The following is a 125,627-nucleotide window of genomic DNA, read 5'->3' as shown; positions in this document are numbered from 1 at the left end:
TTACACTTTTAAATGTATAGTATTTTTCTTTGAAATTTTAAAATCGATTTTCTCAAAAAGTATAAGGTCTTTTTGAAAAAAATGTTTTCCTCTTGTAGACACTGTCCCTATTTACATACCCTGCAAATTTGGTGTTTATAGCATGTAATGGGGCATAGCTATTAACTGTTAAAGTCGGCGCCAATAAAGTATATGGGAGAATGCAAACACAAACTTTTTCTGAAAAAAAAAACGCATTTTGCGGTGAACACGAACCACTGAGATTCGCACGAACAAGTTCGTTGGCGAACCGTTCAGGCTATCTCTAGCCCTGATTGCTGCTCCTGTAAATGTCAGTGAAGTAGATGTGGAAGGCAGTCATACAAGCCAGGAGATTGTGAGGAACAGAGGGGATTGCCAGTTTCTATACAGTGCTACATTATTAGTTGTTGTTATGGTATAGGAACTGTTGACTGCCCCTCTGCGATTTGGACCACCTGAGCGCAGAGTCTAAGTGACCACGGGTCTTCACCCACAACCCTTTGAGGGGGAAGCAGGACCACAACCCCTTGAGGGGCATGTGGAAACTTCGCTGCCTAGTGCCCACCAGGTTGCGCTTAGAATAATCCCACAGTGGGTTGGAGAACAGGGGACACTGCTTAGTGGAGTAGGTAGTCAAACGTATTCCAGTAACAGGCCAAAGGTCGAGGCAGGCGGCAATCAGCGTAGGTTAGGGGTCACAAGCCAGAGGTCGGGGCAGGCGGAGATCAGAGGATAATCAGGTTCACAAGCCGAGGTCAGGACAGGCGGAGATCAAAGCGTTAGTCGAGGTCACAAGCCGGGGTCACAACAGGAATCAAGACAGGATCAATAAAACAGGAGCGCTGGCACAATCGCCAAAACTGTCAGAACGAACAGCACTGCCATAGAGGGCAGTGCTGTTTATATACTGTAGCAAATTGAGCTTGGCGCCAAAATTAACGCCTGCACATGCGCAGTGCACAACGTGCTATGCGTGTAACTGTTTGCGCATGCGCACGCAACAACTAGCACGCGTGCGCGTACAGCGGGACGCCGTACGCCGTGAGTGAGCAGAGTGGACTACAAAGCCCAGCGCACACGCACGCGTAAAGACATGCACACGGGAATGCCGGAGAAGACAACTGCGGTGAGTATAACAGTTGTACTGCACTCAATTACTTAGAAGAACAAAAAAGGGAAAACCGAGAGCCAAATATGGTGTAGTATTTTTGAAAAAGTTGGGAATATATTGAAATAAAAGTTATACTCACAAGTCAGGGTTACCATACAGGCAACCACTGATACAGCAGGTGGGGAGAATTGTAACCTGACCCCACTCAGGTCTAAAAAGTCGCTCTCTATAGATCAGAAAGACGGGGATACACCCCTCCACCAAGCGTGGACTGAGATATTGAGTGAAAGGAGTAATAGAGGCGCCAAACAAGTATAAAATCAATTAAAAACCGTCTAAAAGGAGGGAAATGGGTGGATTCACCTCCCCCAGATGCAAATGACCAGGCAAGTATAGCCGTAGGATTTATAATTCTAATTATTAAAACAATTCTCCAAAAATGATGCAACGCGTTTCACGGGCAAACATCCCGCTTCATCAGGCAATATAACAAGGAGAACACATATGCGGGTCAATCGTCCTTTTAGACGGTTTTTAATTGATTTTATACTTGTTTGGCGCCTCTATTACTCCTTTCACTCAATGCACTCCATTACTATTCATCTCACCATAAATTATTCTCTATCACGCTTTTACTTCTCTATCTTAATATAACACTACACTCAGAATTACCAGTATCCTAGAAATTCAAACCAACTTCTTCTTTCAGGAGCTCCGCTGAGAAGAATCAATGACAGGCTTAGGTAGTCAATAACACTACTGAATAGTCCGGTGCTGTAGAAGTACAGAATACAGTAGTATAAACCCACTGTCTGCAGCCCCGTGAGGGAGAGAACTCAGCCAATGGTTGTGACCACTGTGAGACTAGTCATAAATCACTTTTGGCTCCTCAGGAGCTGCTCTGGTATTTTAAGATCTTCTCAGCCATTATGTAAGAAGAAGTGCAGTTATGCTCTTTGGTTTGTGTACCTTAAAGAATGCTCACGTAGCATAATTCCGTAAAAACATCACTTGTTATATTTATAAGATACACTCACATGTAGGTGACAGTATCACAGGCTCAGATTTTACGGGCTCTCCCACGTTGCCTTCCGGGTAGGCCTATCAGGATGGCCGCTCTCTCACCATGCTTTCCTGCTATGCGCTTGCCATTTCCTGGATCGCCTGCCAGGCTCCGCCCAACATGTTTCATCACAGAGCAAGACTCATTAGAGGTGTGGAGTCCCAGCTAGCGTCCAGGTTATATCTCCACCTGCTATGTACACCCTCTCCTCTACACACGGCGGAAGAAACAGAGCTGTATAGAGTAGAGGGGTGGAAGTACATAGCCGGTGGAGATATAACCTGGATGCCAGCTGGGACTCCACACCCCTGATGAGTCATGCGCTGTGATGAAACATGTCGGATGGAGCCTAGCAGGTGATCCAAAAAACGAGAAGCACAGAGCAGGACAGCGTGGTGAGAGTGCGGCCATCCTTATACCTACCCGGGAGGCAATGAGGGAGAGCCCGGAAACTCTGGGCCTTTGATACTGTCTGCTACATGTGAATGAGTGTATTTTATAAACAGAAAATTTGATGTCCTTACGGAATTACGCTATGCAAGCATTCTTTTTATGAGGTCCACAAACCGAGATGTATAACTGAACTTCTCACATAACTTCTCACATAATGGCTGAGAAGATCTTAAAATGCCAGAGCAGCTCCTGAAGAGCCAAGTGATTCATGACCAGTCTCACAGTGGTCACAACCATTGGGTGAGTTCTCTCCCCATGGGGTGCCTGGTGGTGGAATAGCCAGATGATGCTGGGTGCTATCTAAACATATATAACACATTTTATTTACCGTATTTTTCGGAATATAAGACACACCTAGTTTTAGAGGAGGGAAAGAAAGAAAAAAAAGATTCTAAACCAAAAGGACTCCTAAAATATTTCATCAGGTGCTGTCATCCCTCATCTTAGTGTATTCAATCTAGATACCAGTGTAGTGATCTGCTGTGGGGTTACATGAAAGCACTAAATAGCAGCATATTGTATATTCTCACCTCTCACTCACTAGATGCTGCTGCTGCTGCTGCTAGTCTTATCACAGTGTGACATGGGGGTAGGGAGTATCTTCTCCCTGGGGAGCCTTCTCAGCCTATAGGAGGATTAGGGGTGGCATTTCAAAAGAGATCCCTGCATGTAGACTCTACTACATGCTATATAAAAACATTGGGCCTGATTCACAAAGCGGTGCTAACAGTTAGCACGCTGGTGAAAAGCCCTTTTTGGGCGTGATAAGTTTAGGCGTGATAAGTTTAAGCACCAACTGGGTTAGCACTGCAGTGCACAGCTGATCAAAAGTTTGGTGCACTTCGCATAGAGTTTAATGGCGCTGCTTTGCGTGCGGGACTTTGCGCGCGATCTAAACTTATCTAAACTTATCATGCCTAAACTTATCATGCCTAAACTTATCACGCCTAAACTTATGCCTAAACTGGCTTTTCACCAGCGTGGTGCAATGGTTATCACGCCTAAAGTATTTTACCTGGGTTAGCACCGCTTTGTGAATCAGGCCCATTGTGTAGCGCTGCTTCAATAGGTTGCCATGGTGACCTCCAGCTCTGCTATGTAAAAACCTTACCCCACCACATAAGAAACATTTACTGTCAAACAGATATCAGATGAAAATCGCAGCCTTACTGTGAATTGACGCGGCATTGCATATCATCCACCACGTGCTCTGCCGCTAATGGTGTCTGCCACGTGTTCTGGCCGGCTTCAGCCGGCTTTGCTGTATGTTCCCCCATGCTTCAGTCGGCTGCGGCAGGCTTTGCTGGGCGCAGTGTCCCCCACATGTTGCTGGCTATGCTGGGCCCCTTGTCTGGCTCTGCGATAGGAAAACATTGCCCCCGCTACATTGGAACGGCCCGCCGTGCTGATTTATGGCATTTCCTGTCCTCCTTTGCCTGACTGTAGTCACGGGTTGCCATGGTGATGCAAAGCGCCGGTGACGCGATGTGATGAGCAGAGCTGGCGCCTCCTCCCCTCTTGAATGATAGCAGCGAGGGGAGGAGGCGCCACCTCTGCATCGCGTCACCGGCGCTTTGCATCACCATGGCAACCTGTGACTACAGTCAGGCAAAGGAGGACGGGAAATGCCATAAATCAGCGCGGCGGGCCGTTCTAATGAAGTGTGGGCAATGTTTTCCTATTGCAGAGCCAGGCAAGGAGCCCAGCAAAGCCGGCAACATGTGGGGGACACTGCGCCCAGCAAAGCCTGCCGCAGCCGACTGAAGCATGGGGGAACATACAGCAAAGGTGGCCGAAGCCGGCCAGAACACGTGGCGGACACCAGTAGCGGCAGAGCACGTGGTGAATGATATGCAATGCCGCGTCAATTCACAGTGAGGCTGCGATTTTCATCTTATATTTGTATATTCGGTTTTGGGGGAGAAAAAGTGTGTCTTATATTCCAAAAAATACGGTAGTTAGAAAACATTTAAGACATTTCATCATAGTCTGTGATATATTTGCCATTTAGATATATTAATTATTAAGTGGGACAGTCACTTGTGCTGAATTAAGATTTCATTTTTGTTTGAATTATTTTGAAGGTAATCCGGCATATCACATAGTCAGAGATAAATGTGGGGAGGTAGGATAGAGGAATGTAGTAGAGTTTGCAATCCCAGCCAGGTGAGTATCTAGTCCAGGGCTGAACAGCCGTCAGAGCGTGCTCCATACAGTCTATGACTTTGTGAATCTTTGGACTGGTTCCATATAATGTACCTTCCAGGGCTTTGATATCTGGAAATGTGAAAGAAACAGTGTTAGCCTCTTGTAAGTAGGGCTGATCGGAACAGCTGAATTCCGATTTCGTCGAAATTTCGTGTACCGCATGCGAAAACCGAGTTTCGTGTTCCGAATTTTCGTGTTCCGAGTGCATTTCTATTGAATTAAATAGTGTTAACTTCTGCGGTTAATTGTAAAGCCCCCTTACATGCTATCATCACCAAATTTGGCATGTATGTTAAGCAGATGAGTGGGAACATGGTAAAACATTTTTTTTTGTGAAAAGAGCTTATAGTTTTTGAGCAAATCGATTTCAAAGTTTCATAAGAAAAATGTTTTTTAAACTGTGTAAAATGACACTGCTGCAGAGCAGGTTACTGCATTCCGAGTTCTGTATACATATTGTATACATTTCATGAAAACAGACAGCGTGGGGTCCCCCCTCCCAAGCCTCCTTAACCCCTTGTCCCCCATGCAGGCTGGGATAGCCAGAATGCAGAGTCCCGGCCACGTGGGGCTTCGCACCCTGAGCTATACCAGCCCGCATGGTCCATGGTATGGGGGGACTCGGGAGGAGAGGGGCGGCAAACCTCCCCCTCTCCCCCAGAGCCCTTGTCCAATCCATGGACAAGGGGCTCTTCCCCACCTCCGGTGCCCCAGGAGGAGGTGGGGATTACCGACGTCCTGGGGGGTTCATGGTGCCATCCGGGGTTCCCCTTTAACAAGCGGACCCCGGAAGCTGCCCCCTCCCCAGGAGAAATGAGTATAGGGGTACACGGTACCCCTTACCCATTTCAGCAGAGTTAAAAAAAGAAATAAAAACACGACAACGAAAAAAGTCCTTTATTGTTCTAAATTAACCAGGGATACTTACCTTGCAATAATCTCACGCCAGTAACCTCAGGAGTGGTCCCACGCCAGTATCCTCTTATGACATCCCACCTCCCTCCCACACTGATGAACTCCCACCACTGAATGGTCACAGTCAGCCTCTGCATCTGTTTAGCAGAGGCTGGGAACACGAAAATGTTGTCTTTAAAACAAGAAATTTCGGCAAACAGTGATGCAATCAAAATGGCCACTGGGAAATCCCCGATCGCTGGAGGCCACACTAGAGTGGCGAAACCAGTGATTTTTCACATAGATGGTGGGTCCAGGTGACCAGAGCAGGAGGTGCCCTAATCCCCTGGAACCACCCATTCATGTGAAATAACGCGTATTCTGACACTCTGAGGTGGCCTCCGGGGATTCCCCAGCAGCCATTTTGTTTATGACACTGTTTGCCGAAAATTCTTGTTTTAGCAAACAATTTTCATGTTTCTAGCTTATGCAATACAGATTGCAGAGGCTGTCTAAAGCCATTCATCCCCAGGAGTTCTGCAGGATCGGCAGGTGCGCGGGACCTCCTAAGAGCATAGACAGAGAGCCTTTCACCAGTAAATGCACATAAGAGTCAGCTTTTCACCAGTAAATGCACATAATGACAGACAGCGTTTCCCCAGTAAATGCACATAAGAGACAACTTTTCACCAGTTAATGCACGTAATGACAGGACTGCATTTCCCCAGTAAATGCACATAAGAGACAGACAGCATTTCCCCAGTAAATGCACATAAAAGACAACTTTTCACCAGTTCATGCACATAATGACAGACAGCATTTCCCCAGTAAATGCACATAAGATTTCCCCAGTAAATGCACATAAAAGACAACTTTTCGCCAGTTCATGCACATAATGACAGACAGCATTTCCCCAGTAAATGCACATAAGAGACAACTTTTCACCAGTAAATGCACATAATGACAGACAGCCAGTGTCCCCAGCATAGGTAACCAGGTGTATAGCTGTCCCCAGTATATGTAGCCAGGCGTATAGCTTTCCCCAGTTTATGTAGTCAGGCTGGTGGTGGTGGGCTGGGGGCCCCAGGACACCTCAATCCTGACCGGTGGTGGGCTGGAGGCCTAAGGCCTGCATGGCTGGTGCTGGTGGTCTAGGGGCCCCAGGGCAGCTCAGGCCTGGCTGGTGGTGGTGGGCTGGGGGCCCCAGGGCAGCTCAGGCCTGGCTGGTGGTGGTGGGCTGGGGGCCCCAGGGCAGCTCAGGCCTGGCTGGTGGTGGTGGGCTGGGGCCCCAGGGCAGCTCAGGCCTAGCTGGTGGTGGTGGGCTGGGTGGAAGGGCTCAGGCCTGGCTGGTGGTGGTAGGCTGGGGGCCCCCCAGGGCATCTAAGGCCTGGCTGGTGGTGGTGGGCTGGGGGCCGCAGCACAGCTCAGGCCTTGCCGGTGGTGGGGAGGCCTCAGGGCTGGTGGTGGGCGGGGTGGGTGGGTAGGCTGTACCCCCCTCTCAGAGTCAGGCCTAATTAGTAGTAGTGCCGTGCTGGCCTGGTAATTGGGCTGGCTGAAGTGGACAGGAGGACGATGACAGCCGGAACAGGACACCCACGACCACCCACCTTGAGCTGCCGTGCCGTCGGAGTTCCGAGTCCGGCTGTTGTGCGCTGCTGAGCTCTGGCTGGCTGACTCGGCTCCAGCCTTCAGTCCTGTGCGGTGTGCGCTGTCCGTGTCACTCCTGTCGGCGGCAACTAGCTGCTGCGCGGGCGGGCGAGGAGACGTGACGCCAGACGTTGTCACGTGTTGACACGCCCGCCAGTCGCCAGCACACAACGTAGTACCCTGGTGGGTGGTGACTGTCTAGTCAGCGCCAGCCCAAGCCCTCCTCCCACTCAGGCTCCGCTCATTTTGTGTAGGTCGGGTCAGAAGTTCTCTCGGCTGCGGCGGGGGGGGCTTTAATAGGGGCTAATGAGTTGCCAGCTGGGGCTGAAGCCTGGGTAAGCCCCAGTGTGGCGCCGCCACTGCGTATAAGACGACCGCCCAACTTTTCCAGTTGAAATATAGAGTTTGGGATATACTCGCCGTATAAGACTACCCCTCTTTAAAACATGCCTCCTCCATCCTCCTGGCCCACCCCTGTATACATCCTCTGCACCTCACATCAAAATTATAGTATTATAAAACATAGAACTGGCATTAATGGGTGCTGCAGTCATCTGGGGGAGGGAAAAGAGATAGGGCTGTGCTTTTTAAGAACTGGCAAAGCTTGCTATAATGCCTATAGTACATGCCTATAGTACATTGTGCCAGGCAGAGCTTTAAATTACATACCGGGTGCTGCAGCCAGGGGAAAGATCCATTTGAAAAATCTGTGTCAATTCAAACTTTCTGCAATCTCTGTAGCTTTTTGCGAGCAGTTGCTCGCATGAGTAGCAGAGCAGCTTCCTAGTTCTGGGTCACACTGGGTGTCAGGTGCTGGGTGTAAGTTCTTTTGCCAGGCAGAGCTTTAAATGAGGTACCGGGTATGCAGCCATGGCGGAAAGGTCCGTTTGCAAAATCTGTTTCAATTCAAAGTTTCCTGCAATCCCGGATAACATCTTGCGAGCAGCAGCTCGTGCGGGTAGCAGGGCAGCTTCCTGGTTCGGAGGTCACCTGATTGTGACGAATGCGCTCCACTACTCAGTGTGTTCCACCTCCGGCAATCTCTTCCAGCGTGAGCGCACACACTTTAAAGCTTTGCCTGGCACAAGAACTTACACTCGGCGCTTGACACCCGGCGTATAAGACGACACCCAACTTTCAGAAGACTTTCAGGGGTTAAAAAATCGTCTTATACGCCGGAATATACGGTAATGTAGCCATAAACATAGGTCTAACTCAGACTACAACTACCTAACTACATTCCTCTCTTTCTCTAGAATGTGTCAACTGTTTTGTTTGTTAGTATATTGGTCACATGTCCTATCATATCATAAGGGTGGGGGAATCAGTCAGGGGCTACATTTCCTATCTGAGGGTGTCATTTACGGCTGGGGATTCTTACGTATGTTACCATGGTGCAGGGATAGAGTAGTTCTCTCTAGTGATACCAAGCCTGTCTCTGATCTTATATTCCATATGGAGATTAAGTTTAGTGTTGTTTAAGAGATGGGTTAGGGAAAGGTCATTGATTGATTTCCAATTTGAGAGAATCAGATGTTTGGCACTAAAAATTAGATGACAGATGAGGTTTCTATGTTTATCAGGCAATTCACCCACGCCCACAAAGAATGAGGCCAATTTAGGAGTAAGCTTAAAACTGGGCCACATGGTGCGTCTTAGTGCCACTGAAAATATGTAGAACATTAACCACTTATGAAATTTGAGACGGATTATCTACGTCCTGCAGTACATCAGTTTCTGCCCAAGGATGTAGATAATCATCTATTGTGGCCGATGGCCGCTGCTCACTGCCGCACTCGTTACCGCGCGAATTCTCGATGCCACCTGTTGGTGGGGGATAAGTACATGGTAACACAGTCCCCATTCATTGATTAAAGTCCCCGTGTCAATGATCGCCAGCATCAATGAGATGCCTGTGATCATTGTAACTAAGGAAGTAACATTACTTCCTGTTTGCATACTAATAGTACTCTTGTAGCCAAATAGTAAAATTACATCTACATACATTTTTTTTTTAATAAAAGACTTACACATCATTTAAAATTAACCCCTTACCTCCCTCACTCTCCCATAATTACTCAAATGAAACTTTTGCATGAAAAAAAAAACCATAAATAGTTACCTTGGGGACTGAACTTTTTTTAATATATATGTCAAGAGGGTATATTACTGTTAATTTTGAAACTACAGGCTTGTAGTTAGTGATGGATGCAAAACTGAAAAAATGCACCTTTATTTCCAAATAAAATATTGGCGCCATACATTGTACTAGGGGAATATTTTAAATATTGCAATAACCGGGACAAATGGGCAAATGAAAAGTGTGTCTTTTTTATCATAGTAGCATGTATTTTAAAACTATAATGGTTAAAACCTTAGAAATCGTTTTTTTTTCCACTTTTTACCTTTAAAATGCATTTAGAGTAAAATGATTATTAGCAAAACGTACCACCCAAACAAAGCCTAATTGGTGGCAAAAAAACAAGATCTAGATCGTTTTGTTGTGATAAGTAGTAATAAAGTTATAGGCAAATAAATGGAAGGAGCACTGAAAGGTGAAAATTGCTCTGGTACAGAAGGGGAAAACCTCCCCAGTAGTGAAGTGGCTAACAGATGCCAGACTACATTTTGCAGCAGTAGTTTGAGGAGGCAAACTTGCAATTCAGAGAAAGAAGGTGCTGAGTAACTGTACAACTTCAGTTTGCTAAGCATAGTCTACCAGGACACTAGGGAATTACGCAATATTAAACAGTTATGTGTGCAGACAGCATACATAAACATATTATCAGGAGTTATGTAAACTATTTAACGTGTGTTCTGTAAATAGGGTAACTGCACCTGTACATTGCTTTTATAATGTGTTGCTGGCCAAGTCAATCATTAACCAGTTGCGAATCTAATTGGTACGTATATATACACCCCTGTGTTTACCACTAACAGATCAGGGGCGTATATATATGCACTGTTTACTTACCACTGCCAATCGCGATTCCCGCGCCGTTTCCATTGGCCATCGCCACATCCCTGTTATTCTGTGATTAGAGCATGAGAACCGTCCATTCTCAGCCCCAATAACTGTGCCGTTATGGGAGAAAGTTGCATCTCTCATTCATGTAAACAGCAGCCGGTGACCTAAGTGTAGTGCCATCTTGTGGCTAAAAAGTAAAATACACACAAGTACACACAAATATACCATAAGACACTTTTTACATTCGAACATTTATTAAATATTTATTATTTTTAACCCCTTCCACCCCTACCCCATAGTTACCAAAATAAAACTTGTAAAAAAAAAAAACAACATTAAAAAAAAAAACCTACCGTACATAAATAGTTCCCTTAGGGACTTTTTAAATACACTGTATGTATATTATGAGGATATATTATTGTTGCTTTTGTAAATAAAAGTTTATGATTATTTTTATAGTATAAATAAAACACTAATCTGAAAAAAATACACCTTTATTTCCAAATAAAATATTATCGCCATACATTACCAGGACGCAATTTTAAACGTTGTAATAACCGGGACCAATGGGCAAATAAAATGTGTCCGTTTTATCTACAATAGCACATTTTATTTTTAAACAGCAATGGCTGAAAGCTGAGACATGGTGAATTTTTGATTTTTTTTCTTCTTCTTCCCTGTTAAATGCATATATAATGAAATAATTCTTAGCAAAAAGTACTGCCCAAAGAAAGCCTAGTTTGTCCCGCAAAAATAATATATACGGTAGATCGTTTCAGTGTGATAAGTACGGTAGTCATAAAGTTATTGGCGAATGAATGGGAGGAGCGTTATGTGAAAATTGCTCTTGTCTTGAATGGGAAATAACCTGTGGTAGGGAAGTGGTTCACATGTACATTATAAAAGCAATGTATGTATTACTGTTGATTTCTGTTAGTATGCCAGTCCATGGCATTTGTGTGCTATTTAAAAAAAAATAAAAATCCTGCTGTGCCCCACTGGTTTCACTGGTGTAGGGATTACCCCTTTCTATGGATCACTCAATTGTCAATCTGCATTGATAAAGAGCAGTGTTGCTTGCAAATTTTCGCCAGTCATTTTCACATTGAAAATGATATTTTTGATTTTAAGAAATTAGCTTGTATTTTCACTTTTTTTGCTGGAAAAAAATAAATCTATATTTTACTATGATTATTCACGCAAAGCGCAAAAATGATTTTGAGCAATATGAATAGATTGTGCAGGTAAGCTTTCATACTACAGTATATGGAAGTGCTAAAAATTGGACAATCAAAATTGGATGAGTGTATGAGGCTTCAGAAATGATGGACTCTGTATAGTATATTAAGCTTAACGGGTTAAGGACGAAGTTAGTTGAAATCTGCTCCCTGTTTTGATGCTGATGTGGCTGCCAGGACCTAGATTTCAGCTCACCAAAGCCACACATTCTGGGCGCTTCCGTCGATCACTTTGCTCTCTGCCCACCGCAGCTCACTTGCTTTGCCGTCTCTATAATGGCAGAGCCCTGTGAGCAGGTCAGGAGCTGATTTCATTGGCTCCTGACCCTGTCTATAAATGTAAGCAGCTTCCGTTGGCTTACATTGATAGACACGGTCAGGTAGCAAATGAAAGCGGCTCCTGACCGGCTTACAGAGCTCTGCCATCATAGAGACTGCAGAGTGGGTGGATGAGGTTCCCGGCATGCGGCGTGGATGGCGGTTGTGGTGGATATGTTCAGTGATTCGTTGGTATTCCGCCATTTTTTGTACCAACGGTCTATGGTCCTTAAGGGGGCAGAGACCGCTGGTACTTAGGTGGTTAAACAAGAGTGCTAAGCAAAGGGGTTTTCTTTGAATTTTTAGTGTTTTAGGCTGTGTTTACGGATGGTTTTAACCCCCTGGAATACCCGAGCTGAGAGCGGTAAGTCCGAGCTCAGCTCAGACTGGCTAAACTACTGCTCCTATTGGTTGCCTAGGTCCCGCGTGCAATCAGCACTGGTCAGCGGGACTCCTGGCTTCTCTCACCGCCCGCCGGGATCTCATATACCTCCATTCTTGTTCCGGCGGACAATCTGGACCAAAAAGCAGCGGGCATTACAAAATTTTAAAGTGGACCTCATGGGCGTCCGCAGAAAGGAGGGGGGGGGAAGCGGTGCGGCGTGCGTAGCGCTCCGCGCAAAAAATTTGGGGGTATGCTGTGCGGCCGAAAAATGGGTGTGGTCATGGACCAGAATGTGGGTGTGGTCACGGGTGGAGCCAAATTTACATGAACTTAGCAGTGGTGGGACATTAGACTAGGACAGTGGTGGCGAACCTTTTGGAGGCCGAGTGCCCAAACTGCAAAAGTCACTTATCTATCACAAAGTGCCAACACGGCAATTTAAACTAAATACAAACATTTTAACTCCTACATGAACATTATGGTAAATCCAAGTTGAAAATAAACTGTAAAGATAAACAATTTCATCCATCCTACTACTGAAAAATGTATTCATCTTTTTAGAACCTCCCAGTTTTAATAAGCTAAAAAAAGTAGGTTTAATGCTATTGTCTCATATGATGATGATTCAGCTTTTCCCATAGTCTCACAGTTAGCAATCATGTGACCCCCAACAAGACAAATTCAGCAATCATGAGGCCCCCAACAAGACAAATTCAACAATCATGATCAATCAATCATGAGCAGGGATGCTCGGATAGTACTTTTTAAAATCCGAATTGATCCGAATCCGTAGCATCATGTTTTTTTTAAAGGGAAACACTATTTTATTATTTGGTGGACATAAAATTAAAGAAATTAAAGAAAAAACAAACAACAAAAAAGAAGGCTGTAAATGAACATCAGGATAGGTTCCAGACAGTGGTTGACGGTCGTGCAGCCCACATTGGGCTTGATTCACAAAGCGGTGCTAACCCAGTTAGAGACTTTAGGCGTGATAACCATTGCACCACGCTGGTGAAAAGCCAGTTTAGGCGTGATACGTTTAGGCGTGATAAGTTTAGATAAGTTTAGATTGCGCGCAAAGTTCCGCACGCAAAGCAGCGCCATTAAACTCTATGCGAAGTGCACCAGACTTTGCTAGCGCAAAACTTTTTATCAGCTGTGCACTGCGGTGCTAACCCAGTTGGTGCTATAGTTTATCACACCTAAACGTATCACACCTAAACTTTTCACGCCTAAACTTTTCACACCTAAACTTATCACACCTAAACTGAGTTTAGGGGTGATAATGGGCTTTTCACCAGCGTGCTAATAGTTTGCACCGCTTTGTGAATCAAGCCCATTGTGTCCAAAGTCCAGCCGCACAAGTGGGACATCAAAGTTTTCAGCTCAGACATCTCCAGCTCAGACATCTCCAGCTCAGACATCTCCAAAAATGTAAAACTATTGTAGTGGCGTGATAGCTCGTGGCAGCAGAAGAAATCGTTTTGTGTGGACCCTGGTGTTGATGGGTGGGTACCACAGACAGGAGCAGCAGCAGGAGGAGTAGGTTGATGCAGCTATTGTAGTGGCGTAATAGCATAGCCCCCAACCGTCCCATTTTCGTTGGGATTCTCCCGATTTTGGGGGGCTCTCCCGCTATCCCGGTATGAGCCCCCCCAAGTCCCGGGCGGCAGTCAGTGTTGACAGCCGCCCGTAACAGTAGGGGAGCAGCGCAGTGGAGAGAGAGCTGTGGGCAGCGGCGGAGAAGGGGGGCCATCTCCCCCCCTTCCCTCACCTTAGGGGGCTCTCCCTCCCTCGCTCTCTCCTCAGGAACTTAGTGCTGTGGCGTTTGGCAGCGGGCGGAACTTACCTCTGTTTCGCTCCAAGCGCCGGAAGTTCTGGTGCCGCAGCCGCTGCTCTGGTCTGGACCAGACCAGACTAGTGGCAAATCATCCCGCGCCTGCGACGAGACCAGAGGGAGTCACTCAGATAAGTTCCGCCCGCTGCCAAACGCCACAGCACTTAGTTCCGGAATCCGGAGGAGAGAGCGAGGGAGGGAGAGCACCCTAAGGTGAGGGAAGGGGGGGGGGGGGGGGGAGGAGATGGCCCCCCTTCTCCGCCGCTGCCCACAGCTCTCCCTCCACTGCGCTGCTCTTCTCCTGCTGGGAGGGACACCTGGCTACCTATTCTGGGGACATATACCTGTGGCTACATATACTGGGGACATATACCTGTGGCTACATATACTGGGCACATATACACTTGCCTACATATACAGGGCACATATACACCTGGCTACATATACTGGGGACATATACCCCTGGCTACATATACTGGGGACATATACCCCTGGCTACATATACTGGGACATATACCCCCTGACTAAATATACTGGGACATATACCCCCTGAATACATATACTGGGAACATATACCACCTGGCTACATATACTGGGAACATATACCCCCTGACTACATATACTGGGCACATATACCCCTGGCTACATATACTGGGACATATACCCCCTGACTACATCCAAGGTTTCGCAGGGGGGCCTGGTGATGTCTAGTTACGCCCCTGGTGGGTACCACAGGAACAGCAGCAGGATGAGTAGGTTGATGCACCCTGGCGGTGGGAGCAGCACAGGCAGCAGGAGACAGGTGGAGGAGAAGAAGTGTAACGTCTGGCAGGCAGCATAGATAGTTCACCATGGCACCTAGTTTGTTGGTACCACGGCACAGTTAAAAAATTAGGAGAGGTTCCAGGAAGCGGTCGTGCTGCCGCAGTTGGGGCCTCCTCACAACTCGGACAGCACAGAAACCTCCAAAAAAATTACACAGCAATTGTGTTTAGATAGTTCACCATGGCACTTGGAGGTACCACGACACAGTTAAAAAATTAGAAGAGGTTCCAGGAAGCGGTCGTACTGCCGCAGTTGGGGCCTCCCCACAACTCGGACAGCACAGACACCTCTAAAAAAATTACACAGCAATTGTGTTTACCATGGCACCTAGTGTGTTGGTACCACGGCTGTCAAAATTTTTTGAACCAGGCTTATGCGGAGCCTGGAGTTTGTGGTGGTAAACGGTGGTAAGGCAGGCATAGTGTGATTTCCAGCCGCCTCATTTTCCCCTCTTACCAACAACAGGGGCCAGGAATTCACCAACCACCCAAGCCTGGTTTATTTTCAGAAACGTCAGTCTGTCCACGGACTGGGCGGACAGACTAGAGCGCTTCTCGGTTACCACGCCACCGGCCGCACTGAAGCACCTTTCAGACAGCACGCTGGAAGGGGGGCAAGCAAGGACGTCCAGGGCGTACTGCGCCAGCTCGCTCCAAATATCAAGGTGCTTGACCCAGTAATCCAAGGGGTCCCCAGTGGGGTCGCTCTCAAGGCCGCTGTAGGACCCCATATAGTCTGCCACCATCTGGGTCAGGCGCTGGTTCTGGCTTTGAGAGCCAAATGCTGCTGCAGGCACCTCCTCAGTCGGCAGCTGTACCAGCGTGGCGTACAGCGCCTTTGTGAAAGACAGCAGGTTTGATGGGCACCTGCTGCTGATGGACGCAGGCACCTGCTGCTGTGCTGGCTGAACTGTGACAGTAGGGCGGGGGAGTCTGGGGCAAGGCTTCCTCCAAGTGCCAAACCAGGGACCGCTGCAACTCCCTCATTTGGTGCACAGGGTCTCCTCCTGCTGCAGGAAGGAACTAATGCAGCTTCCCCTTCGGCCGTGGGTCCAGCATCAGGGTGATCCACATGTCCTCCCGACCACGCATCTGTTTGACCCTTGGGTCCCTGCGCAGGCACTGCAACATGTGCGCTGCCAAGGGGAAGAGGGCTGCCATATCTGCTGGCACATGATCTTCATAAGTGCTGTCCTCCTCCTCTGATTCCTCAGCCTCCCCCTGCTCTCTCCACCCCCGCACCACTGCAGCTGCACTCGGCTGTGCGTCCTCATCCTCAAGGTCAGGGACCTCCAACTCCAAGTCCTCAACCTCATCCTCCTCCTCCTCCCCCTGCCGCACAGAGGTGTACTGTGCAGGTGGCTGCTGCTCCTGCTGGATAAAGTCTTTCTCTCCCACTTCCATCAGACCATCCAGGGCCTTGTGCAGCATGCACTCCATGGTCACCCACTCACAAACTGACGCACGGTCCCGGCTGACCATGTTGGTGGCCTCTAGGAAGGGTGCCAGGACCAAGCACACCAGCTGCATTTTTCTCCAATCAGCACTGCGTATGATCTCCAGGAGGTGGCTGGTGCTGGTCCCGAACACGGTGGCATCGGCAGTGGCTTTGGTCAAGTAATGGTTGACAGCCTGCCTCTGCTCAACCAGACGCTCCAACATGGCCAGGGTGGAATTCCACCTTGTTGGAACGTCTATGATCAGACGGTGTCATGGCATGTTCAGCTCTTTCTGTACGGCTTCCATGGCCGCTGAGGCACCGCCCGAGCGGCGGAAATAACCCACCGTTTTCCTCTCCCCTTTCCGACCCTTCTGGCTGTCACCCGCCTCCTGGGTGTTCAGTCCATCTGCAGGGACCCCCTGTCTCTCAGAGGGACCTCTCTGCAAACCAGTCAGTGACTCATCCTCTAGGAGTCCTTTGACTGCAGTAGAGTCTGACTCTCCTGGGTTAGAGTCACCTGCTCCTCAGGTGATTCTACTCATTACTGTTGCACCAAACACTTACACGTTTTCAGGTGTCCAGAGGTTAGCTATACTTGTATTATCGGTGATTCTGCAGATCATCAATAATCAGGTATATATCTGTATTGTTGTTGATACTGCAGATCACCAATAATCAGATTCTCTCTGTGTGCTGACACCGATCGTTACACCTGGGCACTTTGACACAAATCTTTGCACAACCAGATTCAGTACATGTGCCATGCAGGGTACATGTGTCAGCTTTCCCAAATTCAACGCGGAAATGAGATTGCTGCCGTTGTCACACACCACGTTTCCGATCTCCAGCTGGTGCGGGGTCAGCCATTGCTCCACCTCTTTGTTAAGAGCAGCCTGGAGAGCTGGTCCCATGTCTAAAATGTAGGAAGTAGAGGAAGTGTGCCGCTGCCGCCCGGTCCGCCGCTCATTTATGGAGCCAGAGCGAGTAAGGGGGAGCCCGAAGGTGAGGGAAGGGGGGGAGATGTCCCCCCTTCTCCGCCGCTGTGCAGAAATGCTCCCCCTTCACTGCGCTGAGTCGGGTGGGTGGGGGTAGGGATTACCGAGGGGCGCCGGTGCCACCACTGATTCGGCCGAGGGGCAGTGGGCTACCAGGGGGAGGCAGCTGCCCCATTTTGCCATACATGCGGATGCCCATGGTGGACCTGAACTTTTGCCCAGGGCTGAAGGAAACCAGAGTGATACACCATGTATATATGTAGAGAGCAGGGATGGTCGTAGGCAGCCAACTTCGCTACGCTGGAACTACGCGTATTTTTACGCAAATACGCTTCGCAATCTACGGCTCCGAAATCAGCCACTTCGCTACGTTAGCATACCGTAGACTACGCATTAAAATCCGCAAGCTTCACGTATTGCGTAGCGTAGTTGATGCGACCGCTTATGCCCTTATGCGGAAAAATTTCCGCAATAATCTGCTAACCATGCGCATACACAAACTAATTTAAGCATACATTCCAACATCCAATGCGGAATTGTATGCGTATAAAGAGCAATAAAATTTCTGCGCATGCGCAATGACCCATATAAATGCAGTTACCGCACGCGTAGTTGACTTCGCAATACATACGTCAACTACGCGTAGCGGGTGAAGCTACGCATAGCGGGACTACGACTACGCGGAAATGCGTAAGTGTAGTTCTTAAACTTCGCCTACGACCTACGATGCGTAGTTGCGTACTACGATGCGTAGATTCGTGCTGGCGTAGTTTACGAGCAACCCTGGTAGAGAGTTTAGCCTGTCTAATTCCCCATCTGGACCTCGATCTGCACAGGACAGAAGGAAACATAGAGAAATGCAGCCTGTATTATGTCAAGAGTTTAGCCTGTCTGATCCCCCCCCCCCCATCTGGACCTAATCTGCTGCAACGGACAGAAGATAAATAGAGAGAAATGCCGCTGCCTGCATGTATATAGATAGTTTAGCCTGTCTGTTCCCCCCTATCTGGACCCCGATCTGCTGCGCAGGACAGAAGGTAAACACAGAGAAATGCTGTCTGCATGTATATAGAGAGTTTAGCCTATCTAATGCCTCCTTATGTGTCACCTGACTGCCAAGGCAGAGATGATAGATAAGCTCCTTTGAAAGCACAGGATGTTAACAATATAGCCATTTGGTTCCCAACTGCTTCTGAGCTAAGTGCTTCTGCCTTACTGTTACCAATTTTTGCCTGGATTTTGACTACTCCAGTCTCTGCCTGCCTTCTGCACCGCCCTCTGTCTGGGTTTTGTCTACTCTCTGCTGGCCGCCTGTACCGACCTCTACCTTGATTTTGTCTACTCTCTGTCTGCCGCCTGTACCGACCTCTACCTGGATTTTGACTACTCACTGTCTGCCGCCTAAGACTGATAGCAAAGGGAATGAAGTCTGAATGGAATCATGCTTCTACTTCCTTGATTGTGATGTCGCTCTCTGTGCCATTCCCTGTTTCAAAATATACCACACATGGAAGGTGTATTACAGTATTAGGTATATATGTACATACTGTATAATAATCTGCTGCCTTATTTGTACAGTTTCACTATTTCTTAAGTTTGTTTATACATTTAATTATTTCAACTATTTTATGTTGCAGTCTTTTATTTATACACAGGATGTCTACCAGGCCTTTATTCTGATATATTTTGGTGATTTAAGACTTAGGGCTCGTTTCCACTATCGCGAATCTGCATGCGTCCAACGCATGCAGATTCGCACATGTAATGCAAGTGGATGGGCCTGTTTCCACTGTAGCGTTGTTGAGGTGCGTTTTTTTCAGCGGTAAAAAAACGCACAAAAGAGCCAACAAATTCGCCTGCGAGTGGAATGCATGCGAATCGCCGCTAATGTATTTAATAGTAAAAACGCATGCGTTTGTTACATGCGTTTTTACCCGCGATTTCGCGTGCGATTTCGCACCTTTTTCAATTTTATTTTGCCCTGGCAGTGTCATGGTTAATTTCGCATGGCACCCTGCCATGCGAAATCGCACGCGAAATCGCGGGTAAAAACGCATGCGGAAACGCATCCGCATGCGTTTTTACAAGCGTCGGAATGCCGGCGAAATCGCGTCGCAACAGTGGAAACAAGCCCTTAAGAATTGGAGGCCTGAAATTCTTGAAACTGCTTTTTAGACCCATAAATCCAGGCAGAATTGCACTGCCAGGGAGGAGAAAGCCCAACTTGAGACAAATGTTATCCTAGTAATCCTGAGTAGGCACCCAGTGGCACAGCATACTTTAACCTCCTTGCCGGTTATCCCGAGCTCAGCTCGGGGTAACCTGCGCAGGAGGATATCTCAGGCCCCGCTGGGCCGATTTGCATAATTTTTTTTTCCCTACACGCAGCTAGCACTTTGCTAGCTGCGTGTAGGTCGCGATCGCCGCCACTCGCCGCCGATTCGCCGCTACCCGCCGCGCCGAGCCGCCCCCCCCGCCCCAGACCCCTGCGCAGCCTGGCCAATCAGTGCCAGGCAGTGCTAAGGGGCGGATCGGAGTTCCCTCTGACGTCACGACGTCTATGACGTCGGTGACGTCATCCCGCCCGGTCGCCATGGCGACCGGGGAAGCCCTGCAGGAAATCCCGTTCTCAACGGGATTCCCTGCATACTCTGATCGCCGAAGGCGATCGGAGTGGGTGGGGGGATGCCGCCGCTTAGCGGCTATCATGTAGCGAGCCCTGGGCTCGCTACATGATTTAAAAAAAAAAATTTTAAAAAAGTGCGGCGCTGCCTCCTTGCCGGATTTTTTAGACCGGCAAGGAGGTTAAAGGACAACTGAAGTGAGAGGGGTATTTATTTCCTTTTAAACAATACCAGTTGCCTGGCAATCCTGCTGATATTTTTGGCTGCACTAGTGGCGGAATCACACCAGAAACAAGCATGCAGCTAATCTTGTCAGGTATGACAATAATGTCAGAAACACCTGATCTGTGTATGCTTGTTCAGGGTCTGTGGCTAAACGTATTAGAGGCAGAGAGAGGATCAGCAGGATAGCCAGGCAACTGGTATTGCTTAAAATGACATAAATATGACAGCCTCCATATCACTCTTGTTACAGTTGTCCTTTAATTTGTGCATAAAAAGCGCAAAGCGCTATCGCAATCGCCAGCGATTTGTGATAGTGCTTTGCAAACGATTTTGGGAGTGATTTCCCTGCTCCTATACAACTTATTGGAATGGAAACGCTCCCAAAATGCCGCATGTCCTCCAATTGCGATTTCCCTAATCATCGCTAGCAATTTAAAGCGCCCCCTAAACACTCAAAGAAACCTCTAGTGGGTTCCAGCCAGAGCCTGGACAAGGTCCTCCAGTGCGTACGAGAGATAACGGCGCTGGAGACTTGGGCACAGGACACAGCCGGTATATGGCTGATCCTGCTACAGCACAAGTCCAGGCCGTGTTAATTACTATTCCCCCTCCAGGCCGACATGGATAGTGGGGGAATGAAATAATTCAGCTTCCAGCAATTGCTGGAAGCCGAATTATTGTTTTAAAAGCAACTTCAGCTCCGTCTTCTGACAGCGCTGAAGTTACTCCCTGTGCCTGCTATAGCAGTAGTTCCTATTACGGCCTGTGATGGCGCCGGCTGCGCCCAAGTCTCCTGCGCTGCTGCGCCCAAGTCTTCAGCGCTGGATTTAGCGTGTTCGCCTCCAGCACCCAAGACTGAGACACCAAAGTGTACCCCTCCATCCATCCCACCACAGCTGTCACACACTGATTGTATTAGACTCATGCTTCATACACACTTGAGATAAAAGTCTTTGGAAAATGAAAGATCACAGACCAATTTTACCCCCTTCCATGTAGTATGAGAGCCATACTCTACACAGTCTATTCTATGGAGCTGAACTCCCCATCAGATAAAATCTTTGCAAGATGCTGCACACAAAGATGCCCGTACACACTTAAAAGATCATTATCTGCAAAAGATCTGTTCCTGCAAAAGATCCATTCCTGCAAAATGCATTCATAGTCTATGAGATCTGCAGATCCTCATACACACTTGGTTTAACAGACAATTATCTGCAGATCATCTGCAGATCAGATCCACCAGGATGGATCTTCAGATCTGCAGATTATTGCCAGATATGCAGATGAAGTCTGTTAAACGAAGTGTGTATGAGGATCTGCAGATCTCATAGACTATGAATGCATTTTGCAGGAATGGATTTTTTGCAGGAACAGATCTTTTGCAGATAATGATCTTTTGAATGTCTACAGCATCTGTGTGTGCAGCATCTTGCAAAGATTTTATCTGATGGGGAGTGCAGCTCCACAGAATAGACTGTGTAGAGTATGGCTCTCATACTACATGGAAGGGGGTAAAATTGGTCTGTGATCTTTCATTTTCCAAAGACTTTTATCTCAAGTGTGTATGAAGCATAAGTGTTGCCCCATGGCCTCCAACACCTTAATCTCTAGTTATCTGGCTTGCAGTCACTGCCATGTATCCCCATTTCTTATTTCTCTCTGCTTCAAACACAATAGAGGAATGATAGCTGGGTGAGTTATGCGCCCCCTCCTACACTGCGCCCTGAGGCTGGAGCCTCTCCTGCCTCTGCCTCGGCCTGGCCCTAGTTCCAGCCGTTAAATAGGTTGAAAATAAATTGCTTATAATGTGCTGGGTCAGGAGCACCTTACCAGACATATCCTAAAACAGAGGCTTCCACCCCTGTAGGTTGCAGTTTTCTCAATGTTCAGTCTGTGCACCACCCACTTCCAGACTGATGACACTGAGCCAACAAGTATAGTTCCTCACACAAATCTTGATCTTACCCTTCTACTCTGTTTCAGGTCATATGACCAAATGGACAGTTTGGGCATTCATCATACTAAAACAAAAATATATGAAATACATGTAATTGTTTCAGCTTACATTGCTTGCAGAAGTCTTTTCCATAGCCCGCTTTAGTCTTTTCAGGTAATTTTTCCCACCGTAGCGTTGTTTTTTTCATAAAAGCATCCAGATGATGTCTGGGGTGTGTTCTGAAACCCCCTGGTTCTATGATTGAAATCTTTACACCAAATTCATGCATGTCCCTTCTGCAGAAAAGCAACAAGATGAGTGTTAAAATGTTTATTAGGCCCCATTCACACTAGAATGTTTAAAAGCGCTAGCGTAATGAAACCCTATGGGCCCGTTCTTACTTGGCCGATTTGCGCTAATCCCAGCAAATCGTCCCAAAACGGGCAAAAACGCGAAACGCAAACACGTCGCCTGCACCATTTTCAGGTGATTTCCCGGCGATCGCGTTTCAGTGCTATAGAAGCACTAAACGCGATCGCGGCAAAATCGCTACTGTGTTCAGTGATTTGTTTGCGTGAAATCACAGAAAAAATCACTTCTGCAAAACGCTGGCAAAAACCGCTGGCGTTTTGCATTTTGTAAGTGTGAATGGGGCCTCAGAAAGTATAACCATGTGGGCCCATTTCCACTAGAGCGAATCTACATTCGTTTACTGCATGCAGATTCGCATAACTAAAATAAATCAATGGGTCTGTTTCCACTTGTCAGAAATTCTGTGCAGTGACCTGTGCAGAAAAAATATGCACAGCAGAGCCATCAGAATTCACACACCGCAAGGCTAGTGTGCGATTCACCTGTAATGTATTTAATAGGAAATTCACCTGCGTTTTCGCTATGCGAATTCTCCATGCGAATTTTCTCATGTTTTTGCTTAAAATCAATGTAAAAGCACACAGGCACTGACACGGCTGAATACCCATACTTACAAACATATGCAAATTTTAACGCATTTTCACGTAAAAATTTGGAAACAAACGTGTACGAATTTGCATTTACATTCATTTTTGCGTTATCCGCAACGTAATCGCACCGCACTAGTAGAAACGCAGCCCTTATTTCTTAAAACTTCAACTTGCAAATCAAAAATAAGTAAACATGATGGAAAATGTAACCACTGTTTTTCTTAATTCTAAAATGCTGAAGAAAATTTAGCTTATTTTGCGATTTAGCGTAAAAAGAAAAACATGACCTTAAAAATGGCAATATTCTTTTTGCATTAATTTTTGCCATAATAATGTTAAATTTGATTTTCAAGCAAAAATTCGTTTTTGTCATTTTTGCGCTTTTTGCAAATTTTCGTGGTAAAAATATACATTTTTTTGCAGAACAAATTGTCACGGTAAAAATATTGTTTTTCTGCTTTTCATGGTAAAAATATAGATTTTTTTTGGTAAAAATATTGATTTTTGTGCATTTTCACAAAACCGCGAAAATACAAGCCTATTTTTAATGAAAATTTCTTAAAATTGAAAATAGCATTTTTGAAGTGAAAATTACTGTGGCAAAAATTTGCAAGTAAATTAAAATCCTCTGCCCATGATGTATCGAAATGTAATGTTTAATTTGTGGTCCTGTAACTATGAATCAGTAACCTAGGCCCTACTTGAGGCCTGATTCAACTGCAGAGTGCAGATGTTAAATAACTCTCTGCAAGGAAGTTTCCCATAAGCCCTGCATTGCACATGCCAGTTTAGTTCATGCTATTAAAGTGAACCTCCGGACTAAAAATCTACTTTGTTTTTCTTACCAAAGCATCATTTTTAGCTGCATTTTTATCTAACCTCCACCCATCAAATAAAAAAAGCCTGGTCTTTTTTCCCCTGATGCTGTGCAGAGGTTATTTCCTATGTTGTTATTCACATTGCCTAGCAACTGGGAGAGGTGCTCAGGACACAGGACAGTTGGAACTGTGTCTCATGCTCCCTGTCACCTCCTTTCAACCAAAAATATGGCTGCCATCATGAAATCAAACATTTGCCTGTTCTTTTAAAACAGTGTGGGTAAGAGATTATATTACCTATCCATTTCAATTAACATAACTAGTATGTTTGTTTAGGCTGGAGTTCCTCTTTAATGTGAGATTTCCAAATGAACTGGTACTCTGGTACTCTACATTAAATTATTGAACTAAAGCACTGGTGTAGAACTGCCATTGTTTTTCTTCAGCTTCACATATAGCCTCGCAACTTCTGTATTAGTTTGTTTATAGTTAAAAAAAATAAAATAAAATAAAAAATTGTATGTATTATTGTTACTCCTCTCAGTGTCCTTTAATCCCTTCACCCCAATGCATGCTGGTATGGCTTAAATGGTTGGTGTTCAATTCCAGTTCATTTGAAGTGGAAGGAGAAAGGAACACTTTGCAAGAGGGGAGCAGATATTTTTCACCCCACTTGCAAGACCCAATTGTCTATGTCAAGGAGAAGGGGGTTCATCTCCACCTCAGGGCTAGTGTTGGGCGAACAGTGTTCGCCACTGTTCGGGTTCTGCAGAACATCACCCTGTTCGGGTGATGTTCGAGTTCGGCCGAACACCTGACGGTGCTCGGCCAAACCGTTCGGCCACATGGCCGAACTAAGAGCGCATGGCCGAACGTTCCCCGAACGTTCGGCTAGCGCTGTGATTGGCCGAACGGGTCACGTGGTTCGGGCCCGAACGCGCTCTGATTGGCCGAACGGTCACATGGTTCGGGTAAATAAATACCCGAACCACGTCATATCTCCGCCATTTGTCTGTGGGTTTAGCTTTGGGTAGGCAGGCAGGGTAGTTCGCTCTCCAGCCACGCTAGCCAGGGTCCCCCCCAGTCATTGTGTGTCGCTGCTGGGAACAGTAGTACACCGCTCGCTCAGCCACACTATATATAGCATTGTTTACTGCCACTGTGTACCTCGCTCAGCCACGCTATATATATAGCATTGTGTTTTCTGACACTCTGTGTACACAGCTTAGCCTGACTAATATAGCATTGTGTGTACTGCCACTGTGCACCTCGCTCAGCCACGCTATATATAGCATTGTGTGTACTGCCACTGTGCACCTCGCTCAGCCACGCTATATATAGCATTGTGTGTACTGCCACTGTGCACCTCGCTCAGCCACGCTATATATATAGCATTGTGTTTTCTGACACTCTGTGTACACGGCTTAGCCTGACTAATATAGCATTGTGTGTACTGCCACTGTGCACCTCGCTCAGCCACGCTATATATAGCATTGTGTGTACTGCCACTGTGCACCTCGCTCAGCCACGCTATATATAGCATTGTGTGTACTGCCACTGTGCACCTCGCTCAGCCACGCTATATATAGCATTGTGTGTACTGCCACTGTGCACCTCGCTCAGCCACGCTATATATATAGCATTGTGTTTTCTGACACTCTGTGTACACGGCTTAGCCTGACTAATATAGCATTGTGTGTACTGCCACTGTGCACCTCGCTCAGCCACGCTATATATAGCATTGTGTGTACTGCCACTGTGCACCTCGCTCAGCCACGCTATATATATAGCATTGTGTTTTCTGACACTCTGTGTACACGGCTTAGCCTGACTAATATAGCATTGTGTGTACTGCCACTGTGCACCTCGCTCAGCCACGCTATATATAGCATTGTGTGTACTGCCACTGTGCACCTCGCTCAGCCACGCTATATATAGCATTGTGTGTACTGCCACTGTGCACCTCGCTCAGCCACGCTATATATAGCATTGTGTGTACTGCCACTGTGCACCTCGCTCAGCCACGCTATATATAGCATTGTGTTTTCTGACACTCTGTGTACACGGCTTAGCCTGACTAATATAGCATTGTGTGTACTGCCACTGTGCACCTCACTCAGCCACGCTATATAAAGCATTGTGTTTTCTGACACTCTGTGTACACGGCTTAGCCTGGCTCTATAGCATTGTATGTACTGCCACTGTGCACCTCGCTCAGCCACGCTATATATAGCATTGTGTTTACTGCCACTCTGTGTACACCGCTCAGCCAGACTATATACCGTTGTTTACTGACACTCTGTGTACACCGCTCAGCCAGACTATATACCATTGTTTACTGACACTCTGTGTACACGGCTCAGCCTGACTATAAAGCATTGTGTGTACTGCCACTGTGCACCTCGCTCAGCCACGCTATATATAGCATTGTGTTTTCTGACACTCTATGTACACGGCTTAGCCTGACTATATAGCATTGTGTGTACTGCCACTGTGCACCTCGCTCAGCCACGCTATATATAGCATTGTGTTTACTGCCACTCTGTGTACACCGCTCAGCCAGACTATATACCGTTGTTTACTGACACTCTGTGTACACCGCTCAGCCAGACTATATACCATTGTTTACTGACACTCTGTGTACACGGCTTAGCCTGACTAATATAGCATTGTGTGTACTGCCACTGTGCACCTCGCTCAGCCACGCTATATATAGCATTGTGTTTTCTGACATTCTGTGTACACGGCTTAGCCAGACTATATAGCATTGTGTGTACTGCCACTCTGTGTACACCGCTCAGCCAGACTATATAGCATTGTGTTTACTTCCACTCTGTGTCTGCTGGGCCTGGGAACAGTAGTACACCGCTCACCCGCCACTGTATAGCATTGTGCTCTGTGTCGCTGCTGGGAATAGTGGTACTGTATAGCATTTCTGTACTGCCACTGTACTGCTGCCAGTCAGCGTGTACTGTAAGGATAAGTGAAATGAGGAAGAAATCCGGTGAAAGAGGAAGGGGCAAGGGAAGAGGTGTTTCCCCTGACGGTTCACGTACAGGCCACAGGGGAGCACCCAAGAAAACCCACTCAATACCGCCCATGTTGTCCAGGACAACAACCCTCACAAATCCAAAAGAACAGGACCAGATAATTACTTGGATGACCTCTCAAGCGTCCAGCAGTGGGTTAAGCAGCACCAGCACATCACGCACGAGGTCCGAGTCCTCAGCCAGTTACAAGGAGCCAGTGGGCACAAAGCTGACACAACCGGCAGCGACACCACGCACACAACTGCCAGATAACCAGTCCTATGAATTACCTCAGGACACAATGGGGTATTCGCAGGAGCTATTCCCAGCCCAACAAACTTCCACCTATGAAAGGTCAATGGAGGAACAGCCAGAAATGTTGTGCCCGGATTCACAACCATTAACTGTGGGAAATGCACCGCGCACTGAAATACAAGGCGAGTCCGAGGAGGACTCGGAAACCCAAATCCCAGAGCAAGTTGGGCAGGAGGGGTTGCAATTGCAGGAGGTCGGCCGACAAGATCTGGAAGACGACGTTGGAGTGAGCTGCGCAGAGGTTGTTCTGGGGAGCTCTACTCCACGGCGGCGGCCCCCCACAATGACATATGACGAGTTTGAGGAGATGGAAGAGGAGGGTATGGACAATGTGGACAGAGACCCAGATTTTATTTGTGAACGAGAACATCGCCGTCGTAGCAGCAGCACAGATGAGTCTGTTGAAGAACCCACTGCTGCACGAGTTCGCCTTGTGCCACAAGGTAGGCGGCGCGCAATTTCAGGCACCACAAGCGTGGAAGTTAGAGTGAGAGGCAAAAGAGGAGGAAACAGAAATCGCCAGCAAGGAGGCAGGTGCTCCAAAGTCTGGGCTTTCTTTGAAGACTGCACTGAGGATGTTACCATGGCGATTTGCAAGGTGTGCAAGACTCGCCTGAGCAGGGGGAAAAGTATTAACAACCTCTCCACCACCAGCATGAGCCGCCACATGCTATCCAAACATCCCACTCTGTGGGCAAACGCGGCAGGACAGGGTACCAGCAACACTGCCTCCCTTGGGTTCACCAGACTCACCACCAGACCCGCCTCAGCAGCAGCAGTAGCCCAGCCATTGCGTGGTTCACAACATTCACAAACATCAGACGACTCTGACACTGTCACTTTCCGGAGTAGTGCTCTTGAGGTCTCCCAGTGTTCATCAAACACAACAACCAACAGCCCTTCCGTGTGCAGCGCTACGGTTCAGTTGTCTGTGTCGGAGATGTTTGAGCGCAAGAGGAAATTGCCAGCAAATGACCCCCGGGCCGTGGCAGTAACAGCCAGCATAGCCAAGCTTCTGGCCTGCGAAATGCTGCCATATCGAGTGGTGGAGACAAACAGCTTCAAGGGCATGATGTCAGTGGCCATCCCACGTTACGTGGTTCCCAGCCGCTACCACTTTGCGCGCTCTGCAGTGCCTGAGTTGCATGAGCACGTGGTCAGCAAAATAACCCGAAGCTTGAAGAATGCCGTTGCCTGCAAGGTTCACCTCACCACTGACACTTGGACGAGTGCGTTCGGCCAGGGTCGATACATCTCCCTTACCGCGCACTGGGTGAACCTTGTGGAGCCTGGCAGCGATTCCTCACCTGCTACGGCGCGGGTGTTGCCCACGCCGCAAACAGCTGCACCGCCGTCCCTCCCACTGGATAACAACAGCAGCACCTACCTCTCTGACTCCTTCTCCTCCAACGCATCTCAAAGCTGTACCTCATCCGGAAACGCTAACCCAGCAGCAGTAGGATCGTGGAAGCAGTGCAGCACAGCTGTTGGCATGCGTCAGCAAGCGTTGCTGAAGCTGATCTGCCTTGGGGATAAGCAGCACACAGGGGAGGAAATTTGGAAGGGAATAAAGGAACAGACGGATTTGTGGCTGGCACCGCTGGACTTGAAACCGGGCATGGTTGTGTGTGATAATGGGAGTAATCTCATTCGCGCTTTAAGGTTGGCTAAGCTGACACACATCCCTTGCCTGGCGCACGTGATGAACCTAGTAGTTCAGCGGTTCCTGAGGACATACCCAGGCGTGGCCGATCTTCTGTTGAAGGTGCGTCGAGTGGCCAAACATTGTAGAAATTCCAGTACTGCTTCGGGGGCACTCGCCAAGATGCAGGAGCGCTTCAATCTCCCCCACCATCGCTTGCTGTGTGATGTCCCTACGCGCTGGAATTCTACGCTGCACATGCTAGCACGCTTTTGTGAGCAGAAGAGTGCAGTGGTCCAGTACATGACGGCGCAGTACCGAGGCGCATCCGGACAGCTGCCAAGCTTCTGTGGATCCGATTGGGCCAACATGTTGGACCTCTGCCAAGTCCTCCAAAATTTTGAGCAATCCACGTTGCTTGTGAGCAGTGACAACTCTTCAGTCAGCATTACCATACCACTGCTGTGTTTACTGAAGAGGTCAATGTTGAAAATCAAGGAAACAGCTGTCATGATTCAACTGGGGGAATCTGAAGGAGAAAACGATCAGCGTGATGGTACCAACATCAGGCCATCCGCCTCAGGGAACGCTGGCCCCAGCAGCTATGACGAAGAAGAGGAGGAGGAACAGCTGGAGTTGGAGCAGGAATTTCATGCCACCACTGACGAGGGCCAGAGCGGTGCACGTTGGACTTCCACAATTCAACGCGAATGGTCAGCAGAAGCAGACCAGGAGGAAGGTGACGACTATGATGCATCACAACAACTATCACAACGCTCACAAGAGGATGATGAGGATTCTGGTAGGACTCTGGCACACATGGCTCAATTCATGCTAGACTGCATTGAACGTGACCCACGCATTGTGCGCATTCTGGACAACACCAATTACTGGGTTTATACCCTTCTGGATCCACGGTACAAACACAATGTTCCAAAACTGCTTGAAGAAAGAGTCAGACAGGTCAAAATGGAAGAATACCAGCAGGCCCTTGTGGAGACTTTAGAGAGGAGATTGACATCCTCCCCCTCCTCTAGCCAGTTGTACGCAGACAGACTGACTTCCGCAAACCCAGGACGACCAGGAGGGCAGCAAACAACGCAAGCCGCAGCTAGTGCCCAAAAGGGAACGGTATCGGCAGTGTCCTTGGAGTGGGAAAATTTTCTGACACCCATGCAGCAGCAGCCCACTGAACAGCAAGCGTGCAGATCCACCTCCAACACTGATCGCCTGGAGAAGATGGTCAAGGACTACATGTCAGATGACGTAGCTGTGTCGAACAATCCATCTGCACCCTTCAACTATTGGGTATCGAAGCTAGACACCTGGCACGAACTGGCAATGTACGCAATAGAGGTGCTGGCTTGCCCGGCAGCCAGCGTTATGTCGGAACGTTGTTTCAGTGCTGCCGGAGGCATCATCACAGATCGGCGTATCCGCCTCTCCACAGAAAATGCAGACCGTCTGACTCAAATTAAAATGAATCAATCCTGGATTGGAAATGACTACGCAACACTCCAGGACCCCAACCAAGTAACATGACCAATGAACATCTGGGATGGTGTAGCATTTCCGGTCCCTGTTTATTGAACCTCTCATCTGTATTACATTTATGACTGCATGGCGGCAAAAAGCATTGCTGCTATATCCGCACGCTTTTTGTCCTCATGCAAGGCCTAGGTTGTTGTGTCTCAAAAACCGTGGCCTTCTCCTCCTGCGCCTGCTCCTGTTCCATCACGTCTGCTGCTGCTGGGTTAGCGTTGCCGCGTGGTCCCTGTTTATTGAACCACTTATCTTTATTACATTTATGACTGCATGGCGGTACAAAGCATGCTATCCGCACGCTTCTTGCCCTCATGCAAGGCCTGGGTTGTTGTGTCTCACAAAGCGTGGCCTTCTCCTCGTGCGCCTGCTCCTGTTCCATCACGTCTGCTGCTGCTGGGTTAGCGTTGCCGCGTGGTCCCTGTTTATTGAACCACTTATCTTTATTACATTTATGACTGCATGGCGGTACAAAGCATGCTATCCGCACGCTTCTTGCCCTCATGCAAGGCCTGGGTTGTTGTGTCTCACAAAGCGTGGCCTTCTCCTCCTGCGCCTCCTCCTGTTCCATCACGTGTGCTGCTGCTGGGTTAGCGTTACCGGTCCCTTTTCCTGGAACCTCTTATATGTATTACATTTATGACTGCATGCCGACAAAAAACATGTTACCTGTGCAAAGAAAACAGACATTTCCCGCATTTAAAAGACAGTTTTCCCTTTGAAACTTTAAAATCGATTTTCTCAAAAACTATAAGCTCTTTTTGCTAATTTTTTTTCCTCTTGTACCCACTCCCAAGGTGCACATACCCTGTAAATTTGGGGTATGTAGCATGTAAGGAGGCTTTATAAACCACAAAAGTTCGGGTCCCCATTGACTTCCATTATGCTCGGAGTTCGGGTCGAACACCCGAACATCGCGGCCATGTTCGGCCTGTTCGGCCCGAACCCGAACATCTAGATGTTCGCCCAACACTACTCAGGGCCTTAGAGGAGGAGAAGTTAACTACCCCATGCAAGCGGTGATAGCCTCTGGGGTTGAGAGGTGACTTATGCTATAATATAGATGCCTGCTCCTCCCTATTGCTCCTAGTTTTGGAAGTGTATAGGGGCCTTATCAATTCCAACAAAGTTGAAAAAGTGAGTTGAAAGTGAAGAAAAAAAAAAAAAAACCAACAAAAACAACAACTTATCAACACTGAAAAAAAAGCCTCCTTAAAGCAGTAGGATCAGCCCTACTATGCCAGGGAAAAAAACACATATATAAGTAGATAAATACTTGATCTACTTACATAACAAATGTATTATACTGTCCAGGTTTTGATTTCAGTGAATGTTATATAGAAAATGACGAGAATTCTGTTAGTGGTGGGGGCCATGTCTTTTGCCCACAGTTAAGGCTAACTTGTGATGTCATTTCTGCCCTTTACTTTTTTTCTTGTCTCCTCCAATTGCTGAGTCGCCTCAGCCTTGCTTGTAAACACAAGTGAGTAGGGGTCCTAATGAGCCTTCCCTCTCCTCTCCCGGTGCCCGGTCCAGCGCAGGATCCCCCGTGGCAGTATTCGACCAGTTCGGTCAAATACTGCCACTTCCGCATGCCGAAGGGAGCTTTCAGAAGCCTTCGGGAGCACTCGGGCTCCCGATGACGCGGCCGCTCCATACTACGCATGCGCGAGCGCCCTCTATGACGCGCTCGCGCATACGTAGTATGGAGCGGCCCGTCTTCGGAAGCCCGAGTGCTTCCGAAGACCTCCGAAGTCCCTGCGGTGGCGGACGCGAACGGGGGAGCCAGCGCAGCACCGAGGGCACCGGGAGAGGAGAGGGAAGGCTCATTAGGACCGAGCCTTCCCTCTCCTTAGGTGAGTATCTGACTTTTTCTTTTTTTAAATGGTACCCATTGGCTTTAAACAGTGCCTTTGCATTTGCATCTTTAAAGTAACACAGAACCATGATTAATTAGGCCCATGGTGGTCTAGATTAGAGTTCCCCAACCCTGTCCTCAAGGCCAACAAACAGTACATGTTTTGCAGAAAACCACAAACATGCACGGGTGAGGTAATTAGTGTCTCAGCAGAGCTGATTAACTACCTCTGTGGCTTTCCACAAAACATGCAGTGTTGGTGGACCTTGAGGACACGGTTAGAGAACATTGTTCTAGATGACCTTTCCTTGAGTGTCCTGATGCTGCTTGTTGTCCTCTGAGTCCCCCTCCCCCCCTCCATTCCCCGTGCCCATTTCTCTGTATTCAATGGGATCCTCCAGTTGAATACTTTCCAAAGTTCATCTAGGTGCTGCACAGTTCAAAGCTACGCTGGCATAGTTCCGAACCATGCATGCACAGTGGAAGATCTGTACATGTGCAGATCAAAAATCCCACCCATTCAGAATCTCTCTGCACTACTCTGTGGTACTTACGTAAGGCTCGGGATGAAAGCAAACGGGACGGGAAACAGAAATGACCCCAACTACAATGAGCAGCATCAGGACACTCAGGAAGAGGTAATCTAGCCCACCATGGGCTTCATTCAATAATTTGTTCCCCGATTCAGAGGTACTTTAAAGAGGAGGATTCTCATTTGTTAGTCAACCAATGACAAGATTAAGTGAAATATTCAAATATCCTTTATGTTAGAGCTCTATTTTATCTGCAATACAGTGGGGCTTTTTAGATTGGTCAGGCAGACAAGTTATGTGATGTGTTGTTTGAAGGAAAAACAACAAACCTACCTTAAGCTGTCGGAGAAAGCTTCCACAGCAAACTTTGATGGAGCGTATCCCCCACCAATAATAACCAGTCTTCCCGCAGCACTAGATACATTAACAACACGTCCCTGGGCTTTTCTGACAAGATGCAGCAGCTGCAGTGTAACATCCACTGTACCAAGAAAATTCACATTCAAGACCTTGAAGAAGTCCTCTCTTGTTTGCCACTCATTTGGACTAAATGTATGGCCAATGCCAGCATTATTCACCAATCCCCAAAGCCCTGTAAGAAATAAAGCAAAGAATAATATTTTTGAAAGCTGCATCATTTTTTTTACTTATTTAAGTATATATATTACGCAGCGCTGCACATTGTATATTGTCTTGTCACTAAATGTCCCTCAGAGGGCTCACAATCTAACCCCTATCATAGTCATATGTCTGGTATGTATCATGTGTAGTGCATGTATCATAGTCTAGAGCCAATTTAGGGGAAGCCAATTAACTTCTCTGTATGTTTTTGGGATGTAGGAGGAAACCAGAGTGTCCGGAGGAAACCCACACAGGGAGAACATACAAATTCCTTGCAGATGTTGACCTGCCTGGGACTCGAACTGAGAACCCAGCGCTGCAAGGCGAGAACGCTAACCACTACGCCACCATGCATAAGTAATTTCTCAGCGGGTTTACAGATTTACTGTATTACAGAGGAACAGTGGTCAAAATAACAATGAATAACATTGCTAATTCTTTTACAGTATTCATTTATAAATTATTTAGTCACTGTTTGCCCATGGTAAAGTCTCTCTTCACCTGAATTTACGGTACTCTCTGAAACTTAGTACTGATGGCAACATCTTCAATACCGGCTAGTGGTCTCTGCCGAATATTTGTTTACTGAGAGGTTGGGATGGTGCTCACAACTAAAGTCTTATAGTCCAAGATTTCATGAATGGTGCTCATGTTTGTACAAAAAAGCCATATCACTAACAACTATCCTTTGCTTAGGAGAAGCATCAGACAGGTCACATGAATCAAACAGTCAATTTCTTTCAATGATGCACTTGTGGTCATCACACTGAGATAGCCTGCGGTGGGTGCAAAGTGATCATGGGTTTGAACTTGTTGCCCAGTGTTAAAGAACTTAACCCTATGCTTTGACCTTGTTGAGCCTCCCCCTCACCACGTGTTTATTGTTTCTGTATCTGCAGAAGTACTGTTGTGTCCCGCATTGCAAATCCACACTTGGACTACAACTAGGTCTGCACTGCAGCTGTTGAGTGAAGGAAGAACGTCATACAAGCAGGGAAGTCGTGAGTAACCTGCGTGAAGTCCAGTTACTGCAATGCTCTGCTTGGCCGACCTTCTGCCACATGCCTATGTGCCGGGTCATTGCATTTGGCTTGTATGCACCTTACCAGTTTCTGCCTTCACTCATTGTGCCTGTTCACAGAGAACTAGTTGACAGTTCAAAGAACTGTGCTTGTGCATGTTAGCGTTTGCCAATAAATGCTGCATAACACATGTAGCTCCCAGGTATACTATGCAGTACTGATAGATTAGTGTGAAACTGCCTCATTAACCCATTCAGGTTCCGTGGTTTTCACGTGAGAAATGTTCACCTCCCATTCATTAGCCTAGAACTTTATCACTACTTATCACAATGAACTGATCTATATCTTGTTTTTTCCCCCACCAATTTCTTTGGGGGGTACATTTTGCTAAGAGCCACTTTACTGTAAACGCATTTTAACAGGAAGAATAAGAAAAAAATGGAAAAATTCATTATTTCTCAGTTTTCAGCCATTATAGTTTTAAAATAATACATGTCTCCATAATTAAAACTCACGTATTGTATTTGCCCATATGTCCCGGTTATTACACCGTTAAAATTATGTCCCTATCACAATGTATGGCGACAATATTTCATTTGGAAATAAAGGTGCATTTTTTCCATTTTGCATCTATCACTATTAACAAGTTTAAAATAAAAAAAATATAGCAATATTTCATCTTTACATTGATATTTAAAAAGTTTAGACCCTTAGGTAAATATTTACATGTTTTTTTTTTATTTATTGTAATGTTTTTTTTTTTTTCATAGTAAACATTTTATTTGGGTAGTTTTGGGAGGGTGGGGGGTAAACAATAGATTTATCATGTAAATGTGTGTTCATTTTAATTTATTTTTATTTTCAGTTGTAGTATTACTTTTTGGCCACAAGATGGCGGCCGGTTGTTTGTTGACATGACGTCACTCTAAGCGTAACACACGCTTAGAGTGGCGCATCGGGGAGGGAACGGCCAGAAAAGGCGCAGCTTCCGAGAGAAGCTGTCGCTTTTTCAGCGGGGGAGAGGAATCAGTGATCGGGCACCATAGCCCGATACATTGATTCCCTGGCTACCGAATCCGCGGCCGGGAGTGCGCGTGCACGCGCGCGATCGGCCGCGGGAGCGCGCGGTAGCGTGCATGGTTCCTGGACGTAGTTTCTACGTACAGGAAACAAAATAGGTTAATGTCAGAGCCGGATTAAGGCCAAACAGGGCCATATGCTGGGTATCCAATTTGGGCCCCAACCATACATATATATTTTTTTCCCTCAGTTAACATAAGCATTGTAATTAAAGTTCTGTCTATTAATGGACCAAATTGTTCACTAAACAGATCCCAGCGAACATCAGCCTTTTCCCGGCCAGTGAACAGATCGTGCAGCTTGATCCGTATCCATTTGTTTACATGGAGCCAAAATTAACCCCTCAACCCAGAGTCAGAAGACGCATGTCAGCCAATGAGGTAGTTCACCAGCACAGTGCAGTACAGCAAAGCAACTATATATTTTGATCTGTGGTCTTTGCATAAACCTGTCACCTGAGTTAAAGAGAATCTGTACTCTAATATTCTTACACTAAAAAGCATACCATTCTATTCCTTATTGTCTCCTGGGCCCCTCTGTGCTGTTTCTGCCACTCTCTGCTGCAATCCTGGCTTGTAATTAACAGTTTTAGGCAGTGTTTACAAACAAACTAACCAGCTTGTGATAGGCTCACACAAACAGAGTGTGTGAGTCATACAGAGTGTGCAGGGGGCCTGCAGAGGGTGTGTATCGCTTCTATCCAATCACAAGCAGCCCTGCACATTCCACACATTTAAGCCTTAGCCCGACAGACACGACAGAGGAAAGGAGATAAGATTTATTACAGAGACAGTGCAATTAGGAAAGGCTGCAGTAAGCCAGATCACATTAGAACAGCCATAGGAACTTATAGGATAGAACAAAAAATTGTTACAGAGTCTCTTTAACCCTCCTGGCAGTCTAATGATTTCCGCCAGGAGGCAGCGCAGCAGTTTTTTTTTTTTTTAAAATCATGTAGCGAGCCCAAGGCTCCCCCCGCCCGCTTCGATCGCCTTCGGCGATCTCCGATCAGGAAATCCCATTCAAAGAACGGGATTTCCTGAAAGGGCTTCTCCCATCGCCATGGCGACGGGGCGGGATGACGTCAGTGACGTCAGCGACATCGTGACGTCATTGGGAGTCCCGATCCACCCCTCAGCGCTGCCTGGCACTGATTGGCCAGGCAGCGCACGGGGTCTGGGGGGGGGTCGCGCGGCGCGACGGATAGCCGCGATCGAGCGCGGGGCAGCGGCGATCGGTGTGCTGATGCAGCTAGCAAAGTGCTAGCTGCGTGCAGCAAAAAAATATTAAGCAAATCGGCCCAGCAGGGCCTGAGAAAACCTCCTGCGCGGCTTACCCCGAACTACGTTCGGGGTTACCGCCAGGAAGGTTAAGTGACATTCAGTTCACCAAAGCACCTGAGTGTCCACCACTCCTGTTACATTTACAGTATTGTCCTGTAAAAGACCTCACTGGCACTGCAGTTCAGTTCATCATACTGGCAAGGCCTTTTTGTTGCTGATTGTTGAAAATGACATAAACCTAACTGTCACCTGAGTTGAGTGACATTCAGTTCAATAATTTTCAAGGCTTTTGCTGCAGCGGCTACTTTAAAACATAATTTTTCAAACATTTATATTCCAAGGGCTGGAAACTGTGATCGTGTTCACTCTCGCACACGCACACGACCGTCACCACTACACAAATATTGCTGCCAAGAGGACTAACATTTAAGTCCTGGAAGGTGTCAACTAGTAAAAACAATTATTTGCTCACCTGACATTATCACTAAAGTTCTTTGCGGTTGTTTGCGGTGCGGTAAACGCTGCCAGTGTGAACTGGGCCTAACCCTCACATTACCTGATTTACGTGTACACGCTGGATGTTTTAAAGCACTTAATGACACAAATTTAGAACGGTAATGTGGTTTTAGGACTGGTGTTAGGACCCATTAAGGAGCTTTTAACCTCCCTGGCGGTCAGTTAAATCCGTCAGCGAGGCAGCGTAGCACTATTTTTAAAATGTTTTTTTTTTAAATCATGTAGCTAGCCTAGCGCTAGCTACATGATAGCCGCAGAGTAGCGGCATCCCCCCACCCCCTCCGATTGCCTCTGGCAATCAGGCGCATCAGAAAATCCCGTTCTAAACGGGATTTCCATGAGGGCTTTCCCCGTCGCCATGGTGACGGGCGCGATGACATCACCGACGTCATCGGCGTCGTGACGTCAGAGAGAGTCCCGATCCACCTCTCAGCGCTGCCTGGCACTGATTAGCCAGGCAGCGCACAGGGTCTTGGGGGGGGGCACACTCTAACGCGGGGGGGGTAGCGGCGAATCAGCGTAGAGCGGCGGCGATCGTAAGTAACATGCAGCTAGCAAAGTGCTAGCTGCGTGTATAAAAATAATTTATGCAAATCGGCCCAGCGGGGCCTGAGAAACCTAAGGAGGTTAAATAGGTTTTGTGGCCAGAAATAGTCACTACAGGTGTGAGCTTTTGCCTGCCTATTGAAGTCTATGGCGGTTTGAGAACGGACGCGGAATTGTTCAGGACCGCTTGTGAACTGATTTTTGGAAAGTTCGTCCATCACTAATTCTGTCACCCAAAACTGTTTCATGCCTATGAGATAGATGAACATCCGGCACTTCTGCTCTACTAAAATCAGCTTTATTGTATCAGGCTTGACATCATAACCCTCATTATGCGTATCACGTTCACCAGGTCGCACCTCCTCCAGTGGGAATCATGCGGTTCCTCTACCCCCAGGACAGGCTAGTGTTCAGTTCTGTCTGGAGCCATGCCCAGGGAATTTCGGCATCTGTTCCAGGGTCCTATGGTGGCCATCGGTGAAGGGGTTGCCATTTAGGTACCCTTGCGAGGCTAAAGAAAAAAGGTCTGAGGTCAGTCCTGCTTACAAATATACACTCCCTCCATAACAAGCTGGACGATCTGCTTCTCTTTAGTGACCGGAGGGAGCTAGTTAAAAACACTGCAGTCCACTGCTTCACAGAGAGGTAGCTACACAAGGATATCCAAGATGATACCCTACCACACCCAGGGTTCAGCCTCATGCAAACTGACCGAGACTCTAACCTCTCTGGAAAAAAGAGAGGCGGCAGTGTCTGCTTCTACATCAGCTCTGCCTGGTGCCCCAATACATTAGTTCTACCCTCGAAGTGCTTCCTACTTGTAAACTGCAGGCCAATCTACTTGCCAAGGGAGTTCTCCTCCTATGTCCTTGCTGGAGTGTACATCCCTTCGGACTCTGATGTAAAATCTGCCCTGCTTGACCTGAGCAACTCCATCTCCCAGTGGGAGACAGCCCTACCGGAATCGTTCATAATGATGGAAGACTTCAACAGAACCAACCTCCACCATGAGCTGCCATGCTACCAGCATCATGTTGCCTGCCCCACCAGGGACTTTAACGTACTCGACCACTGCTACACGGCCCTGAAAGATGCATACAAAGCTGTCCCATGGGCAGCACTTGGCTCCTCTGATCACTGCCTCATCCACCCTATCGCCACCTACAGGAGGCACCTATAGACATCAAAACCAGCCATTAAGTCCTCTAAAGTATGGTCAAGTTAGGCCAAGCTCCAACTTCAAGCCTGCTTTCACTGTACTGATTGGAAGGCCCTGGAAGCACCGAACCTGGACAAGTGGGTGGATAATGTCACATCGTACAACTAATCATTTCATTGGTTAAGGTTCACTGGGATCCTGAGCAGTAGTAAAAAAAGGAAATTGGTACTTACCCAGAGCTTCCTCCAGCCCATCATAGTCCTCCTGGCATCCTCCTGGCTCCTCTCCCAGTCCCGCTGAGGGCTCCGTTATGGGTGAGCTTCGGGCTGAAAGTCGTCCGTATTCTTCCTGGATGGCCACGCTCCGCATCATCATGCTGGCCACTACGTGTCATCACGACATCCAGGAAGTATACGGAACGACTTTCAGCCCAAAGTAACGGCACCGAGAGAGTAGCCAGGAGGATGCTTGGGGGACCTCGGGGCCTACGGTGGGCTGGAGGAAGCCCCAGGTAAGTACCAATTTCATTTTTAATGACTAATCAGGGTCCATTTATACAGGGATGCTCATCCGTATTCCGGATATCCGGGTAACACGGATATCAGAACTTTTTTACGCTATCCGATTCGGATTCGGATTCTGGATTTTATTTTAAATCTGGCTAGCTATCTGCGGATATTTGGCCGCATAACATAGATATCCACGGATTTTGCGGATATCCGAAATACTGTGACTAAAGAGATGACGTCCTGGAGCCAATCAGAGAAAGGAACACTGGCCAGCCCCCTGTATAATAAGGAGGGCTGCCACGATGAGACATATCGTCTTAGCTTGCTGAATGCTCACTGGGAGACATGCTCCAGTGCTGGTGGCCTAGCAACTAAGTGCTGTACACAGTTATAAACCTAAAGCTGTTCAGTGATTAACCCCTTCACTACTATCACTACTTTATTGTTAAATCGTTAATTAGCTTGATGATGTCATTGTATGACAGTCAGAGTGTGTGCACCAGTGCTGCTGGCCTAGCAGTGATAAACCAAAAGCTGTTCAGTGATTAACCCCTTCACTATCACTACACTATTTTTAAATCATTAATTAGCTTGATGCCATTTGTGTGACAGTCATAGTGTGTGCTGCAGGCAGCTGCTATGAGTCTGTGTGTGTGCTGTGCACAGACCAGGCCAGTTGCTGCCTGCTGGCCAGCTATTAGTCTTAGGTATAGGTTAGGTTAGGGATTAGGGGATAGGATTACTATGTTATTGTGTAGTTAGTACTGTAGTACTGCAGTCAGTGCTAGTAGTTGTTAGAGTAGTAGTATTGCTGTGTTAGCTTTCTACAGAACTTTGAACTGTGAGCAGTGCCAGTGTGACAGTTAGTGTGCACTAGTGTCTTCTCCTCTGCTGTCTGACTGTCACTCGGCACTTGACATGTGACACTTGGTATGTGTCACGTGGCACTTGCCACGTGTCACATGGCACTTGCCACGTGTCACTTTCCAAGTGTCACGTGGCACTTACCTCGTGTCACGTGGCATTTGGCACGTGTCACTTGGCACTTGCCACGTGTCACTTGCCACGTGTCACTTGCCACGTGTCATGTGGCACTTGCCATGTGTCACGTGGCACTTGCCAAATGTCACCTGGCACTTGCCAAGTGTCCCGTGGCACTTGCCACGTGTCCCATGGCACAAGTGCCAGTGCCACGTGACACATGGCAAGTGACACGTGGCAAGTGCCAAGTGACATGTGCCACATGACACATGCCAAGTGCCACATGACACGTACTAAGTGCCAATTACCACGTCCGGCATGCTACTGGCACACGTTACACCTGCTGCTGCTGCATTGCCCTGCTCCTGCTGCCTGTGCAGCTCCCACCGTCAGACCAGGGTGCCACAGGCCACTGATACCACCTATGTTTAACCCAAAACACGATTGCTGCGTAATTTTTTGGAGGTGTCTTGGCTGAAAACTGTCATGTCCCAGTTGTGCGGTTGGACTTTGGACACAATGTGGGCTACACGACCGCCGTCTGGAACCTAGGCCTAATGTCAATTGACAGCATTTTTTTTGGGGGGGGGGGGGATTTTAAGTCCTCACATCATTAATTAGTGTTTCCCTTTAAAAAATAATGATGCTACATGCCTCATTTACCCTAAAAAACGTTTTAAAGCAATTTAGAGGGCACTCATCTGGATTCCGGATATCCGGGTATCCCGGATATCATAACTTTTTTACGCTATCCGATTCGGATTTGGATTCTGGATTTAAAAAAAAATCCGGCTTGCTATCTGTGGATATTTGGCCGCATAATGTGGATATCCATGGATATTGCTGATATACGCATCTGAAATACTATAACTAAGAAGATGACATCCTGGAGCCAATCAGAGGGCTCCCAGCAGAAACCCTAGCAACCAATCACAGAGGGGAACCCTGGCCAGCCCTACCTGACCTCATTGAGCCAACCAGAGGGCTCCCAGCCTAAACCCTGGCACCCAATCACAGAAAGGAACACTGGCCAGTCGCCCTGTATAATAAGGAGGGCTGCCATGATGAGACATATCGTCTTAGCTTGCTGAATGCTCACTGAGAGACATGCTCCAGTGCTGGTGGCCTAACAACTAAGGGCTGTACACAGTTATAAACCTAAAGCTGTTCAGTGATTAACCCCTTCACTACTATCACCACACTATTGTTAAATCGTTAATTAGCTTGATTGATGTCATAGTGTGACAGTCAGAGTGTGTGCTCCAGTGCTGCTGGGCCTAGTAGCAAGGGCTGTACACAGTGATAAGCTGTTCAGTGATTAACCCCTTCACTACTATCACTACACTATTGTTAAATCGTTAATTAGCTTGATTGATGTCATTGTATGACAGTCAGAGTGTGTGAGCCACTGCTGCTGGCCTAGTAGTGATAAACCGAAAGCAGTTCAGTGACTAACCCCTTCACTATCACTACACTATTGTTAAATCATTAATTAGCTTGATGTCATTTGTGTGACAGTCAGAGGCCTGGTGCACACCAAAAACCGCTAGCAGATCCGCAAAATGCTAGCAGATTTTGAAACGCTTTTTCTTCTTTTTCTGCAGCGTTTCAGCTAGCGTTTTGCGGTTTTGTGTAGCGGTTTTGGTATAGTAGATTTCATGTATTGTTACAGTAAAGCTGTTACTGAACAGCTACTGTAACAAAAACCGCCTGGCAAACCGCTCTGAAGTGCCGTTTTTCAGAGCGGTTTGTGGTTTTCCTATACTTAACATTGAGGCAGAAACGCATCCGCAATCCAAAATCTGCAGCAGCCCGGGAGTATGCGTTTCTGCAAAACGCCTCCCGCTCTGGTGTGCACCAGCCCATTGAAATACATTACCCTAGCGGATCCGCACCCGCAAGCAGATCGCAAACCGCAGCGGAAACGCTCCGGTGTGCACTAGGCCAGAGTGTGTGCTGCAGGCAGCTGCTATGTGTCTGCATGTGTGCTGTGCACAGACCAGGCCAGCTGCTGCCTGCTGGCCAGCTATTAGCCTTAGGTATAGGTTAGGTTAGGGATTAGGGGATAGGATTACTATGTTATTGTGTAGTTAGTACTACTGTGGTACTGCAGCCAGTGCTAGTAGTTGTTAGAGTAGTAGTACTATTGTGTTAGCTTTCTACAGAACTGCTGTGCTGTAAGCAGTGCCAGTGTGACAGTTAGTGTCTTTTCCTCTGCTGATTGTCACTTAGCACTTGGTACGTGTCACGTGTCACTTGCCATGTGTCACGTGGTACGTGGCACTTGGCACGTGTCATGTGGCACTTGCCAAGTGTCACGTGTCACGTGTCACTTGGCACTTGCCAAGTTTTACATGGCACTTTCCAAGTGTCACATGCCACGTGTCATGTGGCACGTGTCACGTGGCACTTGGCAAGTTCCACGTGACACGTGGCAAGTGACACGTGGCACTTGTCACGTGACACTTGGCAAGTGCCACGTGACACGTGGCAAGTGCCGCGTGACACATGGCAAGTGCCGCGTGACAGGTGTCAAGTGTCAAGTGACACGTACCAAGTGCCACGTGACACGTGCTAAGTGCCAATTGCCACGTGCCACGTCTGGCATGCTCCTGGCACACGTTACACCTGCTGCTGCTGCATTGCCCTGCTCCTGCTGCCTGTGCAGCTTCCACCGCCAGACCAGGGTGCCACAGGCCACTGATACCACCTATATTTAACCGAAAACACAATTGCTGTGTATTTTTTTGGAGGTATCTTGGCTGAAAACTGTCATGTCCCAGTTGGAATGGACGGTGGACACAATGTGGGCTGCATGACCGCTGTCTGGAACCTAGGCCTAATATTAATTGACAGCCAATTTTTTTTTTGGGTGGGGGGGGGATTTTAAGTCCTCACATCATCAATTAGTGTTTCCCTTTAAAAAATAATGATGCTACATGCCTCATTAACCCTAAAAAACGTTTTTAAAGCAATTTAAAGGGCACTTCCGTTTTTTCTATCCGGGTATCCGAATCCACTCGGATAGCCCGGATAATGCGTTCGGATATCCGCATGAATGCAGATATCTCAAAGTTCGGATTTGGATATCCAATCCAGATCCGGATATCAGGGTATCCTGATCCGGATCAATTCTGATTTTGAAAAGAGGTACCCGAGCACCCCTGCATTTAAGTATCTCCAAAACAGTTACACTGTATTCTAACAGCAGCCAGTGTGCGAATAAAGAGATAGACTCTATTTCCAATGGAATCAGGGAAAAGCAAACTGCCCTAAAAGTACATCTGACCCACTATACTTAGAGTTTGGTGGATATTCTTCTATCCAGTCTACTTGAGCACAGGTATCCCAGTTGCTAATCGATACAGAGCTCTTCTCTTGAGTAGTACACTGGCTGCCAATAGAATATGGTGTAACTATTTTGGAGAGGCTTAAAAAGCACTACCTGTCTGATCTTATAAAGTACCAACTTAAAGTGAACCTGAACCGACTAAAATTATTTAAAATAAACACATGATGTACCTGCAAATGTATATGACATACTGACTACTCTCAGGATTTCTTCTATCAATGATTCCTTCCAGTTCTGACTTGATCTAGACAGTCTTGTCTTTCCGGAAGCGGAGGGCCCTCTCTCACTATATCAGTTGCTATCAGTTATAACTTAAACAACAACTGATGTGCAAGGTAATGTCCATGTTTCCCTATGGCTCATGCGATATTACTGTTTAACGAAGTGCTGACCCTGGAAGCTGTCATTGGCATTTTTAAAATGGAGGACAGATAACGCCATCGATCACAGTGGACAAACAGGACACAAGATAGAAGAAGATTGGTGAGCAGAATACATGCGAAATAAGTATGACGTGTGTATGTTTATTTTGGTTTTTATTTTACAGTTCAGATTTGCTTTAAGCCTATTCGACGTGCAATCCCTTTTTTTGGGTAAGGAGAGGGATAAGTGGATCAAAGTAAGTGGAAACCAGGCCCATTGTCACTAGCCAATCTCTAGGCTTTCACCAAGGCTTTTGCCTTGTTAATGAGCCAGCCTTGCCAGTTTTGATGAGGTAGTCATGAACTGTTCCAGAACCTTCTGACATATGGAAGCAGACACCGGAACATAACTACCAGAGAACTTGTGTAACAAGTTGGCTTCTGCTTTTGGAAAGCTTATTAACCTCCTGAGCGTTACGCTGCTCAGGTTTTGCCAGTTTGTGTCCCCAAAGTTAATTAATGCGATCGAATGGCTGTAAAATGTTTAGCTAGCACTAGGCTAACTGATACAAGTGTCCGGCACCCCCAATCCTCTCCAATCCCCCGTTTATACATTACCCAGCCTGGATCTAGAGATTGACGCAGCCTCCCCGCACAGCTCCGATCTTCACTATGGCTGCGTGATCGCTGGATCCAGGCTGCGTACTGTATTAACCATTTCAGCCGCCCGGACGTGATCCTCACGTCCAGGCGGCTGCTGCATTGCCAATGCGCGCATCGGCGCACTCCCACGTGCAATCGCGGGAGCGCTTGCACACCCCCGTGCTTCCCCCGGTAGCCCAGGGATCAGTCAATGGGAACACAGTTCCCGTTAATTGATCCAAATCGTCCGCAGCAGAGAAACCGATGGCCTCTTATCAGAGGCCGCGGTGTTTCTGAGAAAAAAAAAAGTTTCCGTCCTCTATCTGCTTCCGGGAAGCTAGGAGGACTGGAAAAAAATACCAAACTCACTGTGGCCATCTTGTGGTTAAATAGTAAACTACATCTACATACATTTTTTAGAACAAGAAACACACATTTTTACATTTAAAATTAACTGTTTATTTCCCACACCAAAAATTATCCAAATTTAATTTTTAATGAAAAACAAACAAACAAAAAAAAACATAAATAGTTACCTAAGGGTCTGATTTTTTAAAATATGCATGTGAAGAGTGTATATTACAACCATTTTTTAAATTATAAGCTTGTAAATAGTGATGGATGCAAAACTGAAAAAATGCACCTTTATTTCTAAATAAAATATTGGCGCCATACATTGTGATAGGGACAACATTTAAATGATGTAATAAACAAGAAAAATGAGCAAATAAAATACATAGGTTTTAATTATGGTAGCACGTATTATTTTAAAGCTATAATGGCCAAAAACTGAGAAATAATGATTTTTTCCCATTTTTTTCTTATTTTTCCTGTTAAAATGCATTTAGAAAAAAATAATTCTTAGCAAATTGTACCAACTAATTAGTGGCAGAAAAAGCAAGATATACAGTAGATCAATTCATTGTGATAAATAGTGATAAAGTTATTAGGGAATAAATGGGAGGTGAAAATTGCTCTGCTGCAGAAGGTGAAAAATCCCCGCGGGCTGAAATGGTTAACGGGGGGATCGGGGGAAGGGGGGAGGTTGCAGGCAATCGGGGGGAGCTGGACACTTGCACTAGCTAGCCTGGTGCTAGCTAAATCTTTTACAGCCATTTAATCGCATTAATTATGCATGGGGACATCGGCATACCGCTAAGGAGGTTAAGCAGGCAGATTTTATTGGCTGCATGTTGTACAATAATATAAGTAAGTTAAATATGTGTAATTGTCACAGCAGTTAATCTTTAATTTGCTACAATAGGATCCCATGAAAAGTATACAAGATTGAGAATCTGTGCTTCTGTACAAATCATGCATATGAAAATGACATCACCTGCATTTCCAACAGTGGCCGACACCCACTCAGCTGCAGAGCTCACACTTGTGGTATCAGTGACATCCAGGATTCTTGTCTGCAGTCTACTTGATGTCTCCTTTTTCAGGTTCTCAGCCCCGATCTGTGTCAGACAAGCCGCCAGAACCTTCATGCCACGTCTGTCCAGCTGCTTGGCCAGCAGATTCCCAAGCCCTGTGTCACATCCAGTGATGAAGACATATTTATCTGTCAGATTCTCCAGTATCTGGCACTGTCTGTGCCATCTGTACAAAAGAATTATACCCAACACAGCTAGCAGAAGAAGGAACATATTTAAGTCTGTTCTGAAAAACAAAAACAAAAAAAAAAAAAAAAAAACATATTTATCATTATTTGGTCCTGTATGATCTAAATTTGGTTCTATTCCAAGATGCTCATCATACATACTACTACTGCTGCTGCCCAGTGTAACCAAGCTAAGTGGTTAGTACTCAGTTTAAGGTTTTTGAAAGAGCTGAAATGGTTTGTTTGAAATGTGAACATGAAAAACTTTTTTAATAGAGCAAACTATGTCTCCTGTTTAATAACTGTAATCAATGAGGTATGTTGTCTATAACAACTGTATAGGAAGTTCAAGCAAACATACAGGAAATAAATAGGCGTTTATCAAACCATCCAAACATTAAATCTTAAATACATTCGTCCACCTGGATTGACTTGTACTGTGGAGAGAAAGGTTAGTTCAGAAATTAGTGTAACGTTAAGCACTACAATAAGACAATTTTTCGAGTGCAGGAAAGTTTTCTCCAACTGACTTTTAGGTACTATTTACTTATGATATCTTTAACCTGTGACTTTGAAGCTAGGGAGGAAAGGTTAGTGCAGGGCCGGGCAGAGGCATAGGCTGGAGAGGCTCCAGCCTCAGGGCGCAGTGTAGGAGGGGGTGCACAATTCATTCAGCTGTCATTCCTAATTGTGTTTGAAGCAGAATGAAATAAGAAAAGGAGATACATGGAAGTGACTACAAGCCAGATAACTAGAGATTAAGGTGTTGGGGGTCCTGAGGTGCCTCTTAGTCTAAGAGCAATCAGTGTGTGACGGCTGGGGTGGGAGAGATGGAGGGGCGCACTTTGGTGTCTCAGCCTTGGGTGCTGGAGCCTGGAGGACCTTGTCCCGGCTCTGGGTTAGTGTAACTTCCTAAATTTCTATTATAGAACTCTAATTTTCAATGTCTCAGTTCCATTTGGCACGGAACATTTTTAAATAAGGAGTCCTCATTGAATGTCTACAGAGACTAACAGTTCTCTTTCTCTTGCTAGAGTCCAATATAAACATTCAGCGGGCTTGACTAGTTCCTGGACAACAATTAGTGATGATTGTAAATCAGCTAATTACGATTACGTGAAACTTCACATACATTTACGCCTATATTTGCGATCCGTAAATTCAATTGATTTAGTATAGCTATTTGTAATTTTGCCTAAAATTTCCCTTAATTTTCTGTCAACTTTAGCAGTAAATAGCAAAGCCTCCTTACATGATATTGGCACTTGCTACATACAGTATGTTAACCACTTGCCGACCGCACACTCATACCGTGCGGCTGCAAAGTGGTAGCTGGAGGACCAGCGACGCAACTGTGCGTCGCCAGGTGCCTCCCTAATTAATCAGGAAAGGCCGCTCGTGCGAGCGGCCGTTTCCTGTTAGATCACGGAGCGGGTCTCTGTGAATAGCCTGCGAGCCGCTGATTGCGGCTCGCAGACTAAATGTAAATGTAGGAGACATTTGTCTCCTTTGTTTACATTGTACGGCGCTGCTGCGCAGCAGCGCCGTAAGGCAGATCGGCGATCCCCGGCCAATCAACGGCCGGGGATCGCCGCCATGTGACAGGGGACAGCCTTTCACTGGCTGCACAGGACGGATAGCGTCCTGTGCAGCCCTGATCACCGGGGATGAGGAGGTAGGAGAGGGAGGGGGGAATTTCGCCGCGGAGGGGGGCTTTGAGGTGCCCCCCCCCCCGCAACATGCCTGCCCACCGGAGCGATCAGACCCCCCCTGCACATCATCCCCATAGGGGGGAAAAAGGGGGGCGATCTGATCGCTCTGCATGAAACATGATCTGTGCTGGGGGCTGCAGAGCCCACCCAGCACAGATCACAAAAAATAACGTTGGTCCTTAAGGGAGTGGGTAAAGGGTGGGTCCTCAAGTGGTTAAGGAGAACAGTGATTACATGTCAAAAAATATTTTCCAAAAAGACCTTGTAGTTCTTGAGAAAATCGATTATGCAAAAAAAAAAATGTTTTTTAAACTCAGAAAAATGACAGTGTGAGAAAACATTTTTCTTTGCATTTTTAAAATCTATTTTCTCAAAGACTACAAGGCCTTTTTGAAAAAAAAAATTTTTGACTGGTACCCACTATTCTCCTTAAAGGGAAGGTTCAGGGACTATGAAAAAAAAAATAAAAATCCTTATACACTTACCTGGGGCTTCTTCCAGCCCGTGGCAGGCAGGAGGTGCCCTCGGCGCCGCTCCGCAGGCTCCCGGTGGTCTCCAGTGGCAGGCCGACCCGACCTGGCCAGGCCGGCGGCCAGGTCGGGTCTCTTCTGCGCTCCATTGTGCGTTCCACGCCGGTGCGCTGGCGTCATCGGACGTCCTCCGGGCTGTACTGCGCAGGCTCAGAACTAAGGCCATGACTGACACGACTGAGCCTGTTCCCTTGGCTGATCGTGGCTGAACAGGGGGCCCACAGGAGGACGGGAGGGACTCAGAAAAGCTTAAGGAGCTGGAGGAAGCCCAGAGTAAGTATCAAATCTTTAGCCTTTCAGATGTCTAGTACACTTTAATTCAGCAGCTTAAAGGATTTACTTCACTGTTGGACAGTCGGAGGAATTCCTTAACTTTCTGAGCTCGCTAATTAACTAATAGATCTAGATGATCAGTGACCATGGACATTACAGTCTTTGGTTCCAGCAAACTGAGTATTGGTAAGCATTAGTAGTATCTTAACCACTTGAGGACCACAGTCTTTCTACCCCTTAAGGACCAGAGCCTTTTTTTCCATTCAGACCACTGCAGATTTAACGGTTTATTGCTCGGTCATACAACCTACTATCTAAATGAATTTTCCCTCCTTTTCCTGTCACTGATACAGCTTTCTTTTGGTGCTATTTAATTGCTGCTGCGAGTTTTAGTTTTTATTATATTCATCAAAAAAGACATGCATTTTGTAAAAAAAAAATTTTTTTACTTCTGTGCTGACATTTTTCAAATAAAGTAAAATTTCTGTATACATTTTTGTCCAAATTTATTGTGCTACATGTCTTTGATAGAAAAAAAAACCATTCAGTGTATATTTATTGGTTTGGGTAAAAGTTATAGTGTTTACAAACTATGGTGCGAAAAGTGAATTTTCCCATTTTGAAGCATCTTCTGAGCACCTGTCATGTTTCATGAGGTGCTAAAATTCCAGGATAGTATAAATACCCCCCAAATGACCCCATTAGACATCCCAAAGTATTCACTGAGAGGCATGGTGAGTTCATAGAAGATTTTTTTTTTTTCACAAGTTAGCAGAAAATTACGCTTTGAGACAAAAAAAAAGTTTCCATTTCTGCTAACTTGTGACAAAGAAAAAAATGAAATCTGCCACGGACTCACCATGCCCCTCTCTGAATACCTTGAAGTGTCTACTTTCCAAAATGGGGTCATTTGTGGGGGGTGTTTACTGTCCTGGCATTTTGGGGGTGGTAAATTGTAAGCACCCCTGTAAAGCCTAAAGGTCCTCATTGGACTTTGGGCCCCTTAGCGCAGTTAGTCTGCAAAAAAGTGCCACACATGTGGTATTGCCATACTCAGAAGAAGTAGTATAATGTGTTTTGGGGGTTTATTTTTACACATACCCATGCTGGGTGGGAGAAATATCTCTGTAAATGACAATGTTTTTGATTTTTTTACACACAATTGTTCATTTACAGAGAGATTTCTCCCACCCAGCATGGGTATGTGTAAAAATACACCCCAAAACACATTATACTACTTCTCCTGAGTACAGCGATACCACATGTGTGGCACTTTTTTGCACCCTAACTGCGCTAAGGGGCCCAAAGTCCAATGAGTACCTTTAGGACTTCAGAGGTCATTTTGAGACATTTGGTTTCAAGACTACGCCTCACGGTTTAGGGCCCCTAAAATGCCAGGGCAGTTTAGGAACCCCACAAATGACCCCATTTTAGAAAGACAACACCACAAGGTATTCTGTTAGGAGTATGATGAGTTCATAGAAGATTTTTTTTTGTCACAAGTTAGCGGAAATTGACACTTTGTGAAAAAAAAACATAAAAATCAATTTCGGCTAACTTGTGACAAAAAATAAAATCTTCTATGAACTCACCATACCCCTAACGGAATACCTTGGGGTGTCTTCTTTCTAAAATGGGGTCACTTGTGGGGTTCCTATACTTCCCTGGCATTTTAGGGGCCCTAAACCGTGAGGAGTAGTCTTGAAACCAAATTTCTCAAAATGACCTGTGAAATCCTAAAGGTACTCATTGGACTTTGGGCCCCTTAGCGCAGTTAGGGTGCAAAAAAATGCCACACATGGTACCGCCGTACTCAGGAGAAGTAGTATAATGTATTTTGTGGTGTATTTTTACATATACCCATGCTGGGTGGGAGAAATATCTCTGTAAATGACAATGTTTTTGATTTTTTTACACACAATTGTCTATTTACAGAGATATTTCTCCCACCCAGCATGGGTATGTGTAAAAATACACCACAAAACACATTATACTACTTCTCCTGAGTACCGCTATACCACATGTGTGGCACTTTTTTGCACCCTAACTGCGCTAAGGGGCCCAACGTCCAATGAGTACCTTTAGGATTTCACAGGTAATTTTGAGGCATTTGGTTTCCAGACTACTCCTCACGGTTTTGGGCCCCTAAAATGCCATGGCAGTCAGGGATGGTCGTAGTCAGCCAACTTTGCTACGCTGGAAATACGCGTATTATGCTTCGCCAAACTACGGCTTTGAAAACAAATATTCGCTTTGTATGCATTTCGTAGAATACGCGTTAAAATACGCAATTACGCGTAGTGCGAAGCGTAGTGTATGCGGATACTTATGCCCGTATGCAGAAAATTGTACGCATTAACTTCTTTATAAATGCATATACTCGGAACCCTTCTATGGGCACATTCCCCTTTTCAATGCGTAAATTTGTATGCATACAATCGCATGCGGAAAATTAGACGCGAGTAACGCATTCGTAGTTCACTACGCAATACACATGTTAACATAGTGGGCGTAAGCTACGCATAGCGGTACTTTGCTACGCGTAAATTCGTAAGCATAGTTTTGAAACTTCGCCTATGAACTACGATGCGTAGATGCGAACTACGATGTGTAAATTCGCACTGGCGTAGTTTCTGCTCATCCCTGATGGCAGTATAGGAACCCCACAAGTGACCCCATTTTAGAAAGAAGACACCCCAAGGTATTCCGTTAGTAGTATGGTGAGTTCATAGAAGATTTTATTTTTTGTCACAAGTCAGCGGAAATTGATTTTTTTTTTTTTCACAAAGTGTCATTTTCCACTAACTTGTGACAAAAAAATAAAAACTTCTATGAACTCACCATACTACTAACGGAATACCTTGGGGTGTCTTCTTTCTAAATAGGGGTCACTTGTGGGGTTCCTACACTGCCCTGGCATTTTAGGGGCCCTAAATCGTGAGGAGTAGTCTAGAAAGCAAATGCCTCAAAATGACCTGTGAATAGGACGTTGGGCCCCTTAGCGCACCTAGGCTGCAAAAAAGTGTCACACATGTGGTATCGCCATACTCAAGAGAAGTAGTATAATGTGTTTTGGGGTGTATTTTTACACATACCCATGCTTTTCCTGAGTACGGCAATACCACATGTGTGACACTTTTTTGCAGCCTAGGTGCGCTAAGGGGCCCAACGTCCTATTCACGGCCGGGTCATTTTGAGGCATTTGGTTTGGACTACTCACGGTTTAGGGCCCCTAAAATGCCAGGGCAGTATAGAAACTGCCTCAAGATACCTGCAGGCTGCATATGCCAGTATACCTATCTCAAGGCCCCAGAAGAAGCATCTCAGGCTCCCATTGGTTGCAATAGACCAGTGGAAAACATCCCTCCCCAGGGAGGATTCCCATTGGTTCACTAGTAGTAGTTGTGGACCAATGAAAACCCTCCCTTGGGATTAGTATTCCAGCATTTCCATCTTTCAGGGACCCAAATTGATGGCGGCAGTGGCAGCAGAGGATGCGAATGGATAGTAGGAGGGAAGGGGGGAGGGACACAGTGAGCAAGTAGTAAACAGATCGGATTGGAAGACCAGATAAGAAAGTAATGCACATCATAAGACACTGATCCATCTAAACAGAAAGCGGAACAGTTTTTCATCTGGTATAGTCTTAAGCTGGCCACTAATGGTCCAATTTCTAGCGAAAAATCGTTCGAGCGATCAGAAATTCTGACCGGATTGGTTGTAAATAATCTCCATTGGTGGACACAATCGATTATGAACGAGTGAAAAAAATGTCGCCCGAATGAATTTTCGTCGAACGAAAATTTGGATTTTCTTGGTGGTCGTGATAGATAGGAAGAAATGATTGGTTAGTTGATGGTGTAGTGAACGATTTTTCGTCCGATCAGAATTTCTGATCGCTCGAACGATTTTTCACTAGAAATTGGACCGTTAGTGGCCAGCTTAACACAGCAGGGTGGGCCTGCAGCAGGGCCGTTTCTACCCCCGTGCGGGGCGTGCCGCCGCCCGGGGTGCTGTTAGGAGGGGGGCGCTATAATGGAGGGGGGAGCCGGAGCCGCGGGGAGGGCAGCCCGACCTCTCCCTCCCTCTCCCGGGCGCCCTCCGTGCTCCCCCCTCAGATGCAGAGCGAGCAGCCGGGAAGCGCTGTTTGCAACTCACCTACCTGGCTCCAAGCGCTGCTCTCTCGCCGCTGGTCTGTCTCCTCTCTCTGCATACTGCGGATACACGCGGCTTCCTGTTTAGCCGGAAGCCGCGTGTATCAGCATGTATGCAGAGAGAAGAGACAGACCAGCGGCGAGAGAGCAGCGCTTGGAGCCAGGCAGGTGAGTTGCAAACAGCGCTTCCCGGCTGCTCGCTCTGCATCTGAGGGGGGAGCACGGAGGGCGCCCGGGAGAGGGAGGGAGAGGTCGGGCTGCCCTCCCCGCGGCTCCGGCTCCCCCCTCCACTATAGGGGACAGCTAGCTATCTAACCTATCCAGGGGGCACCTACCTAATCTAACCTATGCTGGGGGCAGCTACCTAATCTAACCTACGCTGGGGGGCACCTACCTAATCTAACCTATACTGGGGGGCAGCTACCTATCTAACCTATACTGGGGGGCACCTACCTAATCTAACCTACGCTGGGGGGCACCTACCTAATCTAACATACACTGGGGGGCACCTACCTAATCTAACATACACTGGGGGGCACCTACCTAATCTAACCTATACTGGGGGGCACCTACCTAATCTAACCTACACTGGTGGCAGCTACCTATCTAACCTTCACTGGGGGACAGCTACCTATCTAACCTTCACTGGGGGGCAGCTACCTATCTAACCTACACTGGGGGGCAGCTACCTATCTAACCTACACTGGGGGGCAACTACCTATCTAATCTATACTGGGGGGGCACCTACCTAATCTAACCTACGCTGGGGGGGCACCTACCTAATCTAACCTACGCTGGGGGGCAGCTACCTATCTAACCTACACTGGGAGGCAGCTACCTAATCTAACCTACACTGGGGGGCAGCTACCTATCTAACCTATACTGGGGGCACTTATTTAACCTGTATTGGGGGCACCTACCTAGCTAGCCTATACAGGTGGCCACTATACTGGCTACCTATATTGCAGGCACCTACCTAAATAACCTGTACTGGGGCACCTACCTATCTAACTTATACCGGGGGCGCCTGCCTATCTAACCTATACTGGGGGCAACTATACTGGCTACCTATACTGGAGGCAACTACCTGGCTAACCTATAGCGGGGGCAACTATACTGGCTCACCTATGCCTGGCTACCTATACTGGGGTACCTATTCTTGGCTACCTATACTGGGGGGACCTATACTAAGTGCAACTAGACCTGGCTAACCTATACTGCGGGCACCCATACCTTGCTCGCGGGGGGGGGGGGGGGGGGCGCAATTTTTACACCCTCGCCCTGGGTGCATTTTAGCCTAGAAACTGCACTGGCCTGCAGCTAGCATGCAAATCAATCAAGATGCCATGACATACAGTGGGATGTGAAAGTAGGCAACCTTGTTAATCGTCATGATTTTCCTGCATAAATTGTTAGTTGTTATGATAAAAAAATGTCAGTTAAATATATCATATAGAAGAAACACATATATTATATGATATTTGAGAAGTGAATTAAGTTTATTGGATTTACAGAAAGTGTGCAATAATTGTTTAAACAAAATTAGGCAGGTGCATAGATTTGGGCACCACAAAAAAAGAAATGAAATCAATATTTAGTAGATCCTCCTTTTGCAGAAATTACAGCCTCTAAACACTTCCTGTAGGTTCCAATGAGAGTCTGGATTCTGGTTGAAGGTATTTTGGACCATTCCTCTTTACAAAACATCTAGTTCATTCAGGTTTGATGGCTAGTTCTGAGCATGGACAGCTCTCTTTAACTCACACCACAGATTTTCAATTATATTCAGGTCTGGGGACTGAGAAGGTAATTCCAGAGTGTTGTACTTGTTCCTCTGCATGAATGCCTTAGTGGATTTTGAGCAGTGTTTAGGGCGGTTGTCTTGTTGAAAGTTCCAGGTTCAGCTTTATTACTGATTCCTGGACATTGGTCTCCAGAATTTGCTGATACTAAGTGGAATCCATGCGTCCTTCAACTTTGACAAGATTCCCAGTCACTGCACTGGCCCCACAGCTCCACAGCCCCACAGCATGATGGAACCACCACCAAATTTTACTGTAGGCAGCAGGTGTTTTTCTTGGAATGCTATGTTCTTTTTTCTCCATGCACCCCCTAGTTATGCCCAAATAACTAAATTTTAGTTTCATCAGTTCACAGCACCTTATTCCAAAATGAAGCTGGCTTGTCAAAACGTGCTTTAGCATACCTCAAACAGCTCTGTTTGTGCTGTGGGTGAAGAAAAGGTTTCCTCTGCATCACTCTCGCATACACCATGTCCTTGTATAAAGTGCGCCCGAATGGTTGAACGATGCACAGTGACTCCATCTGCAGCAAGATGATGTCATAGGTCTTTTGTGCTGGTCTGTGGGTTGACTCTGACTGTTCTCACCATTCGTCACTTCTGTCTATCCGAGATTGTTCTTGGTCTGCCACTTCGAGCCTTAACTTGAACTGAGCCTGTGGTCTTCCATTTCCTCAATATGTTCCTAACTGTGGAAACAGACACCTGAAATCTTTGAGACAGCTTTCTGTATCCTTCCCCTAAACCATGATGGTGAAAAATCTTTGTCTTCAGGTTATTTGAGAGTTGTTTTAAAACACCCATGTTGCTACTCTTCAGAGAAAATTAAAAGAGGAGGGAAACTTGCAATTGACCCCCTTAAATGCGCTTTCTCATAATTGGATTCACCTGTATATGTAGGTAGAGATGGCTCAAACCTCTGATTTTAGGTTCGCGAACCTCGAACTTGAACTTCCGCAAAAGATCGCGAACATGCAAACTTTGCGAACAGCAATAGACTTCAATGGGCAGGCGAACTTTCAAAACTACAAACACTAATTCTGGCCACAAAAGGGATGGAAAATATGTTTCAAGAGGTCTAACACCTGGAGGGAGGCATGGCATAAATTCAACAGCAACTGCATGCACAGTCTCTGTGGCACAATCGGTTAGCGCATTCAGCTGTTTACTGAAAGGTTGGTGGTTCAAGCCCACCCAGGGACAGCCTTGCCTTTTGCATTCAACAGTTGTCCAAAGAGAACCCCAGATAGCCATATAGAATCATTTCTTTCTCTCTCCGGGCTTGAACCACCAACCTTTCGGTTAACAGCCGAACACGCTAACTGATTGCACCACAGAGACAGTGCACACAGTTGTTGCTAAACGATTTTATGTGGATGCATGTGTGTCTTGTGGATGGAGGAAAAAAGTCTGCTCCAAGAAGTTTAACGCTACTTTAAACAAAACCTGTATATATCAAATTTCTACATATATTTCTATGATCGTTTCATGATGACAAAGGCCGGAAAGAAGTGGGCAAAGGAGTGCCCATTTTTCCATACGGCTAAGCGGTCTCGCTCACTTTGTCCTACAACGAAGCATCTGCTTTACAGCATCAGAGTGGTGCAGTGGAAGCGTGCTGAGCCCATAACCCAGGGGTCGATCTATCGATCGAAACCATTCTCTGCTAGGTGTACTTTGGTTTTTACACCTTGCTTTACCACATGGGCCAATCGGTGGCCATAGCCCCGTAAGAGAAAGTGTCATTAGGGCCTTGCTGTAACATAGATAGTAGTGTAACTATTTCAACTAATGTACCCTTCTTAAACTTGAAGGTTACATACAAACGTAAGCAGAGTGGTGCAGCGGAAGCATGCTGGTCCCATAACCCAGAGGTTGATGGATCGAAACCATCCCCTGCTAGGCTTGATTTCATTTTTGCACCTCGCTTTATTGCATGGGCAAAACGGTTTTCATAGCCCTGTAAGAGAAAGTGTAATAAGGGCCCTGCCGTATGTAATGATCCGCTCAGCTGTCTGTACAGACAGACAGCTGTTTGACCATTCCTTAGGTCTGAGGACTGCAGGTCTCTGGAAAAGAGACCTGTCTTTGCTTTGCAAGTTTCAGACCTGCTCTGCTGCTGACGAATTTGAATATATTCGTTATGCAAATTGCCTACCTGCCTCCTTTGAAGGCTGACAGTATAAATACCATGTTCTCCCAGAATCCTTTGCTGGTCATCCTTCATGGTTTGTTTCTGATTAACTCTCCTAGAGTATCAATCCTGTTTTTTTTCTAAAGTTTATCTTAGAGTAATTCTAGGGACTGCACTAGGCAGCTCCTGTAGTGCAGTCAGGTTGCATTATCTGTTTTACCTGTGTTGTTTCTCTGCTGCGATTGTCCTGCCGCCAGCGGCGGTCGACAGGAAATCGTTCGGTCTGTCTGGGGGTGCTAACCAGAGCAGCGGTTGCTACTGGTAGCCCCTTCTGTTCATCTGTCTGGATTGCATTAGCCCTAATGGTAGTGGCAGTGCCTCCTTCTGTATCTCAGCCTTTGGGGTTTTAACCAGAGCAGCGGTTGCTACTGGTAGCCCCTTCTGTTTATCTGTCTGGATCGCACTTGTCCTAGTGGTAGTGGCAGTGCCTTCTTCTGTATCTCTGCCTTAGGGGTGCTAGCCAGAGCAGCGGTTGCTACTGGCAGCCCCACCTGTCTGTCTGTCTGCCTTGTCTGATACGAACGCTTGCTGTAGGCTCGGTGAGGTAACTGTTTAGCAAGCGTTCGCGTTCTCTATTTCGGGGTTGTGTGTCATTGGTTAGTTAGGGTGGCTTTGTTTCTGCGAATGTGTGTTCACCGTCGCTGGGTGGCGACTAGTTTGGGGAACATACATTTAGTCTGTCTCTGTGCTCTCTTTCTTGGAGGGCTAGTGTGCCCTACTTTGCATTATCCGTACAATTCCCATCTGGCATCTGTGGCCATGCAGAGGCTGTGCTCGTCTGCACTCCACAGCTCCATCTGCTGGTGGGAATTGCCCTCTGCTGGTGCGTTGCACCTAACCTGGGTTCTCCCAATTACATGCTTGGGCAGGATTTCCGCCACGTCAGCGCACGTCTGGCGCGCTGACCATGGAAACGACTCCGCAAACGTTACACCGTAACATAGATATTAGGATAGCTAAGACTACTCCTGGGCCTTTCTTGTAGTTGAAGAGATGAGTGAACTGTGACACCACTCTTAAAAAAAAAAAATGAGAAGCTTCCCCATATTGGAAAATTGGATTTGGTAAAGTCTTAAGCCAATGTGTTGTAAAAAGACACAAGTAAGCTTTAGGTTAGCAGGAATTGTTGCATGTCTACCTAGCTTTTCATCCTTCCCTCCATTGCCCTTGAATCTACCAGACTTCAAATTGCTGTCCTTTGCTGTGTGTGTTACACCAGCATCATCCAGGGGGGCACATGATCTTTCTGAAGTCTTGAATTGAAGCCTGTACGCAGTATCACCATATGTCCCACTGCTTTCATCTAGCAAATTAGGCAAATAAGCAAGCTCATTTTTCTCTTGGGTATATCACAATGGTACATGCTAGGCTGGCTTCAGCATGTAGCGTTGGTTGTACAGTGGTGAGCATAGCTGCCTTCCAAGCAGTTGACCTGGGTTCGATTCCTGGCCAATGTATGTGAAGTTGCTTTTGACATCCTACAAATCCCTAGGCAAGCTCAGTTTAACTTGGGTATATCACAATGGTACATGCTAGGCTGGCTTCAGCATGTAGCGTTGGTGGTATAGTGGTGAGCATAGCTGCCTTCAAAGCAGTTGACCTGGGTTTGATTCCTGGTCAATGTATGTAAGCTGGCTTTTGACATCCTACAAATCCCTGGAAGACAAGACAAGAGGGGGAGGGTACAAAAATAAAGAACAAAATTATCTCTCAAAAGAGGTGTTGTGGGGTGCTATTTTAGGAATAATAATCAGCCAGGAACAAGCAGGGCGGTTCAAGTAACAATTGGGCCCTAGGGCAAAATTAGCCTTGGGGACCTTCAACAGACACCCCCCCGACCAAAAAGCGTCATTAGAGGCCCTTTGTTGCAGCCAAATTTCCCTCCTGGGCCCCTGAGCTGGCTACTGACCCTCCCCAAATCAACTCCCAACTTAACAGACTCTGCAGAGTCCCTGGGGAGCAACAGTTAAAGAGGATCTGTAACCTCAAAAAATCCCCTGGGGGGTACTCACCTCGGGTGGGGGAAGCCTCCGGATCCTAATGAGGCTTCCCACGCCGTCCTCTGTCCCACGGGGGTCTCGCTGCAGCCCTACGTGCAGCCGTGACATAATATTTACCTTCCTGGCTCCTGCGCAGGCGCTCTGACGGCTGTCGGCTCCGAACTACACGGAAATACCCGATCGCCGTCGGGTCTGCTCTACTGCGCAGGCACAAGTTTCCGGCGCCTGCGCAGTAGAGCGGACCCGACTGAGATCGGGTATTTCCGTGTAGTTCGGAGAGGAAAGCAGCCACAGCGCCCCCGCTGGAGCCAGCAAAGGTAAATATTGAAATTACAGTCGGGCCTGTCGCCGGCTGTTCAGAGGGCTGCAGCGAGACCCCCGTGGGACAGAGGACAGCGTGGGAAGCCTCATTAGGATCCGGAGGCTTCCCCCACCCGAGGTGAGTACCCCCCAGGGGATCTTTTTCATGTTACAGAGTCTCTTTAAGATGGGGGAGGGACACCTTGGGGGTCCCTACAGGCTCTGGGGCCCTGGGGCAATTGCCCATTTTTTCCTATGGTAGCTCCGGTCTCCGGCCCTGGGAACAAGCTTACAAGAGCCTAACTAATCTTTCCCTATGAGAGTCTGCCAGCAGCTTTCCCTTCACTAATTACTACACGGACACGAACGACTATAATGGCCAGCGCTGCCTACCTTATATAAAGGGTTGGGGTGGCTCCAGGAGATAGTGTAGCCTGATTGGCTACAACGGGCCTGCTGACTGTGATGTAGAGGGTCAAAGTTGACCCTAATGGTGCACTATGGGGGCGAACCGGACTTCCGGGAAAGTTTGCGGTCGCATGCCATTGCGAACCATCCAAAGTTCGCCTGGAACTGTTCGCCGGCGAACCGTTCGGGCCATCTCTAATGTACACGCACCAGAACAATTATTATTCTTTTTTTCAGGAATCCACCTGGAGTCCTGGACCCTGTTGGTGGTGGCGGAGAAGGCAGTCAAGCGGCCTGCAGGCAGAGATGGTGTGTGGGGACTGATTTAGTCTTGGGGCAGGCAGCAGCGGCCGGCAGGCAGGCAGGCAGGCAGAGAGATGCTGTGTGGGGACTGACTGATTCCCCGGGTACAGCCGGGGAATCAGGGTTCGATTCCAGTTCAGAGTGGGAGCCTGAGAAACGGCTACCACTACACATCCAAGGAAGGCAGCAGTACCGACTCGGGGAGGTAGTGACGAAAAATAACAATACAGGACTCTTTCGAGACTCTTTCATCAGTATAATGATGAGTACACTTGAAATCTTTTAACAAGAATCTTTTAGGCCCCGTTCACATTGCACGCGTTCCCATCCGCGTTTCGGGAACGCGTGCGGGAGGCCGACACGCACGACATCAGACAGTGCATAGAGTGCACTGTCTGATGTTCACACTGCATGCGTTCCGGACCTGTGCGGTCCGGGAACGCATGCTGCACGTGTTTCCTAGCAAAACGTGCGGCTGTCCCATTCACTTTCAGTGAATGGGATCAGCCACGCAATGCACAGAGACGCACATGACGTGCGTTCCTGTGCGTTGTGTTCTGAACGGAACACGCCTGCGTTCCGTGATATGAATGGGGCCTTATGGAGGGCAAGTCTGCTATTCATTCAACTGTGTGATCAACTCTCTTTGGTACTTTCTGCAACATGCTGACTGCGGGTAATGGTCGGGGAATCAGGGTTCGATTCCGGTCCGGAGTGGGAGCCTGAGAAACGGCTACCACCAAACTTACAAGGAAGGACCCAATGTGCTGTATAAGTAATGTACCTGCCCTGACTGTGCTTTGCAGACCAGGCATCTGTGGTCAGTTGAAACCTTGACCCAACGCTGTGTGCCAGAGATGACACCACTTGCCTTTCAACATCACGGTACAGTTTGGGTATCGCCTTTTTAGAAAAATAATTGCGACCTGGCTGACTGCTGGTATAATACAATGTGCAGTCACACAGGTGCAGTGAAAGGTTTGCACTGACTGCTGGTATAGTACAATGTGCAGTCACAGATGCAGTGAAAGGTATGCACTGACTGGTATATAAAACAGTTTGCAGTCACACAGATGCAGTGAAAGGTAAGCAGTGACTGGTATTATAATACAATGTGCAGCAGTCACACAGTGAAAATGGATGCAATGACTGCTGGTATAACAATGTACAGTCACACAGGTGCAGTGAAAAGGTTGCAGTGACTGCTGGTATAACAATGTGCAGTCACGCAGGTGCAGTGAAAGGTATGCAGTGAAAGGTATGCAGTGACTGCTGGTATAACAATGTGCAGTCACACAGGTGCAGTGAAAATGGATGCACTGACTGCTGGTACATACAACAGCATGCGGTCACACAGATGCAGTGAAAGGTATGCAGTGACTGGTATATAAAACAGTGTGCGGTCACACAGATGCAGTGAATGGTATACAGTGACTGGTATAGAAAACAGTGTGCAGTCACACTGGTGCAGTGAAACGGTATGCACGGACTGGTGTATAAAACAGCGTGCTGTCACACAGATGCAGTGAAAGGTATGCCGTGGCTGGTAATATAAAACAATGTGCAGCAGTCACACTAGGCACTGAATGTGCTGGCCCTGGCACAGTATAGCAATTAGCAAGGGCCAGCTGCGACAGACAGGGCTGTATATGCAATGTCAGTGGGCCACAAAAAAAAAAACACATCACAAGAACACAAAGAGCTGTTTTGGGGTGCTTTCCATCAACAAATATCAGCAAGGCGCAAGCTAACAGACCTTCTAACTATCGCTTTCCCTATCTCTTCAATGTCTCTCCCTTTTCTCACTAATACAGCAGCACACAGAGTGAGAAAATGGCTGACTCTGCTGCCTTATATAAGGAGGGGGGGGGGGGGACTCCAGGAGGGGGTGCAGCCTGATTGGCTGCCATGTGTCTGCTGACTGTGATGTAGAGGGCCAAAGTTTAGCCCAAAGATGTAGTATAGGGGGCGGGTCGAACTCGCATAAAGTTTCTGATTTGACGCGGCCACGAACCCGCGTTGTTCGTGCGAACAAGTTCTCGTGCAAACCGTTCGGCCATCTCTATATATAGGCCAGGGGTCACTGAGCTTACCGAGCCAATTTGAGTTCCAATAATTAGTTCTTAAGGTTTTGGAATCAATAAAATGACACCTGCCTAATTTTATTTAAACTGTTATTGCACACTTTCTGTAAATCCAATAAACTTCATTTCACTTCACAAATATCACCTGTGTCTCCTATATCATGGGTCCCCAACCTGGGGGCCGTGGCCCCCTGGGGGTCCTTGGGCAGATTTCTCCCTCTACCCCCGCGGCCGCCGCTCTTGTTACCTTATGAGCGGGCGGCCGCTTTGTTCCTTATATTCCTCCAGCCGCGGCTCTCCTCTTCGCAGCATGTCGTATTACAGCAGCGCTTCCTGCACGGCTGCTGTAAGGAGCCAAGGGAGCCGGGACAGCGATTCCCATAGTAACGGTGATGCGTATCGCTGCTACAGAAAGCCGCTACCCCACCTCCTTCCCTCCTTACAGCAGCCGCGCAGGAAGCGCTGCTGTAATACGACATGCTGCGAAGAGGAGGGCCGCGGCTGGAGGAATATAAGGAAGGAAGCGGACGCCCGCTCATAAGGTAACAGGAGTGGCGGCCTTGGGGGGGGGGGGGGGGGAGAGGGCACCTCTGCTAGCTACACTGGGGCAGCTATACTGGGGTAATTACTGGCTACACTGGGCTAACTGTACTGGGCTAACTGTACTAGGTATACTGGGCTAACTGTACTTGCTATACTGAGCTAACTATACTTGCTATACTGTGGTAACTGTACTTGCTATACTGGGCTAACTGTACTTGCTATACTGTGGTAACTGTACTTGCTATACTGGGCTAACTGTACTTGCTATACTGGGCTAACTGTACTTGCTATACTGGGCTAACTGTACTAACCATACTGGGGTAACTATACTAACTATATTGGGGTAACTATACTACCTAACTAACTATACTGAGGCATAATAGTCCTTATACAGGGGCAACTGTGTTAGCTATCTATACTGGGGGCAACTATACCTAGATACCTACTTACCTATATACTACAGTTAAAATCAGGGAAAAGAGGGGGGGCTGCTGCCGCCACTAACCACGCCCCCCCCTACCCCCGGGGGGCCCCATAGAAAAGTTTGGTCGGGATAGTGGGCCCCGGGCTTAAAAAGGTTGGGGACCCCTGTCCTATATGACATACTGGGCCATATGCAATTCACTTTTTCACCTGAGTTTTCTCCTAGGTGATAATTTTAAACTTGTCAATAAAATGCCTTTTAAACCACCAGCAACCAAGAAAATGTTCAAAATAATATTGGTAGCACTTTTTCACTTACTTTTTAATACTTTTTTAGTTGAAAAGTGCTGGAAAGCTATTTTAAAACGAAGATGAAAAATTATCAAATGAAAAGAGACAGGCACAGGCTGGGGAGTGAAGAAAACAGAGAGAGAGACCAAAGCAGAGGAGGAGAAGTTACTGAGCCATTTTTTTTTAGAGACGAGGAGCTGCTAATCAGTGCAGGGTAAAGGGGATGCATGTCAGCTGAGACACCAGATGCCAGGAGCACAGTCTGCCTGCGGCTGCCTGCAGCAATAGCACACTACACACAGTCAGCAGGTATTCAGTCTTCTACTCCTCCTGGTTTGCCAAAACCCATAATTCTGCCAGTGGGGATTGGGATTCAGGACAGAATGGCCAAAAACGGGAGAGTCCCACAAAAAACAGGACTGTTGTAGCCTATGTGCTATCGCCTCTGAATCTTGTCTGCCAGCAGTGGTGGGCTGAAACTTTGCATATGAAAAATTTTGCATCGAAATTTGCAATTACGCATCATAATGTGAAATTTCTCCGAAAATCATAATTCATTATGTATGTAATAGTAATATTTCATAATTTCGTGTAATTTCCCACTTAATTTCCGTGCAATTTCGCAAAAATGTTGTGCCCAATTTAACGGTTAATTGCAAAGCCCCCATACATGCTATTGCTACCACGATTACTACATATGTTAAGGAGAATATTGGGCACAAGTCTAACAAATAATTTTCCACATAGACCTTCTAGTTTTTGAGAAAATCTATTTCAAATATGCAAGGAAAAATGTTTTTAAATGTCATTTTTTTGTTTAAAAACCATTTTATCTTTGCATTTTTACAATCTATTTTCTTAAAAACTGCAAGGTCTTTTTGTAAAATGTTTTGGATTGTACCACTATTCTCCTCAACATATGTAGCAATTTTAGTGTCACTACCATGTATGGGCGCTTTGCTATTCACTGCCAAAATCGGCACGAAATTACACGAAAATTACACTAAATTTTAGGTGAAGTTACGAATTACTATACAAAATCAATTGAATTTACAAATTGCTATAACGTATAAGTGTAAATGCAAAAATTTACATGAAATGTACACGTAATTGTAATTATCTGATTACGATTATCACTGTCTCGTATTGTCACAATCTTTCCAGATATTAAACTGAGTCTTCAATCTCTTATACTTTGCTGTCTTGCTGTCTCTGCGCTTAGTCTGTTGTCTTTACTCTTATATTGTACTGTACTCTGCCTGTGGTAAATACTCTCTTATTGTTTATTTTGCTCTGTACACTTGCTTTCTACTTTTCATCCGATCTGCCTCTCTCTTCTTTTGCATAACTTACATTCCTGTGTTTCCGTCACGTCTCTGCTGTACTTCAGTATTTCTCTCTTTCTTTCTCTTCTCTGTGTCTTTCGTTTCCTCTTAGTCCTGCTGCTCTGTCGGCCTCATAAGTCACTGCTGCCGCAAGCTCAGTCCTCTACTCAATCACCTCAGGAACAAGTGCACCACACACCTATCCGCTCAGCTACCGCCGGGGCTCTGAGTCTCTGACAGGAAAAACTAGTTCTGACTGTTTGTTCTAATGGCTCCCCCACAAACAGGCAAGATTTCTAGAAGAGCCCCGCGGCTCTCTGACAGCTGAGGGGGCGTGCACATCTTGCACACGCAGCGCCGCCCTCTCTTGAGAGCAGAGCAGCCATCTCAGCTATTGGCCGCTCATTCTGTTTTGTCAGTAGTCCGGCGCCAGCACTGTCCACAATAGGAGCTGCTGGCCCAGCTAATGTACCGTATTTTTCAGACTATAAGACGCACTTTTTCTCTCCCAAAGCCGCTTGTATCACTTCTGTCTGCCTACATTGTGTCCACCCACCTTTTGTCACAGTCCCATAGCTGAGTGTGCTGTAAATAGCTGCAGTAGCCGTTTGTATCACTCACCAGCCTCTGTATCCAGCTGCCTTGTGTTGGGGCCCTGTTGGTGTCACTCACTAGACCAATCGTGCCTGCGACGAACATCGGCTCCTCCCTTACTCACGTGCGTGGTTTCGTCATTACGCATGCGACTGGTTCTAGTGGGAAGGAGTGAGAGAGGAGCCGCTGTTCATCTCAGGCACCTGAGATTTTGGGTCCGCAGATGTGAACTTCCGTAAAAATCTGAGTTCATGCGAATCGGGCAGACCGCCATTGACTTCAATGGGCAGACAAACTTTAAAACCTGCAAAGACTTTTTCTGGCCACAAAAGTGATGGGAAGTTGTTGCAAGGGGTCTAACACCTGGACTGTGACATGCCAGAGTACTGTTAGGAATGGTGAAATTACCTCAGCGGCGGAAAGCAACGCGACCGCTGCTTCCGCGTCTGACGTCATCGCGGCTGTCGCCGCATCGTCGCAGGCACTTCTCACGGCCTCCGGCAGAACAGGTCTCTCTGCTGCACATCAGGTCAGGTCGGCACGCTCGCGCACGGAGCGGCAGGACCTTTATGGGCTTAGGAGACGAGTCAGCTGACCGACCGGTCAGCTGACATCGGGCTGCTGTTTCTCTTTGCTGATTGGTGGAAGTGTTCTGGGTGGGACGCTTGGAATTGCCTGTCTGCATTTAAGCTTGGAGATGTCAGTAGCTCATTGTCTGTTGTTGTGAATACTTCACGGTGAAAGCGCTCAGACCTTAGTCAGATCCTTGTGTGCTTTGATCCGGCAGGACCCCGGGGATTTCACACTAGATTAGGAAATACATATATTTACTGTATTGATTACTTGTTGTTGACTCCTTGCCTGTTATTGACTCTGTTCCTGCCTTACGATTCTGTACCTCTCCCAATCTGATCTGTTGCAGACTTCTGCCTGAATACTTACTCTGATTCTGCCTCACGATTCTGTAACTTTACCAATCTGATCTGTTGCCAACTTTTGCCTGTCTGACCTCGCTCCCACCGGTGGGCCCTCGCCACTGGGGGTTACTCCTTATCCCCATCAGAGGGCCCACGCCACTGGGGTTTACTACCTCAGTATTGCTATTTTATGTTTATGTATTAATGTGCGCACCAATCACTCGCATATACATCTATTAAAGTATACTGACGTCAGTAGCGCACTGAGCTCTTCACTGCTGATCATTACAGGTACATGCTGAAAGTCCCTGGGAAAATTACGTATTTGACACAGAGCAGGGTTATAATCCCTAGAGGGCAGAAAGCACATTGCATTCCTAAATTGGAGGCATAAAGCCATCTTTTGTGTGTATACATGGATCAGCAGGTAGTGTAAGTAGTGTACTGCTTCACACTGACAGACCAAACTCACGGTTTAACGCACTGCCGCAAACAGCCGCAAAGGGTTGTCATTAGTTGACACTCCCAGGACATAAAATGTCAGTCCTCTGGGCGGCAATGTTTATGCACGTTGGTTAAAGTGCAGGCCATGAAGATAAAAATTGAAAAATACGTTTTTGTTATTTTTGATTGACTGAAAATTGAAGAGTTATTTATCGAATTCTACACGGTTTTATTTTCCTGATATGTTACTTAACTGTGGTAATTCCAGAGCTAATACCTGCTGACGAGAGGTGACCTGTACAGTGCCATAAAGAACTTGTGCTGTGTACAAACACCTTGTAACGGTCGGGTGACCGAGCTGTCACCAACTGAATGGGGTCCTGCCCCAGGCGGATTTGCGTGAACGGATAGTCTATGTCGAGCCGGGTCATGCACAGGTAAGCAGATATGGGTTTAGGGGATCAGACAGGAGAGTGGTCGATTTCAAGCCAGGTCATACACATGTAATCATGTACAGGTTTAGGGGATCAGACAGGAGAGTGGTCGATTTCAAGCCAGGTCATACACATGTAATCAGGTACAGGTTTAGGGGATCAGACAGGAGAGTGGTCTATTTCAAACCAGGTCATACACAGGTAAACAGATACAGGACTTGATTCAGCACTCAGAGGTTAGCTAGCACCCACGGGGTTGCTGGTGATTGATACAGCACTGTGCACAGCTAACTGCTATCAGAACGCTTCAAAGTCCAGCTACTCAATACAGAACTTGCCAGAGACTCAGCCTACTTCCAGCAGGCAAACGCTATAACCGACGTGCGACCGCGGACCGGAAGTGCTTATATACCCTCCGGCCGCGTCACTTCCGGGTCGCCTGCCGCCTGGGCGCATAGTTAGTACGCGTGTCCGTACGCGCCTGACGCATGGACGTACGCGTCTGACGCATGGACGTACGCGTGCGACCCATGCGTCCTCTGGAACGCATGCGTACACCCACCGCCGCTGGAGAAGGCGATGTGGAACGCAATCCGAAAGTGCCCGGACCATCGCGGGCACGCGGAATCATCACATTACCCCCCCTGAGGAGTGACCTCCGGGCACTCTAACCTCGGTTTATTGGGAAATTTGGTATGAAATTCCTGGACCCATTCCCGGGCATGCACCTGCCGTGCCGGGACCCACCGCCGTTCTTCAGGCCCGTATCCCTTCCACTCGATCAAATACTGCAACGAGTTTCTAACCCACCTTGAGTCCAAAATTTTTTCCACCTCAAACTCGGTCTCTCCTTGTACTACCACCGGAGGCGGGGGGGGGGGGGGGGGTGGCGGAGGCTCGAAAATCCTTTGCTGACTTAAGCAAGGAGACATGAAAGGAATTTCCCACCTTCAAGGACCCCGGTAGCTTGACCCTGTAGGCCACTTTGTTAATTTGTTTTGCTATAGGGAATGGTCCAATGAACCGCGGACGTAACTTCGGTGTTGGCTGCTTCAGTGGGATGTTTTTGGTTGATACCCAAACCAGATCCCCTGGACGGAATTCCGGTTCCGGGGACCTAAACTTGTCGGAAAAGTACTTCTGTTTCCCGGTGGCCTTTTCCAGGTTTCCCCGGACCTTGTTCCACACCTCCGCCATCCGTTTCACCCAGTCCTCCACCATAGGAGAATTAGAAGGTGGGCCCGACAGGGGAGAAAATTTTGGATTCGAGCCTGTAACCACCTGAAACGGTGACAAGCCCGTAGAGGAGCTCACTGAGTTGATAACAGCGAATTCTGCGAAGGGCAAGTAAGACGCCCATTCCTCCTGATTCCCTGCCACATAGCACCGCAGGTACTGTTCCAAGATTTGGTTTACCCTCTCAGTCTGGCCATTCGTCTCGGGGTGGAACCCCGAGGAGAATGATAGCGTGATGCCTAGGCGAGAACAAAACGAACGCCAGAACTGAGAGACAAACTGGACACCACGATCTGACACGATTCTCTCGGGAGCCCCATGGAGGCGAAAGATGTTAATAATGAACAGATCAGCCAATTCTTTTGCAGAGGGTAGTTTATTCAACGGAATGAAGTGGGACATCTTACTGAAGCGGTCAACCACTACCCAGATGACCGTATATCCGTTTGAGGCAGGTAACTCCACCACAAAGTCCATGGATATGTCTGTCCAAGGCTTGAAAGGGATCGGTAGCGATTGAAGATGACCGCTAGGTGCAGTGCGGGACACTTTGCTACGGGCACAAATAGGGCAGGAGCTGACGAATGCTTTCGCATCTCGAGACAGGGACGGCCACCACACCCAACGGGATAGAAGTTCCTGGGTCTTTGCCTGTCCAGGATGACCAGCGGCCTTGTCGTCATGGAACTGTTGCAGTACCTTGTACCTCCACTGCGGCGGCACATAGATGCGGTCGACCGGCTTCCCAGGAGGAGCATTACCTTGAAAAGAAGAGAGAAGGCACGTGAAATCTTCCTCTAGGAGGGGAACAGTCGCAGCAGCTGAAATGCAGTTAGCAGGTATTATAGGCTCGAGGACCTGGCCCTCAGAATTCTCTGGACTAAAGTAACGTGACAAGGCATCTGCCTTCACGTTTTTCGAACCTGGTTTGTACGTGATGGTGAATTTAAATCTGGAAAAGAATAACGCCCACCGGGCCTGTCTTGGGCTCAATCTCTTCGCTGACTCGATGTACTCCAGATTCTTGTGATCTGTGTACACCGTGACCGGATACGCTGCCCCCTCTAGCCACTGCCTCCACTCCTCGAGTGCCCACTTAACCCCCAACAACTCCCTGTTCCCGATGTCGTAGTTCCGCTCAGCGGAAGAGAACTTCCTTGAGAAGAAAGCACAGGGCTGCAATTTCTCGGGAGTGCCAGCATATTGAGAGAGCACCGCACCAACACCCAGCTCGGATGCATCTACCTCCACTATGAAGGCCCGTGTAACGTCTGGGTGCACTAGGACAGGTGCAGCGCAGAAAGCCTCTTTCAATGCCTGAAAGGCAAGTTGGGCCTGTGGGGACCACCGAGTGGGGTCGGCCCCTTTCTTGGTGAAGTCTGTTAGAGGAGCCACTTTGAGAGAATATCCTTGGATAAATCTCCTGTAAAAGTTGGCGAACCCCAGGAATCTTTGTAGGGCCCTCAGGTTGGTCGGTTGTGGCCAGTTGAGGACTGCCGAGACCTTAGCTGGGTCCATGGTTAGACCCGAACTGGAGATGATATACCCCAGGAAGGGTACCTGGGATACCTCAAAGGCACATTTCTCGAGCTTGGCGTACAGTTGGTGCTCTCTTAATTTCTGCAGCACGGCTCGGACGTGGGTTCGATGCTCAGAGAGGGATGGGGAGTAAATTAGAATGTCATCCAGATAGACTATGACAAATCTCCCCAGAAAATCCCTGAAGACGTCATTTACGAACTCCTGGAAGACTGCAGGGGCATTACAAAGCCCGAAGGGCATCACCAGGTACTCATAATGCCCCTCATGGGTGGTAAATGCAGTCTTCCATTCGTCTCCCTGGCGAATTCTGATGAGATTATAGGCCCCCCGCAAGTCTAATTTAGTAAACACCTGAGCCCCCGAGATCTGTCCAAAAAGGTCCTCAATCAGGGGTAAGGGATAGCGTTTTTTTACAGTGATTCTGTTCAGGCCCCTGTAATCTATACAGGGTCGGAGACCCCCGTCCTTCTTCTCTACAAAGAAGAACCCCGCCCCCGCAGGAGAGGTGGAGGATCGAATAAACCCTTTTCCTAAGTTCTCCTGTATGTATTCCCGCATTGCCACCCTCTCAGGTCCCGTCAGGCTGTACAGATGGCCCCGTGGGGGCATTGCTCCTGGCAAAAGATCGATCGGACAGTCATACGGCCGATGTGGGGGCAGTTCATCTGCAGCCCGCGGGGAGAATACATCTGCAAACTGTCCATAGGCTTCAGGTACCTGCGGTGCCTCTAGCTGGGTGCTGAGGACGGGCAGAACCGCTAGACAGTTTTTGTGACATGAGTCAGACCAACTCACTAATTGCCCTGACTGCCAATCCAGAATGGGATAGTGCTGCCTTAGCCAGGGCAACCCCAATACCAGTGGGGTAGAAGGCATACTCAACAGGAAGAAGGTGATCTTCTCTGAATGCAGGACCCCTATTTTAAGATGTAGCTCAGGAGTTACCGCTACCGGGGTCAGTAATTGCAAAGGGGAGTCGTCAATGGCGGTGACTTGCATGGGCTTACTCAAGGGCAACGAGGGAATGTTTAACCTCCTGGCCAATTCCACATCTAAGAAATTCCCTGCAGCCCCACTATCCACAAAGGCGTGCCCCGTCATCCCCTTATCCTGCCAGTCTAGGCAGAAAGGTAGTAAGAATCGTGGCCCTTTAGGAGGAATTACCTGCCCGCCTAGATGAACTTCCTCAGATCCACCTAGGCATTGGAGTTTCCCGACTTCTTCTCTGGGCAGGTTCGGACCACATGTCCCGTTCCTCCACAGTAGAGGCAGAGGCCCTGGGCACATCTCCGTGATTTCTCCGCAGGAGAGAGCTTGGACGAGCCAATCTGCATAGGTTCCTCTGAACAGCCAGGAGGAGTCCCTGTCTCCACCATCAGGGGAGTCACACTGGTAGCCCCACTCCGTTCTAGCCGCCTTTGACGTAGCCGCCGGTCAACCCTAATGGCTAGGGTGATGACCTAAGGCCTCGGAGTTTATGGGAGGCTGTAGTAGTAACGTCTGGGTCAGAGTAGAGAACACTCATGGCCTGAAAAAATTCCTCTACCGAGGACAGGGCAGGGTGTCCCTGAGGAAGACTAAATGCCCAGGCCTGCGGGTCTCCCTGTAATAGGGAGATCACCAGGGCCACCCTCTGCGTCTCAGACCCCGAGGCTCTAGGCCTCACAAAGAAATACATGCGGCAGGAGTTCATAAAATTACTGAAGGAACCCCGATCTCCAGAGAACTTTTCTGGGAGGGGCAGCTTAGGCTCCAGGGGGTGCTCTACAGGCACAGGGACTACAGGCTCGCCTGGAGGCGGAAGAACTGGAGCAGGAGCAGGAGCAGGAGGTGCATTGCCCTCCATATCTATGGTCATATCAGAGGGGCGGCAGCAGCTTGTGCTTGCACTGCGGCCATGGCTGCCGCTTGGGCTTGCGCCTGAGCTTGGGCGGCAACCTGCGCTTGTGCCAAGGGTGTGACCATCTCGACTAGCCCCTTGACCGCTTCGGCCAATTGATCAATCTGCCGCTGCAAATCCTCCATGCCAAGTATATATGTGATTTTGGGCCGGTTATAATATAACGGTCGGGTGACCGAGCCGTCACCAACTGAATGGGGTCCTGCCCCGGGCGGATTTGCGTGAACGGATAGTCTATGTCGAGCCGGGTCATGCACAGGTAAGCAGATATGGGTTTAGGGGATCAGACAGGAGAGTGGTCGATTTCAAGCCAGGTCATACACATGTAATCAGGTACAGGTTTAGGGGATCAGACAGGAGAGTGGTCTATTTCAAGCCAGGTCATACACAGGTAAACAGATACAGGACTTGATTTAGCACTCAGAGGTTAGCTAGCACCCACGGGGTTGCTGGTGATTGATACAGCACTGTGCACAGCTAACTGCTATCAGAACGCTACAAAGTCCAGCTACTCAATACAGAACTTGCCAGAGACTCAGCCTACTTCCAGCAGGCAAACGCTATAACCGGCGTGCGACCGCGGACCGGAAGTGCTTATATACCCTCCGGCCGCGTCACTTCCGGGTCGCCTGCCGCCTGGGCGCATAGTTAGTACGCGTGTCCGTACGCGCCTGACGCATGGACGTACGCGTCTGACGCATGGACGTACGCGTGCGACCCATGCGTCCTCTGGAACGCATGCGTACACCCACCGCCGCTGGAGAAGGCGATGTGGAACGCAATCCGGAAGTGCCCGGACCATCGCGGGCACGCGGAATCATCACACACCTATGCCTTCTCAAGTTGAAGTATCTGTTTTGTTCAGTCTCAGGGAAAGGTAGGTTATTGAAAAAAAAATATTTTGAAAGTTATATGGATAGATTTGTTATTTATAACAAAGTAAGAAATACAAATGTATTTATAAACAATAACAAAAATTCAAGGAAATAAAATAATTCTAATTGACAATTAAAAAAAAAAAGTAATCAAAGTCAGCAGGTGTCAGGCTGGCAGCAGCAGGCCTGCTTGCCATTCGTGGTGGGGGTGGTGTCACCCAACTCCAATGCAGTGCCACGCAGTGGAGACTTGCAAGCAATGGAACGCTTCTCGGCTTTTTTGGCTGAGCTCAAGTGTAGTATCGCTTGTGATAAGTTTCAGGGAAAGGTAGGTTATTGAAAAAAATATTTTGAAAGTTAATTATGGTTATGGATAGATTTGTTATTTATAACAAAGTAAGAAATAAAAATGTATTTATAAAAAATAAAAGTTAAAGAATAATTCTATTCTCGTTTTGTCAGCCTGGACCGCATCCATTGGACGATCCGGGGTGGCAATAGTGATCGTCTGCTGCTTCAGAGAGAATCCAGGTGGATCTTTGACCTATGGGCCACGGATCCACCTGGGTTGAATGAGAACAATAGCTATTCTTCCTTTTTGCCCATTTAGTGGTTATTTTGATCGGGCAGTATGTCTCTTGTATGGGCTTGCGCCTTCTGCGCCTCTCTCTTCCTCTGCAAATTGCTAGTGTGTGCTAGTGCAGCATCCCTATATAATTTCCCAGTGCTCCACATTCTAAGGTGGTGACGTGTTACATAACATTAAAGAAATATTGATTTTTCTTTTCCAAATTTGGATTAGACTGTTATGTTTATAGTCCTCTGTAAGTAATTAACTGTGGTTTTATATTTTACCACCGTATTTACATATTTCTTTATTGTATGGTCCTTTGATGGACTCTATGACATTTATTTCTTTTTATTTCTCTTATCTAATAGGGGCTGGAGTCCGTTTTTCCGCTCCCCGCATTAGGCTCTCTAATTCCATGCCTCCCTCCTGACATCTTGTCCCCTCCTTTGTGTAGGTGTGGTTTGTGGAAATGTACATGCGGCTCTATGCTCCACTGAGTGTGATTGTGACTGTGTGGCCGCGCCTGTCGGCGTCTGCTGCGCCCGCCCCCCGGCTCTTAAGTGGATGATGCCTTGTGTCTCCCTCCCTCCCCTGGACGGGGGGGTGGGCTGTGGTGGGCGGGCACTGCGTGCGCCGATTGGCGGGCACTCATATTTAGGTTTGAGCATCATCAAGTGAGGTCAATCTGCCACGCCCCCTTCGAAAAACCCGGAAGTACGGCAAAACATGTCAGGACAGTGTGGTCTGGTGTCCTGAGGCTGTTTACACTCGCCGATCACCGCAGTTGCACACTGCCTGGCCGCAACACCTTTTCCTGGCTGGACATCTCTTACATCCATGTCCCTGTAGCCAAGACCTCGGTTCCTTCAGGGTATTCCAGCATTCACCCTATTACTAGGGTGCACAGACTCTGTTGGAGATCATGGAGGCAAGTCACATGGAGCAACGGACATGCTGACTGGAGCTGATGGGACACCATAAACCTGGTACTGTATGCACTGCTTCACTGCCAATCTGGAATTTGCTTTATGCTCATCCACTACATCATTATATACTCTGCTGCATACAGTGTCTGTCGCTCCTGCTTATCCACTCATAAACTCTGCTTTGTGCCTTGCTGTTGCTACTCTTCATGAAGAGACCTGCAAGACTTATCAAATTCCTTGCCCTAGACTTGCTGCTTATGATTGTAAGTTACTGTTGGACATTGTGTTGCACTTGAAGGAGAACCAAAGTACTTGCCTAGCTTGCTTTTCCATCCTATGCTTGCTCTTTATGGCCGCTGTGCTTTGCTGGACATTGCCCTGTACTTATTGACTGTTTCTTGCTGGGATTGGATTAATCGACTTTACAGTTAAACAAAACTGACTTTTTAGACAATCTCAGGAACTGCTCATGCATTGTTTGTTTGTACATTATTCAAACAGAATCAGGAATTGGCTTTTGTAGGGGAATTATATCTCTAAGCAATCATATGAGATGCATCTCTTCAGTAGAACCAGGTGTCCAGGCGTGAGTGTTGATGTGCATATGTGGTATGAATTGGTGATATGTTGACGGTCATTGTGTTTTTTTTATGCAATATGTGTGTATGTGGTTTTTTTATATTGATATTTAATTTTAAAAAAGTTGATATTTTAGTAATTACCCTTGTTTTGTGTTGTTTGGAGTATATGTCCTGCTTCAATACCTCCTATTTTGTTTTTGTCTAAAGAATAATTCTAGTTTCAATGATAATTTTTCTGCTCTCCCACCATCTCAGGCAAGGACGTGGCGTTCCCACTCACTACATATGTGTAATGAACACTGCAAACCTCAGCCCTGACCATCTACAAAGATTGGCTGTTAAATTGTTCCACATGTTTGTGTTATTTATAATAAAGTAAGAAATACAAATTTATTTATAAAAAAAAAATTAAAGGTAATAATTCCTGGGACCATCCAAGTGCCAGCACCCTGCAAATATGCCCACCACAAGCTGGCTTTCCTTACCGGGCAGTTCCTTCACCATAATGAGCCTTCCATTCAGCTGTGTGATAAGCTCATCTTTCTTTAAGTGTTGGCAACAATGGGCATCGTTTTGTGCCCATCGCCCTCAAAATAACCTTGCTACGAATAGTAATTTATATTTGCGTGCTGCTTTTATTAATGTATGCATACCATTGGTGTTTGTATTTTGCATTCAGGTGTCTTCTTGCTTACGATGAGCTGAGTATTTACTTGGTAAGTGGTGAAACATTTTCAAGGACACAATTGGATATACCACCACATGAACAGTGGAGACACATTGTTAGCTGTTTTATAATCTGGACAGCATAGCAGTGGCTGAGAGGCCATCGTTATATGTGGAGGAGTCTGTGTGGGCTGTGTATGATTTGAGCTATATTACCAAAGGGTGAGAGGCTGGGTGCCTGCTGAGGATAGTGTTTTGTCAATGGACTCTATTGGTTAACCTTCCTGGCGGTAAGCCCGAGCTGAGCTCGGGCTATGCCACCGGGAGGCACCGCTCAGGCCCCGCTGGGCCGATTTGCATATTTTTTTTTTGCTAGCTGCGTGTGCAATCCGCTGATTGTTTATATATATATATATATATATATATATATATATATATATATATATATATATATATATATATATACAATATACAGTATATACAAACATCACTTCCTGGTTATATATATATACACATACACATTTTAGTGTATGTGTATGTGTATATGTATATATATATATGTATATATATATATATATATATATATATATATATACATACACTAAACTGTGTATATATGTATGTATATATATATATATATATATATATATATATATATATATATATATATATATATATATATACAGTGGGTTGCAAAAGTATTCAGCCTCCTTGAAGTTTTCCACATTTTGTCACATTACTGCCACAAACATGCATAAATTTTATTGGAAGTCCACGTGAAAGACCAATACAAAGTGGTGTACATGTGAGAAGTGGATCAAAAATCATACATCATTCCAAACATTTTTTTACAAATAAATAACTGCAAAGTGGGGTGTGCATAATTATTCGGCCCCCTGAGTCAATACTTTGTAGAACCACCTTTTGCTGCAATTACAGCTGCCAGTCTTTTAGGGTATGTCTCTACCAGCTTTGCACATCTAGAGACTGAAATCTTTGCCCATTCTTCTTTGCAAAACAGCTCCAGCTCAGTCAGATTAGATGGACAGCGTTTGTGAATAGCAGTTTTCAGATCTTGCCACAGATTCTCGATTGGCTTTAAATCTGGACTTTGACTGGTCCATTCTAACACATAGATATGTTTTGTTTTAAACCATTCCATTGTTGCCCTGGCTTTATGTTTAGGGTCATTGTCCTGCTGGAAGGTGAACCTCCGCCCCAGTCTCAAGTCTTTTGCAGTCTCCAAGAGGTTTTCTTCCAAGTTTGCCCTGTATTTGGCTCCATTCATCTTCCCATTAACTTTGACCAGCTTCCGTGTCCCTGCTGAAGAGATGCACCCCCCGAGCATGATGCTGCCACCACCATATTTGACAGTGGGGATGGTGCATTTAGTTTTCTGCCAGGGACGGATCTAGGGGGGGCAGACGAGTCTCTTGCCCCAGGCGCAGTTTGTTGAATTGTTAAAAAGGCGTCAAAATTTGGATGGGGAATGGCAGTTTAGGCGCCAAAACCTGACCTTTAGGCGACAAAACTGGATGGGGAATGGCAGTTTAGGCGCCAAAACCTGACCTTTAGGCGACAAAACTGGATGGGGAATGGCAGTTTAGGTGCCAAAACCTGACCTTTAGGCGCCAAAACTGGATGGGGAATGGCAATTTAGGCGCCAAAACCTGACCTTTAGGCGCCAAAACCTGACCTTGCCCCAGGCGCAACTTGGTCTAGATCCGTCCCTGTTTTCTGCCACACATAGCATTTTGCATTTTGGCCAAAAAGTTCCATTTTGGTCTTATCTGACCAGAGCACCTTCTTCCACATGGTTGCTGTGTCCCCCACATGGCTTGTGGCAAACTGCAAACTGCTTTCTGTTAACAGTGCCTTTCTTCTTTCCACTCTTCCATAAAGGCCAACTTTGTACAGTGCATGACTAATAGTTGTCCTATGGACAGAGTCTCCCACCTGAGCTGTAGATCTCTGCAGCTCGTCCAGAGTCACCATGGGCCTCTTGACTGCATTTCTGATCAGCGCTCTCCTTGTTCGGCCTGTGAGTTTAGGTGGATGGCCTTGTCTTGGTAGGTATACAGTGGTGCCATACTCCTTCCATTTCTGAATGATCGCTTGAACAGTGCTCCGTGGGATGTTCAAGGCTTTGGAAATCTTTTTGTAGCCTAAGCCTGCTTTAAATTTCTCAATAACTTGATCCCTGACCTGTCTTGTGTGTTCTTTGGACTTCACGGTGTTGTTGCTCCCAATATTCTCTTAGACAACCTCTGAGGCCCTCACAGAGCAGCTGTATTTGTACTGACATTAGATTACACACAGGTGCACTCTATTTAGTCATTAGCACTCATCAGGCAACGTCTATAGGCAACTGACTGCACTCAGATCAAAGGGGGCCGAATAATTATGCACACACCACTTTGCAGTTATTTATTTGTAAAAAATGTTTGGAATCATGTATGATTTTCATTCCACTTTTCATGTGTACACCACTTTGTGTTGGTTTTTTATGTATTTATTTATTTATTTCATGTGGAATTCCAATAAAATTGATTGATGTTTGTAGCAGTAATATGACAAAATGTGGAAAACTTCAAGGGAGCCGAATACTTTTGCGACCCACTGTATGTATGTATATATATATATATATATATATATATATATATATATATATATATATATATATATTCAAGTTACAGTATACTACAAGTTTTTATTACATACTGCATTATCTACACTCCAGTCTGGGATTCTCACAGTTTCGCAGCATGTGACAGGCAGCTCCCCCCTCAGCCTCGCAAAGGGGAGGAAACTTAACCACTTCACCCCAAAGGCGTTTTTATGGACTAGATCGATTTTCACATTTCAGTGATCATCTCTTTCATTTGCCAATAGCTTAATCACTACTAATCACAATAAAATGATCTATATCTTGTTTTTTTCACCACCAATTGGGCTTTTTGGGGTTGCTATTTGTTTTCAGTAATTACTTTATTTTCTATGCATTTTAAAGGGAAAAACAAGGAAATAATGAAAAAAATACACTATTTCTCCAATTTCATCCCCTATAGGTTTAATATAAACACTTCTACTGTGCATAAAACCCACACATTTTATCTGCCTATTTGTTCTGGTTATCACAACATTTTAATTATGTCCCTAGTACAAAGTATGGTGACAATATAGTATTTGGAAATAAAGGTGTATTTTTTCTTTGGTGTTTTTTTCCCCCCACTATTTTCACACGCACGCGCACAGTGGCAGCAGCACTGTCTGACTTATAAAAACGTCCCGGAGCCATTAAGATGCTCTAGCAGGACGTTTTTATAAGTCAGCTTGTCATTTAGGCTTTATTCACATTGGAGCCTAAATAGCTTACGTTCCGCACTGAAGAGCGGAACGCAGCAGTCGAAGCAATGCTTTCCCGATGGGAAAGTTCAGATTGCTGCTTTGCGCTCCCTTCCGCTCCCTGCATTTCGCTTACTGTAGCGGACGTTCCCGACATGCACGATCCTTCGGCTTGCTCCACTTTCACGGAGCGTAACGTAGCGCAGGAGCGGATGTGCTCCAATGTGAACCCAGCCTAAGTGGTTAAAGACGGAAGAGATAATATAACGCTCTCACTGTAAAAACGTATCTTTACACCTTAGTAAGGAAAGACTGATGAGTGGTGGTAAGTTTTCTCTTGCCTTATTATCTCCAGCAGGATCTTAGTGAATTGAGGCCAGTAGGTACAAGGGGGACATAGTAATTGTGGGGGGGGGGGGGGGGAGAGAAATCCATAAGATGCCCCTGTCCCATGGACACACCAGGTATTAGTTAATTTTTTTCCCTTGGGTTCTGTCCTCTAAATCTAGGAGTGTCTTATGGCCCGAAAAATACGGTAAATATATATATATTTTAACAATTTAACAAAGTGTGTATTATTGTAAAGACAATAATGGGTAAGCTAGGTAAAAGGTATTGAGGCCATGGAAGACACTGTAATTCAGGCAGAGAAAGTGATGCACTTAAAGAGACTCCGTAACAAAAATTACATCCTGTTTTTTATCATCCTACAAGTTCCAAAAGCTATTCTAATGTGTTCTAGCTTACTGCAGTATGTTCTACTATCACCATCTCTGTAATAAATCAACTTATCTCTCTCTTGTCAGACTTGTCAGCCTGTGTCTGGAAGGCTGCCAAGTTCTTCAGTGTTGTGGTTCTGTGATGCATCTCCCCCCTCCTGGCCCCTCTATGCACACTGCCTGTGTATAATGATCTCTTGAGATACAAAAGGAAGGCTGTATACAGCCTGCTTGTGTATAGATGTATTTTCTATGTGTGGACATACTGTACATCAACCTACTTCCTGTTTTGGTGGCCATTTTGTTTGTTTATAAACAAACTTTTTAAAACTGTTTTTAACCACTTTTAATGCGGCGAGGAGCGGCGAAATTGTGACAGAGGGGAATAGGAGATGTCCCCTAACGCACTGGTATGTTTACTTTTGTGCGATTTTTAACAATACAGATTCTCTTTAAGCTGATTAGGACAGCCAAAATTTTGTGTATAATATGCACTTTATTGTTGAACAGAATTGGTATTGTGCAATAAGTAAAGACTAATTTTATATAAATTGGCAAACATATTCAATGAGTTCTATTGGTGCTACTGCAAACCCCTGCCCCAATAGTTCCACCAGCAACAATGTTTTTGTAGGAAGTTTAAAATATATATTTCTACATTACAGTACAATATGTCCCCTTTTTTTTCTCTGTCTCCCCGTTGGAGTCCTGTAAGAAATGTATTTGTGTTGATCTAAGCTGGAGTTTGAACTCTTTTGGGAGCAAACAAATAGTGTATATAGTCAGAGAAATAGTCAGAGATGAATGTAGGGAGGTAGGACAGAGGAATGAAGAATAACTTGCTGTCCCAGCCAGGTGAGTATCTTGTCCAGGGATGAACAGCGGTCAGAGCGTGCTCCATGCAGTCTGGCACTTTATTAATCTTTGGACTGGCCATACCCATTATAAGTCTCAGGACTTTGATATCTATGAAAATGACAGAAACATCAACTTGTGAGATATTGTATGCAGAATAACTTAAAGCGGTATAAAACCATGACGTACAGTAATATTCAATAAGAACATATTTTCCTACATTTTATATGCTATATGGTTATCATATTTGCATTTGTGCATAAGTATTATTATTCATTTAGAAATTATATGTTCCCAAAAGTACAGTTTTTTTGCTTTGTGAGCTGACTTTGCATTTTATTCATAACTGGTTTTATTCATTATGTATTGAAGGCAGAAATGCTTTGAGTGTCTGTCTGTGTCCAGGAGCTTCTGCACAGTCAGAGAATATGTCACATTCCTCACTTGATACATTTAAGTAAACACAAGATAACATTATCTCCACTTCGGATGCGTCCAGATTTCTTTTCTCTGCACTGAACTTTCAAGTCCTCTGTGTAACCCTTTAAATGCTGTTCTAGTAAAAAAAATGCTGGTTGTATATAATATGCTGCAAATAATTTTTAGAGCAAAGAAGAAATGCTGGGTTTCATTCCGCTTTAATTTACTTTTGCGATACAGATTTGTTTAAATCTATCTAAACACTCTGCAAATAAATTGCTAACAAAGTGTTAGGTCAGAGACACCTACATTTCTACACCAACTTCTACAACTGCAAGCTTCTCAGCATTCAGTCTGTGCCCCACCCCCTGATTGATGCTGAGACAACCACAATTTGAAATTCCGCATACAGATTCCTGTTTCAGCTTACATTGCTTGAAATAGTCTTCTCCGTAGTCCTCTTTAATCTTTGGAGGTAATTTATCCCAATGTGACGTCTGATTTTTTACATAAGGATCCAGAGTAAGAGTCATTTGCGTTTGGAAAACCCCTGGTTCCACGATGGAAACTTTTACCCCAAATCCATGCATGTCTCTTCTACAGAAAAGCAACAAGATGAGTGTTAAAAGGCATAGGCCACAATTCACTAAGATCATGCTAGTGATAATAAGGCAAGTGAAAACTTATCATGACACATCAATAGGTAATTTAAGTGTCCATTCACTAAAGAAGCTTGCCTTATTAAAATATAGTGATAAGCTTTCCCAGTGAGAGTGTTATCTTATCACTCCAGTCCTTAAAGTGAACCTCCAGAGACAGCTTTTCACCAGTAAATTCACATAAGAGACAGCTATTCACCAGTAAATGCACATAATAAGAGACAGCTTTTCACCAGTAAATGCACATAAAAAGAGACAGCTTTTCACCAGTAAATGCACATAAGAGACAGCTTTTCACCAGTAAATGCACATAAGAGACAGCTTTTCACCAGTAGATGCACATAAGAAACAGCTTTTCACCAGTAAATGTACATAATAAGAGACAGCTTTTCACAAGTAAATGCACATAATTAGAGACAGATTTTCACCAGTAAATGCACATAATAAGAGACAGCTTTTCACCAGTAAATGCACATAATTAGAGACAGCTTTTCACCAGTAAATGCACATAATAAGAGACAGCTTTTCACCAGTAAATGCACATAATGACAAACAGCCAGTGTCCCCAGTATATGTAGCCAGGGATATATGTGCCCAGTATATGTAGCCAGAGGTATATGTCCCCAGTATATGTAGGCAGGGGTATATGTCCCCAGTATATGTAGTCAGGGGTATATGTGCCCAGTATATGTAGCCAGAGGTATATGTGCCCAGTATATGTAGTCAGGGGTATATATGCCCAGTATATGTAGCCAGAGGTATATATGCCCAGTATATGTAGCCAGAGGTATATGTCCCCAGTATATGTAGCCAGAGGTATATGTCCCCAGTATATGTAGGCAGGGGGATATGTGCCCAGTATGTGTAGCCAGGGTTATATGTGCCCAGTATGTGTAGTCAGGGGGTATATGTTCCCAGTATATGTAGCCAGGTGGTATATGTCCCCAGTATATGTATTCAGGGGGTATATGTCCCAGTATATTTAGTCAGGGGTATATGTGCCCAGTATATGTAGCCAGGGGTATATGTGCCCAGTATATGTTTCAAGATTCTATGCCTGGCGTATAAATCTGTGCACAAAACATGCCCTACCTACATCTCGCAGCTTGTTCACAAGTATACACCAGGTCGCCCCCTCCGTTCCTCCAACGACCTTCGCCTCACCACCCCGCGCATTTCACACTCCCATGCCCGCCTGCAGGATTTCTCAAGAGCTGCCCCCACCCTCTGGAATGCCCTTCCACCACCCATCAGACTTGCTCCCTCTTTCAACACATTCAAGCAAGCCCTCAAAACCCACCTCTTTATGATGGCCTACCCACCTCCTACCACACAGTAACTCTCTAAGGAATATTTAACAGCCCCACCTAGTGTTTCCACCCCTCCCTTTAGATTGTAAGCCTCTGGCAGGGTCCTCCACTCCCTAGTGTAATCTACAGGTTCATGTGCTCCTGTCCTATGACAGCCTGTACTTGTATTACTGGGCCTACCTAACCAGCCCATATTGCATGATCATGTATTTTGTACAATTTGTATATATAACTTTGTTCTATGTGTATAACCCTATGTATGTCATCCTTGTATCATTGTATATATTTATTGTCCAGCGCTGCGTAATATGTTGGCGGTTTATAAATACAATAAATAATAATAATAATAATAATATGTAGCCAGAGGTATGTCCCCAGTATATGTAGTCAGGGGTATATATGCCCAGTATATGTAGTCAGGGGTATATGTGCCAAGTATATGTAGTCAGGGGTATATGGGCCAAGTATATGTAGTCAGGGGTATATGTGCCCAGTATATGTAGTCAGGGGTATATGTGCCCAGTATATGTATCCAGGGGTATATGTGCCCAGTATATGTATCCAGGGGTATATGTGCTCAGTATATGTAGTCAGGGGTATATGTGCCCAGTATATGTAGTCAGGGGTATATGCACCCAGTATATGTAGTCAGGGGTATATGTGCCCAGTATATGTAGTCAGGGGTATATGTGCCCAGTATATGTAGTCAGGGTATATGTGCCCAGTATATGTAGTCAGGGTTATATGTACCCAGTATATGTAGTCAGGGGTATATGTGCCCAGTACATGTAGCCAGGGGTAGAGATGTCCCCAGAACAGGTAGCCAGGGGTATATGTGCCCAGTATATGTAGGCAGGGGTATATGTCCCCAATATATGTAGTCAGGGGTATATGTGCCCAGTATATGTAGTCAGGGTTATATGTGCCCAGTATATGTAGTCAGGGACTTACAAATGGTGCAGTGCACGGTGCAGGCAGTTTGCGTGGGGTCGGGTCGCTCCGCTCTCCTAGGCTCCTCTCCTCCGCTTCAGCCTCCAGTCCAGACAGGTGCATGTCAGGATCGCAGCACAGCACACTACTAGGCAGGCACTGTCTGCAGCCGGTCTGTCCGATCCCTCTCACGCACGTCAGTGACGTCACTCCTCCCTGGCTGGCCGGGCCCGTAAGCTGGAACTATAGAGTAACTGTCGGGCCCGGTCGCCAGGAGTATCATTGCACCGCCAAGTAGTCCCCCTCCTCACTAGCCACCTTATCAGAAGAGGGGGGCCGAGGGGGGCCTGGGGGGGGCCCGCAGTTCTAAAATTATCGGGGGGGGGGGGAGGGGACCCGGACCGGACCGAAATAAAAATTAAAAAAAAGTTCTGATGTATGGGCGGGCCCCCTGTGGCGTAGGGCCCCATAGAAACGCTATGGTTGCTATACTTGTTGTTACGCCCCTGCTCCAGACTACAAATCTACTCAGCAGCACTGAAAAGGCTTGGTGTTTCTTTAACAGTTTCACAGTATCACAACTTTGTTTTTCTTACTGAAGTCTCATTTTTAGCTGCATTTTTAGCTAAGCTCCACCCTTTCAAAGAAAACTGCCCAGGCTTTTTTCCCCTGATGCTGTGCAAAGCATGATGGGATTTCTGATGTTGTTGTTCTCGTTGCCTAGCAACTGAGAGGGGTGATCAGAACACAAGACAGTTGGAACTGTGTCTCATGCTCCCTGTCACCTCCTTTCAACCAAAAAGATGGCTCCCCTTATGAAATCGCAAACATTTGCCTGTTCTTTTAAAACAAGGTGGGTAAGAGATTATATTACCTATCTATTTTAATTAACATAACTAATGTAACTTAATGGCTGTATGTTTGTTTAGGCTGAAGTTCCTCTTTAACTTATCACCTCTGTAGTCATTCTTATTCTTGGAATACATGGGTCGATTCTGGCGCTCAGTGGTGCAGCTAAGGAGTTGTGGGCCCCGATGCAAGTTTTACATTAGGGCCTCCCAAACACTCTATAAGTAACAATTGATACGGCACACCAAAACCTGCCAAGGACAACCACAGATGTCAGAGGTGCAAGAAGGGGATGGGGAGCCGTTTGTTAATGATTACCACTATTCAAAATATCTATAGAAGTCATTATTATGAGCACAGGACCAATAGAAAGCTAATACTGAAGTTGAGGGAGGGCCCTTCGGGGCCCCTCTGGCCCAAGGGCCCCCAAGAGGTCGCAACCTCTGCACCCCCTATTGCTACTCCCCTACTGGCGCTCGATTCTGCACCTGATCATTTTGCCCGCTCAATTCTCTTATCTTCCGCTCATTTTCTTATCTTTTTTCAATTCATTTCAATGATGAATAGAGCGGCAAAATGATCGAACGGTGATCAGACATGTCAGAAATTATCTATCGAGCCATCTTAATGGCTCAAAATTGAGCCGTGTATTCCCAGCATTACATGCAGTAGTTAGGGAGGAGAGAAGAAGCACATGCAGACAGGACGTAGCTCTGCTGTCTCCCCTGCCAGCCTGATTACAGCTAGCCTGCAGGTGCTGTTTATGGCAGCAAGAGAAGGTTTGAGAAAGAGAGTGGCTGTGTCTTGGGGTTTTTTTATGTTTGTTTATGGCATTGTGTATGTGTGGCTGTGTGTGTGTGTGCGTGTATGTGTGGCTGTGTGTGTGTGTGTGTGTGTCTGTGTGTGTGTGCGTGGCTGTGTGTGTGCGTGGCTGTGTGTGTGTGCGTGGCTGTGTGTGTGTGCGTGTGCGCGCGTGTGCGTGTGTGCGTGTGTGTGTGTGTATATGTGTGGCTCTGTCTGTGTGTGTGTCTGTGTGTGTGTGGCTGTGTGTGTGTGTGTGTGTGTGTGTGTGTGTGTGTGTGGCTCTGTCTGTGTGTGTATGTGTGGCTGTGTCTGTGTGTGTGTGTGTGTGTGTGTGTGTGTGTGTGTGTGTGTGTGTGTGTGTGGCTGTGTGTGTGTGTGTGTGTGTGTGTGCGGGGCTGTGTGTGTGCGTGGCTGTGTGTGTGTGCGTGACTGTGTGTGTGTGTGAGTGTGCGCGTGTGTGCGTGTGTGTGTGCGTGTGTGTGTGTATATGTGTGGCTCTGTCTGTGTGTGTGTCTGTGTGTGTGTATGTGTGGCTGTGTGTGTGTGTGTGTGTGTGTGTGTGTGTGTATGTGTGGCTGTGTGTGTGTGTGTCTGTGTGTGTGTGCGTGGCTGTGTGTGTGTGCGTGTGTGTGTGTGCGTGTGTGTGCGTGTGTGTGTGTGTGTGCGTGTGTGTGTATATGTGTGGCTCTGTCTGTGTGTGTGTGTCTGTGTGTGTGTATGTGTGGCTGTGTGTGTGTGTGTGTGTGTGTGTGTGTGTGTGCGTGCGTGTGCGTGTGTGTGTGTATATGTGTGGCTCTGTCTGTGTGTGTGTGTGTCTGTGTGTGTGTATGTGTGGCTGTGTGTGTGTGTGTGTGTGCGTGCGTGTGCGTGCGTGTGCGTGTGTGTGTGTGTATATGTGTGGCTCTGTCTGTGTGTGTGTGTGTCTGTGTGTGTGTATGTGTGGCTGTGTGTGTGTGTGTGTACACATACGCTTGATGTCTCACTTTTCCTTCCTGTGTGCCTGTTGTGTATTCCTCTCTCTTTTATATGAAATACTAAAAAATGAAATCGACAGCTCAGAATCCTCCATTTTACATTGCAGTCTGTAGTAACACTGCACTAAAGGACAGCTCAGGCTAGATGATAATTCCTCACACACTTTACAGTTGTTATCATCACCTGCATTTCTCTCTGTGAATTAATATTGCAGCACCCACTGATACATTGGGATGTCACTGACTTGCCTCAAAGGAATCTTCCATTTAATCATCAGCACCAAGCCAGATTAAAGTAACCCTTTAGTGAGAGGGATATGAAGACTGCCATATTTATTTCCCTTTAAAATGTGCCAAAGGCTGATCTGCTGAGCCTATGTCTCGGATACGTTCAGCCAAAAAGAGTATGAATATCATGTACTGTGGTTAAAGTGTAGTCAAATTACTCACAAGCTTGTTTCAGGTACTTGATTCAAACACTGCTGCAGCCAACCAAACACACAACTGGCATTCCATACAATTAAATAAATAGGGCAGCATCCAAATTCCTCTCACTACAGTATGCCACTCCAACCTGAATAATCGCAAATACCTTGTGCTTTAAGAAAGCAAACTTCTGTTTTGCATAGCATTTTAGTAAGAGAGATTTTAGGTTCTATTTAGCCCCTTACACACTTCTAGGAGTTCTGGTTCACCATGAGCTTGCTGGGTAATCTGTGACGCTGAGTGTTTCAAGCCCAACTCCATAGAGCCACATTAATCCATGCCATGCTCTGATTAGGTTCACAAAACAGTCTGTATATATGTTGGATTAGTTTGGCTCTATACAATTAACAAGCTGACACATCATTGCATTCCAGCGTTCTGGAGGTGTGTTATCTTTGAGGACCGTTTCCACTAGTGCTGCGCGCGGCTGGGAGATGCGCGGCTGCACTTCCTCCTCTGCAGGAACGCTGACGAATCCCATATGCCATGCACGGCTATGGGATTAGCAGCCTCCAGCATGGAAACTGATGGCAATGTCGGCCGAATCGCTAAGGTAAGTGATTCGGGCAGCGGTGCCATTGTTTCCTATGGCAGAGTTTCCTTGCGCGATTTGCCTGCGGGAAAACTCTGCATGATTGCTTTCTTGTTATCACTTAGCCTATTGGTGTTGATTTTATCCTGCCTCCACGATTCCTTGTTGATTTCACATTTTTTGTTTTCTTTGTATCTTATTTTTCTTGATATTTTATTATTATTATTTATTATTTAGTATTTATATAGCGCCGACATATTACGCAGCTCTGTACAGTATATATATATATATATATATATATATATATATATTGTCACTAACTGTCCCTCAAAGGAGCTCACAATCTAATCCCTACCATTACCATATGTCTATATTATGTAGTGTAAGTACTGTAGTCTAGGGCCAATTTTTTAGGGGGAGCCAATTAACTTATCCGTATGTTTTTGGAAGGTGGGAGGAAACCGGAGTGCCTGGAGGAAACCCATGCAGACACGGAGAGCACATACAAACTCTTTGCAGATAGTGCCCTGGCTGGGATTCGAACCAGGGACCCAGCGCTGCAAGGCGAGAGAGCTAATCACTACGCCACCGTGCTGCTTATATTTCTCCCTTTTTCCAATTAACTTTTTCACCTGAGTTATCATCCTAGGAGATACTTTTCACCTTCTCTTTAAACTAAATTTTTTGCATTTTACAATTGAAAAAGTTCCCAAAAGTTGGGGGAAAAGTACTGTCAAATTTATTTTGAGTATTTTCTTGCTTGCTGGTGGCTTAAAAGGCATTTTATGACAGGTTGTGAAAATACCACCTAGGAGAAAACTCGGGGCGAAAAAGGGAATTGTGTATGGGCCATTATTCAATACACAATAATGAAGAGTCTGAAGAAGGCCTATTGGCCATATGTCTACTCTTAGAATTTTCTAAAGTTGGCCAATAAATGGTAATATCCTGTTTCAGAACTTTCTGCTTTTTTCAAAAAAAGTATGATGTTGCTGGTGGGAGAACTAAGTAACCTTCTCCACTTCTTAAATCAGAGAAATGACAGAGCTCCACTCACACAAACCTACCTTAAGCTGTCAGAGAAAGCTTCCACAGCAGACTTTGATGGGCAGTATCCTCCACCCACAACAGCAATTCTCCCCGCAGCACTAGATACATTAACAACACGTCCCTGGGCTTTCCTGACCAGATGCAGTAGCTGCACTGTAACATCCACCGCACCAAGAAAATTCACATTTAGGTCCCTAAAAAAGTCCTCTCTTGTTTGCCACTCATTAGGAAAAGCAGCAGTGATAATGCCGGCATTATTCACCAATCCCCAAAGCCCTACAAGACATAAAAAAATATTATCTGTTTCAGTGTTATATACAGTGATATGCGAAAGTTTGGGCAACCTTGTTAAAGGGGCTCTGAGCACCTCTCGTGGGCATGCCTTTAAGACTCCGACCAGTACTACAAAGTACTTAAAAATGCATACCTTCTGTATCTTGTGCTCTCTTCTTTCAGTTGATGCCTGAATCGCAATTCTACACAAGATAGTTTTCGTTCAATTCCAATTTAAAAATTGCAAAAGCCATCTTGGATATGTTATAACTTCCGGGTCACCCCTGTCTTTTCTGTTAGAGAAGTGCATCACTGAATGACATGCATGGCCATTGCAAGAGGCTCCTCCAGAGGGGTCATAGCACGACTTTGTTGGTAGTCGTCTGGCTTAAAGGCATGACCATGAGAGGTGCTCGGAGTCCCTTTAATCGTCATGATTTTCCTGCATAAATCGTTGGCTGTTACGATAAAAAGTGTCAGTTAAATATACCATATAGCAGAGACACACACAGTGATATTTGAGAAGTGAAATTAAGTTTATTGGATTTACAGAAAGTGCACAATAATTGTTTTAACAAAATTAGGCAGGTGCATACATTTGAGCACCACAAAAAAGAAATGAAATCAATATTTAGTAGATCCTCCTTTTGCAGAAATTACTGCGTCTAAACACTTCCTGTAGGTTCCAATGAGAATCTGGATTCTGGTTGAAGGTATTTTGGACTATTCCTCTTTACAAAACATCTCTAGTTCATTCAGGTTTGATGGCTTCCGAGCATGGATAGCTCTCTTTAACTCACACCACAGATTTTCAATCATATTCAGGTCTGGGGATTGAGATGGCCATTGCAGAACGTTGTACTTGTTCCTTTGCATGAATGCTTTGGTGGATTTTGAGCAGTGTTTAGGGTCTTTGTCTTGTTGAAAGATCCAGCCCCGGCGCAGCTTCAGCTTTGTCACTGATTACTGGACATTGGTCTCCAAAATCTGCTGATACTGAGTGGAATCCTTGCGTCCCTCCACTTTGACAAGATTCCCAGTCCCTGCCATGGCCACACAGCCCCACAGCATGATGGAACCACCGCCATATTTTACTGTAAGTAGGTGTTTTTCTTGGAATGCTGTGTTGTTTTTCCTCCATGCATAATGCCCCTTGTTATGCCCAAATAGCTCAACTTTAGTTTCATCAGTCCACAGCACCTTATTCCAAAATGAAGCTGGCTTGTCCAAATGTGCTTCAGCATACCTCAAGAGGCTCTGTTTGTGCTGTGGGTGGAGAAAAGGCTTCCTCTGCACCACAATTGCATACAGCATCTCCATGTGTAAAGTGTGCCAAATGGTTGAACAATGCACAGTGACTCCATCTGCAGCAAGATTATGTTGTAGGTCTTTGGTGATGGTCTGTGGGTTGACTTTGACTGTTCTCACCATTTGTCACTTCTGTCTATCCGAAATTTTTCTTGGTCTGCCACTTTGAGTCTTAATTGAGCCTGTGGTCTTCCATTTCCTCAATATGTTCCTAACTGTGGAAACAGACAGCTGAAATCTCTGAAACAGCTTTCTGTATCCTTACCCTAAACCATGATGGTGAAAAATCTTTGTTTTTAGGTCATTTGAGAGTTGTTTTGAGACCCCCATGTTGCTACTCTTCAGAGAAGATGAAAAGAGGAGGGAAACTTACAATTTACCCCCTTAAATACTCTTTCTCATAATTGGATTCACCTGTGCATGTAGGTCAGGGGTCACTGAGCTTACCAAGCCAATTTGAGTTCCAATAATTGGTTCTAAAGGTTTTAGAAGCAAAAAAATGACAACAGTGCCCAAGTTTATGCACCTGCTTAATTTTATTAAAACAATTATTGCACACTTTCTGTAAATCCAATAAAGTTCATTTTACTTCTCAGATATCACTGTGTGTGTCTCCTATATGATATATTTAACTGAAATTTTTTAAGCGTAACAACCAACGATTTATACTAGAAAATCATGATGATTAACAAGGTTGCCCAAACTTTCGCATCCCACTGTACATGGTTTATTAAAGAACAACTATCAAAGTTAGGTAAAATTCTAAATGCCGTGTATATGCATATATTTCCAGTAATTACTAGCAAATGGCAATACAAAGACTTTTTTATCTTTTCATTTGTGTGAAGAACAAATGAAGTGTCACTGTGGGCATTACTATGGAGGACTGTGTCCAGCATATCCAGCATACAGAGACAGACCTCACTAGCAGTACAACTGGGAGGAAAATGTGTTCAGAATGATATAAATATAGCTTCAAACATTGTGTAAATAATTATTAGCTGCAGTTCTATGCAGTGGTGCTCGGATACCCCCGATCACGGATTCGAGTGAATACGATCACGGCTCTGCCCACTTCTGGATTGGCCATGATCATGATCACAGATAGAATCGTAATTACAATTCGAATGCGGTTTCAAATCGAAATTATGTATTAAATCCGGAATCACGAGTCAGAATCACGAATGGCCTTAAAATTACTTCCAACCCCTCTTTTACATGAAATGATGCATAGTGCATCATGTTTTTGGGAAAAAATAGTAATTATATACAGTATGTGTGAAGGTCTATAAGTAAAAAAAATTGTTTTTGAAGAGATAGATCTGTCTGTCTATCTATATGATGTAAATCTAATCCATGTAAGCTGTACTTCTTCACCCTATCCACCACCTCTCCTTTTCCCACCACCACCTATCACAGTCCGAGTTGACACCCCAGCCACCACTAAGACCCCTGACACCAACACCCGCAATATGAACAAAAATAACAAAAAATTCACGGCATCCACACCCCCACCAAATAGTTTCAATTACAATTTAGGGCCCAATGTGCCATCAAAACCACAGCGTCCCAACCACAATAGAAAAACGGTCACCACCAACACACAAACCAAATCCAAAATATCCATCACTTCCACTCCGCGTACTGATGGTGATAGGGCCATTAGTCATAATCCTTCCATGAATCCGGAATTTAATTTCTCCGGAAAGAACCCCCCACCCTCTCTCAGACCCAAAACAGACTTGGGAGCAAAAATACCTGTGAGTGACAATTCCTCCCCCCCAGATTCAGACCATACTTCACCCATCAGAGCATCACAGATCAGCATCTACGATACAGAACCTACCACTCCCACCCCCAACACACAGGTTAGCCCCACAGGACCAGGGGCTGATAACCATACTACCCCTCCTACGGACAATTCTAACACTAATCATAAACTACCGACTATCACTACACAAACTTCGATCGATACCTTCTTTCAACAGAACAAAAATTACCCCTTAACGCCCAAAATCATCCTCAATCCCAACAGTGCTGACACCACCCTCACCTCCTCTTTTTTAGACCTTCCTGCAACCCTGTCCCAAAACATACTCACGACCCAATTACCCAGCCCAATAGCATCACGAACCATATTACAACCAAAGAAAAAAAGACCCCTCCCAGAATCCGAAAAAGAGGAAAGCGTGGGAAAAGGAAAACGCAACAAACAGCAATAAAAACAGTTCCTAATCCCCAACTCACACAAACCAGATGCATATTTAACCTATCCGATTACCAATTATCCCACAACGAAACAACCCTCCTCGAGAAAGGGCTATCTTTTTGTCCCACCAACCAATCTAATATGTTCCAAATTTTCACAGATCTGAATGCCTATGTACGCAAATTAACTCTGAAACGACATTTTGCCATCAAAAAACTGATTCCCCCAGCCCCCCAGGACCCCGTAACCCTTATCACTACCAATAATGACTCCATACCAACATGTACCATATCCACCTCTGAGATCAATACAGAACGTTTCATCACCACTCAACTCAAAGGAAGATCTCGGTTTTATCCCTTAGCATCCAAGGGAAATTTCATTGATACGTTTTATGCACTAGTCCTACAGGACTTACAAAACATCCACACAAACAAACTCAACCCTCCATCCAACCTCACCCGCCAACAAAAGACAGCCATCAAAACACTACAGAACAACCACAACCTCACCATCAAACCAGCAGATAAGGGGGGAGGGATTGTCATTCTCAACACCAAAGACTATCTGGAGGAAGCAGAACGCCTACTCGGCGATACCAATTATTACGAAACTCTTGACACAGACCCAACCTCTGAACTTAGCAAAAATCTTAAAACCTTCATCAACAATGCCTTCTACAGCAACATCATCTCAAAAAACGAGAGAAATTTTATTATCAATCAAAATCCTAAAACCCCTTTTTTCTACTACCTGCCAAAAATCCACAAATCCCTGAGAAACCCTCCAGGGCGCCCCATCATTTCTGGAATTGATTCACTCACCAGCAACCTCTCACGTTTTGTTGACCAACACCTACAACCAATTGTAAGATCACTCAGTTCCTATCTCAAAGACTCCACACACCTCATTGAACTCCTCAGTCCTATACCTTGGCAGGATGATTACTCATGGCTCACATGTGATGTCACCGCTTTATACACCAACATACCCCACACTTACGGAATTTCGGCCATCACTCATTTTCTGTCCAAAAATCCTCTAATGCCCCCCAGCCAACAGACCTTCCTAGTTAATTGCACCGAATTCATCCTACACAATAATATCTTCACCTTCAGGGATAAGGTATACCATCAAACCAGCGGGACAGCGATGGGTTCGTCCTTCGCCCCCTCCTATGCAAATCTTTCCATGGGTTTTTTGGAAATCCAGAAAATGTTATCCGATAACCCCTTCTCCAACAATATCATATTCTACAAACGATATATTGATGACCTGATTTTCATTTGGCAAGGCAATACCGATCTCATTCCCCTTTTTCTCAAACATTTGAATCACAACCAGGCCGGACTACAATTCACATCCAATCACGACACGAGGAGCATTAAATTCCTAGATTTAACATTGTTCACCGAATCCGATCAGATCAAAACAAAAACATACTTCAAACCGGTAGATGCCAATAACTATATACACTTTGACAGTTTCCATTACCGCCCCTGGACTATCAATACCCCCTACAGTCAATTTAGAAGAATTCACAAAAATTGCACTGATGTTACCGACTACAACACACAATCTAAATTACTTGCAGACAAATTCCAGAACCGCAAATACCCCAAAAAACTGATAAAGGATGCTATATTCAAAGCGAAAAAACCCAAAAACACCAACCCCCCTCCTGATCAGACACCATCACCCACTTCTGATTGCCCTCGTTTCATTACACAATTCAATGCCCAGCATCCCCAAATCCGTTCTATCCTGAAGAATAGATGGGATGTCTTGCTACAAGATCCATATCTCCGTCCAATCATCCCACCCAATCCCGCCATCACATTCAGAAGAGCTCCTAATTTGAAAAGCATTTTAGCACCCAGCCGGTTAAGAATACCCACAACGGACAGTGACATGAACGACTCACCCAAACCCGGATGCTCACCCTGCAATAAGACTAGATGTATGGCCTGCCCATTCGTACAAACCACCACAATGTTCCAATCCCTTAACACCAAATTACAATATTCTATCAAAAACAACTTAACTTGTACCTCCAGATACGTCATCTACATTATCACTTGTCCTTGTCACCTTCAGTACGTGGGGCGTACCACTCAACCAGCACGTAGCAGAATTGGACAACACAAAAGAAATATACTCAAAAACTTCCCACTCCACAGTGTATCAAAACACTTTGGCACACACCATCACAGCGACCCTTCCTTGTTCCGGATCACCCTTATCGAATCCATCTCACAACATCAACACGACGCTTTTGAAAAATTGAGGGCGAGGGAGATGTTCTGGATACAAATACTAAAAACCCTCACACCTGAGGGCCTCAATGAACAGTTAGAAAAAATCTACTAAACAACACCATAAATATTTTCATTTTAATCAGTCGCCTCTTTTATCATCCTTTGTCTTACTATTATTGGTACATTTTTATTTGTTCTGTTCACGTATGTAATTTTACCTGATGGTCTATCAATTCCAAATATGATCACAACCTTTTTGCTGTATTTATCTATCTCTCTACCATATACGTGGATTCCTTTGGCACTAACAGCTAACTTCCCGTATCTCGGATCCCCGTGTTTAACCATACATGTTAAGCATCGCCTTTATAACACTATAAGAATACTTGTTTATCCAATCATTGTGAGACCTCATTATTGTGATCCGTGTTTGTTTTTTTGAATTTTAAGTATGGTTGTTTTTTAACGTCTTTTTAATGTTATTTTAATGTAATTTTATGCTGTACATCATTCTTACTTTTATTGAAAACATGTATGTATCTGTACGTACACACATTACTTGTTGCATTATTTTATTGATGAACTTTTGTGTCCTTACAAGCTAAAGCATGTTTTCCCCACCTACAGTACCGTTTTTTGGCTACATGGGGTCACTGTCTTACCAGCAACCAACTACGTACATATCTTTTGGGGTTGTTTATTGAAATACACTGTAACAAGCAATTGGTTATAACCCAACCGAAGGCCCCGACTTATTTACCTTGGGCATATACTCCCCTCAGCCCTGCTCCGTAACCACAAACACCCCTCCTGGCGTTTTGCCCTTTTCAAACATGTCATCCACTGCCCTACACATGCGCATTTTGAGCGCCCACTCCCAGCCTGCATTCGGACTCCAGCTGGGTAGTGATGACGCTGTCCGTTCAGCTCCGCCCAAATACGGAAGCAGGCACTCAGTCTAGACACAGCTGTGTGCCTCATACTTCCGTATATGCGTTGTCAGGGCAACACCTCAGCGCCCTCTGATGACACGCATCATTACCATAATGACACTGCCCGCCCACACTATCGATCAAGAGCAATGCAGTCATTATTTAAGGGACCTGGCAACAACACCTAGGCACTTTGGCGCCAGGTGTGTTGCTGACAGATTGCTGGTAAGTTATTTTCCTTCTCATTTAATTCCGTCTGCACATTTATCGCTTTTATGCGACATAGTGTTGGATACAAAACCCTATCCCTCCTTTATGGACAGACTATTTAAACTTTTTTACTCTGATGTTTTGTTGTTTGAAAACCATGAATTTTATCCACCGGAGCAGCCTATCTCCCCTCGTTTTAAATTGCAGGCATATTTCTTCCCTCATGTACTCCTCCCTGTTATCCAAACCCACTCTATCCGAGCCGGTCCTTTCCTACTTCCTAAGTTCATTTTTCCCCCATACCTTCCCCACACCCCGGGTCCATCCAATTGCACACCAAAACCCTAAAATCCCCCGCAGCATGTCAATCACTTCAACACTCCCCCATAGCCCTCTGTAACAATTAACGCATATTTAAGAACAAGCAGATTAACGATCATGTGAGCATTTTTGTCTTACCACACACCAATACGTGCCTTTGTGTTTGTTTTCCCCCCAATAGTGTACTCCTACTTCTACTGCCTGAGGAAGCGGGCTCATACCCGCGAAACGCGTTGTATATCTTTACCCTGGAGTGTACCAATAAATTTATTTTGCTTACATTACACAGTTTTCTGTGTCTGCTTGGAGGGGGCGGAGCCACCCTAGCCTCCTTAGCGAACTTTTAACTTTTTAATTACTGTTTTTATTCTATTGGCGCCTCTGTTCAGCCTATATTGTACTTTACATCCACCCTTGGTGGAGGGGGATACCCCTTTTTTCCTCATCTACAGAGAGCGACTTTTTAATCCTGAGTGGGGACAGGTCAAACTCCTCACCTGCTTTTACAGTGGTTACCTGGAGGTAACCCTGGTTTGTGAGTATTATTTTACTCTTTAATATTTACCAATTGTCAATACCTACTACACCATATTGGGCTCTCGGTTCTCTCCTCTCTCGCATTTCTTCTTCACTAACTTCTTCTTATTCATTCTTCTTCATCTTCTTCTTCACCTAACTTTGCCTTGTTCTTTTTCTTCTTCACCTTCTTTATCTTCTTTTTCTTCATCTTCTACTTCTTCACCTTCTTCTTCTTCACCTTCTTCTTCTTCTTCACCATGTTCTTCTTACCTTTTTCTTCTTCGCCATATTCTTCTTCTTCTTTTTGTACTCAATCTTGCATGTTTTATTTTTTTTTTTAGTGGCATCATGCATGTTACATTGGCATGAGTAGCAGACAGATTATCTGGCAGCAGAGAAGGCCAACATTTTGACTATTTTAACATCAAATAAGGGATTTACAAGATTAAAGATGGGGAAAAAAAAGACAGGGTGGGTAGTTAAAACATTAGGAAAGTTTACATTAGTATTCGGGTTTTGCACAACATGAGGGAAATGGGAAGGGGTTTGTGGAAAAAAACAAATTTTGCTGCATTAACTCCGATGTGTCCATACTGCTAGCACACTTTTGGTATTGCATGCCTGATTTAATGTCAGTAAACAACCCATATTGAGTTCCAGGTAAACTTTGTAAACCAGCAAAATGTTGCATCCTTGTACCAAAGTGCATCTGGTTCAGCATTTGTTGTTGCATCTGTTGTTGCATTTGCAAAGGTCTTATTCCAGCAGAAACAGACATTCCACCCGGCTGACTCTGTAAAACCATTTGCACATTTGCCTAAACTCCTTTTGTTCTCCACCACCTCCATCTGAGAGTGTTCTCTTGGGGATTCCAGTTGCTTTATATTCTCCAACAATTTTTTTCCCGTTTCTCCTGCTTCCAGCGCTTTCTTTGACTTTTTTTTTGTTCTGTATCCATTCAGAAAGCATACCACCTGAAGTGATTCAGCTCCTCCATTGCTTTTTCCATGCTTATTTGTTTTTGCAGTTCACCCAGCTCTGAATTAGATTTTTTAAAAGTTGGTTTCCATGACTTGCCATATTTATTTTCTTTAGCTCCTAGCTTAAAAAAAACCTGTACTGAAAAAAGTTCCCCTGGGGGGTACTCACCTCAGTAGGGGGAAGCCTCTGGACCCTATTGAGGCTTGTCCCGTCCTCCTCTTTCCCACGGCAGTCTCGCTGCAGCCCACGGAATGCACAGGCGACAATTGCCGGGCTGTACAATATTTACCTTTTCTGGCTCCAACGGGGGCACTGTTGCGACTTTTCCCACAGAGATAGGTGAAAATAGCCGGAGACTTGCGCCTGCGCAGTAGAGCGGCTCGATGGAGATTGGCTATTTTTGCCTATCTCCGTGCAGAGAGCGGATACTGCGCCTGCACTGGATCCAAGAGGTAAATATTTACATTGCCGCCGCTCCGGGAGGATTTTTGGCTGCCTCCATGGGACTGAGGAGGATGGGGGAAGCCTCAATAGGATCCAGAGGCTTTCCCCACCCGAGATGAGTACCCCCAACGGGAGGTTTTTTTATTACAGATTTTCTTTAAAGAGTCTATTTTCTCTTGTGTTGCCTTGACTTTTTGATGCCATGCAACCACGCCTTCTACTGTATTGTTTAGTAATGAACCACTGTCCCCAGCAGTATGAGCCTCCATCTTGTAAAAACAGATGGATGACAGGGAAAGCCCTTCTTCCAGTCCCATGCCCCCCAAAGCCTTCCAGCCCGGAGAGCCCAAACACTACCAAAGTCCTAGCTTCCCTACTTCCATACACTGTCCACCTTGCCAGGGTTCAGCACTCCAGAGGGAAAGGTCCAGCTCCAAGGTTTGGAGTACAGAGGAGCTCAACAGAAGAGGTCCTCTCCCTAGCTCTGCCTTACACAGACTGAACTCTAAGGGGAGGAGTCAGGCAGGAGAGTAGGCCATGGCACGTAGTGGTGGTACCACAGCACAAATAAACCAAAACAACCATGAGATTCCAGGAGTCATACAGCTGTAGTTGGAGCCTCCACACAACTCGGACAGCACAGTTTTCATCCCAGACACCTCCCAAAAAATGTTTTGAACAGCGCAGCACAGCTATTTACACACACTAACAGTCATACCATGGGGCAGCAGCATTGTGTATGGTAGACCGTGGCATCTGGTGGTGGTGATACTGCAAAAAAAATGAACCAGGCTTATTTAGCAGGAGCCAGGAGGTTGTGGTTGTAAAGGTTGGTCAGGCAGGCATAGCAATCCCAGCCACTTCAGGTCCCCCTATCGCCGACAGAAGGGGTCAGGAATTCGCCTTCAACCCAGGCCTAGTTCATTTTCAGGAAGGTGAGCCTGTCCACAGACTGGGTGGACAGACAAGAGCGCTTCTCCGTGACCACCCCACTGGCCACACTAAAGCATCTCTATGAGAGCACGCTGGAAGGGGGGCAGGACAGGACTTCTAGGCCGTACTGGGTAAGCTCCCTCCAGATCTCAAGCCTCTTCACCCAGTACTCCATGGGGCCATGGGGGACCCCATGTAGCCTGCCACCATGCAGGTTATATGCTGGTACTGACTAGAGGAAGATGCTGCTGCTGCTGGACCCTCCTCTGAGGGCAGCTCTACCATGTAGAGTTGCCTTGTGAGGCTCAGCAGATCTCCTGGGTGCCTGCTGCTGCTGCTGGCCGCAGACACCTGCTGTTGGGTTGGCTGGACAGGGACAGGGGGTGGAAGGCTTCCTCCAGTCTCCGAACAAGGGCCTCCTGCAACTCCCTTGTTCGACACTCAGTGTCTGTGCCCTGCATGAACTGACCCAGCTTTCCCTTCAGCCGTGGGTCCAGAATCACAGTGAACCAGATGTCCTCCCTCTCCTGGGGGTCCCTGCGCATCCAACGCAGCATGTGTGCTACCATGGGGAAGAGGTGCGTCACAGCAGCCACATCTTCGTCATCCACACTTGCAATGACACGCCTGTCCTCATCTGCCTGCTGAGTCCACATTTCATCCCCTGGTCTTCTCCAACCGCGCAGCACTGCAGCGGCGCTCTGCCAGTCCGCCCCTTGCTTTCCTGGTGCCATGGCCTTTGTGGCCTTGCCTAAAATTCGACAACTAATCCCTAACTTACCTACAGACTAGAAGGCTACCTAGCAGTCCTGGCCTGCACACAAACCTAAGCTAAGCTAACCTACCTCAGCTTCAATCCTAAGCTAGCACAGTATACAGTATACACTACACTGACTGTAAACTAACACAATCAAATGACTATCTAACTATAGAGCAATACAGTAATTGTGGTGTACATGTGTAAATTAGGTAAAACGCACTGTTTTTAACAGAAAAAGTACTTCCTCAGATGGACAATAGCACAGAGATTGCTCTCAGTACCACAGAGTCACAAGCAAGGATGAGATCCCAAAATGGCCACCACCTTATATAGAGGAGGAGAGGGTAGAGGCTCCCCCTCCTCTGATTGGTTTCTAGGGCCTTAGTTGGGGGCCCTCTGATTAGCCCAATGATGTAATTATGACGTAATTTCCCTGGTTACCGGATTCTGGGTCGTGATCATCGCTGGAACCCGTGATCACAAGTTGCTTTCGAATGCAATCATTGACGCATTCGAAACCGGCATCCATGATCGCGGCCGACCATGGATGGCAATTTCGACCCTGTGATCGCTAAAATCGGCTCAAGATCATGGGATAGCCGTGATCAAGAGCTTGTGATGACCAACCGTGGTTCTATATGTTCCTGTCTGTGTGTCTCTCTCTGCTACGCAGTCTAAAGTAAACAGTTTACAGCCAGGGAGAAGTGCAACCTAGCTACATTATACAGCTCTGCCGACTCAACAAATTTGTTACATTCAACTGGTATAAAAAAAGCTATTTTTTTCACACATGCTATGCTGAGAGACCTCTGAAAGGGTTTCTAGTGTTTCTGGCTAAAAGCTCTATAAGAATGTGGGATTGGCAGAAAAACTGTTTCTTTGATAGTTGTTCTTTAAGTAACACACTTCATTTTGATAAAAATATTCAAAGAGTAATTACTTTTAATGCAAAACTTAAAAAAATACATTTATAGGCTAAATTGACAATCTTATATGCAATCTTGCTGACCAAACTGAAATAGCCTGAAATATCTTAGAGGACTACAGTGAGAGAATGAAGTATTTGTTACCCTGAGGATTTTGCTTGTTTGCCCTCTGACCAAGAAATGCACAGTCTTTAATTATAATAGTAGTTTTATTGTATCTGTGAGAGACAGAACAACAACAAACAAAACCTCAAAAACCAACCCCAGTGCCCCAAAGTCAGAGCTTGATTTGCATTGTAATGAATGATAGTAGCAAAAAAGTTTCTGTACCGTGTTAGCCAAACAAATTATATAGGTAGAAAAAAAACAACGTTTTGTAAGAAATAATACCTTTTAATGGCTAACTAATAGAGTTAAATGATGCAAGCTTTCTGGGATCTAGTCCCCTTCTTCAGATATTTAAATTTACCATTTATCTGCATCAGTGTTTTACTTCAGCTTACATCTGGAAATATGCCTGAAGAAGGGGACTGGATCCCAGAAAGCTTGCATCATTTAACTCTATTAGTTAGCCATTAAAAGGTATTATTTCTTACAAAACATTGTAATGAATGAAATAAGTATTTGATCCTCTATCATATAGCAAGATTTCAGGCCCCCAGGTGTTTATTCTGTAAGCAGAAAGCAAGCTTAAAGAGAACCTGAACTGAAAATAAAAAGTCAAAATAACCATACACAGGTCATACTTACCTCCCTTGTAGTCTGGTCATCAATCTCTTTCTCCTTTCATGAGCCCCATTTGTCCACTGTGATTGATGGAATTCTCTGTCCTCCATTTTTGAAAATGGCCATTACCCTATAACAGCTTCCTGGTCAGCACAGTGTTAAACTGTAATATCGCCCACTTGAACCATAGGGAAACATGAACATTACCTTACACATTCAGTTGTAACTGACAGCAGCGGATACATAACTGAAAGCAACTGGTATATTTCAGTTCTGACAAAATCTTGTTAGAACTGGAAGGGATCACTGTAAGAAGAAAATGGTGAGCTTCTGAGAGGAACTGATGGCGAGGTAAGTTGTAATATTCATTTGCAGCTACATTATGTGTTTATTTTAAATACTTTTACTCAGTTCAGGTTCCCTTTAAACTAGGAGAATCCTAATAAGGGAGTGCTCCTAATTCCACCTTGTTACAGGACCTTTATAAATGACACCTGTCTATTAAAGCAATCATATTCCAGACCATGGCCAAGACCAAAGAGCTGTCTAAGGATGTCAGGGAAAAGATTGTAGACCTGGACAAGGCTGGACTGGGCTACAAAGACTATGGCCAAGCAAATTGGCAAGAAGGTGACAACAGCTGGTGTTATAACTCACATGTGCAATAAACAGAAAACAACTGTCAGTCTCCTTGGTCTTGGGCTGATGGGCTCCATGCAAGGTCTCACCTGGTGAGGTTGCAATGATCATGATAATGGTGATGAAGCAGCCCAGAACAACATGGGGGTAACATGTCAATTATCTCAAGGCAGCTAGGACCATTATAATACACTACACATAGCCCTGCAAATGCCTATCTGAATGATCCTGAGAGAACTGAGTGAAAGTGTTGTGTTTAGATGAGACTAAAATTGAGCTCTTTAGCATAGACTCAACTCGTCATGTTTAGAGGAGGAGTCATGCTGCCTATGACCCCAAGTACAACATCTCCACCATCAAAAATGGTGGACACATTATACTTTGGTACCATTTTTCTGCTAAGGGTACAGAACACCATCAGTGTATTGAAGAGAGAATGGATAGGACCATGTACCGTCAAATCTTGGGTGAGCAGCTCCTTCCCTCAGACTATTAAATCAGGCAGTAAGAACATAAAAATGTCAAAGCATTGTACCTCCTAACTTATATTTTAGCCAATTGTATAAATGCTTGTGATTTTTTTTTTTTGGTGGGAGGAAAGGGGGGGGGTCTTGATGTAGTGTTTATTGTTTACCGCATGTTTAATCATAAAAACCTGAAAAAATTGGTATAAAATAAAGATGGGTCATGGATGGGTATTCCAACATGACAACTTCCCAAAACACATGGCTAAAGCAGCACAGAAGTGGCTCAAGAAGAAGCACATAAAGGTCCTTGAGTGACCTACCCAGGCCCCAGACATTAATCCAACAGAAAATCTGTGGAGGGAAACGGAGGTTTAAGTTGCCAAACACCAGCCTCAAAACCTTACTGATGAACTGATCTGCAAAGAGTGTGCAAAAACCCCTCCTGAGATGTGTGCAAACCTAGTGGCCAACTACAAGAAATGTCTGACCTCTGTGACTCCCGACAAGGATTTTGACAGTACTAAATCATCAATTTGATAGGGGATCGAATACTTATTTCACTCATTACAAATCACCTCAGGGTCTGACTTTGGGGCACTGGGTTTTTAAGGGTTCTTTTGTTGTTATTCTGTCTCTCAAAGCTACAATGAACCTACCACTACAATTATAGGCTGGTCATTTCTTGGTCAGAGGGTAAACCAACAGAACCATCAAGGGATCAAAAAGTTCTTTCACCCGCTGCACTTTGTCAATAATTGAACAGATAAAGTTTCCCTCACTGCAATTGGGCTGCACACAAAGTGGTTTCAACAGGGATAATTTATTAAAAATGCCACTATAAGGAAAAAAGGTGAGATCCCAGAGAATCCGTGCTGTTGTCAGAGAGCTGCATTTGTTGTACAAATTCCATAGCTAGACCTGACAGACCTTGAGTTAATATCAGCTAAACGTTTTGAACTGAAAGCATTTTTAAATAAAAAACAAGAAAAAAAGTCTAAAATACTCCAAAACTAAGTTTCTTTTACTGTGAAACAATCCTTCAGCATTAGTAGTGTCTGAATCACTTATTTGGAATAAGTATGTGGCTAATCCAGTCAAAAACAACTGACCGACCTGCAGGCTTGTTTAAGGTCTATGGCTAAGCGCATAATGCTGGGAATACACCATGCATTTTTTAGGCAGATAGATGGTTCGATAGATAATTTCCAACATGTCCAATCTCACTTTCAATCGTTTTACGGCTCGATTTCTGATAGCAGTGAATGGAAATTGATAACAAAAGATAAGAGAATCAAGCAAGAAATTGAGCGGAAAAAAAAATTGAAACACGATCGAACGGCAAATCGGCCGCAAAATAATTGTGTATTCCCAGCATTAGAGGCAGAGGATCAGCAGGATAGCCCGGCAACTGGTATTATACAGGAAGTCGCGTCAGAGACTAGAGATATGAACACACGATGGAGCGCACGGAAGGTATGTAGCTGCCGCTGCCCAGACACTGCCCGCCACTGCCCAGACAGTAGTTTAATCTGGAGGGGAGCACCGAGGCGAGGGAACGTCCCCCCTCCCCGCCAAGGGTGGCCATGGCTTTCCCCTCATGCTGCGACCCCTCCAGCCCCCCAAAACGGCCCCGAGCGGGTCCCGGGGGGGGGGTGCTCAGAATTTCTGCAGGAGGACCGGGTGGGGCCTAGTTACGCCCCTGACCTTAGATGCCTTGTTGGTGATCTGGTAGTTGCATTTGTCCCACTTGTGGCCAGGGACCAAGCTCTAGGCTCTGTAGCAGAGCTGAATCATGCACAAAGCAATCCTAGGCAGTTGCCTGGCGCCTGGAGAGAATCCAGGAGCCTGTGGATGTTATCCCTCACTAAATCTTAATTAAAAAAGCCAGATGACGATCAGCGGTGGACAAAAGCTGCCATCTTGCCCAGGGCCCCATTTCATCTTAATTCATTTTTGCTCTATAGTCATTGATAACCTGATGAAGCGTGGGTGAACCCATGTGAAATGTGTTGTTTATTAACACAAACCCAGTAACATTAGTTATAAACTCTTATTTTTATTTTCATCTGCTTTGCATGCACCCACTGCCAAGAGAAAACAACGGCTCTTGGTAAATGCTACCTGTTGTTTCAACTACTACAGTAGCTACACAATATCTCCCTGGGAGATTCATTACCCTAACAGGACAGCAACTACGGAGCTTACAACCTGGTGCCTGGTCAAAAATAGGACAAATGCAAATACTGGCTGCCTTCTCACCATAGCAGGCCTACAGAACCAGGTGAGACGTGTCCATTTGGTTTTGACCCACACTTAAACAAACTGTGAGCGCTGTTCTTCTTGTCATTAATCTGCTTCTAATGGAAGCCTTCAAAATGCACCAGTGTTACACATCCACCCTGAGCTCCCACCTGCACCATGAGCTTTTACATGGCAACCTGAACTATCACATGGCACCCTTAGCACTCACATCCACCCTGAGCTCCCACCTGCACCCTGAGCTTTTACATGGCAACCTTAGCTATCACATGGCACCCTTAGCACTCACATCCACCCTGAGCTCTCACTTGCACCCTGAACTTTCACATGGCAACCTGAGTTATCACATGGCACTCTTAGCACCCACCTGCACCCTGAGCTCCCACCTGTACCCTGAGCTTTCACATGGCAACCTGAGCTATCACATGGCACCCTTAGCACCCACATCCATCCTGAACACCCACCTGCACCCTGAGCTTTCACATGGCAACCTGAGCTATCACATGGCACTCTTAGCACCCACCTGCACCCAGAGCACCCACCTGCACCCATAGCTCCCACCTGCACCCTGAGATATCACATGGCACCCTTAGCACCCACATCCACCCTGAGCGGCAGGTTGAAGTAGATTTTTATTAAAACACCTTTAGACGTCTGTGGTGTTTAGATGCGGACACATAGAAACACCTGTAGACGTCTGTGGCAGTCTAGGGGTAAAGACTACACAATATGCAATAATAATCAATAATATCTACTTGTCCAGGAGGTTTCCAAAAATGGCTTTGAGTAGCTTGTAAAATATTGTAAACTAGCTGACCCGCGGCGTAGCATACACCGCATAAGGGGGTAGCGGGCAGGAAGGGGGTATTGGGCACAGCGGCGGGAAGGGGGGTCAGACTCCCCCCTCCCTCACCTGGGTCCTCCATGAGCGCTCCCCCTCCAGCTTAAGTTCGTGGTGGTGGAGGGGGGTCGGACCCCCCTCCCTCACCTGGGTCCCCCATGAGTTCTCCCCCCCCAGCTTAGTAAGAGACAGCGGGCGGGGATGACTCACCTCTTCCACGTTCCAGCGTGCGTTTCACTGTCATCACTTCCTGCAATGCCGCCCACTGTACTGTAAGTGAACGGCATTGCAGGAAGTGACAACAGTGGAACGCACGCTGGAACGCGGAAGAGGTGAGTCATCCCCGCCCGCTGTCTCTTACTAATAGCGGCGTCTGCTGCTGAACTAAAGCTACAGACTAACCAGAATTCTCATAGTGAACCAGAACTCATTGGAGTGTGTGAGGGATTACAATGGTCCTAAAAGCCCCCTTACTTAAATGCTATGGAAAACAAAAGTTTGCTTTCTTAGAACAGAAAGAATTTGCGATAATTCAAGTTGGAGTGAGCTTGAGATGTCTCCCAGTGCATCACTGTTGAATATATGCAAATTAACCATTGCTGCCCTTAGAAGCTAAACACATCTCCAGAACCGTTGGAATGCAATGATGTGTCAGCTTGTTAATTTGTACAGAGCTATACTAATCCAACATGCATACAGACTGTTTCAGATTGTTTGATCCTCATCAGTGCACGGCATGGATTAATTTGGCTCTATGGAGTAGGGCTTGTAACATCGAGAGGTACAGACTAACCAGCAAGCTCATGGTGAACCAGAACTCATTGGAGTGTGTGAGGGGCTACAATGGTCCTAAAATACCCCTTACTAAAATGCTATGGAAAACAAAAGTTTGCTTTCTAAGAACAGAAAGAATTTGCGATAATTCAGGTTGGAGTGAGCTTGAGATGTCTCCCAGTGCATCACTGCTGAATATATGCAAATTAACCATTGTTGTCATTAGAAGCTAAACACACCTCCAGAACCGTTGGAGTGCAGTGTTTAGCTTCTAAGGGCAACAATGGTTAATTTGCATATATTCAGCAGTGATGCACTGGGAGACTGTAACGATCGGTGTAACACAGAGAGGGTCTGCTTATTGGTGATCTGCAGTATCACCAAGAATACAGATATATACCCGATTATTGATGATCTGCAGTATCACCGATAATCAGATATATCACTAACCTCTGGACACCTGAGTAATATGAGTGTTTGGTGCAACAGTAATACTTTGAGGAGAGCACCCGTATAGAGGGTGCAAGGCAGTAAGAGATACTGCCCAAAGAACAGGATCCTTCCAATAGCCTGAGGCTCCCCAAGGGGAGGAGTCAGGCTGAGAATGGGAAGGACCAGAGTGTGAGTGACACCAATGGTGGAGTGTCACTGACAGATCTGTGAACTATCTCTAAACAGAGGAGATAGTTCTCGATGTCGGACAAGCCAGGTCGGCAACGGACAGACAGATTAGATACAGAGGAAGGAGACAGATTCGGAATCCTAAGGCAAGCAAGGTTTGGCAACGGAGTATCAGATATAGCGAAGTACCAAATCAGAGATCAGAAGAGAGGTCAGGAAAGCAGAAGGTCATAACAAATAATCAACAATGTCTAGTCTTTAGGTGTGAGCTCCTTGATCATCAACACCCTGGAACTAGTCTGAAGTATAACAGGATTGTAAAGCTAATTCCTAATCTTGGGTGTGAGCTCCGTAGTCATCAACACCCTGGAACTAGTCTGAATAATAACACAGATAATACATAGTATTCCTAGTCTTGGGTGTGAGCTCCGTAGTCATCAACACCCTGGAACTAGTCTGAATAATAACACAGATACTGACAAAAAGGTCTGAGTGCTACCACGTAGTGATCGCAACGGCAGACACCCTGCTACCCTGGAACTAGTCTGAATAATAACACAGATACTGACAAAAAGGTCTGAGTGCTACCACGTAGTGATCGCAACGGCAGACACCAGAGAAATGACCAGCACCCAGTATATATACCAAAGCGCTCTCCAGCGCCTCCCCTAAGTGCTGGACCAATGGGAACTGATAGAATTGTCAGCTGACCGGCTTGGTCAGCTGACACCCTTCTGGCTGTCATAAAAGCTCTGCCTCTCAGTGCGCGCGCGCGCGCGTCCTTCTGAACCTGGGTGGACTATCAGTCCCAGCCACACCAGACATGTGTTGTAATGCATCTGCTGTGCTGGACGCGGAACCAGCCGCACCACTATCAGAGCATGTGGCGGTTTCTCCGCGTTCAGCCATACTGACAGATGTAGGCTTATGCGTGCAAACCGCCGCGTTACACGCGGAATCAGCCGCCTTGCTCTGAGCACCCGCGGCGGCTTTTCCGCGTTTTCTCACAGTACCCCCCCCTGAGGAGTGGACTCCGGACAGCTCTTACCCGGCTTCTCAGGATGTAGGGCGTGGAACTCCTTCTTTAATTCATCTGCATGCATGCGGCAATCAGGTACCCATGTTCTTTCCTCAATACCATAACCCTTCCAGTGAACTAAATACTGTACTGAGTTCTGTACAATACGTGAGTCTAAAATCTTTTCCACTTCATACTCAGGTTGGTCATCCACCATCACAGGAGGAGGAGGAGTGGAACCTACATGCACTGCTGGCTTAAGCAGGGATACATGGAACGATTTTACACCACGCATGCTGGCAGGAAGATCAATGGCATAAGTAACATTGTTGATTTTCCTGGTTACTGGGAAAGGGCCCACAAATCTGGGTCCTAACTTGGACGAAGGCTGTTTTAAAGTCAAATGACGAGTGGACACCCAGACCAAGTCTCCTGGCCGGAACTTCCACTCTATGGAACGTTTCTTGTCAGCTTGACCTTTCTGACTCTGAAAGGCCTTCTCTAGATTCTTTTTCACGATCCCCCAAATGTTCTTAAATGACTTTTGCCAAGCCTCCAAAGCTGGAAACGGAGTGCAAGCTACTGGCAGTAGGGAGAACTTAGGCAACTTTCCAGTTACCACCTGAAATGGAGAGAATCCAGAGGAAGAGCTCTTTAAATTATTGTGTGCAAATTCTGCAAACGGCAAGAACTTGACCCAATCATTTTGCGCATCCGCGACATAACACCTTAGAAACTGTTTCAGTGACTGATTAATTCTTTCGGTCTGACCATTGGTCTGTGGGTGGTAGCCCGACGAAAACGACAGTTCCATGCCCAATTGATGACAAAATGCCCTCCAAAATTTAGAAACAAATTGGATTCCCCGATCTGACACTATATTTTCCGGGATGCCATGTAGCCGGAAAATGTGCATGATGAAAAGATCGGCCAACTCCTGGGCCGAGGGGAGTCCTTTCAGGGGCACGAAATGGGCCATTTTACTGAATCTGTCGACTACCACCCAAATGACCGACATGCCTTCAGACCTCGGGAGCTCATCCACAAAATCCATGGACAAGTAGGTCCATGGCTCACTCGGGGTGGGCAAAGGCTGCAATGTTCCCACAGGTGCCAGACGGGAGGGTTTGCTTTTTGCACACACTGCACATTCTCTTACATACTCCTTGCAGTCAGTTGCCAATGAAGGTCACCAAGCACACCTAGCAACAAGGTCCTGTGTTCTGGCGGCCCCAGGATGTCCAGCATTTTTGTGGGAGTGGAACATCTGCAATATCTGGAGATGAAACGGCAATGGTACAAACATGACCCCTTCAGGCTTTCCCTCAGGAACATCCTGCTGGAAGGGACTTAAAGTCTCCATCCAGTTCTTCCAGGTCTCTGTGGCTGCCAATACCACTTTCTGTGGGATAATGGTCTCTGGGTCTGAGGGCTGTGCTGTCTCTGGCTCAAAGCATCTGGATAAAGCATCTGCTTTAATGTTTTTACTACCCGGAGTATATGTAATTACAAATCTGAATCTCGAGAAAAACAGTGACCATCGAGCCTAACGGGGACTCAATCTCTTAGCCCCCTCCATGTATTACAAATTTTTGTGATCAGTGTAAACTGTAATCGTATGTTCTGCTCCTTCTAGCCAATGACGCCATTCAGGGCCGGGCCGAGGCATAGGCTGGAGAGGCTCCAGCCTCAGGGCACAGTGTAGGAGGGGGCGCAGAATTCATTCAGCTGTCATTCCTAATTGTGTATGAAGCAGAAAGAAATAAGAAAAGGGGATACATGACAGTGACTGCAAGCCAGATAACTAGATATTAAGGTGTTGGGGAGGTTGTGGGCCCTGTGGCCCTCTTAGTCTAATAGCAATCCGTGTGTGACAGCTGATGTGGGAGGGATGGAAGGGCGCACGTTGGTGTCTCAGCCTTGGGTGCTGGAGGACCTTGTCTCGGCTCTGACGCCATTCTTCAAAGGCCAATTTAATGGCTAGGAGCTCCCTGTTGCCTATATTGTAGTTTTTCTCTGCCGGTGAAAACCTATGAGAAAAATAGGCACATAGGTGTAATTTTCCCTGCAATCCAGAACGCTGAGACAGCACAGCCCCCACCCCGACCTCTGAGGCATCCACCTCTACGATAAAGGGATAGGATGTGTCAACGTGTCTCAAAATGGGTGCAGAACAAAACAGTTCTTTCAGAGTGGAGAAAGCAGCCAAAGCTTCGGGGGACCAGTGGTTGGTATCTGCCCCTTTCTTTGTGAGACTGGTGAGGGGTGCAATGACTGTGGAGTACCCCTTTATGAACCTTCTATAGTAATTTGTGAACCCTAAGAACCTCTGGAGAGCCTTCAGTCCTACTGGCTGAGGCCACTCCAGGACAGCAGAGACTTTGGCAGGGTCCATAGAAAGGCCCGAGGTAGAAATTATGTACCCCAGAAAGGCGACAGATGTTACCTCAAAAATGCATTTCTCCAATTTAGCATAAAGCATGTTCTGTCTTAGCTTGTGCAGCACAAATCTGACATGAGCCCTGTGCTCTGAGAGGTTATCTGAGAAAATTAGTATATTATCCAGATATACCAGGACAAATTTACCCAAAATCTCCCTGAACACATTAATGAGTTCCTGAAAGACGGCCGGAGCGTTACACAACCCGAAGGGCATCACCAGGTACTCGTAATGCCTATCGGGTGTGTTAAAGGCCGTCTTCCACTCATCGCCCTCTCTGATCCGCACCAGGTTGTATGCACCCCGCAAATCCAATTTTGAGAAAATCTTAGCATTGGTGATCTGAGTAAATAAATCGTCTATCAAAGGTAAAGGGTAGCGATTCTTTACTGTGATTTTATTCAGACCCCGATAATCAATGCATGGCCGTAGGCCTCCGTCTTTTTTCTTTACAAAAAAGAAACCTGCTCCAGCAGGTGACCGGGAAGGGCAAATGAACCCTTTAGCTAAATTTTCACGGATGTACTCCTGCATGGCCAACTTTTCCGGCCCAGACAAATTGTAGAGATGACCTCTAGGGGGCATACAACCAGACCGGAGATCGATGGGACAATTGAAAGGGCGATGTGGAGGAAGTTTATCGGCTGATTTAGGACAAAACACATCTGAAAAATCAGAATACTGATCCGGCACTCCCTCCATGTGAATCTTGGTCTGGCCCAAGGTTACCTTCGCTAAACAATGATGAAAGCAATGGGACGACCAGCTCGTTACCTGACCAGTGGCCAAATTAATCTGAGGGGAGTGAAGTTGTAACCAAGGCATGCCAAGAATGATCATGGAGGTTGTCATGTGTAACACAGAAAAATGCAAATTCATCCTATGCAGCACCCCTATAGTGACTCCCACCTCTGGAGTCTGTGGCAGAGGACTGTTACCCTGCAGAGGGGAATTATCCACTGCCGTAACTTGAATAGGTGGTTTTACCGGGGTGAGCGGAATACCCAATCTTTTTGCAAATTCGTAATCCATAAAATTAGCCGCTGAGCCTGAGTCAATGAAGGCTTCAGTGACTTCAGACTTATCCTCCCATGAAATACTACAAGGAAGAAGCAACCGTACATCATCTAGAGGTAAAAATTGCGCGCCTAGGGTATTACCCCCAACTACTCCTAGGCAGTAGCGTTTCCCGATTTCTTAGGGCAATTCTGTACTCTATGACCCCCCTCTGCACAATAAAGACAAAGCTGCTCTGATATCCTGCGTTTCCGCTCTACTTGAGACAACTTTGACCGGCCAATCTGCATTGGTTCAGGTGGAGGCGAAGCAGGAGGAGGCGGAGTCACAGGGGGCTCAGCGTGGGATACCATTCTCATATGGTTTCTACCCCGGGTCTGTCTCTGATAGCGCAGCCGACGATCTATCCTAATGGCCGATGAAATGGCCTCATCGATGGATTTCGGTTCAGGCTGACTTAACATAAGATCGGAGACCTCATCTGACAACCCTGATAAGAAACAATCTAAAAGGGCAAAGGTGTCCCACCTGGCTGATACTGACCACCTCCTAAATTCAGCAGCATACTCCTCAACCGGACTCTTGCTTTGACGTAACAGTTTGAGCTTCCGCTCAGAAGTCGAGGCAATGTCTGGATCATCGTAAATTATAGCCATGGCTTTAAAAAATTCCTCCACAGAGGTTAGGGCTAAGTCTCCGGCGGGCAGACTGTACGCCCAGGTCTGAGAATCACCTGATAACAAAGTTTTAATAAATGTGACCCTTTGAGCCATAGTTCCTGAGGATTTAGGTCTCAACTCAAAGTATGATAACACTATACTCCTAAAATTTCGGAAGTCAGATCTGTGACCAGAAAATTTCTCAGGTACAGGCATACGTATGTCTGTACTAGGAGGAGATCGCACTTCATCCACAGCCGTCTGGAGGGTTTGTATAGACCCGGACAAAGCGTCAATTAACGCCCGGTGACTACCCAGCACTTGGTTGGTAAGTGTGCCCAGATGGCCGGTGAGTGCGTCCAATTGCATTTGGTCTGCCGTTCTGTAACGATTGGTGTAACACAGAGAGGGTCTGATTATTGGTGATCTGCAGTATCACCAAGAATACAGATATATACCCGATTATTGATGATCTGCAGTATCACCGATAATTAGATATATCACTAACCTCTGGACACCTGAGTAATATGAGTGTTTGGTGCAACAGTAATACTTTGAGGAGAGCACCCGTATAGAGGGTGCAAGGCAGTAAGAGATACTGCCCAAAGAACAGGATCCTTCCAATAGCCTGAGGCTCCCCAAGGGGAGGAGTCAGGCTGAGAATGGGAAGGACCAGAGTGTGAGTGACACCAATGGTGGAGAGTCACTGACAGATCTGTGAACTATCTCTAAACAGAGGAGATAGTTCTCGATGTCGGACAAGCCAGGTCGGCAACAGACAGACAGATTAGATACAGAGGAAGGAGACAGATTCGGAATCCTAAGGCAAGCAAGGTTTGGAAACAGAGTATCAGATATTGCGAAGTACCAAATCAGAGATCAGAAGAGAGGTCAGGAAAGCAGAAGGTCATAACAAATAATCAACAATGTCTAGTCTTTAGGTGTGAGCTCCTTGATCATCAACACCCTGGAACTAGTCTAAAGTATAACAGGATGGTAAAGCTAATTCCTAATCTTGGGTGTGAGCTCCATAGTCATCAACACCCTGGAACTAGTCTGAATAATAACACAGATAATACACAGTATTCCTAGTCTTGGGTGTGAGCTCCGTAGTCATCAACACCCTGGAACTAGTCTGAATAATAACACAGATACTGACAAAAAGGTCTGAGTGCTACCACGTAGTGATCACAACGGCAGACACCAGAGAAATGACCAGCACCCAGTATATATACCAAAGCGCTCTCCAGCGCCTCCCCTAAGTGCTGGACCAATGGGAACTGATAGAATTGTCAGCTGACCGGCTTGGTCAGCTGACACCCTTCTGGCAGTCATAAAATCTCTGTCTCTCAGCGCATGTGCGCGTCCTTCTGAACCTGTGTGGACTATCAGTCCCAGCTACACCAGACATGTGTTGTAATGCATCCGCTGTGCAGGACGTGGAACCAGCCGCATGCGGCGGTTTCTCCGCGTTCAGCCATACTGACAGATGTAGGCTTATGCGTGCAAACCGCCGCGTTAGACGCGGAATCAGCCGACTTGCTCTGAGCACCCGCGGCGACTTTTCCGCGTTTTCTCACAGAGACATCTCAAGCTCACTCCAACCTGAATTATTGCAAATTCTTTCTGTTCCAAGAAAGCAAACTTTTGTTTTCCACAGAAAGCTAGAGGAGGAGCACAGATGGAGGACCCCCCTCCCCGCCTCTGTGTCCAATACCCCCTTCCTGCCCGCTACCCCCTCCAGCGCGGCGGCAAGTGTAGGACCGCCCCTGGGGGCAGGGCGCTACTTCTTCTTCTTGCTTGGCCCGGCCCCTTTTTCTTGCTTGGACCGGCCCTGGGGGCAGGACGCTACTTCTTCTTCTTGCTTGGACCGGCCCCTTCTTCTTGCTTAGACTGGCCCTGGGGGCAGGGCGACACTTCTTCTTCTTGCTTGAAGGTTGAGGTACTTAGCCTATTATATATATATAGATAGATTAACCACTTTGTCCACTGCTACAGCATATCTACATCATCTGTGGCACTCTCCAAGCCACCATGACATAGATATACTGACTTGCTTGCAGCCCTGCTGTGCACGATCGGGTGCGTTTCAGAGCGCACCCCCCGGCATTGTCTGCCTTACTAATTGGTGGAAGGGAAAATGTTCCATTGTAGCCAATTAGTGACCCCCCCTCCCCCCCGCAGATGAACGATCACCGCTGTAGCAAACAGCGGTGATCCTTCATCTCTCCCCCTCCATCGCCAGATCGATAAAAAAAAGTGTCCCTGCAAGGATAATATCTCACCTTACCTGGTTCCTGCGATCATCGTTCAGCCCCAGCTTCCATTCCCCGCAGTGCACGCAGCCCTGTGATGCCGAACATCCGGGTCCCGGCTTGATGACGTCATCAAGCCGGGATCCGGTGTTTGGTATCACAGGGCTGAGTGTAGCGCGGTGAATGGAAGCTGGGGCTGAAGCATGATCACAGGAACCAGGTAAGGTGAGATATTCTGCTTGCAGGGGCATTTTTTTATCGATCTGGCCATGGAGGGGGCAGAGTAGTAAGGGGGGGGGGGGGGGCACATCTGGATACTCATAACGGAGGGTGGGGGTAGTGTTCCAAAAGGGGGGGGGGGGGTTGAAATGTATTTTGGTGCCCATCAGGGTAACAGGGGGTGGGGAATTAATAATGGGGGGCACATCTGATGGTCCTGGGGGCATAAACACTGGGGGCACATTTGGCTATAATGGGGAGGGGGTGCTAATCCTGGGGCACATCTGGCTACAATGGGGAACATTGATCCCGGGGACACATCTTGCTATAATGGTGGGCCTTATTCCAGGGGGCGCATCTGTCTATCTATATGGGGGGCTACCAAATACGGGGGACAGATCTGACAAACAAGACAAGACAAATAACATTTATATCGCGCTTTTCTCCTGGCAGACTTAAAGCGCCAGAGCTGCAGCCACTAGGACGCACTCTATAGGCAGTAGCAGTGTTAGGAAGACTTGCCTAAGGTCTCCTACTGAATAGGTGCTGGCTTACTGAACAGCCGAGATTCAAACCCTGGTCTCCTGCGTCAGAGGTAGAGCTCTTAACCATTACACCATCCAGCCACCAGATCTGGCTATACTGGGGAGCTGATATTGGGGGGGCACATCTGGCTATACTGGGGGGGGGGGCTGATACTAAGAACACGCCTGGCTATCTATCCTTGGGGGACGTAATACTGGTGACATGTTTGTTATCTACTGTAGCATTTTTTATTTTTTACTAGAATTGGTGAGACCTAAGGATTAATGCAATTTTTCACCCCCCCCCCCCCTCTTTTTTCCATTAAAATGCATAGAATTTTTTCTTGGATCAAAATACCCACCTATGAAAGTCTAGTATGTCCTGAAAAAAACGGTACCTAGATCATTTAGGTGTCCTGAGTAAGGATAAAGTTATGGCTGTTTAAATAGGAACATGGCTAAAGCGTCAAAACTGCTCTGGTCCATAAGGGGAAAAGAAGTTCTGGATGCGAAGTGGTTAATATATGTTAAAATGAATACTTAACTACCTAAAGACTGCCCCACGCCAATGGGCGTGGACGCAGCGGCAGCCCCAGGACCGCCTAACGCTAATTGGCGTCAGGTCCTGGAGCTGGCTATTGAAGGAGATCGCGTGCAGGCTGTGCGCGCACCTCCTTCTCGGGAGACTGTTAGATGGTGTAATCGCAGCAGTGATATACTGGGGACAGCCGTGTGACACGGCTGTCCCCTCTATAGGCTGGACAGTGATCGGCTGTCATAGGCAGCCTATGACAGCTGATCACCCTGATTGGCTGGTGGTGGGAGCGAGGGAGGGAGGGAGGGAGCAGAGGAAAATAATTTAAAAAAAGGCTATTTTTATTTTTTTAAAAAGGAAATAAATATTTATATTAAAAAAATTAAACAAATGTGGAGCGATCAGACCCCACCAACAGAGAGCTCTGTTGGTGGGGGGAAAAGGGGGGGGATCACTCGTGTGCTGTGTTGTGCGGTCCTGCAGCTTGGCCTTAATTAAGTGGCCAATTAGGGAAAAAACAGGCTGGTCATGGCATGTGGGTGGAGGGGGATTGGGGCGGGGCTGTGGATAAATGGGCGTGGGGGTGTTTGCAGCGTGCTTTGGGGCGTGGCTGTTACATTGTATGGGCGGAGCGTAACCGTAGCACAGCAAATGTAGCCAACTATGACCCCTAAATAATAAATGAAGCAACAGTTACCCCAGACACCAGAAAATAAAACGCAATTTGTGCAACATTTCAGCAGAAAACAAACGCAATTTGGGCAACATTTCAGCAGAAAACAAACACAATTTGTGCAACATTTCAGCAGAAAACAAACGGAATTTGGGCAACATTTCAGCAGAAATCAAACGCAATTCGGGCACATTTCAGCAGAACTCAAACGCAATTCGGGCACATTTCAGCAGAAATCAAATGAAATTCGGGCACATTTCAGCAGAAATCAAACGCAATTCGGGCACATTTCAGCAGAAATCAAACGCAATTCTGGCACATTTCAGCAGAAATCAAACGCAATTCGGGCACATTTCAGCAGAAATCAAACGCAATTCGGGCACATTTCAGCCGGAAATCAAACGCAATTCGGGCACATTTCAGCAGAAATCAAATGCAATTCGTGCACATTTCAGCAGAAATCAAACGCAATTTGGCACATTTTCAGCAGAAATCAAACACAATTTGGGCACATTTCTGCAAAAAGAAAAGAATTTACTCACCTGGCACTGGCAGAAGTCTTCTCTTCCCGTCGCCCGGCCAGCTCCTCAGTTCCCTCGGAGCTCCTTCCCTCCTGCAATCTCCCACGCTAACAAGCAGGGCTACGGGAAGATGGCGCCCGAAGTCCTGTACTGGAGACACAAATAGTCTCCAATACAGGGCTTCAGACGCCATCTTCCCGTAGCCCTGCTCTGCCAGCCCCGCGAGGCTGCGGAAAACAGTGTGATGTCACGCCAACGTCACGGAGCCTCCGAGGCCCCTAAAAACATGAGGCCCCAAGCGGCCGCTTGGTCTGCTTGGTGAGTCGCGGCGCCCCTGACTAAGCAGTTTATTAAGTGTAAAAGGACCCTTAAAGAAGCAGGGTCAGCCGTACTATACCAGGAAAACAAAATCTCATATATAAATAGATAACTACTTGTTCTACTTAAAGGGAACCTAAACTGAGAGGGATATGGATGTTTCCTTTTAAACAATACCAGTTGCCCGGTAGCCCTACTGATCTCTTTGGTTGCAGTAGTGGCTGAATCACAGACCTGAAACAAGCATGCAGCTAATCCAGTCTGACTTCAGTCAGAGCACCTGATCTGCATGCTTGTTCAGGGGCTGTGGCTGAAAGTATTAGACACACAGGATCAGCAGGAGAGTCAGGCAACTGGTATAATTTTAAAAAGAAAAAAAACATATCCTTCTCAGTTTAGGTTCCCTTTAAATAACATATGTATTATACTGTCCACATTTTGATTTCAGTGAATTTTTTATAGTAAGTAAAGAGAATTTTGTTTCAGACATTTGCCATCTTGATTCCCTCTGACCGAAGCCAATCCCGATGTCATTTCCTCCCTTACTTTTTTTCTTCTAGAAACTGCACTGTCATAGCTAGTTTGCTTTGTAAACACGTGAGAGCACAGCATAGATTGTATTTCAGCCTCACACTGAACTGTCCTCAGCCAAGTGAGGAGCAGGAATGTGAGAGTGGAGATGAAAAGCTTCCTTCTCATCGGCAATTTACCAAATAGAGCCAATCTGACTGAGATAAAATTTATTACAGCAGAAACTTTTCTGAATAGATTGGAGTGCTTGCAATGCAGGATAAGGTCAAGTTTGATTTTGTGGCTGACAATCCCTCTTTAAAGGGTAGGTTCAAGCAAAATAAAAAAATGAGTTTCACTTACCTGGGGCTTCTACCAGCCCCATGCAGCCATCCTGTGCCCTCGTAGTCACTCACTGCTGCTCCAGTCCCCCGCTGGCAGCTTGCCGACCTTGGAGGTCGGCAGGACGCATTGTGTACATTTTTACGCATTCCCGCTAGTCCAGGAACATTAACACATACATTTTTACGCATTACTGGTTCAATGCGTAAATTTTTACGCATTGAACCAGTAATGCATACAAATGTATGTGTTAATGTTCCTGCCCTGGCGGGAATGCGTAAACATGTACGCAATGTGTCCCGCCGACCTCCGAGGTCAGCAAGCTGCCAGCGGGGGACTGGAGCAGCAGTGAGTGACTACGAGGGCACAGGATGGCTGCATGGGGCTGGTAGAAGCCCCAGGTAAGTGAAACTCATTTTTTTATTTTGCTTGGACATTCCCTTTAAAGAGAATCTGTACTCTAAAATGTTTACAGCAAAAAGCATACCATTCTATTCATTATGTTCTCCTGGGCTCCTCTGTGCTGTTTCTGCCACTCTCTGCTGCAATCCTGGCTTGTAATTAACAGTTTTAGGCAGTGTTTACAAACAAACTAACCAGCTTGTGATAGGCTCACATAAGCAGAGTGTGTGAGTCATACAGAGCCTGCAGGGGGCCTGCAAAGGGTGTGTATCACTTCTATCCAATCACAAGCAGCCCTGCACATTCCACACATTCAAGCCTTAGCCCGACAGAGACGACAGAAGGAAACAGATTAGATCATATAACAGAGATAACAGAGCCACTGTGCAATTAGGAAAGGCTGCAGTAAGCCAGAGCACATTAGAACAGGCAAAGGAACTTATAGGATAGAAGAACTAAGGCTGAAAATTTTGTTACAGAGTCTCTTTAAGGCCCCTATTCTCACACTAGCCCCCTCCTCCTAGTGCCTAACACTAAACCTCCTTCCTTATGCATAAAACAAATCCCCCTCCCCCTTCCTAGTGCCTAACACTAACTCCTAATCCCTTACACTAACACCCGGGACCAAAATGGCTGATCGTCTACACATTTCTGATTTGGTTTTTCAAAGTGTCCCCTACCTTATGTGTACTTATAACCAATCAGCTATCTACTGTTGGGCGTATAATGCACCCAAATCACTGACACCTAACAATCTGATCCATAGGACTGGTGTACTGGCTTTGTGACATGTAAAAAACTTATGGAGCATGTTGGCCTGTGTTTTTGAGAACCTTATGTTCAGGTAGCTTCTATTTTCTGCATTTTATACAATATTAAGGAAAGTTTAATATACATCTTATAGCAGTTCCACTATAATTTACTGCAATATGTTCCCACAAGCATGATACAAGATTGTGAATTTGTGATTTTGAACAATCATAAATACAAAAAAAAAGACCTGCATTTCCAACAGTGGCTGACACCCACTTGACCGCAGAGCTAACACTTGTGGTATCAGTGACATCCAAGATTGTTGTCTTTAGTCTACTTGAGGTCTCCTTTTTCAGGTTCTCAGCCCCGGTCTGTGTCAGACAAGCCGCCAGAACCTTCATTCCACGTCTGTCCAGCTGCTTGGCCAGCAGGTTCCCAAACCCAGAGTCACACCCAGTGATGAAGACATATTTATCTGTGACATTCTCCAGTATCTGGCTCTGTCTGTGCCATCTGTACAGGATAATCATACCCAAAACAGCTAGCAGAAGAAGGAACATGCTGAAGTCTATTTTGTAAAAAAAAAAAAAATCATTAAAAAATATTTTGAATGAAATAATAAAGCATAGGGTAACATATTTAAAATTAATTTCTATTTGATAGTTATACATTTAGTGAATGTAGAATGATGTTAGGTAACTCCATCCCCCCCATCCCCCGGTGGTGCCTAACCCTAAGACCCCCCAGTGGTGCCTAACCCTAAGACTCCCCCTCTGGTGGTGCCTAACCCTAAGACCCCCTGGTGGTATCTAACCCTAAGACCCCCCTGCTGATGCCTAACCCTAAGACCCCCCTGGTGGTGTCTAACCCTAAGATTCCCCATGTGGTGTCTAACCCAAAGACCTGTCTGGTGGTGCCTAACCCTAAGACACCCCCCACCCCGTGGTGGTGCCGAACCCTAAGACTCCCCCTCTGGTGGTGCCTAAACCTAAGACTCCCCCTGGTGGTGCCTAACCCTAAGACTCTCCCTCTGATGGTGCCTAACCCTAAGACTACCCAGGTGGTGCCTAACCATAAACCCCCTTTCCTGATCCCTAACCCCACAGCCCCCTTTCTCCACTGCAAACAATGTTAAAGAGAACCTGAGGTGGGTTTTGTCGAATGTTTTGTACTTCGGTTATTTAAATAAACCGGAAATACAACAAATCATAATTGGAAGTTCCCGGATTAAAAGGAGGATCTTCAAAGTACGATATGTGTCAAATTTTGAGTTTGTTTATCCTATGTTTCTCAGTTACCAGTCCAAACAGGAGACGTAGACAGATTAAAAAAAATATATAATTTAATAAATATTACAATTTATCAAAATTTCACCTTCTGATTAAGAATAAATTTCACAGTGCACAATAAGCTTGGTTAAAAATGGCTTCCTTTAAAACAGTTTCATATAAACAATCTATGTAGACAAAACGGCTGAACCGATAAACAATCTATTTACCCAACTCACAAAATGGTGGACAGATAACACCTTGTTCAACCCAAAGCACAAAATGGAGGCTATAAAAACCCAAAATGGCTATTATTAAACCCAAAATGGCCGCTAAATAAATAACCTATTAATCATGTCAGATTTTAGTGACTCATTAGATAGCATGGAGGGGCGTTGCTCCATAAACGAAATCAATATGAAATTATGCAATTATTTAACAGACAGGAAAATCACCTCTACCAGCACTTTAACTTAAGCTGGTCTGTGTTACTACACAGAGTAAGAGGATAACAATGTATATAGTTTTGGAGTGAAATATCTAATGAGTCATCATAAACGTTGCTAGGCGTGGCCTGCATATGATATATGCAACACCAATGTTTGAGATAGATAGTTTGAAATATCTAGTACTTACTTCCAGAAATGAGTTATACAACCTATCAGCCAGCTATCAATGAACATATGGTAAGCATACAGATACTATGTGATCTTATCCAATTTGCAACTTTGGAAAAATTCACCCCTTTCGGGTTGTTATATAAACTATCAAACAATGAAACACAATTAATACATCATATGTTCAGATATACTGCGCTGTGATAAGCAATATAACTAAAATGGTCATTAATCATAGTTACCAAGATGGTGTCTAGGGCGTGTTCATTGGGCGTGGTCAGTCAGATGGTATGGATTCCTTATGAACCTGTGTTTCTGATCTGATGATCTGATGATGATGATATTTCTTTCTCTCCCCTCAGATCCGTCTCTTGCTGCTTATATATCCACCATTATCTATAATATCTTCCCCTAGCTTAGTGACTGTCCAATCCACAAAATAATGGGCTGAGACAACAATTAACCTTCAGCTGATCACAAGGCAGTGGGAGTGTTTATGCACATGAGTTTTTTCTTAAAATCCTGTAGAGATCCATGACCAGTAGATGGCACTCTAAGCTCATTTATCATGTATGCTGTCATATGGCATTCTTCCAGAATGTGGCATTATGACTCACACTTATATAACAATGGCTTTGCCCCATTGTTACTTTAGAGAAACCTATGCTTGTTTGATGGATTAAGGATAATACTTGTGTATACAATGATTTAGATAGTCTATTCATCACTGCCTGGAACCAGTTGGACTGTTGCAACTGTTTTCTCTGTCTGGAATTTGTGCAGTAATTACTCAAAGCTAAAGGTCCGTACACACGCCGGACTGCAGGCAACGCCGGGTCTGTCGTCACCTCCCGCTGGGCGGGCGTTCCAGCGACAGTCTGGCTTGTGTACAGTCTGTCTGCAGACTGATAAGGCTGTTTCTGAGTGATCCGCCCGGCGGATGGCTCAGAAACAGCCTTATCAGTCCGCCGACAGACTGTACACACGCCGGACTGTCTGCTGAAAACCCGCCCAGCGGGAGGTGACGACGGATCCGTCGTTGCCTGCAGTCCGGCGTGTGTACGGACCTTAAATCATTAACCACAGCAAGAGTTTTAAACCTTCTGGTTCTATTCATTCAAACAGTAATTATCTGTCACAATACTAAAAATACATTCTGCATTAATATCACTTGAATTTGATTATGAGGAATATAATATATATTGTCCATTTTCATTACCAAATGACCATCACGTACTTATCTCTATTGCAACATACTGTATATGTGTAATGCATATACATTTACATAATACACACATGTTCAGTACAGGCTAATATAAGATCAAAATTATAATTTCATATAATACATGATGTTGATATCACTTATTATCTATCCAATATGTGTCTATTACCGATGTTCATATTTAAATTTAATAGTTAGGGTTTTAAGCAATGCTTTCTTATGATAATTTGCTCCTATTGTTAATAACTAGTAATGTAACCTGGGTTTAATCGATGTTTTTACATATGGGGAATTTTAATACAACATTATACCTCTTTAAAGAGGAACTCCAGTGAAAATAATGTAGTAAAAAAAGTGCTTAATTTTTTACCATAATTATGTATAAATGATTTAGTCAGTGTTTGCTCATTGTAAAATCTTTCCTCTCCCCGATTTACATTCTGACATTTATTACATGGTGACATTTTTACTGTGGGCAGGTTATGTAGCTGCTCCTAGCTGTTTTGGCTGTTAGAGACAGCTGTAAACAGCTAATTCCTGTCTGTGAACTTTGTTACATTGTAACAAACTGCCAAAAGTACCGCGGTACTCAGAGCTTCTTGTGGGAGGGGTTTCAGCACAAAATCAGTCATACAGCGCCCCCTGATGGTCTGTTTGTGAAAAGCATTATAGTTCTCATGTAAAAGGGGGTATCAGCTACTGATTGGGATAAAGTTCAATTCTAGGTTGGAGTTTCTCTTTAATATGAAAAATGCTGACATCAACCCAGTATATTTTCTGAGTCTTGTCTTGTGTTTCAGGAATTCAGTAAACATTGGCCGTACAAACATTGTCAAAAACCCTCATTCAAGGCTTATTTTATGATATCATTCAGGTCTCCACCAAAGTAGGTTACCTTTAAAGGGAACCAGAGATGAACGATTCACACAAAATAAACTTATCGGTCGATAGCTTGTAAAGAATAAATGCTCTACCTGATAATTTCGCCACTCTGGTGTGCCTTTTTGAGTGTTTTTTTTATCCATTATTGCTCCAGGAAATATCCAATATGGCCGCCGGCTCATATGCCTTCTGCTTCCGGGTTATAAGCTGTTCTGGATGTGCTGTCTAGCCCATATGAGACTATAGACAAGCAGGGCTGCTGCAGGCTTTCATCTGTGTGCTTTCAACTTTATTATTCTGGTATGCTGTGTGGCTGCCTGTAGGAAGTGTCTCTCATAGAAATGAAACTGCATACAGTAGATAATGACTGGCTGCACAATGCACACAGATACACTTGTCTGTTTCAGAGCTTCCTTCTCGGCAGCAGCAGCCCCTCCCATGTCAACAGCTCTGAGTAGGAAATCTGAGCCAGGAGGGGGCAGGCTTGGGCTTGAAAAGACTCCACAGAAGAGTGACTCAGCTATAATGATTCCAGGTCAAATCTAGACTGAATCAGTCAGTGGATTGTTATCACAGCTGATAACAGATAGATTAGACTAAGAAGAATAAAACTTAAGCAGGCCATACACTGGCTCGATTCGCGGCCGTTTCGACAGCAGATTCGATCCTGGGATCGAATCTGCTGCCAATCGTTCGCGGTAAATGCAGCCGCCGATCCGATTTCCTCCCGAAATCGGATCAGTCCGTCGATCGCGCCGTGCGGGAAATTACCCTCTATCGCCCGCGGGTAAAGTGCGCGTCGCTAGCGGCGGCCGATCCGATCAAGTATACATTACCTGAGGCTGGCACCCGGGCGTCTTCTCCGCGCTGCACGGCTCTGTTCCGGCTCCATCCATCCCGGCGCTTCCTGTGTCACTGCAGTGACCAGGAAGTTCAAATAGAGGGTGCTCTATTTGAACTTCCTGGTCACGGAGTAACACAGGAAGCGCCAGGATGGAGCCGGAACAGAGCCGTGCAATGCGGAGAAGAGGACCCGGAGCCAGCATCAGGTAATGTATACGGGGGGGGGGGGGACAGGCGGCAGGAGCAGCTCAGCAGATGGTGAATCGGTTTCAGGCTGAAATCGATTCACAATCTGTTTGCAGTAAAGGCAGCCATACGATCCCTCTCTGATCAGATTCGATCAGATAGGGATCTGTCAGCTGGTCGATCTAATGGCACATCGACCAGTGTATGGCCACCTTAAAGCAGGGTAGGTGTTTACTGTCATGTTCCCACTGATAAATGTAATAAAATACATGAGGGTGCTTCCTCTCTGGTTCTCTTTAATCCTAAAATAACTATCATTCTGTCTCCATTGTCTGTCTTTAAATAAGGAATAGCCTGATTCCATTGTTTACATTACCTATGCAAGGATTATATGGATTAGCCATTGAAGACAGCACAGCTAACAAGCTGTGTGTGTTTGCAACTTGTAAAGTGGATTGCATGAATCATCAATCCAACCCTATATTACAACAGGTCATACATTTCTTAATATTAAAAGGATAATCAACTAAATTATTAATCAGAACAATTCCATAAAACTATAATAATCATGGACTGAAAATGTTCATCTCTTGTATTTAAAATTGACAGATGAAAATCATAGCGACTTTTATTACACAATCGATTAAACTATAAATCGACATTTTGGAAATCTTGACAGTTTAAAGAACCCTATTAGCACACAGAGGCTGGCTCTGCATATAATCACCAGCCTCTGTTACTATACTCTTCCCCCCAAGCCCCACCTGCGCTCTGCTGTCCCCCGCAAAAAAACGCAGTGCTAGCGACACGTACCTAGCAGGCTGTTTACATACAGACTGTCACTCTCTGCCACTCCCCCGCCTCCTCTATAGCGCCGCTCCCCGCCTGCGTCCCTTCCCTCCCTGCCTCTGTAAGCTGATTGGAGGGAAGGGACGCAGGCTGTAGGCGGCGCTATAGAGGAGGTGGTGGAGCGGCGGAGAGTGACAGCCTGCATGTAAACAGCCTGCTAGTGACACACTGCGTATCGCTAACACAGTGGGTTTTTTTTGTGGGGGAGAGCAGAGCGCAGGGGGGGAGGGGAACAGTATAGTAACAGAGGCTGGTGATTATATGAAGAACTAGCCTCTGTGTGCTAATAGGATTCTTAAAACCCTCCTCGGGTTCTCTTTAATACAAAAAGCGATACATTTTTAAGATAATAAAGTACAAAACGATAGTTTATGATATTATAATTATCAAATCGAATTTCAAAACGATATTTATCGAAACACTAATTCTCAAAACAAGAAAATTAGGGTTGGACGGGCCCAGTGCCTGCTATTTATCAAGCACCGTCATTTCTTCTTTGGCACCCAATAGCTGATATTTTGCTTTAGTGCCTATGGGGTGCCCAAATAGTCTATTAGCCCCAGGCGCCCAAATTTCCTGATTCCAATGATGTTACCTGCCCATTACAATGTATAATATTTAGTGTCTCAGTGAATGGACATCCT

General features: G+C 46.0%; 2 protein-coding genes across 2 annotated transcripts; both read right to left on the bottom strand.

Annotated features, from left to right (window-relative positions):
* Nucleotides 1-4,610: 4,610 nt before the first annotated feature.
* On the bottom strand, nucleotides 4,611-65,117 carry LOC137545828 (retinol dehydrogenase 7-like). The gene is made up of 5 exons (XM_068267505.1): nucleotides 64,939-65,117; nucleotides 46,303-46,628; nucleotides 33,227-33,485; nucleotides 22,324-22,490; nucleotides 4,611-4,925 (listed from the first exon to the last, which is right to left on the bottom strand). Exons 2-5 carry the CDS (start codon nucleotides 46,613-46,615, stop codon nucleotides 4,699-4,701), a joined length of 966 nt encoding a protein of 321 aa, XP_068123606.1. The 5' UTR covers nucleotides 46,616-46,628; nucleotides 64,939-65,117; the 3' UTR covers nucleotides 4,611-4,698.
* Nucleotides 65,118-80,136: 15,019 nt separating this feature from the next.
* On the bottom strand, nucleotides 80,137-121,340 carry LOC137544100 (retinol dehydrogenase 7-like). The gene is made up of 5 exons (XM_068265164.1): nucleotides 121,244-121,340; nucleotides 119,364-119,684; nucleotides 88,547-88,805; nucleotides 81,366-81,532; nucleotides 80,137-80,626 (listed from the first exon to the last, which is right to left on the bottom strand). Exons 2-5 carry the CDS (start codon nucleotides 119,674-119,676, stop codon nucleotides 80,394-80,396), a joined length of 972 nt encoding a protein of 323 aa, XP_068121265.1. The 5' UTR covers nucleotides 119,677-119,684; nucleotides 121,244-121,340; the 3' UTR covers nucleotides 80,137-80,393.
* Between the last annotated feature and the right edge of the window lie 4,287 nt (nucleotides 121,341-125,627).

Source organism: Hyperolius riggenbachi, chromosome 2 (assembly GCF_040937935.1).
Source record: "Hyperolius riggenbachi isolate aHypRig1 chromosome 2, aHypRig1.pri, whole genome shotgun sequence".
Classification (NCBI taxonomy): Eukaryota; Metazoa; Chordata; class Amphibia; order Anura; family Hyperoliidae; genus Hyperolius; species Hyperolius riggenbachi.
This window is presented reverse-complemented; position numbering and strand designations above follow the sequence as displayed.

Bases quoted from the DNA above. Each gene is read 5' to 3' on its own strand.
- LOC137545828 (XM_068267505.1), bottom strand. From the start codon at position 46,615: ATGTTCCTTCTTCTGCTAGCTGTGTTGGGTATAATTCTTTTGTACAGA. The intron at 33,486-46,302 runs GTGATGTCATTT...TATTTCTTACAG, and splicing joins GGCCACTGTTGGAAATGCAG to GGCTTTGGGGATTGGTGAAT. The intron at 4,926-22,323 runs GTAAGCTGAAAC...TCACATTTCCAG, and splicing joins AAAAGACTTCTGCAAGCAAT to ATATCAAAGCCCTGGAAGGT.
- LOC137544100 (XM_068265164.1), bottom strand. From the start codon at position 119,676: ATGTTCCTTCTTCTGCTAGCTGTTTTGGGTATGATTATCCTGTACAGA. The intron at 88,806-119,363 runs GTCTTTTTTTTT...TATGTCTTGTAG, and splicing joins AGCCACTGTTGGAAATGCAG to GGCTTTGGGGATTGGTGAAT. The intron at 80,627-81,365 runs GTAAGCTGAAAC...TCATTTTCATAG, and splicing joins AGAAGACTATTTCAAGCAAT to ATATCAAAGTCCTGAGACTT.